This window comes from Andrographis paniculata, unplaced genomic scaffold (genome assembly GCF_009805555.1).
Source record: "Andrographis paniculata isolate CXL003 unplaced genomic scaffold, ASM980555v1 Contig32END, whole genome shotgun sequence".
NCBI classification, from domain to species: Eukaryota; Viridiplantae; Streptophyta; class Magnoliopsida; order Lamiales; family Acanthaceae; genus Andrographis; species Andrographis paniculata.
In genome coordinates this window covers 4,047,454-4,160,803 of record NW_026137565.1, presented here as the reverse complement: position 1 = coordinate 4,160,803, position 113,350 = coordinate 4,047,454, and the positions used below count along the sequence as shown (strand labels likewise).

Sequence of the window (113,350 nt, the reverse complement as noted above, 5' to 3'; positions counted from 1 at the left end):
TTTTATTGTGGATCTTAACTTATTATGTGGATCATCTGTGTGAATATTAAAATAACACTATTTATAGGCGAGAAACCTGATGATGACTTGATTCAATCAACACAAATCAATAATGCAGATAATGCATGCATATATATTCCCTCCGTCGTATATTTATTTATCCATTTATTTTTTATACGGTATTTTAAAAATATTAATATTATATTAAGATGTAGTATAAATAAGGTAAAAAGACGAAAGTAACTTTATTAGTATTGTATGATATAAATGTAATGACATTTGTGTAATATATTGTAAATTGGAGGGATATTTGTAATTTTACGTAGATAGTACAATTACTAAAAAATGAAATGAATACTTTGTTACGAGACATGCCAAAATAAAAAAATGGATAGATATTATAATAATAATAATAATGTATCATATAGAAATATGTATTGCATAATTTATATATTGTATATATATATATGTAGTTATTGTGTTGAAATCAATATATAATATTACTATATAAAATTATTATGTGATATTAGGATATATATATTATACTCTCTCCGTTCCTTAACAATCTATCCATTTTTCTATTTTGGTCCGTCTCATAACAAAGTATCAATTTTTTTTTAGTAATTGTACTGTCTATCTAACAATAGATATACTCTTCTAATTTATAATATATTATACAAATGTCATTACCTTTAGATCATACAATACTAATAGGGTTAATCTAGTGTTTTTATTTTTATTTCTATTTTATCTTAATATAATATTAATATTTCTAAAATTTCGTAAAAAAACAAATGAATATTTAGATATGAAACGGAGATAGTATATTATATACTGTATTATCATGTACAATTATAGTCCGCTTTACTGATTTGTATTGATTGAAATAAATTTGCACTATACTATACTGATTTGACACAATTAACAAGTAACTGTTATAGAGAGAGAGAATATATATATATATGTATATAATAATAAGTTAGAATGTTTGTGGATTAATCAATGTCCAATAAACGAAAACCCTCAAATTAAGTTTCACGTTTTCCACGAATAAAAGCATGTTTGGGACTCTCCTCAATGCACACCTACATGGATTGCCACAAATTTAAATAATCCTAACAACAACAATAATAATAAATAGCTACATAGATAGATAGATCTATCCTTACAATTAATTAATTAAATAAATAGTATTACAATATTTATATATATATATATATATATATATATTGTCGTACAGATCTAAGATATGAAGGATGGCTGTCTCCTAACACAGAGATAATTGAATAAACCCTAAATTAGCCACATGAGTCCTGTTAGGTCGACACAATATATATATATTTATATAATGCTTATTGGGAAATGCATTACCCTTATGGCAATTTGTGTTTCTCACAATTACCAACATTTTATCGTTCCAACGAATACATGTATATATATTGACCTAATTAATTTCCCAAAATAAACCATGATTATTATTATAAAAAAAAAAAAAAAAGTAATATAAAATTTTATTTTTATATTATTCTCTATAATTAATATAAAAAATATTTCAAACTAAAAATACAAAACAAATACAGCCAACAACAACAACGAAAATAATAACTCAATCCATCGACTCATGTGGGCACAAAATTCTTATTATTTCTCAACAAACAAAAATTTATATTTTAAAAAATTAATTTTATGTATCATTTTAATTAACATCAAGATTAATATCCTCCTAGACAATAACACTTCTACATACGCATGAAATTTATTAATTTATTATATTCAAGGTAGAATATTTTAATGTTAAATGTGAACAAGAATGAATTTATATACTTCCTTCGTCCTATAATAAAGTATCTATTTTTTCATTTTAGTCCGTCCATAATAAAGTATCCATTTCTTTTTTTAGTAACTGTACTATCTGCCTAACATTACAAATACCCTTACAACTTACAATATATTACACAAATATCATTACTTTTATATCACACATACTAATAAGGTTATTTTAGTCGTTTCAACTTTATTTTTACTATATCTCAATATAATACTCATATGTTTAAAAATACGTGCAAAAAACAAATGGATACTTAATTTCGGGACGGATGGAGTATATATGAAGGATAAGAACAAAAAGATAGTTACAATAGATGATACATTGGTGTCAGCTTTCTATGAATAATTGTTGTTTGACTTAAAATGAAGAATGAGACATTATCACATGTCACAATAATTATTTGAAGGATTCAATGAGGAGGCTAGGTTATAAGGCTGCTTCACTCTATTTGTGCTACATGAAATAATTATTTTTAATATTATATATACTTATATTTGAATTTTATATTATTAATTATATATCAATATGATATTTTATTTAGATATATATATATATATACTACTATAAATATCAAATTAAAACACTAAATAAACAAATTCAAGATATAAAAATTCTTGAATGGATACTGTATATTGTTGAACAAAAAGCCTATGGATCATGTGCTGCTGATCTACAATTGAGTTCAGCATCTGCTGAATCATATTTTAATTATTTATTTTGTATTAAGAATTTTTATATTAAAAAATTATGATTAAAATGAATAGTTTTGATTTAATTCAGCCATATTGAATTAGTAAATTCAAAATAGAATCCATCCTGAAACGAAAATTATACATTATTAAGGAATTCGTATGAATTATTAATATTGTCTTGTATAATTGTTAAATAGGAAATATATATATATATATTGATTATAGATACAAAGTAGTATCATCTACTAATGATAATTTATTTGAATCAAAGTCATTAGTTGGATAAAATAATATTGATTTGATAAAATAGTTTTTTAAAACAACCAATGTAACATGGATAAAATCTATGCTAATTTTTTTATTCGTCCATAAAAAAAAAATATATATATATTTTTATGTATATAGTAAATAACTCATACACACATATTAATTTATACCTTTCAATATTAAATTTGTATACAAATATGTCACAACTATTTACATAATTTATAAAAAAAAAAAAAAAATCACTTTATTAATTCACTCATATTTTTTAAAATATTCATACTTTATGTAACAATAAATTATATAATATTATATTTATTAAAATATATGTCTAACTCAAATAATTATAAATTTCAGGAACAAAGAAGAAAGTATTAACTATTGAAAATTATAAAAATATTACAAAAATAGTAGAGTCGTTTAGAGTGGAATAGTTTTTTTATTAGTTTTAATATCTTTTTGGCGAAAAAAAATTATATTTTTTATTTAAAAATAAAAAAAAAAAAAGAAAAAAAGAGAGAAAGCACGCATGCATTAGAGAGTAGGCTTTTATGGGAGAAAATGAGTGGCTTGTTTAAAAAGGAGTTTGTTATGCTACTTGTGGTATCACTTTCATATGTGTTGTCCCTTCCCTTGGACTAATCATCAATGTACTACTATTATTATTATTATTATTATTATTATTATTATTATTATTATTATTATTATTATTTATGACGTGAAAATTTACCATCGCTATTGGAAAGTGGATACTGAGTAAACTTTCAGTCGGACCTAATACCCTGTAAATTAAGCCTGACAAGACAAGTCACATTAGATGAACTATATGTTGCAGGTGGATCTGAAGGCGTTGAGATTTGAACCCATGACCTTATGTCACAAGTTCACTCCCTTGTGATTAGTGGGTTTCGGTCAGACAGAGATTTTTCAAAGAGTTTTAGAATTTTGAAAGTTTGAAAAAAAAAATAAAAATTTAGTATATAATTTGATATTTTGTGAGAAAAGAATGTATTTAATGCGATGTTATTTGAAAAATAAATAGTGTCAAATGAGTGAAAATTTGTTAGGTAAAGAAAGACTATTACTTTGGGGTGATGAATAAGATAAGAAAAGCCCTTTGCCCTTGCTTCTATGCCATCTCGTGGGATCATTGATGTTGATATCATATATACCTTAATTATACTTTATCCAACCTTTTATGATCATTATATTGTGTCCATGTGCTTCTAACATCTATTTATTTTTTTATCTTTTATTTTTTGTTTAGTATTCGGGAATATTTTAATTCTATCAATATTATTAAGAAAATTCGATTCGACATTGCGGGTGTGGCCCATCTTACCCAATAATTGTACCCTATATTAACAAGTCGAGTATCATATAAGTATTGTTTATGTAATACGAGATACACTCAATACATATTTTACTATCCCATTAGTTAATTAATATAGGAAGAATAGTTAATTGATAATTGGATCAATCGATTTCAAGAAATACACATTTAATTAAACTTATTAAATTTTCAATAATAGATTAACTAACACCATTGCATTGGTTTACTTATTGTCCATTTTATCATTTTGTTGGTACTCTCTACATTGACTAGTGTCCTATTTTTTACAATTACAACATATTCTTCTAGGGCATAGTTTGATTCTCCGGCTTAATTTGGCTCCGAACATTTTTTTTAGGCGCTCTACCATTTTTTGTTTTTTTTTTTTCGAATTCTTTTAATTTGAAATTAAATCCCTAATAATGGCAAATTTTCGTTTTTCGTATCTTCATGTAAAAATGATGAGATTAAATTTGTTGAGAGTGTTGTTCTTTATTATTATTATTATTATTATTATTATTATTATTGGAGTAAATTATATTTACAATGCATATGTTTTAATACAAGGGCATGAAATAATTTATATATATACATATATGTGTGTGTAAATTTGTATGTTACTTTCATATTAATCAGAACAATATAATGGTGTAGAATAGTGATTATATATATATATATATATATTGTCAATACAAATATATTATTATTATTATTATTAGTAGTAGTAGTAGTTGACTGTTGTGTGTATAATATCGATGCCTTTTTTTTAAGGTTTCTTTTGATGTCACACTATTTATATAAGAAAAAAATCTTAAATATTATTAAATTAAATATTTATTTTTTATTTGATATATTATAAACATAATTTTTATTGACAATATTACATAAATATACTAATTTTAATTTTAATGTATACTATTCTTAAATTCTAAATCCAAATTCAAATATTAAAAGAATACAATCCATCTACCTATGAATTTTATATATATATATATATGATATTGTATATTTAGTTATGCATGCGTGTGGGTGTGTGTGAATATATATATATATATTTATATCATAACATATATATGCATGGACATCAAAATGAGGTCAGTGCTGACCGAAACTCCACTTAAAAATTCACTTAAAAATTTTATGCTTAAATTCTTATAATATTCGAAACAATATTTGATATCGACTCTTTGAAAACTGCCTATGGTTTGCACTTTAAATATCATCACACTTATTAGATTTTTTTTTCTTTAAATATATATATATATATATATTTATATTCCACTTCTTGTTGTTGTTGATAGAGACGAGAATGTATATAAAGTAGTATGTAAAGTAGTAACATATTTCCACAAAATTTGAGGCTTATTTGGTCATTTGTCATTACCAAAAAAATTCAACTTCTTAGGAACCATTAGGGTTGCCAATTGCCAAATATATTGATTGGAATAGGTAGGTGTTGATTATGGTGTATCATTGATTATATTTGAATTAATCCCTTCCCTTCCCAACCAAATAATATAAATATAAAATAAATAAAAATAAATGTATTGGGCTTGGCAATTAATGGGCCAGTTTGAAAGGCATAGAGTACCTCGGCTTTGGTGACTCTTTTATTTACTTATCTTGTGATATTCTTCCATCCTAAACAACTTTACAGTTAAGTGACAATTTTGTTGATTAAGACAACATTTGAAGTCCAATTAAGGGTTAGTAAAGATACATGCACAATCCTGAATTGTTTCTGCAGCTATTGATTTAGGGTTTGTTCTTTCAACAAATTTTTCCGACTTGATTCTCGATATATATTGTAGACACTAAAAATATATGTCTAAAATTAATTAAATATCTATATTTTGGAAGAAAATAAAATTCCAATAAAATAAATATATGATATTTAATTATGCACATATGCTAATTTTTTATAATAAATATCAACCATTAATGCAAGAATCTGCTTAAAATGGAATATATCGTACAATACATGCATACATAGAACCATAATAAATTTGACAGCAAAATAAATTAATCTTGTCAATAAAGGAAGTATATAAATTAATATCTTACGAAAAAGGGCAATGATATAAAGATCTTGGCGGGAAAGGAAGGTGCACAATCAAATCCGTCAATAATGGAAAAGAGCATCTGATGAAAAAGGAAAGATTATTTCTATTGGCCAATCAAAATGCGCCACGTGGCACCATTCAAAAAGGAAATCGAAGCCACCCCTCCCCTATAAATAGGAGCCATGGTCAGTTCATTTGAGACACCGAAGTTGCATTGAAGATTCAAGCAAATAGGTAAGTCTCTAGACTCTCTCTGTATTGTTCATGTTTTTTGTGTCATTCGAAGCGTTCTTCGTCGAAAGTCACTGATTTGGATAAATGATCCAATATTGGTTGACGAATCGATGGAATTAACGTTCTTCGTCGTATGCCCGAGCCAGAGGAAGGATCAAAGCTCTCAAAGCCGTTGAGGAATTCATCAAAGCCAAGGGAAGGTCTCCAAAGTTCCTTTCAAAATTTCAAGATGTTCATCGCGTTCTTTAACAAAGCATTAACTCGGCCCTCTTCGATCCAAAAGTCAAAGGGACATGCCACCAAAAGCGTTATGGAGCACCAAATCCACCTCTTCAAGGATCAAAGCTCTCAAAGCCGTTGAGGAATCCATCAAAGCCAAGGAAGAGCATCCAAAGTTCATCCTAAAGCTTCGAGGAGTTCATCGCGTTCTTCACCAAAGCAACAACTCGGCACTCTTCGATCCAAAAATCAAAGGGACATGCCACCAAAAGTGTTATGGAGCACCAAATCCACCTCCTCAAAGATAAAAGTTGCGGATCGTCCAAAAAAAACATCAAATCCAAAACCAATTATCAAATCGCCCACACGGAGACCAAAGCCCTCCAAACGGCAGCAAAGCCAAACCAAAGATCAAAGTTGTGGATCGTCCAAAGAATACATCAAATCCAAAGCCAACAATCAAATCGTCCACACGGATACCGAAACTCTCCAAAAGGCGGAAAAACAAACCAAAGATCAAAGCCACAGATCGTCCAAAGAAGACACCAAACCCAAAGCAGATGATCAAATCGCCCACACGGAGACTAAAGCTCTCCAAAAGCCGGCAAAGGCAAACCAAAAATCAAAGTTGCGGATCGTCCAAAGAAGACATCAAATCCAAAGCTGACGATCAAATTGACTGCACGGAGACCAAAGACCTCTAAAGTCTGGCAGAATCAAACCGGAAACCAAATCTTTTCGGATCAAATAAGCCATAGAAAACCAAGTTGGAAAATAGATCGACCCGAAAGGAGAATCAAATGACCCATTAGAGAATATGACTCACTTTAAATTCAAATCAAATATAATTTGTACAAATTTTTGTGATTATTAACAATAACATAATTTTTTGTCCACATATATAATATATGTTTTATCATTTCACAAAAAATTCAATATTCAATATAAAATATTAATTTATATATAACCTACATAATCTGGTTATGAAATTAAAACATTGTAAGTAAAAAAAATAAAGTCCCTTGAAATTTGTATTGTTTGCACTAATTATATTTGCTATTGTCAAAGTTTTTGGTTATATTTGTTATTGGCAAAGTCTCTTCAAATAAAAACTCCTAGCCAATGATTCATTTCAGAAGTGAACTTCGGATTTGATCATCGATTGCATATTTTATTTTATTGAATCTTTTGATAAATTGGTTATAGAAGCCGACAGCGTGCCCAACTTTCAATTTTTCCTTACTTAATCGTTAATTAATGTTCGGTCGTTGATTAATTCTCTAATTGAATAAAGAAATCCAGGTACGCCTACAAATTTGAGTTTTTCAATCGCATTAAACTCTAGAAAAACCCAATTATGATTCGCTAATTTCTACGCATGATTATCGTAATCATATCATAAATTCTTAAAATGGTTTGTAAGCATCTTATTGTCACTAAATCAAACGATCGCACAATTACGGATGCAATTATTCAATTGATTATAGATTATTAATTGAATCTAAATATTTGGCTACAATACTCGATTAAGATAATAACCTTAGGCATACTAAGAAATTTTACGAATACAAAAAAAAGTCAATAGAAATTATAAATTGAAGAGTCAATCTAAAAAACCATGAAGTTCAAATTGTCAATCAATCTTTAGACTAGATAAAAAATTTAGCTACTTATTAGAAAAAAATAAAAAAAGAACGTAAAAGGAAAAGAAAAGCATCCGCGGGAGTTTTTTTTTTAGGATGCTGTCGATTCGTCGTTTTCCTCCAACATATATATATATATATTATAGCTCGAGTTGTCTATATAAAATTCTCTCTTATAAGTAGCTTAAGAACACACCAATTTAATCTTTATGATTGGTTTGGAATTGGCTTAAAGGAGAAGGAACTGATGGTTCTATCTCTATTGTATAATCTTGCAATTGTTTTTCTCGTAAAAGTAATGATGGTAAATTGGAAGTATTTGTAAAAAAAAAAAATGAGATATTTTTGAAATAGTTATTTTTTAGTTGGATAATTCAAAATATAAATATATATTTTGTAAATAAATGAAGGAAATATATACTTTGTATTGGAATTGACCGAATATTTAACATAAAAAATTGATACAAAACTCAACACAACTGCAACTAGAGCTATTAACGAGCTAAAGAACAATTTTAAATGTTCATATTCGGTTGTTAACATTCGTGAAGAAGACTCGTGTTCGTTAAGATTTCGATTTTATTCGCAGTGTTCGAGCTCGATTCGTTAAAAAAATTTTATTGTTTAAGTTTGTGTTCGTATTCAGGTTGACTAAGTTTATTGAAATTCGTTTGTCTCATTTTTTTTAATTTCATATATAAATTAAAGTAGATACTTGAAATTATTATATTTATTTATTTATAAATTATAATTTTATATGTATATATATATTATTTATAATAAATATTTCATCTCTTTCAATTCAAATTATATATATAGTTATTATTTATTACTTTGTATGTCACACTCAAAAATATATTTTGTAATTTTACTTATATTACAAACATACTAATATTATATATACATATTTTATATAGTTTTTTTTTTTAAAAAAAAAATCCCACAAATTAATCATAATAGTATATAGGTATAGCTGAGTTGATGTCAGCCAAAAGACAAAGCTAAGTATGAGAGGTATTGCACCTCCTTGCACTTGCACGCCACCAGGCACCAGCAGCCGGAGGATAAGCTCCATTTCAAAAAGGCAGGAGGAGGAAGAATCTACGCCAATGCTGCGCCCCCATCCTCTCCTCCGCTTCGAATCTCTCCCAAACCTTCTTCCCTCCCGATTTCCCCTCTCCCTCTCCCTAAATGGACCCCGAACCTTCAAACCCTGCTCTCCTCCGCGCACTCTATGCACCGCCTCGCAATTTGAACTGGATCTGGACCGGATGCTGGCCGTTCTGACGGAGGACAAGCGGCGGATGCTGGCGGAACATCCGGAGTTCGGGGATTTAATAGAGGTCGTCATAGACTTGGGGCGGAAACCGTTGGCTCGATTCCCCGATGGGGATCTCGTCCTGTCGGAACACCCCATCACCGTGGAGGATATTCAGCACGCCGTTTCGCAAGTGCGTACGCTTATTCTTTGTTTGTGTTCTCCCCGTTTAATTTGTGTTTCATTGACACGATGAATTTTGCAATGCCTGTCGATGCCTTTTCCCCCAATACATCACATTTGCATACACGAAATTACGATTACATAGAAAGAGACATTTGTAAATCATCTACGGCTAAGATGTAATGTTAGGTATTAATGCAAGCAGGTTGGGGACTTTGCAGTTGATAATCGAGCTGGAATCAGCCGCACATTGCATCGTATCAGTGCCATTAGGAACCGGAAGGGAAAAATCATTGGTTTAACTTGCCGTGTTGGTCGGGCTTTGCCAGGAAGTGCTAACTCTTTGCGAGATTTGATTGAGGATGGAGCGTCCTTGTTGCTGATCGGGCCTCCCGGGGTTGGGAAAACCACAATAATCAGGTGAAAATATGCATATCTTTGCACAAAGGTTTACTAGTGCTTTACTTTGTGAGAAGCTGATTATTCAGTGTTTGAAAGTTATCCGAAAAGCAGTGACTATGATCTAGAGACTTATTTCATCCTACTTTCTATGCTCGTGATTAGGATAGATACATTGTTGCCTCTAGAGAAGCTTAATTAGTTAGTTGCGAATGCTAATTTGTTAAGAATTAAGTGGATTGATGATAGAGAGCATATCATTTGCTGGAATCAAAATATCTTCCATATTGGGGTCACAATTTGTATCAATTAGACGAATTGTTGGATGAAAATTGCCATCTCGAACTACAATTAATTTATGTTTAATCTTGAAGGGACATAGCTCGCATGCTTGCAAACGACTATAAGAAGCGTGTAATGATTGTTGACACGTCAAATGAAATTGGTGGCGATGGAGACATTCCTCATGCAGGGATAGGGGATGCACGTCGGATGCAAGTCCCTCATTCTGATGAACAACATAAGGTATGAGAATCACTTGTCTCCTTCTGACCAACCAATGAGACGTTCATAATTCAAAGAAGGCTCATTACTCGAAGCGTAGAAGTATTCACATAATCTGGTTTCCTCTTATCTACATTATGTTGCATGTTTTGTGGGCTGAACATTCTAAGCAACCTATGAAATGTACACCATCAGATCTTCGTCGTTCTTTCCTGTAGGTGCTGATAGAAGCTGTCGAGAATCATATGCCACAAGTGATTGTGATAGATGAAATCGGTACGAAACTTGAGGCTGCTGCTGCTTGTACTATTTCACAGCGTGGAATTCAGCTTGTTGGAACGGCTCATGGTGTAACGTTTGAAAATGTGGTGATGAATCCTGCTTTAGAGATGCTTGTTGGAGGAGTGCAGGTAATTTTATGTTTCTCGAGCAATTTAAACACTGCGATGAATCTGTCTTCGTCGCAGGGTTTGAATTCTGCCAAATATCACTTTATAGTGACTCTTTCTCAGAGTGTAACATTAGGAGATGAAGAGGCAAGTAGAAGACGCGTTCAGAAGACAGTGTTGGAGAGGAAAGGACCATCGCCTTTCAGTTGTGGAGTAGAGATAATTACTAAGGCTGAACTACGAGTTCATCGTCATTTAGAAGCGACAGTAGATGCTATACTTCAAGGTTTTGAGTTTCTTCTTCCACATGACATATGATGTTTCGACTTTCTTGGAAAACTTTTCTATGATTGCCTTATTGCCATGTCTGGTGTGAGCAGGGCGTAGACCAAATTTTGAGGTTCGCCGAACACACCCGCGGCCATCGGATGAACTTGAATCAGGATCACTCATCTATGATTCCACTGAGCCAAGTACGAATAATGGTATTGACGATAAATGTGAAAACAAGGATGTTACCCCTAATGACGACGAAACTGTTGCAGAAGAAAATTCATTGAAAGACAAGACTGCTCTGTGTATCTTCCTTTATGGGGTACGCATTGTGGTCAAATTTTTGTTCATAATCGCGGAAAAGATCAGAACTGAAAGAAATGGCATCATTTTCCAGTGTTCATATGCTGCTTGATGTTCCTTAATCTTCATGAAGGTTTCTTGTTTCCGATGAACTGAAAATGAAAATTTTGTCTAGATATCAGAGACGAGTGCGATACAAGGAATAAGGCAGCTAAACTTAGATGAAACATTTGAATTCACAGACAACATCAGCGAAGCAGATGTGTTACTAGCTTCGCAGTCCAAACTCAGGAAGAATGCTCAGCTTCAAGCTGCTGCAAGATCTCGTGGCATTCCGACTTATGTTACCAAGGTAACGCAAAAATTGTAGTGCATCAACTTTATTTTGCATTTCTATAATCACTGGCACACGTTACTCATAGGGAATTCTATGTCTTATATTATTAGATACGTATATGTTCTAGATATTTCTGTTTTTCTCGATGACTTTCAATGCTTATTATTATTATTACCAATATATATATTTCCTTTTTCTAAGCAGACGAGTTCGTTGTCCCAAATATCCAAGGCTGTGCAAGCTCTAATGTCTGACTATGCTGATGGTTTTGAATCCTATGAATCAAAAGTGAAGGCAAATGATGCTGAAAAGATCGATGCCTTAGAGGTAATTCTTTATTTATAGGCTTATACTTGTATGTTCAGTTTATGGCATAAATGCTTCACACTTCCGTCTTACGATAAATTGTCACAGTTTAATCCCGACTTAACTCAACAAAATTATGTCTCTTGTGTACAAAGGAAGCAAGAATTGCAATAGAGCAAATAGTTATTTCCAAGCGGGAGCCGGTTGATCTTCTACCTCGTGCATCTAATATCTTGTTGCTTCAAAAGGATCTCATTCGCAAATACAATCTTAAGTCAGAAAGATTTGTTTCTGAGGATGGTCTGCAGCATCTTCGAATCCTTCCTTTACCGAATGTGAGTGATGAGTTCGAAGATGCTGATGATGCCACAAGCCTTGGAAACTTCTATGGTTCAGCTGATGAAAGCAATGGGTCGGCATATTCTGTAGAAAGATTACCTCTCCTCCCGGACTAGACAACAAAAACTTGTCATCTGTTTCGACTCCAAATCAAAAGAGTAGAAAGGAACAGGTAACTTTCTGCTTTACTTTGATTATGTGCTAATATTTACACAATTTTCCCATGAAGTTTCAGATGACTGCTCGAATCAATTGCGATCATATCTGCATTTCTATGTTTCTTTAGGGTAACGTGATATTGTCACTTTATGGTTGTCTTTATATTACAACAGAGAGACTAAGGAAACCGTGACAAATTCACTCACTCACTAGAAAACAACCACCACATGAATTGGCAAGTATTTGACTTGACCTGTTAGGACATTTTTATTGATACTGCTCTTCTTTCGGTTTGTTTATATGATCATTTTAATGATACCAACTACCAAAGAACACACTTTGAAAGAACAAGATAAGAATAAATATGCTAGTGCCCCAAAAAGTAGTTTTCTAAATCAGTTGCTACATTTTAAATTCTTGTTTGGTGTTCTTTTCCACTCGAAGCTTTGTGATGTAGTGTTTGGAATCATTGTTCATAATTTCAAAAGTCAAACCTCATATATATATACATAATCAGTTTGTTTAAGCACTATCCTCAATGTGGAAGTGCCGAAAGATTGCCATGTTTGCCGGTGATGCATGAAATCATTTTGATTGCTACATAAAAAACTTTGATTTGTTTTGCTACATCTTCCGGTATTGGATTCGAGTAATATGATGCGATTAGTTTTAGGTACGAATTCGAACATGACACTTCACACTTTGTGACTATCAAATGGCTGAGATGTATCGATAAATCTTGATGAGATTTGCATATACTGAGTGTGATTTCTCGATAATTTCTTAATAGAGTAATGCAATGTGTGTAGAATTTGGTGACATTTGCTACTTATTCTGCAAATTTCAAGTTTAACGAGTTCGAGACATTTTGCGAGTCAAATTAATATTAGGGAGTTATCTCACAACAAGATTGATCTTGTCTTACTATATTCAAGATTGTCGTCGTAAATTTGTCGCTATTCATCAATATTTTGCTAACAATTTGTTTTTTCAACGAATCTACATGACTTTCATGTTCTGTTTTTTTGTGTTTAGGTGGTTGCAGAAATGTCATTGGAGGCCGTACAATCAGATAAAGTTGCTGTAAGATTAATTATTCTCGACGTGTATATATTTATGTGTATACAAAACCGACCTCATAATTAGCATGGGATACCATCATTGTAAAGCATAGATTTAACTCATTATTTTACGGTGCAAATTGGTTATGTTTTTAACAAAATATATTACTATATATAATCGTAAAATACAAGCACACCCACCCTAAGCCATCCAAAAAGAACAGCCTAGCTAAGAGATATGTATATTTTATATTTTATTTTCTTAAAGTTTTGTTTGGCCTGCAATTTTTTAAGTAACTGCATATTGTTTTATTTTTTATGACGTCGAAAGTGAGCATTGGTTGGGTAAACTCCTAGGGAACCATGTGTAACAGGTGACCTGAGGTGTCGGGGTTTGAACTTATAATCTTACGGTCGCAAGTTCTACCTCTACACTACCGTACCATCTCTTACTGCACTTGTTTTATTGTCTTTTGTGTATATGCGTGATGAGTGCACATTTTGAACCAATATTTATATCATCGTTAGTTTTGTTTAATCTTTAAAAATGCATTATCACTAGCTGGGACCCATGTCCTCCACCTGATTTAGAAATCATTCTAATAATAATAATAATAATAATAATAATAATAATAATAATATGTATAAGCATAAGAAATTAATAATGATATAAACAAACTAATTGTAAGAGTTAGAAGAAAACATAATAATTGCACTTTAAAAGTAATTAGATTAACAATTAGAGTAGGGTTTAGGGTAATACCGCTATAATTATTTATTTTTATAATGTAGAAATCCTCAGCCGCTATTTGATAATATGCACGGATAAACTCTTGAAAACTTCGGACGTTTGAACGCAGGACTCTACCCCCATTATTTATTTATTACTGATAGATGTATAGTCAACAGCATATCCAGATTTGATCAAATTAGCATGATTGATTTGACTTCATCTACATATATAATATATAATATATAACATACATTATAATATAATATATATATATTTATAACATTATGTTTTTTATATAATATATATATATATATATATATAGTGATTGGGTCAAATACCGTGACAAATAAACTAAAACGTATATAAATAAATAAACCAGAATTACCGGATAAGAACATACTTATAAAATAAGTCGAAAAGTCGACTTTAAAACCAAAAATTAGTTTATATATTAATTAAGGTTAAAATAGAGTTATAATTAATCCGATATACGAACTTTTGACATAATAATAGGAGAGGATGGGCGGCGGAAAGTTATTTGATTTTTCCGGCATTAATATTCAAAAATATAATATTTCTTATATATAGGTAGAATAGTACCAAGATAAAAATGAAACTGAATACTATTAAGAAACCACTATTCATTATATAGGACCGACTCTCAGTAGGGCCGAAAAGCTCACAAAAAAATAAAATATTCTTTTCGTTCTTTTTTTTTTTTTTTAAAGTATAATATATATATATTGGATTTTAAAAAAATAATACTCCTTTTCTCACAAAATAATAGGGAGATAAACAATAGTATTATATTGATAGTGAATGTAAAAGTGTTTGTAAAAGACCAAAATGCTCATATTTTATGTAATTATTGTGAAAAAATGAGGATAATTTCGTGAAAAGGTTGGGGCTTATTACTAAAAATGAAAATTGAACTATTGTTTTGAAACAGACAAAAATAGTAAAATTAGACTATTATTTTGGGATAGGAGTAGTATTTTTATTTTATTGGATAGTTAGAAACAATGTGAAAACAACTTTATCTTTGCGATATAAAAATAATTTTGTGATAGTAAAGTAGAGGTACTTGTAGAAAATAGTGAGATCCAGAGTTTGTACAAAAGAAAATAAATATTTTGTAGTTGTATAATCCAAAATAGAAGTGTGTCTACTTTGTGAGTGGACGAAGAAGTATTATACTCACCCCTGTTCCATTTTAATTGACACGTTTGGTTAAAGACGTGTTTTGCAGGTTGTTGGGAGTGCAAACACAAATCCCACATTGGAATATTTGAAAAAAAAATAAAAAATCTCTCCTATAAACTTTACTAGTACGAGGCTTTTTTAAGAAAGTTTAAAAACAAATTCGTACATATTCAGTTCAAAACGGACAATATCTTGTGGTATATCTTTTACCGAAACTAATATTAATATGTGTATATGAAAAAAAAAAAAAAAAAAAAAAAATTTATGGAGCACCATGCATTGATCACTAGCCTTCCTTCTATATAAACCCCTACAATTCCTCCACATCTCTACCTCCTTCAATTTAGGACAACCTAATTCTCCATGGCTCGTCTAAGCTTTTGGTTCCACTTCGCCCTCATCATTGTCATCTTCGTCCCCGCCTTTGGCAATCGAGCAATTTGCGAATCGCGGCCACTTAATTCTCCACGAGATCAACAACATCATCAGAAATACTACGGCGCATTGGCGTTTGAAGTAAGATCAAAGAGAAAAATAGGAACTAATTGGTATGATCCGAATCGAGCAAGCCCCGGGGGACCCGATCCCAAGCATCACTAGAAAATAATTTTTCAGAAATTAATTTAAGCAAGGGGACATTTGCATGATTGTACAAGGGCCAAGAATTGTTGTTCTTCTCCTGTAAATTTTTTTTTAGTGCATCTTTGCTACATTATATTATATATACCATCAGAATTGTTACATCTTTAATTTTATTGTTTTTTTTTTTTTTTTCCATTAGGAGATCTTGAGGATTGCATATATATATATATATATATATGTAGAAATTAATCAATATGTATAATGTTTTCATGTTAACCCATGCTGTGTGATGCTGCAGCTCGTACGGCTTAAGCTTATTATATACATGATGATAACTTCAAATAAAATAAAATAAAATAAAATAAAATAAATTATATATGTGGACTATTAATGAAAGAAATTAGGGAAAGAATAATTGGAGATGTTTCCACTTTATATATGTATATGTATGAATACAATATAATATAATATATAAGCATCAATATTGAACAACTAGATCTCTACTAAAGGGTGTCTCGATTGGTCATTGATTTATTTATAATAAATTTCTTTTTGTTTGTATTTTCATCCCAAAAAATATATGAATGAAAAGGAGACTTTGGTACGTCCTTTATTTTGAAAATAAATAAATAAAAAGGAATTAATGTACTATCTATATATAATATGTGATAGTGAAATTTTAAATATTTGTACAAGTGGGTGTAACTAACTAAGCATATATATATATATACCTAGCTATTGTGCCCATGCATATATTAATACCAGTAGTATTGTTATATACATAAATATATATATATATATGTATTATATTATTTGTTCAACAATAATATTGTCAGATTATACTTAATACTTATAATTACTGGAGTTAAAATATAAAATTTATATTATATATATATATTCATTTATAAAAGTACTACGACTTTCTTCTTTTAATCAAAATTTTCTAATATATATTTTGAGAAAATTAATATATTATATATATTTATTGCTTTTATATTATATATATAATTCTCTATATTTTACGTAAAAAAAAAAATAAAATAAAATAAATTTCAAACCAATATACAAAACAAACACACACTTAATATTTATAGGAAAGACACAAAATTTTAAAATAAATTTAGAATAGTATCAAATTTCTTTAATAAAATTAGTACCATAAAATAATACATGACATGACATGAATATATAACCTAATAATAGGTCCGATCAAAAAATATATATAACCCAATAATAGGATATAATTGAATTGAACTTTAGTAAGATAATTAATTTAGTATCCGCTGAACAAGTTTATTATCAATGTATATTTTAAAAGAACACTTAGCACAAAATAAATAATTACATAAAAAAGAGAAAATTAATGGTAAAAAATTATATTTCTTCCGTCCCGCTACATATTATTATTATTATTATTTTTTTGTATCCATTTCATAAAAGATGATTAATTTCTATGTTTAGTAAATTTATCATCTTAAGCAATTATAAATCAATTTAATTACATTTCTAAGTTCTTACCTATAGGGTCCATTCAAAACTTTTTTTTTTCTTTTGTCCTTAATAAATAAATATTTTTATCTATATTTAATTTTTTTTATTTTTTATAAAATTAGTTTTGAACTAATTTCTTGTTTGAACTTGTTCTTCTATTTCCGTTTTCGTAATTTAAAGTTCTGCACATTGATTCCCCAAAATTCTAATAATTTCTCCGTTCTCCTTTGAACTTGACTTCACATTACTGGATTGAGAAACTTTTTGTGTTATTATTATGCGCTTACTTTCGAAACCAAGTCCCGGTAATCTTTCTATCTTTACCTCAATTTTCTCTATATTGATTTCTTAATTGTCTAATATTTGAAAATCATCCTGCCAAAATTAATGAGATTTTATTGAACATCCATATATATAAAAAAATTAAGTTAAATGTATAAAATTATATCGAGCATACAAAATAAAATATTGCAATAAATAAATAAATAAATAACATACATATTATTTTATATAAAAAAATAATTATCTATATAACTTAAGTAAATAAACAAAAAGTCTATAGACAACGACAACAACAATAATAATACTCCCTCTGTTCCCACTTTGGATATCTGGGTCACTGTAGACACGAGAAGTTAGGATAAATATAATTAGTAGATAATTAAGAATGTATTAGTAAAAATAATTATTCTATAATATAAATAATTATAAATTAATATTAAAATAAATAATTAGTTTAATTAAAATTAAAAAATATTTAAATTAGAAAATTTAAAATAAGATTAAAGTGTGTAATTATTTTTCAAAAAAAAGGAAAGTGACATGGAATGTGGGACGAACAGAAACGGCAATGTGGACATAGTAGGTGAGACGGAGAGAATAATAAACATGCAATAAACATATAAACTATAGGATTGATTTCAAGTTGGAAAGTTTGTAATTAACACAATATTTCATATTTTATATCAATGAACAAGAAATTTCACAATCACTTCAAAATCCTTCTAAGGACCACTCTATTGTTGATTTTTTTGTCATCCAATCATGACTTCGGATCTACCTGTCATATATGGTTCGCCTAGTGTGACTTGTCTTTGTCAGACCTAGTTTGCAAGATATTATGTTCGACCAGGAGTTTACCCAGAGTACATTCGGCTAATAGCGACCGCGGGTTCCCACGTTATCAAAATATATATTGTTGGTATATATTGTTGGTTTCCTGTCCTGTAAAGGATGCTCTAGTAGTGTGAGGATAGACTCGTGACCGTGAGGTCATTGGTTCAAACTCCAATACTTCAACTCTGATGTATTGTTGTCCATTCTTTACAGGTGAATTGCCTTTGTGAATGTAAAAATACAATATAAAATACTACTTATAACTTATTTTGTGATCCAAATGTTTCATCTAAATTATTTTATAGTGGTTGAAGTGTTGGATTACTTAGATGATACACTCCATTGTCGGGAAGATAATATTTCTCTATTTTGAAAATAATTAGTCATTCTCATTTCATTGTCATTTACAAGTATTGATACTATACTACATAATATTGAATATAATACTTTCTCCGTCCCAACTCAAATATTTTTTTTTATCATTTTCGTTTGTCCACACCAAAGTATCTGTTTCCTATTTTAGTAAAAGTAATTATGCACCAATACTAAAATATCTTTAACTTTTACCTAAATTACAAATATACCATTATACATACATTACTTTTTACATAAAGACAATTGGCAAAAATGTCAAAACTTCCTACGCAGTTCTACTAATTAATAAAATACTATTATTTTTTAATTTATTATAAATCCCCAAAAAGAATCCCTTGTGACCGGAACAAAGGGAGTATTAGTTTATATGTATAAAAATATATATATGTAGAAAAAAAAATGCAGAGAATAATATCTATATTTTGATGTAATTTAATGTAATTTTAAGATATAAATTTCAAGTAGTTTGTGTATGTCCAATAGAACTATAGGCATTTGGTTATTCTATAAAATTTCAATCATAGTCTATTAATATTAAATAACATTATACTATAAGAAGTAATAATACTATTGGTTGTGTATAGATCTAAGCGATATAGAAGCACTCTAAATTAATGTTTAATGACATGTAAAAACTGATTTTTTGTATGCTTAAAAAAAAAAAAAACATATTGTCAATTCCTCTCAATCAAACTAATACAATACACAATTTCAAATAATACAAATGTATTGTCTTAATTGAAATTATATATTATTTTTCTATGTATGATAGACAGTGAGAAAATCTGCATCATGGTGATTTCCCGATCAAGTCAGTAACGTCTCTCATTCATGTGTATCGACATGTGTTAATGCGATTGTATCAAATTAAATACTTTCTTGATAAGTGTAATTAATCGACCATCAAACTTATGGAATGTTGGAATTATTCCCAACTAATCTTTGAATATTTCATAACAGCACAGATCAGGTGCTGATTGAATTTATTCAGCACCCATGCTGATAAGTTAAAATATAATTATACTAATTTTTATTATTAAATTATATAATTAATATAATTAAACAGAACAGATTCTTATGCATCAGCACAGGTGCTGAATATAATTATCTGGCACAAACTGTGCAATGTTTGTATTAATGCTGTTAAAAAAATTGCTTAGTACCATATATCAACCAAAATATATTATATCATTATTTTATTCATTACTCTAACCCTTCCACGACACTTTAGTTGGACACATAGTTTTAGGTATTATGTAATTATTAAAGTAATTAAGAAGTTTATTAGTAAAAATAATTATGATTAGATAAAAATAATTATGGATTATGATTAAAATGACTAAATAGTTTAATTAAAATAAAAATAATAATAAATTTTAAAATATGATTAAAATGAAAAAAACAAATTATGTAAGACAGACGAAAATAGTAGAGTGGACAAATTAGGTGAGACGAATGAAGTATTTGGTATGAGTTTCAGTCGAAAATATGTGATGGAATAGTTTGATATTAATTTCTTCTAAAACAAAACACCTTTTATGGTAATCTCCAATCCGCGCTAAATTGAAGGATTTCGCGTCAATTTTCTCCGGCTGACGTCAAATTTGATGCCAAAATTGGCGTTGATATATTGTTGCACTCTAGCAACACACCAATTTTGGTGTTGTATTATTATTATTATTATTATTATTATTATTATATATTGATCATTTTATTTTTTTTAAAGTTAATTTGAAGTATAAATACAAAAAAGTGGTTTAAAATAATACTTTCTTTCAGTCCACTCACAAATATACATATTTTTATTTTGCATTGTCCAATTACAAATTTAATCATTTAAAAAATACTTTATTTTTTTTTTACAAATATCTCTATTTTACTATCACATCTTTACTTTTATATCAAAAATCAATGATAAAATTGTCTTTATACGACTTTTGATTATTAACCACAATTAAAATACTACACTCTAGGTCTGTCCCACTTAATTTGTCACATTTTTCTATTTTCGTTCATCCTACATAATTTGTCATTTTTTTCAAATATAATTATACACTTTAATCACATTTTAAAATTCATAATTTATAATTTTTTAAAAAATTTTAATTAGACTATTTAGTATCTTAATCTTAATTTATAATTATTTTCACTAATACACTTTTTATTTACGTAAACTACATAATATTTAAAATTCTGTGCCTACGGTAAGTAAGAAAAATTAGCTGGGACGGAAGAGTATTTTTTTTAAACACCTCAGCAATAGTAAATGATTACTTATAAATTGGATGGAGGTGGTATATGAAATGGAATATTGGAAGAAAATTCTTTCTTAGTAAAATTAGAAAGATGGATTGAAATAAAAATATTATAGTAATTAAATTTTTAGAATTAAAATTGCATAGATACACTTTGTAAATTGGAGATGACCTCAAGATTAGCCATTAACTTCAATGTAATAAAAACTCCTAAAATTGGATCTTCCCATTCTTTGCTGATTGCTAACGACAACGACCACTTTACGCTCGTTGCCAATTGTGATGACACGGGCGTGTCGATTGGACTCTGAACATTATAAAATTATTGTCATCAAATACACGTATATATATATATTATTACACTGTAAAATTGGTTACAACCTTAATTCACACACATATGGTACACTTTTTACCAGTAAGTATTATAAACAAATGTCTTCAGAAATTAAAGGTGCACGTAGATTAGGACAAACCACATAAGATCACAAGGCAGATATGGAAGTCAAGTTGGAAGAGAAAAGGGATCGAACTGACTTCCCACGCCACGTCCAAATCTGTCTTATCTGTCAGCAAGAATGGGATTATCAATAAAACCAAAAAAAACATCGTATATATGCAAATTGCAATAAGCAGACAAATAGTGATAAAAAAAAGAATGTCGTGTTGCATAATAATCCATGCCAGCAAAGCTTCTTGCCCTTGGCCACGTAAATATTCTTTGTTTTAGCTTTTGGAACTAACGATCCGTTTTGATTAACTTTAAAAATAAGCATAAGTCAAAAGTAAAAATAAAATTAGAGACGGTTCGAATTCTGTGTTTGGATGAATCATTACAAAAACATACAATTTTTTATGAAAAACAGTTTGGATGTAAATGCCCTGCTTAAATTGACTTTTGCTGGAATTTTTGGTGTATGCTTCTAAAAAACTACTTTGTACATGTTTGTATTGACTCATGTTCAAAAGCAGAAGCAGATTTTGAGGCGAAAAATGCTTTTTAACCGTTTATTTCAGATGTTATCCTCGATGTGTTTGTGAAAAAAATATTTTTCAGTCTCAAACTTTTGAACAGAAGCCGATACAAATAGGTACAAAGTAAATTTTTTAGAAGTAGAAGCCAAAAAAAAGCTCTTGCCAAAAGCTAATCGAAACGAGGTCTAAATCCACAATTTACTTTTGTATTGTAATTGGATTCGAGGGTTAATAACTTATTTCAGAAAGCTTAAAGTTGGGAGAACCCTATTTGTCAAGTAAAGGCTTCTTTGTCTGTTGTGAATATTAATAATATATAATTATTTAAATAGGGTTTTTTAAACTCATGATCGAGGTGATGGCGATGGAGATGATGAAATAAAGAGCAGTGATGACTAGACAAAAAACTACGTTCGAAGGTTCAGACAACCAAAACTTTTTATCTCCTACATGGATGGGGCTGCTCCATATCTGATGTTTTTTGGTGGTGATTCGAGGTTGCAGATCATATCTTGGATCAACTTTGAGTTAGGACAAATCATATATATGTATATATATATATATTTGGATCTGCAGCAGTATATACAGAATCTCCATAAATCCATTGAGTTATATATATTCAAAATGCCAAAGTGATGTTGTCTTTTTTAGGTGACGTTTTTCATTCAACCTACCATGCTGTGATCTATATTTTTGTATAAATATTATGTAGAATTTGGATCAATTAATTATATACATGGTACATGCACAAGGTTGTTACGGCGAGGATTTAGGCATTGCGCCATCGGACTGCCATATCGCCTAGGCGTCATGGCGCCCGAAATGGCGACAATACGGCGATACGGCGACCTGCTTAGTGCTTATTATTAGTTTCTAATATTTAATTATATAATATAAAATTATAACATCAAATCATTAGATTTCAAATAAAATATCAAAATACCAAAATACTAAGCATAACCATCAAAACACTAAATTATCAATATGTCAAAATATGAAAGTTTCAAAACACCAAGAGAAAAGTCCCTCAATTTCCCAAATTTCCATTAATCTTCAGTATTCATATCATCTTCATCGTTTTCTTTATCCTCATTTGTCAAACGTCTGTCAGAAGGGCCATGGCGACGGTCATACACTATGGGGGGACCTGAGGATTCACCAACACCTCTACTACGAAAATTGGAATTATTGAGGTTACTTGAAGCACCTACGGCTTCATCAACATGATGCCACTCAAGATCTCCATCTTCGTGAACCAAATTTCGAGAATCATCAACCCATTCATTGTTCCATTGAAATTCTTCAAGAATTAAGGGATTAAAATTGTTTCCTTCTTCCCGCCGCTTTTGAAAGCGATGTGCAATCTTCCGATTCTATTGAAATACACCAAATCATTTAGTCTTTGGTGCTCTAGTCTATTTCTTTTCTTGGTATGAATCTAGAAATAAAACTTTATATCAAAATTTGAAAATTATTACTAAAATATTAATATAAGTAAATTTCGAACAAATTTACTTACAAATTCAAATGTGCTCCAATTGCGCTCACAACGGGCAAAAGAGCAACATAAACTAATAGTTCGTATGGAAAGTGATCGAAGTTCTTCGTTGTCACCACTATATGCATCCCACCAATCAACTAAAATATATTTATAAAAAAAAAAAATTATAGTCAATATGTGAAATTAAGTTTCATATAAAATAAAAATATATATATGTTAAAAAAACTTACGAGGACTCTTTTGCATTTGGTGCTTGATTGTCAATTGACGGCCAAAGCTTCCTCGCATTTTATACATATTTCTATTTTGAATTATTTAATTACAACATAAATATTTAAAAAATACACCATTTTTTCTTACAAATATTTTTACTTTACCATTTGACCTCAAAAAGCAATGACAAAATTATTACATTTATTTTAACTATCAACTACAATTAAAATATTATTATTTTTTAAATTCAAAGTAATATCGTATTATAATATAAAATTAACTTCTTTTTTGTTTTAATAGTGAAAAATGGATATGGAAGGAGTATATGAATATGTACTTTTCTTATATATCTTAAAATATATTTTAATGTGACAAGTATACAGTACCTATGAAAATTTTATTGTGTTATTCTTCATTTCTACTTCTAACTCGCTATGTCATGGGCCTTTCCAACCATTGTAAGCCTAATTAATATGTGTTGTAAGAAGAAAATTGATCCATTCTACACGAGAAGTTGTGTTAAACAGAAATTATTATGATGAACACAATTATTATGCAACCATCCTAGAAGTAGAATCAATGCAATTATCTTGCAAAGTTACTTCATGTTACAATTTGTAACTCATAAACCAGTCTCACAGTGTTCTATAACACTTCAAACATTAAGATGGAACACAGAGATCAAAAGGAAAATTGCATTGCCAAGTTATACCCGACGAGCAATCGATGCTGACCTGAATCAGCAATTCCACTCAAGGGACTTCAAGAAGACAACCAACAGAAAAGAAACCTCAGGTGTCTCGCTAAGAAAGAACCCGATTATGTTAAAATTTGCCAAAGTAAACCAAGGCAACCTAATCCAATTATGCCTGAAAATCGGATTATGAAGGCCAAGATTACGAAAGACCAAAAGTGTTCCCCTAACACACTAGTAACCCATTATACAAAAATCATTATATAGAGGTCACCAAAATCTATCGATCACATCAGCACGTTATTTCCTAAACCTAAACCATAAATTTCAGATCTTAGATAGCTCCATGTTCATGCAACATAATTGAGTATAGGAATCAAACTCCCTTATTTTGAAACACCAAAATCCCATGGATGAATATTAGTCTAACAACTTGACTGCTTAGCCAAGCCATTATTAAACAATGTCATATTCTCCATAATTCATCTCTCGGTGAAGCATCACCTCTCCAGCAGTTATAAATGATGAAAGACTAAAACACGGGCAAAAGATGCAAAATTTCGAAGGGACTCAGGAAACGAAAGGTTTTATGAACCACCATTTCAACTGTTGTGAACAAACGCAATTCCCTTTTCAATTGAAGATTTCAACTCCGGCTTGAGAGCTTCTAGTCCTTGTTTCTCATAGTCGGATAGCGGACCCAGACCTAGAACTTCCTCCACACCATTCTTCCCAAGTCTCACCTGTTAAGCACAACAAAGTTAATAGCAGCTCTGCATAGCATACTCAAGAATATAATACCCTTTGATTGCATAATCAATATAAATATTTATGGGTATGCGTAGTTATGTCCCTAAAAACAGGTAAAACACCGGGCGGAAAGCTGCTTAAGTTTACCAATGTGCATAGCCACATCAGCTATTTTAATTCTCAATGCAGCTTACACATTACATAACCTCATGTAGACTGGAGTAAACATAACAATGGAACAGTTTAAGTTTTAAAATTTTAAAACAAGCATGATGATGAAAAAGTTGGATTTAAATGTCAAAATGCTCCATCATCATATATACAAATGGGAAAATGATCGAGTTATTCTCAAAATGCTCCATCATCAACTGACCTTGGATGCAAAGAACGGTAACTCAGTAACTGTGGATTGCACAAAAGAACATTCAACAACATCCGGGACCCCATTAAGACCCTTCAAGCAAGCATCTGCAAATATAGCCCCAGCATACCTGCAGGGATAATGTGAGGTGAGTCACTTAAATCAACTTGCCACCATGAAATCATGATTAGAACATGAATTGTGCAGTACTTCCAATGTTAAAAACTAACAATATATAATTCACTACACAATCACACAAAATGCGTTATCAGATAACTCCAGTCAACTATTCAAGTTTAACGAATCAAGTAGCACAGCACTTACGCCATTGAAAGTGTAGCTGATCCCTTTCCAGCTTTGGCTTCAACAACTTCAGTTCCACCATCTTGTGTCCTTTTAGTAAGGGCTTTAATCTCTTCATCCGACAGATTTGCGCTAGGTGCGGCCTATCAGTTGAAACACAGTTGTTACATATAACAGATGCAGTAACAAACATCACCTTCATAAAAAAAAACATCACAATGTAAAGAAAGTGCTAGGGTAAAAAAAATCAGTACTTGTGAAAATAAGGGAAGAATGGTAATTCCGGCGTGACCACCAACAACTGGCACATTGACATCTGCAGAACTCATATAGAGATAAAACTCAAATCTCTCGTGAATATAAGATACAAAAAGTGAAACCTTATAAGCGTACCTGCAACATTAACTCCAGCCTTGCCTGCGTAGAAGGTTTTGGCCCTTACCACATCAAGGGTGGTCACACCAAACAGTTTCTTCTCATCATACACCTTTTTGTTCTTGAACACCTCGGCGGCAATAGGAACAGTTGAATTAACAGGGTTGCTGATCATATTGACAAGAGCCTGAAATTTTAGGTGAACCCAGTCAACATCCTCAGTGGAAAACTTATCCTAGCAGTAAGTGCACTCGCAGCCTAAAATTGATGAGAAGAAATAGGGAAAAATATGTATCATTACATTGGGGCAATACTTAGCAATGCCCTCACAAAGTGATTTAACAATGCCAGCGTTAATCTTAAAGAGGTCATCTCTAGTCATGCCCGGCTTTCTAGGTACACCTGCAGGAATAATAACTATATCTGCACCTTCAAGAGCATGTCCTAGCTGCTCGTCTCCTGCATAGCCTTTCACCTATACATAACCACAAATAGAAGTTCAAAGATTGTTAGGGGAGGTGATGAAATGTCCAGGGAGAAGAAAATGCATACAAGGATCCAATTGGAACTCTACCAGAATCGATTAAGCAAAACAGAGAAATCCAGAAATGAAGACATAGTTACAGATCCCTATTTGAACCTCAAATCACGAATTTCGCTTTCAATGTTCTGGAGCAAGACAAGAAATAACTTGGCTACTTTGTATTCTATTTCAATAGAGCCACGAAACAACAAACCAAACAGTTCACTTAAGACTAGTTGAGCAGAGAACTAAAACCATGAAATTGAACCAGAAAAGCAGATCCGAAACCCTAGAACAGAGCAGAACAGAAACAAACGATATCAAATTACAAATCTCCAACAGAAAAAGAGAAACGCACAACAAACAAACGCGCGAACACACACACCAGAGCGATACCTCAGATCTAGTGTTGATGTGGCTGACATCGGCAGCGACTCCAGGGGTTCCGGCGATATCGTAGAGGGAAAGAGTGGAGACAAGGGGGTTCAGCTTTAAAAGCAGAGAGAGCGGCTGGCCGATCCCGCCAGCTGCCCCTAAAACGGCGACCTTCCGCTCCGGGGCGTGGTCGGACAAGAAACTCCGCCGGGACAGAAACGTAGAAGCGCGAGCCCTCCTGTTCAGCACAGATCTCAACATGGCAGCCTTCATCGGAGAGCGTATGAAGCGTCGGAAGCAGAGAGAGCAGATGGATGGATTGATATGGAGCCGATGAGCAGTTGAAGACGCAGTGAATGGTGCGCACTGGCTGCCCTGCCTCGCACTGATATGCTATGGTAATACGGGTACGGGTACGGTTTCGGGTCGGGTAATCGGATCCTCGGAGCCTCCGCCCACCGCGCCGCTGTCACTCTCGTTCTCTTAAATGCATTTATTTGTGCTCCCTTTTCTTCCTTTTTAACTTTTTTTTGTTTTTTTTCCCTTTCGTTCGTAAGGACCACCCAAATTCCATTCTTTTCAGAATTATCATTGTGTATATAAATTAATAAATAAATATTTATTTATTTATTTTATAATTACAATATATTAGAAACTGCCAATGAGCTTAGCTACCAAGCTTACCATCGGCATCGGGCATGTCAATCTTGCAGCTTTATTTTATTTATACATATTTTTTAATATTTTTATCTTTTTCCAAATTAATATCTATATAATTCTTATTCTCGTTTCAAAGTGTTACCCATGAAATATTCGTAGGACTTACATAAACTATGAAAAAGAATCACAACATCATCAACAAAAGACTTGAATAATACGATGAAATAAAGTCCGTCTTAGAAATTAAGTATAATTATTTATTTTTTTTAAAAAAAAATTGCAAAATATTTGAAATAAATTAAAATATATTTAAAACGGATAAAGTATAATATATATGCATATACTAATACAATATATATAATTATATACACTTTATTAACTCAAAGAGAGTAAATAATTAAATAAAAAAAATATCAATTTTATATTACTGATATCATTTATTGAACTTAAAATATATATGTATATATATTTACGAAATACTATTATCTTTTTGTCTTTGTGACGGAACAAAGTAGAATAATTTTGGTGGATCTTAAGAGTTCTATATATCCTACTTATGATCACTATCATGACTGTGTTTAATTATCTAGGGATTTTGTTTTCCTTCTAAATTTTTGTTTGAATATATATAATTATTTGAAGTAAAAAAAAATAAAAATAAAATTAAACAATCATTAAAATTATGTCATAAATAATCGAAATTAATAACCAAACAAAGCCACTAAAAGCATCTCCAATGGGGCTGCATAAAAAAAATAAAAATTGTCATTGTGAGTGTATTAATGTAAAAAACAGTAGCAATTGTATAATAAAAAAAAATAGAAGTAATTTTACGGTGATATAGTTATTTATATAAATAAAACTATTGTATTGAAACTAATAAAATATATATAATAAAATATGTCAAAAATATTCTTTTTTGAGTAAAACATAGAATTGTAAATTAAAATAAAACTAAAAATAATATAACAATTATATTTTTAGAGTTAAAACTCTATAAATAAAGTATTTAGAATAAAAGCCCTAAGGAATAAAAGCAACACATAGTGCAAATTAAAGCCCAACCTTAACAACTTCACCAACCAGCAGTTGCACGCCAACCCTTTAATCCCAAGCTATCATTATTAAGTACCAAAAAAAAAAAAAAATTATCATTATTAACCAACAATACTATCTATAGAAAACACCTATTCAATTTCAACCCCATCCATAAATCCCAAATAGCCCCTACTGCCACCGTGGCCGGCTGCCGGAAATGACGACGACCCGGCAGCACCAAAGAATGCGTCTCCTCTTCCGGCTATCATTGGTGTCTGTCCTCACGGTCGGCGCATCTAGAGTCGCACTCGACTACTTGAGGAACAACGACGTTGGCATTAAGTTGATGCCGTCCGAGTACACAATCCGCGTGCCGGTTGAAGTATCTGAGGAGGAGACAATCGAAGACGGATGCGATGTTTTTAAAGGCCGATGGGTTTGGGAAAACGAGAGCTATCCTCTTTACGAGGAAGAGAATTGCCCGTTTCTCGTTAAGCAAACAACATGTTTGAGGAATGGCCGACGTGATTCTTTCTACCGGCATTGGCGATGGCAGCCCGACGGGTGCGACTTGCCGAGGTAATTGTTTGTGTTGGGACCAGTGGCGGAGTCAGAATGTTGAGATTGATAATTTTGTTTAAGTTTGTTAGGCCATCTGCATAAAAGAAACCCTTCAAAAGTTTCTCTCAATTTCCATTCCATACTTACTTTTTTATTTCACAATCACTTTCTTCTACCTCACTAAAAAAAAAAATATATTTTTTAATTTATACCAAAATAATTAATAATATTATTAAATTTAAATAAAATTATATCAATATATATCATTTTGTAAAAAATGAAATTTTATACAATACAAAAATATAAATAAATAATTAAATAAATGATATTTAAAAAAAAAAGAAAAAAAAAGTTTTATTAGATTAGTTTACCCATCACCTCTTCTGCGCCAATTACTTTCCACTTCATAATTTTTATTCTTTTTTAATTGTAAATGATGACGTGGGGGTTTCTCTGCAGCAGAGAAATGGCCGATACTAATACTCTTAAGAGATATTGTCAATGTTTATATTTGGTTGTTTTGGAAAATTAGAATTTTCAAACATTGGAATAGGAGATTAAGGATAGATACTATTGAAGATTTAATTGATAGTAAAATATAGTACTTCATCCATCCGAGAAAATTATATAATTTTGATTAGACATAGAGAATTAAAATAATAATACGTTAATATTAAAATAGAATAGGAAAAAAAAAAAGTAGAAAATTATGAAAAAAAAAAAATATTTAAAATTTGATAAAAAAGATAGGAAAGTAAATAAAAAATAGGTATATACATTACGAGTATTTGCATTTAATCTCAAATTATTTTAGTTATGGTTGAAAATCTTTACTAGTGTTGGAATATAATTAAAATTTATAAATATGATTAAAAAAATTGATTAATATGTATTGTATGAAATTTTAGGTTTAATGGGATAAAGTTGATGGAGATGCTGAGGGACAAAAGATTAATGTTTGTCGGGGATTCAGTGCAACGAGGGATGTTCGAGTCGATGGTGTGTTTGGTACATTCTTCCATTCCTTCTAGTGTGAAGACATCTCTTCGAAGAATACCTCCTCGAAAAGTTTTCAAAATAGAGGTACGTGCATCTTGGTGTTTCTAAAACTACCTTAAAATTAAAATGTATGTTTAAAGAAACGATCATCTTACTTTAAATTAAAATATAGATGATATATGTGCATATCTAATTTATTATGACTTAGGTTAATTTTTTTTCAACTAATCTAGGAATTCAATGCATCGATCGAGTACTATTGGGCTCCCTTCATAATCGAATCTATATCCGACCACGCGACAAATCATACTGTACATAAGCGTTTGGTGAGACTCAATTCGGTGGCGAAGCATAGCCAAGAGTGGGGAGGAGTTGATATCTTGATATTTGAGAGCTATATTTGGTGGATGTACAAGCCAACCATAAATGTAACGTATGATTATTAATTCATATATATATATATATTATTTCAAGTAGAAGTTTTGAATGAACCTAATTATAAGTTTTTGGAGAGTTGGTTTAATTGTTGTATATGATTTTCAAATGTTTTTTTTTAGATATGGATCCCTCGACAAAATCGAAGAAATCAACGTAACGGCTGCATATAGAGTGGCACTTCAGACATGGGCTAACTGGCTCGATTCTACAATGAATCCATCTACTCAAAAAATCTTCTTCGTAACGATGTCTCCAACACATTTGTGGTTAGTATAAAATTCAGTTAGATTCAATCAAAAGTTGTTTAGAATAATGTTCCGTAACGGATGATTTAGAAATGTGTAATGAATTTATGATCGTAAAATTATTAGTTCAAACTCCCGACAACGTCATAAAAAAAATATTTAGAATAAATTTTACAAATAAGTTTTAATCAACATAAATAAGAATTTTTTTTTCTATTAATTTAAACTTGAGCATATTATGTTTACTTGGTTTTTTTTTTTTTTTAAGTTTAAATAATGGGTTGGATTGATATATATTAAAAAATAATAGTAAATTTTTATAAGGAATATTGTAGTAAAAAAATTGTAAATTTTAAAGTGAATGTGTTTGTTCAATTTTTAGAGTCAATGTAATTTTAGGTTTCAATATTAAAAATATACGTTTTTGTTATAAATTGTTATTTTGTACTATATATTTAAAATATAAATAAAATCTGTTTTGAAGATTTTAAAACTTACTTTAATAAGAATATATTAAATATAGATATGATTTTGAAAATACGAAATTTTATATAAAATAAATAAATAAAATATATGTATTCATATGTCATTAATATAAGCTAGTTTATTTAATATATAAATTTTTTAAATACATATATTGATAAAAAAAAATTATTTAATTTGATGACTTTTTTAACAGAGTTCACAGAATATTTGTATATACAGTAGAAAAAAAATAATCTAAAAGAATCTCAACGAAGTAAAAAAATAAAAAATTACAGCGGTGATGGTTAATCGTGATCGCAATTTTTTTCAAGTATAGGAGTTGGGAATGGAGGCCGGGAACAAACGGCAACTGCTTCAACGAGACACGCCCGATCAAAGAATCATCGTATTGGGGCACCGGTTCCAATCTCGATATCATGGGAATCCTAGAAGACATTCTCGGACAACTAACAATCAATGTAACCGTGCTAAACATTACACAACTGTCTGAATTGAGAAAGGATGGCCATCCTTCGATCTATGGAGAACGAAAGGGCAAACTTTTGACTAAAGAACAAAAATTGGATCCAAAGAACTATGCCGACTGCATCCATTGGTGTTTACCGGGAGTTCCCGATACATGGAATGAAATTTTGTATGCACTTCTTCTACAAGACTATCGAGTTCATGTTCAATGACATGAGCTCGAGTCGCAAATCACCTTTATTCTTTCCCGATCAGGTATTTTTTGACGCCAATGAATGATGTAGAGTACTAATTCAAATTTTTAAGAAGAAATAAGAATGAAGAATTATTTTTGCCCAATTCTATTTTACTTTGTTCAAATTTAAAAACATTTACGATGTTTTAGTTATATTTTACTTTAAATATACATTTGATATTTTTTTTTCCTCGTAATATATATTTTCTCTATCTGCTTCTAAGGGTCACATTTACCTTATTGTAATTAACATTAAAAATGTGCTTATATTTGTATTTGTTTTTTTTTACAAATATTCTTCTATTGGTATTATAAGACATTAATAGAAGTATTTTTACAATCCTTTCTTAATTTATAGTACGTTTTAATATAATAATTAATATTCAAAAAGACCTTAGAGCTGGACATATGTAGTATCTTATACTCCCTCCGTCCCATGTAATATGTGTGTATTACCGTAGACACGAGAATTTAGGTAAAGTATAATTAGTAAGTAATTAAGAAGTGTATTAGTAAAAATAATTATTATTTAGTAAAAATAATTATAAATTAAGATTAAGATAAGTAAATAGTTTAATTAAAATTAAGAAAATTATAAAATTTAAAATGCGATTAAAGTGCATAATTATATTTCCAAAAATAGAAAGGACAAGTTATGTGGGACGGACGAAAATAGAAAATAGGAACAAATTATGTGGGACGGAGGGAGTATTATGTAATAAAAATAATTTCCACATATCGCATCTCTATTAGAGAAATAGAGGAGATTACGGCTAAGTCCTCAGGGATGGCTTAGTGATCGTGAGATTATGGATTCAAATTCGAAGATCTTATATGTTACACATGATTCACATAATATAATTTATTTTTTCGAATTTAATTTTTAAATTATTGAATTCGGTCAAAATTTATCCGCAGTGCACCTGAAAAATTGCAAGCTATTATACTCTGTTTAAGTTTAGAATCCAAATCCAATATTGCATTTGCATGGTGGTCTAACTTTAAACTTACTTCATTCATGCATGAATGTATGAATTAATTAATTACCCTTTCTTCGTACCCAAGCAAATTAAAGGGTGAAAATATTTTCCTAGGAGGTTATTCTCAATGCCCACTCAAATCTTTTGAGTTGTCTTCTCAATCCCCACTCAAAATTAAATTAGTTGGATCATCGATCATTCAGATTATCCTTAATTATCCAAAAACATAAATAAATAAAAATTTCTACATATTTCTTGAGAGAAAGGTCAATTTTTACCCATTTGTAGTTTCCAACATAATCATCATATTAATTGGTAAAAAGTCGCTGTAATTGGTAGTTGTAACAATTACTGCTCAAGCCCCTTATTACAAATACTTAACCACAAACCCCATTTGTACTTGGAAACAAATTTTCTATTCGATTCGATATTTGATTCGATTTTTAAAATTAATTCACTATGGCCTTTTACCACTCTTCCCTTACCTTAATTTGTCTGTTCTTCTCGACATTCACGATTATATACGCCAAAAGCAGACACGAGCACAAACATGAACACGAGCACAACCATAAACTTCGACAAGCCTACGTCGCGCTCCAAGCGTGGAAACACGTCATCTACTCGGACCCGTCGAACTTCACGTCGAATTGGCGCGGCCCGAACGTGTGCAACTACACGGGCGTGTACTGCGCGCCGTCAATCAACGACGCCGCCGTTTTAGTCGTCGCCGGGATCGACCTCAACCACGCCGACGTCGCGGGTCTCCTCCCCGACGAATTAGGCCTCCTCTCCGACCTCGCCTTGATACATCTAAACAGCAACCGATTCTGCGGGATCCTCCCGCGAACCATTTCGAAATTGTCGCTTCTCTTCGAGCTCGACCTCAGCAACAACCGATTCGTCGGGCCTTTCCCCGACGTCGTCCTCTCCCTCCCTTCCCTTCGCTACCTTGACATTCGATTCAACGAATTCGAGGGGCGGGTCCCGCCGCAGCTCTTCGGCGGCAAACTCGACGCCATATTCATCAACAACAATCGGTTCCAATCGACAATACCGCGGAGCATCGGCACCAGCTCGGCCTCGGTCGTCGTCTTCGCCAACAACCAGCTCGGTGGATGCCTCCCGCCGTCGATTTCGAAATTTGCTGACACTCTCGAAGAATTAGTTCTAATAAACACGAGTATCTCGGGATGCTTGCCCGTGGAGGTCGGATTTCTTTACAAGTTAAGAGTTCTCGACGTGAGCTTCAATCAAATTGTCGGCCCCATACCGTACTCGGTCGCCGGCTTGGCTCATCTCGAAAGATTGAACCTTGGGCACAACAAGATGAGCGGAATCGTGCCGGAGGGAGTCTGTGTTCTACCGAATCTTGTGAACTTTACGTTCGATTACAACTTCTTCTGCGAAGAAGAGGGGATTTGTGCGAATTTAAGTTCGAAAGGGATCGTGTTCGATGATCGGAGGAACTGTCTGCCGCGGAAGCCATTGCAGAGGAGGAAGAAGGAATGTGAAGCTCAGAAGCCTGTGGATTGCTTGGAGGATCGTTCTTGTTCATCTTCTTCCGCTGATTCTGATGTTCATCAACAAATTATTCCATTGTCTTCTTCGACTCCTCCTCCTCCATAAGGTCTGTAGTGTGTCTGTGTAAATGTTATGTAATATAGCCTGTCGAATGGGAGATGCAATAATGAAGTTAACTTCTGTATGTTTGTACATAGTGATGTTATACACGTAAATGGATATATTGGCATCGCAGCTGTTTGGGATTCGAAATTTGATATTGGAAAAATAGGATCCATGTAAATTAACTGAATAGATAATGAAAGGAATATACTTAAAAAATTTTACTAATGAAATTAATGGGCAAAAATTAAAGTTAATGTATGATTATTTTTTCTAAAATATGAAATAAGTACTTTTTTTGAGTGGGATTTCCGAAAATAGTACTTTGAGTTAAGATACTAATAATGCATATTTAGCGTATCTTTTTACTATTTTCGTATATAGTGCAAAAATATCAAAATTACTTTACATACAAGAAAAACCATTTAACATAGTTCCGACCCCAACACCTCCGGCCCATCTCAAAACGAAAAAGACGATGACGCTGGCGACGCACTCGTCGCCGGAAGCACGAACGCGGCCGGCTCAAGCTCGACACCATCATCCAAGAACCCCTTAAGAAACTTCGGCACAACACAAACTTCTGCCTCCGATAGACCCTCGAAAACGTGAACCACCCGCCCCATGCTCGGTCGATCCTTCTCGGCGTCCTGAATGCACCAACACGCCACTCTGCACACTCTCCCGACCTCTTCCACGTCGCCTCGACCCCCCAACCTCTCGTCAAGCAACCCCATCACATCGTCGCCCCGCGACACTCTGCTCGCCGCAACTGCCGGGAAGAATTCCCCTGACCCATCGCTCGACGCACCGCCCGTGTTTCGCCTCCCCGACACCATTTCTAGCAATAGCATGCCGTAGCTGAAGACATCCGCTTTCGTCGTAATTGGCTCATTCGACAGCCATTCGGGCGCGAGGTACCCTCGCGTTCCTCGCACAGTCGTCAAGACCCGGCTGAATTCTCGACCGAACAGCTTCGCTAGGCCGAAGTCACTGATTTTGGGATTCAGCTTGTCGTCGAGCAATATGTTCTCCGGTTTAATGTCGCAGTGGATTATACAGTCGCGGCACTTCTCATGGAGGTAAGATAATCCTCGAGCGATTCCGAGCGCGATCTTGTACCGTGTTGTCCAGTCGATTACATCCGTATCCTTCGAGAAGAGGACGCGTTCTAATGAACCGTTCGCCATGTAATCGAGTATGAGAAATCGATCGGAGCCACGGGTGCAGAATCCTCGGAGACGTACGAGGTTCACGTGTTGGATCGTGCCGAGAGTCGTGACTTCTGCCCGGAATTGCTTCTCATGATTCTTGCCTTGGTTTACACTCTTGAGTCGCTTCACCGCGACGACGATTGAATTCGAGAATGTCCCCTTGTAGACAAACCCGAAGCCCCCCTCGCCGAGCTTTTCGGAGAAATTCCTCGTCGCATTACGCAGATCGCGGTAATTGAACACCGTCAATGAATCCTCCCCCGACGGCCCGGCTGGGTTTCTCCGACGTCTTTTTAAAACGACGAAAATCACAATAACGACGATGACACAAAAACATCCTCCGATCGATCCAACAATAGTCCAAACACTCGAACTCTTTGATCGGACATCGCCATTGCTCGATCCCTGTTCGGACAACCCCGAAACCTTAACATAAACATCTTTCCCCGTCGAATCATCCGACGGGAGAAGCCGCAAGTTGCGAAATCCCCCGATCCAATGCAAGCACTGCCCATCATCAAACACCTGCGCAGTGCAGCTGCAATTTCTCAAACACAACAGCCTGCAATCTTCGGAATTTTCGACGGCTAAAACCACCGCATCCGACGGGAGGTGTACCCGCGACACGACGAAAAACGTGTCGCTACCCCCATCTCCGTCGCACTGCAACGGCCGGCTTCGAGCGCAGCCGTCGGTATGATCTTCCGACACCCAATTTTCGACGTCGACGGGCTCGAATCCTGGCAGGCATTCGCAATGCGGAGGCTTTTCGTCATTACAGCTGCTGAACTCCCCGCAAAGGGCATAAACCAGACACTGAGGATTCGGTCGGGACCAAAATTGAGTCCAATTGGTGGCACCTTGACCCCAAACGAATTGCTGCAGCTGCCCGGACGAGTCGATTAAGAAGCGGGTCAGGGCGCCGGGCACGCCGGGATCGTACGTGAAGAATCGTTCGTTTTGGTTCTCGACGTATCTCAGATTCTTGATGTAGAAATTGAGAACGATCTCCGGAATCAATTCGAAGAATTTTCCGTTCCACTCGCCGGTGCTCCAGTACAGCTTCGTGTCGTTCCACGTCAGCACGTGGCTGGTTCCGTTCGCCGCGACCCCGACGGAGAAGACGCTCGCCGCCGGATTCCTCGCGCTCCGCCATGGCCGGAGCTTCTGTTCAATTCCTTTCAGCTTGTTGTACCTGTCAGAATTTTTACAAGCAATAAAAATCGAAATTCTTGCAATTGCAAATATATATATATATGTATGTATGTATATTGTGAGTACCCAATTTTTCCGGCGGGAAGCCAGTGATCGGTGGGGTAGTCGAAGCTCTGCCACAGTGGCGGCGACGGATCGGCGGGGTTTCGATTTCGAACGACCAGGTTTCCGGTGTCGAGAAGCGTTGCCGCAACGGTCGAATTGGGCGGCGGTCGATTGGAATTTGTGGACCAAATTAGGTCGCCGGAGTCGCTGAGGAGAACTAGGTTTCCGTCGCGGCGGAGGTGGAGTCGGGAGGCGGCGGGATTCTTGAGGGGGTGGTGTCTGTTGGCGACCCAGACGACGACCTTGGTGGGAAGCGAGATAGTGTACCATATTCCGATGTAATAATTTCCTGATTTCTCCGGAGTGAAGAAGCCGAGCTCGAAAGTTCGGTTCGGGGAGGAGAGTGTGCGGTTGCCGGAGAGGAATTCGCCATGGCCGATGGAAAGGAAGGCATGGCAGATTGAGGAGGAAGTGAGGATGAGCAGAAAGAGTTCAGGTTTTTTTAGAGTCATTTGAATTTGATGTGTTTTAGTGAAGTGAGGACGACGGCCATTGAAGTTGCAGGAATTTATTTATATGAAGAAAATTATATGCGGAGTAATAAGTTTGTGGGTGTGATGTTTGAAGAGGGGTAGGTGAAGTCGACGACGAAGCAGCAGGCTAGTGGGAAGATAGGAGCATAAGACACATTTCCAACCCTATGCATTTATACAGTGGTGTACCAAAAATGCGGGAGGGTTCAACCCACCCCCAAATTCTCCCATTTTTGCAGTAATCAACAGTGTTATTCTATTTTTGGAGTAATATTTAGAGTGAAGTTTTTGTGGTACTTTTTTATATTTTTGGTATTTTTTGTATATTGTGTAATTTTAATTTTTTAATACATGATATATAATTTTATATTTTAAAAAATTGTGTGCAATTTTATTTTATTTTGAAAAATAATGAATAATTTTATTTTTTAAAAGTGATATAATTTTAGTTTTTGGAAAGTAATATATAATTTTATTTTTTAAATTGATATATAATTTTACTGTTTGAAAAGTGATATAATTTTTATTTTTTTAAAAGTGATATGTAATATAATTTTTATTTTTTTAAAAGTGATATGCAATTTTATTTTTTAAATTAACGTGTAATTTTACTTTGTAAAAAATTATGTTTAATTATTATGATCATATTTGTCTTGATAGCATTTAATTATTTATTTAAAACTATTTTATTTGTAATATTTATTAATTATAAATGTTAATTTTTATATATGTAATTTTTAAATAATTTATAAATTATATGTGTATGGATCTAATGTAAAAATAAATTAAAGTTGTGGTGTAATTTATATATATGAAAAGTTATATAAAATAATATAAAAGAGGAATACACAGAGAATATACTTTTTAGAGTAAAAATTGAAGTTTATGGTTATTGTAGATCACCTGCATTTGCATTTTTACTGTAGCAACTCCAAAAATGGAATGGAGGGTTGGAGATGGCCTGAGGATTGAAATTTTGGAGGATTTAGATTTAGATTGGGTGGACGAATTTAGGGTGTGTTTGTTTGGGGGATTGGATTAGATTTACACTATTCATCCAATTTTTTCTCCCCAAAAACATCAAATCAAAAATCTATTTTTTATTTTTTATATTATACTAAAAATCAATTTTACATTTAAAACATCACATCAACACCTATTTATATCATATCATACAACTATTCAAATTCAAAATTTTTACTATTCAAATCCCAACTCAAAATCCAAACTCCCAAACAAACACACCCTTAGGATAAATTAGTTTAATTTTGATATTAAAATTATATTTGATAAAAACATATTTAAAAACTATATACTCCCTCCGTCTGCTTACAAAGTTTACATGTTTCTATTTTGGGACGTTCAATTATAAAGTTTACATTTCATTAAATACCCTACTTTTTTTCCACAAATACACTTACTTTACATCACATCATTACTTTTACACAAAAAAATAAAGGCAAAAATGTCATTACACTACTTTTAACTATTCACTATAATTAAAATACTATTATTTCTTAAACACTGCGCCAAAAGTAAATGTAACCCTTGTAAATGGACGGAGGGGGTATTATATTAACGGTAGTTATCATCTAAGAGATTGTAAAATTCGTGTCAACGATATTCTTACTACTGAAATAGAGAATTTCTTTGAGATGATTTAGATTTAGATTGGGCCTACGAAAGAAATACACAAGTTTCTTAAATTTTTTAAAAATAATTATAATTCTTTTATAAGAAAAAATATATCAAAGTAACAATAATATGTATTAATAATATAATTCAAAACCTTAATTGTTCTATGACTTTAGTTTGTTCCGCTATCCGAAAATGTACATTTGGTAAACTTCGGCTGAACCTAATACCGTAAACTAATTCCGATAAAACATGTCACATTAGGCGAATTATATGTAGCATGAAGGCGTCGAAGGTTTAAACTTATGACCTCACGGTCACGGGATTTGTATTTATATATTTTGATGATACATTAATGTCCTTTTTTTATTTTTAATTTAACAATTTCTTAATTCTAATTCTAATTTGAGAATAAAACTAAATAAATTTGTAATTTCTAAAAATCAATTTTCACGTTGTATATATATTCATAATTAAATACAGTAATTTTAAAAATATTTAAATTATAATTTAAATTTATGTTTTTAATTAAATAAATATGAATACATAATTTAAAATCGAACATCCTATTAAATGTATCAACTTGTAACCAATTACGTTTGCTGTAGCCACAACTAAAGTATGGAGGTGCACTACATGTCCAACTTGTTTATATATATATTTACTCTCTTTCGACTGTCCCAAAATATTTATTTATTTTTAATAATCGTAATATTTACTTAATATTAAAAATATAATTTTGACGAAATTCATGGCAATTGAACATTTCTCGTTGTCAATAAACACTGCTCTGTGAGCTCTAGACGAAGACTCAGAGTCGTGGTCAACCTTAATTTTATTTTTTTCTTAACCAACCGTCAACGATTATGGGTGTGGGTGACTTTATTTGTATTTGAAATAGTTTTTTTTTTTTTTTTTTTTTATTATTATTCTTTTCTTTTAAATAATAAATATGATAATTGAAAAGATATTTAATATAATATTTTAAATAAAAATTCCTTTTAGAGCCCTTAATTTAAAAAATACTAACATTTCTTTTTTTTAGCATTAGTCAAGAATTGGGGGAGGCTCCAACCGACCCTCAAAATTTCTCCCATTTTTGCAGTCCGATACAGTGTTACTCTATTTTGAGGGTAACACTCTACACTCCATTCCATTTTTTAAGTGGAGTTTGTGTGGTATTTTGTGGTGTTTGTGTATTTTTGTTATTTTTTTTTTGGTATATTAAGTAATTTTATTTTTTTTAAAAATGATATGCAATTTTATTTTTTTGAAAAATTATGTATAATTTTACTTTTTTAAAAAATATATAATTTTCTTTTTTAAAAATAATGTATATTTTTTTTTTTAAAAAAAAAGTAATATATAATTTTATCTTTCAAAAAATATATATAATTATATAATTTTTTAAAAATAATGTGTAATTATATATGTGGGTTATATTGTAATAATAAATTAAAGTTTGAGTGTAATTTATAAATATAAAAGGTTATATAAAATAATATAAAAGAGGAATACATAGAGAATATACTTTTTAAAAGTGAAAAATTAAAGTTTATGGTTTGAGTAAAATTATCGTAGATCAACTGCATTGTTATCGTAGCTACTGCAAAAATGAAGAAATAGGTTGGAAATGGTCTTAGAAAAGAATTGTTTGTATTGGAAAGTGATCCTCATTCCTCATATCGTTCGATCAGAAAGTATACAGTTGTTTTTTATTGATATTTAAACATTAATTATTATATTAAAATATAGTACAAATTATAAAAAAAATGATAAAAATATATCTATTAGTCTCTTAATGCAAATTAAACTACTCTCTTTGTCACATAAAAATGATATTATTTTTCATTTTTTTCCGTCCCAAAATAAAGATATTATTTCTTAATTTAGTAATTGTACTACATATCTAACATAATAAATACTCTTACAGCTTCTAATATATTACATAAATGTTATTACTTTTGTATCACACAATCTAATAGAGACATTTTTGTCTTTTTCACTATAAACCAATATATACTAATATTAAAAAATTTACGTGTAAAAAATAAATGTTCCTCTTGTTTTGACTGAGGAAGTATATGCTTTTGTTTTTTATGATAATAATTTAGAAAATTTTGAAGTATATTTGTTTGGTATTAATAATTTTAGATATTCTTTTCAAAGATAAGTGAAATCATGAAAATACTGTAGAAAATATATTTTTTAGTATTAATAATTTTAGAGTGTAAACTTATTTAATATAATATTTTGGAAGAAGAATATATTTCTATTAAATAGCAAAATACATAAACAAAACTCTAAAATAAGATAGCCTAAACCAACCAACAATAAATGGCTTCTTTGACTAAAAATAGTCCTTTATGGAAAAATAAGGTTAAATAACGATGTAATAAAAAGTCAAATATTCTCTTGTTTAAATAAAATTTTATGTGAGGCTTATTTGTATCTTTTGCCAAGTTTTTTAAATTTTATTAATTTGATTTGTATTTTTTTAAAAATATATATATATTATTTTTCTCTTACAAAATATTTTATTAAACATTATTTTAATATCAAATACAATCTAATTTTTTTTCAAAATCAACCAAAAAGAAACATACCCTCAAGTTTAACTTTCAATATGTTTTGTGGGTTCGATTTATGTACTAATTGAATCATTTAAATTTGGTGTTAATTTTATTTAGTGAACACATACACAATAAGATAGCTAGTAGCACATATTTGAAAATATATAATAATACAATATTCAATACATATTCTAATAATAGAGTTTCATATAACATAATATATTACTCCCTTCGTCTCATATCTATATATCTATTTGCTTGCACGAAGTTTTAGAAATATTAGTATTATATTAGGATAAAGTAGAAATAAAGGTAAAAAAAAAAAACTAAATTAACCCTATTAGTATTATGTGATATAAAAATAATGATATTTGTGTAATATATTATAAATTGGAAGGATATTTGTAATGTTAGGCAGATGATACAATTACTACAAAAAGAAATTAATATTTTGTTATGGCACGGACCAAAATAAAAAAATAAATAAATTGTTAAGGAACGAAGGAGTATTATTTTCAACCGCTGGCAGCCGCTAGCTGCAGTTTTGCGGCTTTTTCCTTTTTTTAAATTTTTTTTTATTTAAATTAAAAAAAATACGGTATAATATGCATGGCCGTGAACAAATTCATGTAAAGTAATTATTTGATAATTATAATAATTATAGTTAAATAAAATATATACAATATATATGTCATTTGGTAGAGAATAAAATTTTTTATAATACCAAAAAATAAAATTTTAAAATATATATGTTTATATAATATAAATTCATAATCAAATCATACTATTATTAATTTTAAAACTTTAAATTTATTACACATTTATATTATTATGCTTATTACCCATCAAATCAACAAATATCAAATCTCTTTAAATCCAAACCAAACTTACATTGAAAAAAAAAAACACATAAATTCAAACATATTTTAAAATTAAAAAAATAAAAATAAAAACCAAACACTGATCCCAAATTTTCCAAAACCTCCGTGAGAAAACACACCAAAGTTTCTCTACTTGGCCTACACTATAAGGAAAATCACAAAGATAAAATCATTTGAAGCAATAAATTAAATTAAATTTATTACTCCCTCGTCCAACTAAATAATTTAAAAATGTATTATTAAAAATCATTATGATATAATTGTTGAATATATTTCACTAAAAAAAAAAAGAATGTGGTATCTCTCCTTAACTTATAAGGGTAAAGAGACTTCAGTTATTATCAATTGGTTTTAGGTTGGAGCTGGATCTCTTCTTAATAATAATAAAAATAATTAAATTAAAATTAAAATAACTAAATAATTAATTAAATATAAAAATTATAAATTATGAATTTTAAAATGTGATTAAAATGTATAATTATATTTCAATAGGTAGAAAAATAAACAAAATTAGTCAGAGTCAAGAAACATAAGAAGAAATCTTTTGTTGTTACTTAAAATAAAAGTTGACAATATTTGGCTGAGAGAATTCGATAAAGCCAAGCAGGAGCATATATCAAAATAAAGGTATCTTTGATTGAGTTTTAGCCATTTTTTTTTTAAAAAAAAAAAAGGAAAAAGTTTAGATTATATATAAAGTTATTTAATAGTATAATATAATATAATATAAATATTCAATTTAATATTTTGAATAATTATATATATATATAATCTATTAAATAACTTGAAAAAAATGTATTTTTATATGAATATTGAAAATATATTAAAAATTGAAAAAAAATGAAATGAAATGAAAGACAGCCAAACAAATTAATAATAATAATAATAATAATAATAATAGTAATAATAATAAGCAAGTGGTGCATAATATATGGGAAGAAATTTAAGAGGTTGACAATAGTGGGGCACTTTAGTGAAGGTGGATGTGTGTAATAACTTTGGTTGTTGGATTTATTTGTAGGAAATGAAATAAAATGAAATGATACATCTGTCTTGTGAGCCTAATCAATACCAAAAAAAAAAAAAAAAAAAAATAGAGCTAGAAAAAAAAAAAAATATATATATATATATATAAAATGATTTTCAAATTTGTCTAAATAAATAAAAGAAAATTTTGAATTAGAATCGAAAACAGAATCCGTTTTCATTCTCAATGAATTAAAATGACTTGCTCTCTTATAATAGAGTTAGAGTTAGAAAATAAAATTTGCTCGCTTAACGGAGTTATAATCAAATACAAGATTTTCAATATAGTTAGAGTTGTAAAGAGAATTATGTCAGTAGAGATCAAACAATGGTTAGACATCTCTTGTTTGAAGACTAGGTGTTGAGTTTATTCCTCTGGGTCAGTATTTCATTAATTATTATATAAAAACTTTCATTTCATTTAGGGTGTGTTTGTTTTTGGGGTTTAGATTTTAAGTTGAGATTTGAATAGTAAAAGTTTTGAATTTGAATAATTGTATGATATGATATAAATAGGGGTTGACGTGATGTTTTTAATATAATATAAAAAATAAAAAATAAATGTTCAATTTAATACTTTTGAGGGAAATAAATGGGATCAACAGTAGATTTCAAATCCAATCCCCGAAACAAACACAACCACTAGATATTTTAGCTGGAAAATAAGCATTTGAACTTAAAATAAGCTCAAATAAATTTTTGGGCTGGGCTAGTACTGTTGAAAATTTGGGCCGTGTTTGGGCCTGTGCAAATTGGATCATGCTTGGTCCAGCACAATTTAACAAATATTATAAATATATAAAAAGTAAAAATGTTATATATATTTAATGTTAAATTTTTTAATTATAATAAAAATAATTTAGTTTATTTTTAATAAAAAGTTTTGTAATACATTTTTTTTTTAAAAAAAAAATATAGAAATTAGGTTGATTTGACTGGCTCAACACGATTTTAACCGGTCATTCTTGAGTTTAAGCTTTCAAGCCCAATTGTAAAATGGGCCGGGCCAATCCAATATGAAATAAAAATTATTTGGCCCAACTCAAAATTGCTACCTCTTATCTTGACGTCACTTTAACTATTCTCCAACTCTCCCAGTCAGTTAGGGGTGGCTAAAAAAATCGAATAGAACTGGAATCAAATTTTCGACTAATCGAGCAAATCGGGTTCGAATATAAATGCTACATATTTAATATTTATTCGGTTCGATTCGGTTTGGATTTTTGATATTTTTTTCGGTTCGGTTAACTGAACCGAATATATTTATATATTTATATTACTTCATCCGTTCCATAATTAGGTATCCGTTTGCTTTTTGCACGAAATTTAAAAATATTAGTATTATATTGGAATTTCGTAGGAATAAAGTAGAAAATACTAAAATAACATTATTAGTATTGTGTGATATAAAGGTAATGATATTTGTGTAATATATTGTAAATTGTATTATATTTGTAATGTTAGGTAGATAGTACAGTTAAAAAGGAAATGAATACTTTCTTAGCAGACTAAAATGAAAAAATAGATAGTTTGTTATGAGACAGAAGAAGTATTATATCTTAAAATTTATATTAAAAATTATATTCGGTTTGGTTTCGATTCGGTTTCGGTTTGGATATTTGAAATATTTGCAAATGTTTTTATTTAATTAGAATTTTAATGATTTTTTAATATATATTTTTTAAATTTCGATTCGATTTGAATTATTTGCAAATATTGCAAATATTTTCGGTTAACCAAAATTTTCATTAGGATACGGTTCACAGTTTTGAGTATTTATTCGGTTCGATTCAGATATTAAATACTTGTATATTTGTAAATATCCGAACCGTGCCCACCTCTAGCAGCAGTCCTGTATATTTCAAGTTAATTAATTCGTCTTCTTATGCTGTGTTTGTTTGGGAGATTCATCTCATTTTTTTTTTCCTCAAAACTTCAAATCAAACCCTATTTTTTATTTTTTATATTATATTAAAAATTAATTTTACATTTAAAAAATCACATCAATACCTCTTTATATCACATCATACAACTATTCAAATTCTAATTTTTTACTATTCAAAAGTCAAAATCCAAACCCCCAAACATTCTTCCACAAAATTCTACCAACCATTGTCGTCACTCATTAGCGCTTGAAAAATAAATAAATAAAAATTTTAAAACAAAATAAATATTATTTAAATAAAAAATTTAAACCTTCAAATTCTATTAAGACCGAAGTGGAACAGTCATTAATTCATCATACCTTGTACTTGATATATATGTGTAACACAAACGAATTGCAATTTGCTTGTGTACATACATCAATAATAATAATAATAATAATAATAATAATAATAATAATAATAATAATGGGTTAATTAATATATATATATATATATATAAATATGCTATGATTGAAGAAGTGCAGCTTTAGAAATGGCATCGAAGGCGTACTCTATGCAGGACTTGAACTTATTTGGATCCATAAAACCCTTTTCCATATTCAGTGCAATTCTAAGCTTTCCCACGTAACTTATCATAGTTACTGACAGGCTCTGCATATACCAAATTAATTAATCAATTTCTATCAAATAAGATTCAAATTAAAACTAAATTAGAATTAGGTAAAATTGCCGATAACTTCGGTGTTATTTCAAAATTCAACATAATTTTTTTTTTACTTTAAAAATTGCTAACAAAATTCCTCTTGTGGTTTCAAAAAATATAGATGAAATGTTATTTTCTCATCATACAAATTTTTTTTTTTTTCTTTTCTTTTAATATAAAGAGTCTTATGCAATTTTTAAAGTATAAAATTTCGAAATTATAGAAGAATTATTACCAATTTTACGTTAATATTAAAATAAATTAATACATATATACCTGGGGTGGCCCAGCCACGATGAAATACAATCCCTTAACAGGTTGGTTGGCTAATGCCATTTGTTCGACAGGCCCTATCAGATTCGATATTGCCATGCTCGTGTTCTTTAAGGTCCCGTGGATATATTTTGCTGTTGCCTGCACTTAGCACAATATATATATATATATTGAATTTAATTTTATCGGAACTATATATGAATTTTTTTTTTCGATGACATAAAAATCTACAACCGCTACCCGAAAAACCGAGGAAACCCATTCAGTCAATCAGAATGAGATTGTTGTGTAAGAAAAAAAGATGGATTATAAATCAGACCAAGACACTTATTAATATGATAATTATTGATGCTTACGTGTCCCCAACCTTGACTCTTACTCAACTTCTTTGTTAATTACATTATGGCCCACATTGCCCACAATTTATTTTCTTCCAAATTGACCACTCCAAATTCCCAAAATTGAACAATTCATTTCATAATATTACAATCAAACAAAAAGAAAGAAAGATAGAGGAATTAGAAGTGTGATTGGTTGTTATTTTCCCTTCCCTAATCCCTAAATAATAATTCAACTCTATCCATCCAACTAATTTCATACATATATATTAAGACTCAAATTATATGAGGTTGTCTGCATGAAAACTAAAAAATAATATTCTTTCCATCCTATTTTTAATGTATTATTTTGAAATTTTATAGTAGATTAAAAAAATAATAGTATTTTATTAATTAATTGAAAGAATTTTTTGATATTTTTGTTTTTTTTTACTTTATGTATAAAATAATTGTCTGTATAATTATATATTTATAATTTAAGTAAACATATAGTTTGATATTAATATATGATTACTTTTATTAAAAAATAAATTAATATTTTTGAGTACAACATGTGAAATTGGTAAAAATTATAATTTGAGTTGTAATTAATGAAAGAAATAATATTCTATACAAAGTAGAATAAGTAAGTAGAGATATTATGAAAAAAAATTACAAAATAATTATTATATACGAAAGTAGGATTAATAAGATTATAAATGAAAAAAATATTTTATTATAAATAAAATGCACATAAATTTAACGAACAGTAAAAAAAAATGCATATTTTTGACAAACAGATCAAATAGCATAATAATAATTTTTTAAAAATTAATTAGTTAAGAACATACCTCGGGTCCTTTGAATTTGCTAATAATATTAAGAAGTTGGCCGGTCAAGAACACGGAGCCAGAGTTTCTCTGGCGCTTAATTATCCGGTGAGACTTTTTAACAAATACGAGAGGATTCTGTATTTCCTCTGGAGTAAGTTTAGGAAGAGGAACAGGTAAGAATGTAAATCGATTCCCCCATGGCATGTCAGAATCGGGTCGAACCATTTCATCCACGGATCTATAGCCCCCGATGGCCCTCGTATTCAATAGCACTAAGGCTGTTGATTTCGAATTGCCCGATCCTTCGCTTGTTTTTTGCATGTATAGGCGAGTCCCAAATATAATTATGCCCGTAATCACGTCATTAATAGTCTACATATATGTACAAATTTAAATAGGGACATTAGAATATGTACACATATATATATATCTATTATAACAACATGGATGAATTCGAATTAGGGCATGAAATAGTTTGACAAAGAAGACATCGTCATTCTTATCCACGTTTACTATATGTTTTTTTTCTATTTATTTTTAATATATATATATATATTTCTAAATTTATGATAATTTTGAAAACTCAATGGCTTATTATGAGGTTGGTAGTTGAGCATGCATACCGACAAGGGCTACCATAAAATTATTCCCATGATAATTATATGTATATATATATATATATATTAATTGAAGCTGTTCTTTTCCATTGCTGAATTATTGAATAAAAAGTACATATATAATATACGTAGACTGATGGCCTAGACAACGTATGTTAGTCGAACTCTCTTCATTATTTATTATTATTATTATTATTATTATTATTTATATAACGTGGAAATCTGTACAATAGTATGAGTTAAATTAGAATGATCGAAATATTTTTCTTAATATTTTGAAATTTAAGTATTTTCTAAAATTAATAATCTGATCAAATTATATGTAAAACCATCTACTACTGGGGTAGAAAACAATTAAAAGAAGGAATTTTTCAATAAATGTTTATCATTTTAATGTTAATAAATTCTACTTGAAAGTAATGATATATATTTTAATGACTTATCTGTATTCTAAATATTCTAATTTGGTATATATATAATATCTTAAGAATTTGATTATTGCCAAAAATAAACAAAACGACATACCACGTTGAGCTTGTTCTTGATTTGCTTGATCTGATCAATCGAAAAAGTGGTGGTGGCGGTGGCGATCGGCCGGAGCTCCACAGCGTCTTCGCCGGACCTAATCGGCGACTTATCATCCTCATTAAGACTACTCTTCAGAAGGCTCCACCCGAAGTCATACACGGTGTGCCAAATCCCTGAGAACAGCCGCGGAACTCGCCGGAGGACCGATTTCCGGCGATCGGCGTCCGCCGCCGACTGCCGCGACGGGAAAGTGAGCGGCAACAAGGGGTTGTCGAGCCTCTGGAGGCAGGACAGGAGGGCGCCCATGAGGGAGTAGCCGTCGCCGAGGGAATGGTGGAGCTTGAAAATTAGGTTTCCGGCGGCGTGCCGCGTCGGATACTTAACGATGTGAATCTCCCAGAGCGGCCGCGACGGCGGGAGCTGCTCCGTCGACAGGTTCGAGAGGTAGTCGGCGAAGCAATCGTCGTAGTACTCCGCCGCCATCCCGTCGGGGAAGATCGGCACCTTCACGTGCTCCTCCACGTGCACCTCTACCTTCTTCCATTTCTTCACCCCCTTCTTCCCCGCCACCTGTCCAATGTCCGTACACAAATCCACCATTAGGGTTCATCCTCCTTGCAATTTTTTTTTTTTTTTTAATTCTTATTTTATTTGCAGTTTCTCAATTTCCATACTCTTCCCAAATCAAATCAAATGGCTCTTTTAGAGTTTTGTAATAGATTAAAACAATAAAAGTATTTTGTCCTCCCTCCCAAATCAAAGAAGTCTTTTAAAATTTTATAATAGATTAGCAAATAATAGTATTTTGTGATTGTGTAAGAGGTTTTTATATTTTTGCCTTTATATAGAAAGTAATTGCATGTGTAACGATATATTTATAATTTATGTATAAATTAAAAGGTATTTTAATATTAGTGTATAATTATTTCTTTTAAAATAAAAAAGATATTTGAAGTGAAACAGAAGAAAATGGTAAAAATAGTACTTTAGGACAGAAAAAATATAAAATATCACATTAAATTATTATTTTATTTAAAAAACCAATAGCATTATGTCATTTTCTTATCATGTAATCATGCCATTCACCATAAAATTATACTACTATAAATTTCTCTGTACAAAATATCATATCCAACAATTCTTTTACTTAAAAAAAACAATAAAATTTTAGATTGTCTTTCTTTAGCAAAAGTTGATCGATTTTTACTATTTGAACTTTACATTTTCAAATAAATACAATCGAATCTTCTCGATCCAATCAAATCCAAAGAAACACACTTAACTAAAACACAAAGAACATATATATTTATATATATGTATATGTATACGAACCATGATGGAGGAGAAACGAGGATTGATTGGCAAGAAAACATCTTTGACGAGGGAGATGGCCAAGGAATCATCAATGGGACCTTGGCATTCCAAAACTCCAAGAATGGTTAGGGACAACACAGAACTTTTCAAGTACTGAGCACTAGGGCTCATGGGCTCCAGCCCTAATTCTTCTTCTTCTTCTTCCTGCTGCTGCTGCTGCTGCACCTCAACTTTCATATTATTAATTCTATATATCTCTGAATTTAATATGTACCTATGTTTTGTTGTGCCTCCACTCCACTGTTTATTAATTTGGATAGATCTAGCTACAGATACACATACATATAGATTATATAGGTGGAAGGGGTACTGTGAGATTGATGACTTGGCATGCAAAAGCCCACTAATTATATATATATATAAAATAATTAATTGAAAATTAGTCGTGATAGTTGGTAGAATTATGTCACATTCGAACAATTAACTTAGGCTGCTAAAAAAGATTGTAAGGTGGCCAAAACCAGGAAAAAGATGATTATTCCACGCAATTGATTGTTGTTAAATGTGAAAGAAAGTTGAGAGACAAAAGACAAGAAGTAAGATTGCATAAAGATTTATAAATATTGGGACCCACAACCTTTTAAATTTTTTTTTTTTTTAAAAAAAAAATTATATATCAATATAAATATACACACCATAGATTGTGTCTTGTTTATTTAAAATTTAAATTAATTTTTTTTATAAAATATTATACCCAATATTATTTAAATACAAAATTTTAATTTTAATCTTTCAGAGTATTTTTAAAAAATAAAAATAAAAATGATTGAAGATGGGCATGATTTAATAATTTTATGTATTTATTTATTTTTCCTTATCATTCACATCACAAGTCGTCCGTTTGGACTGAGCACCAACAGCAATATAATGTAGTTATGGTTGGGACATTGTTTCATATTAATTACTTTGATGATAAATGGATGGATGGATGGAACTTCTCCAATATGACAAATTATTCTTCTTAAATTTCATGACATTTTCTACAACTTGTTATATATATATATGGTCCTTCCAAAAATAAAAAGTAAATTAAAAAATTGATACAAAAAAATAAAAATATTTTAAAAAATATATTAGTGAGTTAATAAAGTAATTAAAAATTTAAAAAGTATAGATTAAGAGTGTGTAAGAATTTTTATGTTATAAATGAAAAGTAAATATTTTTTCTATCTCAACTCACTGTATTTTATTTGTCTCTCGAAAGTATATATTTTTTAGTCCAATAAAAGTAATTTATATATAAATATTAAAATATTTCTAACTATTACAAAAATATTTGTTTTTCTATTTATAAAGATAAAATTGTCAAAATATCTTATCGTGTGATTATTTAGGCTGGTTTGGAGAAATTTGGGTTTGAGTTTGGTTTTTATTTGAATTTTAGGATAAGTTTGAGTTTATTTGTTTATTTTGTGTTTGGGTTTGGTTTGAGTTTTGAGATATATTGATTTGGAGAGGGCAAAATGTTTATAATTTATTTAATTTATTTAATATTTAGCTAATAAATTTATAATTTTATAATGTAATACTACTAGATTTTATCCTTTTTTTTTTATTTTTATGTTGAAAAAATTATTCAATTAGCGCAAGACATACCAAAAATTTGTAATGCTATAATTTATTTAGTTTGTCTGTTTATTTTATAATTTAGAATCGGGTAAATTGTTGTTTTTAGTCGTGATTCATTTTATCATTTTAGAATTTTAAATGAATTTTGTTTAAAAATAATTTTACAAATAAATTTTTTTCGCTAAAATAGTTTTATGGTGTCGGATTCGTTGCGCTGGCCCACCGTAAGTGCACACTGGGTAAACTTCCGACCGGATGGATCTCTTTGATTAGGTGTGTTTTTGTGAAAAGAGCTAACATATTTTTCTTAAAAAATTACAATATTACACACATTTATTATTTTATATTATCTACATAATTTCTTATAATTTCACATAAAAAAAAAAATTCTCTCCAAATCAAAACACAAAACAATCAAACCCCAAGTTTCCTTGCCATTATATTCTTAACTATTCTTATTATTTTTTCGTTTAAATTTTCTTAAAATAGAATTCATTTTATCAGCTCCGGCACCCAACGTTTTTAGATGAAATTATTTTTAGCGTGGTACGGAAATTATCTTAAAAATATAAAAAAAATATATTATTTTAAATTGAATATTTGTGGTAATAAATTTTTAACTTTTTATAATGAGTATTTAATTTTTTTTTTTTTTTATTATGTTTGAAGAATCGTAATTGAAAAATGATGTTGAAAGAATAGAAAGGTTTATTTCTATCACTCTACTTATTAAAGTAATATCTTTATGTTCGTTCCAAATGCAAGTTTGCTTGATTTTAATTTAAATTTAAATTTAAATTTTAATAGTATCTTGATAAAATATTTTATAAAAAAAATATATTTTTATTGAAATTTGTACTGACTAATAATACTATTAATTTTACTTTTGAGAGAAAAAACCAAACAAACTAAAATATACTAATATTTATTTATTTATATATTATATATATTTTTTTACAAAATAAATATTTATATTAAATATTAATTATTATATCAAAATATAATACATATCAGAGGAAAAATGACAAAAATATTATAATACTAATAGAAATACATTTGTATAAAAAGTTATATAAATATATAGATATTTTTTAATATTAACTACAACGATGTAAAAGGTAAATATAACACTTAGAGACGGATGGAGAGAGTATCCGATTTTGAATGTAATTTTAATTTTTTTTTATAATATTACATAAAAAGAAATAACTATTTAATTTAATAACTCTGAAGTTTATTTTATTTCATTTATTTATTTTTATTTTTTTTATGAATGGTGCAAAAAATGCCAAACTTTAAATAAGTCGAGCCATAATTATTATTTTATTTATTTTTTATTTATTTATTTTTTTCTAATATGCAAATTGTCACTGCCTCAAGATTTGGGTTGGGGGCATTGTTATATTACAAGTTTTCTTGCCGAAATGAACAAACACAATATTGTAATATTGGAGGGTAAGGATTTATCAATAATTCAAACCTTCACATGACTTGTCCATATGTATAAATTAAATTCAACTTAAAAAATTCTAGGGATATAATATTTTATTTTATTTTATGTTGTCTGTAAATTTTCGTCCATTTAATATTTATGCTCAGAGATGGATTAATGCTTAACTCAACCACCACACATATACAGATGTATACATATATATTATATATATATATATATATACACAGAGACGAAACTACGTGACCCCCAAGCCAAATTTTTTATAATTTTTTTAGTATTAAAAATATTAATTTTTATGTATTTATATACAATTTGCCTCCTTTAAAAAAAAACTATCTAAATTTATATATAAATTTGTCATTATTATTTATTTAAATTTATTAACTAAATATTAAATAAATTATAACATTTTGCCCCGTCCGAAATTTAGATGCTAATTTCGTTACTATATATATATATATATTTAATAAAAGAGGTAAATAGGTAAGAACGCTTTAGCCTTGACTAGATGCAGCTGTTGAGCTGAATAATATTGATATATAATTTAGATTAGACAATTGTTATTTGGATATATATTTATTTTATAATTCATCTATAAATATGTCTATGATTTTCACTACTTTGATAGAAGTCTTTTTTAATTTATCTCTAATTCCAATGTAGTATCAGAGTAACCATCGAAAAAAATAGAGCCAGTAATTGGTCGATTTGTGTCGGGTTGAATACTTTAAACGGGTTAAATTACTAAATTCTAATTCAATCAGTTTATTATCGTGTCGGGTTCGTGTTGATCCGTTTATTATCGTGTCGGGTTCGAGTTGACTCGTGTTAACCCGTACACATAATTAAGTCGAATTTATTGATTCAAATTAAATAATTTTTTGTTGTGTTATGTTAGTTTTTATTGGTTTGAGCGTAAATTAAATTGAATTATTTAAAATTGAACTTAGTTTAAATTAATTTATGAGAAAATTAATAAATTATGATTATTTTATATATATAATAAATATATTAATCAATATTAATATATTATAATCGAGTTGTCGTGTCTAGTTCGAGTTGAGAGTCTCAACTCTAACCCGACCCGTTTATTATCGTGTCGGATTCGTGTCAACCCGTATACATAATCAGGTTAAAATATTTGACCCAAATTCAATTATTTTGTATCGGATCGTATCGAGTTGTCGCGTCGGATAAATTTTTACCAGCTTTAAGAAAAAGTAATAAGGATGTCAAGAGTCTTATCTCACGTGGGAGACCAAACAAATCATAATTTCCTTAAATATATTGTGGTTTCATTTATTGTAAATGGATTAATTGAGATTGGATTGGTTTGGGCCTTGAGTTTGGGCTTGGCGTAACATTGGGTTTGATTATTTTAAATAAGTAAAAATGAGCCTTGGGCCGTGAGGCATCGTGGGTTAAGCTCAATTGAATTAAAATTAAATTTTTATGATTAATTAATCAATTGCAACGCGTGGAGGAAAGTTATGGATTTTGTGGCTTAATACATCGGCAACTTTTACTACAAAACCGTCAAATATACGAATAATCTTCCTCTCTAACAAGAAGGTAAAAACTAAACCTATTACTACATAGGATTAGAGTTTTTTCTCTTTTGATAAAAAATTGGGCTTAACCCACGAATTAAACTCCAAAAAAGAGTTTTTCTCTTTTGATTTGTAACTCCCTTGACTTTCCAAATCGATGCAAACATACGCTCTGTTTTCGCAATACATTTTCACTCATTTGACATTATTTATTTTTTAAAAATATTAAATCAAATATATTTTTTTTCTCATAAAATATCAAATCAAATACTAATTTTTTACTTTTTCCAAAACTTTCAAATTTCCAAAATCCTCCAAAAATTCCTATATAAACAAAATGGAGTTCTTTTCGCCTTTGTATTGCTATGGTCTATTTGTGCCGTTAAAGACCTCTTCCAACTCAGCACAATAAAACAAGTAATGAGGATAGTCAAGCGGCCAGATAAACAATTCGATCCGTTCATCCTATATTTTTAAATGAATTAATTTTTTATGTGTAGTATGAGAAATTGTATTAAAAATATAAAATATATTACTTTAAGTTGATTATTTGTAATAAAGATATTGAATGATTTTATTATTTTTTTATTACTTTAAATAGTTACGAACGATAATAAGAAAAATTTATGGTTGTTTTCGTTACTTATGGTATGATATTTGATTTTAAAAATTCACAGAAATATACAATGACAATATCTGTAATAATTTAAAATGTTGTAAGTATTATGGTTATTTTTTCCGCAGCTAAAAATAGTCGCGAAAATTTTTTGTGACTATTTTTTGAAGAAATAGTAAAAAACACGGAATAAAAATATTTACGACATTTTCGTTACATAAGTCGTTCCTTTAAATAATCACGAAAAGTTGTTTGTAACTTTTTATGCAAATATTAGGAACAGTCAAAGCAAAAAGTTGTGATATAAACTTGTCACGAAATTACTTTCGGTGACTTTTAATTATCTGCAAATTAAAATTTGCGATAAATTTTCGCAATTATCAACATTTTTTCTAGTAGTGTAAGTTGGCTCGTTTGGACTGGCTATCTATTAATCATCTCACAATACAATAGCAATGTATTATATGGTGCTTTGGATAGTTTTTTAATATGTTAGAAATATTAAAATTAAAATTAATTATTTATCTAATATATATTTAATTTAATATTATATATGTTAAATGATAGTATATTGCACAATATTAAAAATAAACTCATTATAGAATATGATTATATAAACACGGCTAAACAATTAAAATTTAACATTAAGTATGTAAACAATCAGCAAAAACTGATATGATATGATAACTCAATACAAAATAATTGAATTTGAGTTAAGAATTTTGATCCGATTAAATATATATATATATAGGCGCGAACCCAACACAATATAAATAAATAGAGTTAAGATAGAGACCCTTAACTAAAATCGACATGACAAATCGATTATAATATATTAATTAATTTATTATATATAAAAATAATTTTAATTTAATAGTTTGTGTTTTTTCAAAAACTTATTAATTTAAATTGAGTTCAACTCAAATATAAAAAAACCTATTTCTTTTAGTATTGCAAGTGACCTCTTATCATTTTAAATTCATAATTTGACTTTGCATATTAATAATTCTACAAATAAAATAATATGTTCGTACAAATGGTCATCATGCGTTGGAGTTACTAATATGGCACCGTCGTAACACGATGAAAATTGAGTGGATGTCTTGTGAAAAATATTTGAGAATCATTCTAAGATCATAACTAAATTTTATACTCCCTTCGTCCAAACCTGGTGCAACATTTGTTTTGGCATAAGAATTTTGTAGATAGTATTAAATAAAATAATTTGGGAATTAAATGATATGATTAACGAAAAATGTATATTTATTTGAGTGATATAATGAGATAAAGTGTGATATAAAAATTAAATATATTTCATTACTTCATATTTTAGAAATATTGCAGAATATTTATGATAGACTAAAAAAATATATTAAGGTGTTTGGAGAAGAGAGTATTAAATTAGTCCTAAAATGTTGTAGGGTGTTTGGAGAAGAGAATATTAAAATATGAGATAGAAATTATATTTCATTACTCCAAATTTTAAAAATATTTCAGAATGTTTATGACAGACTAAAAAATAAATGTTGCAGGTGTTTGTGTTTGGAGAAGAGAGTATTAAATTAGTCCTACAACTAAATTTTTTTGGCATGAATGATCCTTCGACGTTTTCCACGTATATGTCAGGTGGTGCTTACTCAACGGACACGTGTGCTCCGCCGTACCTCATGAGCAAATCTCCAGCATCAGATGATCAATTGGGCAAAAAAAAAATTCATTTACATGACGATTTATATATATGTTCTAGGAACTAAAATGACAGTTTTCTCATGATTTATATATAGATTGTACTCACTTCGTCTCTTGAATAAGTATCTGATTGTTTTTTGCACATAATTTTTTTAATATTAATATAATACAGATATGTAGTACAAATTAAAATAAAATGACAAAAATAACATTATTTACTTTGTACGATATAAATGCAATAATATTTGTAATATAGCGAAAATTGTAAATATATTTTTAATATTAAGTAGATTATACAGTTATATAAAAAAATTGTTAGGAGACGAATGAAAAGTAAAAAACAAATACATAATTTATTAAGGAAGAAAGAAAGTATTATTTTTAGATTTAGCAAAGAAAGTATTATTTTTAGATTTAGCCGGGTTTTATATGATCCTGATTTTGCCTTTTTGATTTTGAGACTTTTACACTTTAAAAAAATAAAAATAATTGAAAATGATATTTAATTTTATAATTATTGTATGTACAAGAATTTACGTAAAATATAATTAATAAATAATTACAAAGTATATTAGTAAAATTAATAATTTTATAATAAAAATAATTATAAGTTCATATAACTAAATAATTTAATTTTAATTGAGATTAAAAAATTAAAAAATATAAATTCATATTTTAAAAAAAATTTATTTGAACGCTTCAAATATTTTATGTGGAAAAAAAAATTAATATTATATATATATATATATTTATAAAGTTAGCAGTAGCAAAATTACTAAAAATGTTCTAATAGATAAACAAAGCCCCGTAATTTTATTCCTGTCCTGCTATTCGCTGGGCACATGCACATGCAGGCATTAATGCTGATTTTTGATTTCATGGTATATGCCCATAATATTCTTACATTAATTTTTGCATCTCCAATTTTCCATAATATTCCAATACACTTGCGGGCCTTATGCTATTCTCCATAAATATCCTTTTACACTTTAAATCGGATTTTGTATGCGTTGGACAAGGGTTTAAAAGTACCTGAACATGAAAGAGGCTCAAAGATAAAAGTGGAATCAGAACTCATTGGCCACGGAGCCGCTCAACAGCAATGGAGCTTCAAGTCTCGGAGCCAAAGACTGCTGCTTCCACAGAGCCGAAGACAATAATTTTCATTGGATTGTGGTGCTTCTACAGGGCCGAAAGCAGCAGCCTCCATGAACCTTAGGGCATCAACTTCTTGGACTATGGCGCCTCCATCCCGGAACAATATTTCCATAAGATCAGAAAGTGTTGTCTGAATTGGGTTGAAAACAACTACTTTAGGTCTGGGTTAATAACTTCGTACTTAACATTAGTGGAGGGCGTATGTACTTCCATACTTTATTCAAAAAGTTCTATGGAACAAGCCAACAAGAGGAAAACCGAAGATTCCATTTAGTTCGAGGCTGTTGAGGATACATCCTCGTGGACCGGCTAAGAGTACAATGGAAACAAGTCGGAGTAAGCAACAAATTTGGTACAGAGGCAATGAAAGAAGTTCAGAGCAAGTGGAACCCGGTCCAGGGCAATGGAAGTGGTTGGGAGCTGATGGGGAACTGATGGAAGGAGTGGAAGGAGGTTACTAGACGGTTGGAGACAGTAGTGGGAGGTTATTAGACGGTTGAGAGTGGTGGAAGAATAATTGGAACTGTCACTTTTAGTTGGAAGAGACGGTTATTCTATTTTAGAAGTAAAACTAAGAAAAAACACATCAACACCGGCACAAGAAGATGAACTCGTATTTTTCTCTATTTTCTTTTCATGTTTTAGTTTCGTTTTATGTATTTTAATTCTAATTACATGCTTTTTTTTTATTCGCTTTCCAAAGATGTTAATTTAAATCCATCGAAATCGATCGTTTAGGCTCAAAGCCTTGCTTAGGCTCGAAGCCGTGCAGGCTCCACCGAAGGAGCCGTCCAAAATTCGATAACGGACAAGCTATTTGGAATACTTCCGGAACCCATACAGACAAATCGACAAACGGTTTTGAAACCTCCTAATTTTAAGATCCAATAGTATGTGACATATAGTTCGTCTAATATAATTTGTCTTGTCGGACTTAATTTGAAGGCTATTACGTTTAGTTATACATTTCCAATTTTTTTAAAAACATAATTATACACTAATGCTAAAACATTCTTAACTTTTCCTTAAATTACAAACATATCATTACACATACAATAAAATATTAGTATTTATTAGTCACATTTTAAATTTTATAATTTTAATTAAAATATTTAGTTAAAATATCATATAACACCTATTTATATCATTTTACAACTATACAACTATACAAATTCACAATATTACTATTCAAATATCAAATCAAAATCTAAACATCCAAACAAACACACCATAATATTATGTATATAAATTCCAAAATAAATATAAAAAAAAAAAACCAAATCCATGTCCCTATATAGCACGCTTCAAGAATATTTATTCAATTGTATTTTCTTTCAATTTTACATTTTAAATTTTAAATATTACGTAAATTATCAGTTTAAAAAAAAACAAAAAAAAAATTTGAAATATATATATATACAAGCCAATGTAGTCTAAGTAGCAAAGGTCAAGGACAACATTCCTGAGACATCAATACCAATAAAACAATACTAAGTCTATCAAGTATAACTAATATCAACACTAAGTGTCACAAAAAACAAGTAAGGGGTGAAACCTGCTACCTGAAATGGAAAGTCGGGAGACCATCTGCGTCTGCTCGAAGGAGACTTTTGATCGACGAAGTGATATATGTTGGGAGAAGGGTACGCTCAATCGAATGGTTGCACCCAAAGTGGGCTGCCTACGTACCCAAACGGGATCATACCATACGTAGTTATCCTAATACAGGCTATACAGTCTAAGTCAAACAAAACATACCAGACAAGCCAAGGTAGTCTAAGTAGCAAAGGCCCAAGGCAATATGTCTGAGGCATCAACACAACAAAACAATACTAAGTCTATCAAGTGTAAGTAATATCAACACTAAGTGTAACAAAAAACAAGTAAGGGGATGAAACCTGCTACCTGAAATGGAAAGTTGGGAGACCATCTGCATCCGCTCGAAGGAGACTTTTGATCGACGAAGTGATATATGTTGGGAGAAGGGTACGCTCAATCGAATGGCTGCACCCAAAGTGGGCTGCCTACGTACCCAAACGGGATCAAGCCATACGTAGTTCTCCTAATACAGGCTATACAGTTAAAGTCAAACAAAACAGACCAGACAAGCCAATGTCGTCCAAGTAGCAAAGGCCTAAGGCAAAATGCCTGAGGCATCAACACCAACCAAACAATACTAAATCTATCAAGTGTAAGTAATATCAACACTATGTGTCACAAAAAACAAGTAAGTGGGTGAAACCTGCTACCTGAAATGGAAAGTCGGGAGACCATCTGCATCCGCTCGAAGGAGACTTTTGATCGACGAAGTGATATATGTTGCGAGAAGGGTACGCTCAATCGAATGGCTGCACCCAAAGTGGGCTGCCTACGTACCCAAATGGGATCAAGCCATACGTAGTTCTCCTAATACATGCTATACAATCCAAGTAAAACAAAACAGACCAGACAAGCCAATGTAGTCTAAGTAGCAAAGGCCCAAGGCATTGTTCCTGAGGCATCAACACCAACCAAACAATACTAAGTCTATCAAATGTAAGTAATATCAACACTAAGTGTTACAAAAAATAAGTAAAAGGGTGAAACCTGCTACCTAAAATGGAAAGTCGGGAGACCATCTGCATCCGCTCGAAGGAGACTTTTGATCGACGAAGTGATATATGTTGGGAGAAGGTTACGCTCAATCGAATGGCTGCACCCAAAGTGGGCTGCCTACGTACCCAAACGGGATCAAGCCATACGTAGTTCTTCTAATACAGGCTATACAGTGCAAGTCAAACAAAACAGACCAGACAAGCCAAGGTAGTCTAAGTAGCAAAGGCCCAATGCAACATTCCTGAGGCATCAACACCAACCAAACAATACTAAGTCTATCAAGTAAGTAATAACAACACTAATTATTAGTAAATAATTAAAAATATATTAGTAAAAATAATTATGGTATAATATAAATAATTATAAATTAAAATTTAATAACTAATTAATCTAATTAAAATAAAAAAATATTAAAATATATAATTTTTTTTTTAAAAAAAATTACAAAATAAGTGAAACGAATGGAAATAGAATGGTAGACATGATAAATACGACGGAGAGAGTATAAATTAATTTCAGAATGTACAGAGCTTATATCTATTATTAGTACAATAGCATTCCGAAATATATTAGTAGTATTTTTTATACAAATAGTAAAGTATTTTATTCGTTTACTATGTTAATTGATTATTAGTTTAATAATACAGTCATGAAAGAGTAAAATAAATAAATAAGAATGAACGTTCATATATATTAATTACTTTTATTTTGTATTATTTTAATAATAGTTAATAAAAAATTTAATGATCGAAAAGAACTTATCGAATAAAATAAAGATTAATTTTTCACATAATAAAAAAAGTTTTTTTAAAATAAAAATAATCAGAAAAAGTCTCTATCATTAATTTTTATTGTACTATAATAATAAAATAAATTCTACTTGAAATAAATTTAATATTGTTATATAATAGAATTAATAAATTTAATAATATTGAATAAAATATTTATAACAAAATAAATAATTATATTAATATAATTTTTAGGGAAAGAGTGAAGAAAAAAATAAATTATTAGATAAAGGTTATGTAGCCATAAAATATTAAGATATATGTATGTTCTAGGATTTATATATATATATATATATATTCTTAACAGAATCACACGTATTTAAATTGTCCCTTTTAAGAGTGGACTTTGCGTGTGTCCTCGTTGCCGCCGGCCCTGTATTGGTCAGATTCATTCATGGAGATTTCGCAGTCGAAGAAGCCTCAAATATCCGCCGTCATATTTGATTTGGATGGCACGCTATTGAACACCGGTATTGTGTTTCTCTCACGAGATTTTGATTTTGATTTGATTGCATTTTTTCTTTTTTCTAAAAAAAAATTAATGGGGTGCTTGAGTTTGCAGAGCAAGTCACAAAGGACGTTCTGAAGGATTTCCTGGCGAAATATGGGAGGGCTCAGGACGCCGAGAAGGAGAAGAGGAGATTGGGTATGACGTTTATTGATTCCTCTGTCACAGTTGTGAATGACTATGACCTTCCATTGACGCCCGAGCAATTTCGCGAGGAAATTGTGCCGATGTACTATGGGAGGTGAGCATCTCAACAATTCTCTAAAATATGAATGTTTTTCGAATTCTTGTCTTTTTTAATTCTTGCATGTTGTTCTATGCATGAGAGGTTTGGATTGACATTGTTTGTCGGCTTTGTCCCGTTCTTAGATTTCTTTGTCAGCTCAGATGTTGGCTATGGATGCCTTGAAAATTTGAACAGAAGTACTGTTGGAAATTGAGGATGTGTGAGAATCAATACAATGATCAATGGATGAGTTAAAACATTTTGCAAAGTTAGGACAATTCAACTATAAATTCAATTTTAGGATAATTCAAACAAAACACTTGAGCTTTTGACATAAAAGAAAGTTGAAAACTAGAGAATTTAATTCTTCTATGCTTGCAGCACACCAAGATCGATATGTAAAGGGTTTAAGAATTGTGGCTATTGGGGGTTGCACTCATTGGAGAAATTCGGCTTATACAAGCATGCGCTTTGCACTTCCTAAATCATATTATAGTTCGATATGGAAATCTCGGTTAATGAGTAAATCTCAATTACACTAAACAAAAAGTACCTAAGTGTGAGTAAGGTAACTTGTGATGGATTTAAGTAGTTTATGTATCAGTTGAGAAGGAACTGCAAGACTACAAGAATTAACATTACATCTCCGAACTAGGATTGTCTAACAAACAGTTTGATTCGCAAACACGTAATGATCATTTAACACAAATGTGTTGAATTTGAATAATCTTCTTTCCATATTCTCTAAACAGTATTTGCTATAGTTTTAAATTATGGATTGAAACTTGAACGTTGTGTAACTTTGCTTATAAGGATAGTTTCTCAACTGCACTGTGACCTTTCCTATTTTGTATGGTATGGCTCAAGTTGCTGTTATTTGGGTCCGCATGTTTACAACTATAATCTAAATTTCATTTGAGTCTCGGTTATTTTATAAATAGATTTCTTTTATTCACCCACTTTCCACAGCATTAATTATAAGATGCATAATGACAAAGTCATAAAAAGGTAATTGTAGCATCGCAAGTTTCTCTTGATGCTTAAATTGGATTTCTAATATAAAATGGTTATACTGGCATGGCAAATATGTTTAGATGTATTTAAGTTTGTGAATAGAAAATCATGTCTCAATGTGTAGAATAATTTCAATTTCCTTTTCACTTGTTTTGATGTAGGTGGAAACTGGCCAAACCACTTCCTGGTGCCAATCGTCTTATGAAGCATCTCCACAACCATGGAGTGCCTTTTGCACTTGCTTCAAATGCTTTGAGGAAAAATATTGATGGAAAGATATCACATCACGATGGTAGTATTTTCCACATTTTCATTTACTATCTTATCCTTGATTTAGTTCTATATTATGCTATATCTCCACTCATATCTTAATATTAAGTTGCTGAAACTTTTGTATCACACAATCAATTCAAAAGGGCAATGACTCTATACCATTAACAAAAAAAGTAACTTTTTTAAGTGTATTAGGAATAATTGTTCCCACAAACCATTACATCGACTGTATAATATATTCTCTTATCCCACATCCTACATGGCACAGTGCCTGCAATATTGAAAGAATTGAAGTAATTACTCTGCATATGCATTATTCTTGCAGTTTACTTATCTCTTTTTATATGGCTGTGCATCCTTGTCATAGTTACTTTATTATGACATGTTTTAAGTAAGATGTTATGCTAGAAAATCTTTTTGGTGAATAAAGTATCGTATGCCTTATATCTCTTCTGGTTTCGTTAAATAAATGCTTGAACCGTTGCATTGTTGGTGTTAGTTGTTGCATTGGAATTTGGAAGGAACATGCCAAAAGATTGGGACTGTATTTAACTAAAACCAAACTTATTAAAGTGTGTGGCTATCTGTTTCTCTCTTCTCCTTCCGACTTAATAAATACTTTCTATGAAATTTTAAAAAGGTATTCATAAGTATAAAATCATATAGTATTACATTATATCTTATGTCCACAATTTTTATGCATTCGTACCCAAGCTTTCTATGAAGACCTTGGCTGCAATTTTTTTTAGTTTTATGATAACTGTTTTTCTATAGGTTGGAAAGAGAGGTTCAAAGTAATTCTTGGGAGTGATCAGGTCAAATCAGGGAAGCCCTCTCCAGACATGTAAGGAAAAAATTTCTCACTTAGCAACAGTTCTTAATAGCTGCCATTTCTATTTTGTGATTAGTATTTCTTGATATCTCTGCTCTATGGAATTATTTTTGTTGTCAAATTTGTTTCTATATCAAGGGATGCTAAACAGTTAAGCTGTTAACACGATCTTTTTATCTATATAATATGACTTAATAGGACTTCAACATAAATATTGCCAAGTTAAGATTCTGATGGGATCCATTTTGTCTTCTTGAGTTCATTTCATACAGTCTTTTGCTTGTGTATTTAAGCATTTATTATTGTTTAGATTTCTCGAAGCGGCAGAAAGGATGGGAGTGGATCCATTGAATTGCCTTGTGATTGAAGATTCTATGTAAGTCTATTTCCCTGTTATTCTATTTACTTGAAACAGAAGACTATCCTTTATTACATACACTATACTGCATGTGAAATCAAACATATCTTATTTCATGACAATCTGGTCAAAATTGCAACAATCTTAAGCTACCTTGTTTAATGCTTATTATTTTTGATTGAAAGTCTACAATTTATTTTCTCTAAAGATCAGAAGTCATGCCATTCGAGTCAAGTGGGAATCTCTTTCAGTTTTTAAATTTCTTTCAATGTAAAATGCTGAGCATCTCAAAGATCACTTAGCTTTCTGATCTTTTCCTTGCTTTTTATTCATTATGATTGTAGTCTGAGTTACTATTAAATGTCATCAGATAATTGTAATCCAACACGTATCATTGTTTTAAATGCTTATAATGAACAATTGCATGGTATTTCCACATAGAACTTAATTGCTGGGGCTAACTTTAGATTTTAATGCAAGAGAAACTTGTATATGGTTTCCAACAGTGTCGGTGTCAAAGCAGGAAAGGCTGCTGGAATGAAGGTTGTAGCAGTTCCATCACTTCAAACGGAAGCCGATTCATATTCTATTGCTGACTTGATACTTCACTCACTTCTGGAGTTCCAACCAGAGCAATGGGGCCTTCCCCAATTTGGAGACTGTATGCATCTGTATTTAGTACATTTCTCTTATAATTTCTCCCATCTATGGATACAATGGATATATCAGCTTATTTTTCGTCAATTACAGGGGTGAACGATGCTTTGCCTATAGAACCAATTCGTCTAACAGGGTTCTTTACCAATGGGCTTCTCCAGATATATTCAGGTATTGAGAATCCATTCTACTCTACATTTATCATTTTTTTTTTTAATTTTTAATTTTTATTTTTTTTGTGACGATTGTTTTCCGTTACCTACATTTTGATGTGCTACTTTATCATCTTTCTTTATTCTCCAATGGATTGCAATTCACTAATACAATCCTTTGAATCTCATTTTGTCTGTTCTTTTACTTCTTATTGATGTTCTATTTACTAAATCTCATGAACTATTATGCGGATCCAGATGATGAACTTCCTGATCAAATCTGGGGACTCTTCCTTGGATTCGCGAAGTTTGATGATTCGAAGACTTCAAAGGCTGTAATCAGCATAGGTTGGAGCCTTGGTTGCGACACGAGAAGAACAATTGTGAGTATACTTCTGTAGCAAAAGCTTTACCAATATTTAACCTGTCATAAAATAAGGTCCCGTTTATATCCCCCATTTCAGACTAAGGCAATATATACACATTCAAGTTTGTAGCAGAATCATAAGTAAATCAGCTAAAGCAATTCTAATATAAGTTTGTTGATGCCTGAGTTTGCAAGATTAGGCGTCAAATGCATTGCGATAATTAAACTCATGTGTGTTCTAATATGTTAAACTAAGCATTAAACCATTTTACTAGACTATATCTGTGGATAACCTTATAATAAGCCGTGACTGTCTCTTGTAATAATACTACCATTTTGCTTGATCATAAACGCTCAAACTTGTATTGACCTATTTTACTTCCTTCAGAAACCATGTATGCTTGAAGAAACAGATGTCGAAAAATATGATGGTAAGATGCAATTGCTTCTGTTGGGCTTACTTCGAAGATCTTGCGATGAGGTACACAACTATGAATGTGCATTTCTGTTGCAACTTTTTTTCGGGTTATATTGTTCAGCACACTTCTATGAATTCTGTTACAATTTGACGCTGTCATCTTATTTTGGTTCTTACAAATTCCATATCTAATTCATATCTGCCATGGACATCAATCGACATATTTTCTGAAATCACCTCATCTCATCTCTGCTTCGTACAAGGGATCATTCAATCAAGTTCTATATAATTAGGAGAAGAATTTCTTTGGGGTTTGGATTTTTTTGTTGGTATTTGAATAAGAAAAAAATTGAGTTGGAATAATCGTAGGATGAGCGTTGATGTGATATTTTGAAGGAGTAGTTCGAATTTGTTTATTTTCTTTGAGCTGTGACATCTACCCCGCTGTCGCGGGGGAGCTTATTTTCATCATCCATGACTGTTGTAGGGCAACAAATTGGACAACATAGACATAACTGATGAAGACAGAATGGCTGCTGATGCAGCCTTGGATTTGCCTGAATTCTGCAACAAATCATTCACATCTGATGCTGAAAATGGTTTGTGCATTGATTGACAACAACATAGATTTACTTGGCTGTGTTTTCATGGCATAACATGAACAGCCTACATTTGATAAGTGATTGAATTGATGTGAACTAGTTTGTAGCTTCCAATGTGTTTTATTGTATTGTCTACTAACTCTTACATACTTTTTACTGTATTTTTATAGATAAATGAATGCATTCCATTGGTCTTTAACTATGTCAAAACACATCAATAAAATAATTTTGATTCTGTAAATAAATATTCTGCGACACATGAGATTAATTATTTATGTATACACACTTATCCATGGATAATCTCACAAGAAACTAAGTTACAAGTGTGATAATGGTTAAGATATCATAATTTGTAAATAAACAGATTGTTTGTTATCTATGATCAGGTAGATTAATATTTAGTCAATCCAATCATAATTTGTAAATAAGCAGGTAGTCAACTCATAGCATTTTTAATAATATTATAGATATATATATATATCTAAAAAATAATTATATAATCTAGTTCAAATAAAAAATATTTCAAAATATATTTAACCTAAAACCGATTCAAAATTTGATGTTATTGATCGTTATATATATATTTTTTAAAATTAATAGTTATTTAAACAATAAATAAAAATTATTCTTATAGATCTACAATAAGACAATGACATAATATTAGTTGATTGTTAAATTAATTATTTGATTTCATTTAATCTAAACTTCTTAAAAAATTACTATAAAAGATAATATTCTATCAATCACATATATTGGTTTACTTTTTGCATATAAATTTTTATATATTAATATTTTATATGTATACAGCACAAAAGAGTTACGAATAGTCAATTTTTTGTATATAAATTTTCTAATATTATTGTTTTATTATAATATTTTTGAATAAATTAAAATACATAAATTTAATAAATTTAATATGTCAGGTCCGGGTTTGGATCTAATATTAAATTAAATTTTAGGAATTGTAAAAGTATTTCGAATTTATCCATTCTTATCGGGATAGTTTGGGTCGGATTTGAGTATACATGGTCGAATTCGGGTATAGCTGGATTCGATTCGGGTCTTGGGTTCAACGATATGTATTAAGGTCGGATTTCGAGACCATCCAATTGTGTTCCCTATTTGTTCCCTTGTATTTTTGTTTATCATTTTTTTTTTTTTTAATAATAACTTAGTATTTTTTTCATCAAAAATATTATAGTATTAAATAATTTGCCCTCTCCCCCTCCCCCAAGTTTTTCGTTTTAATTTTATTTTTTTGTCTAAAAAACAATAAAATTTATATTTATTAATTTTCTCTTTAACATTCAACTTTTTAAAATAAAGAATTATAAAAATTAATATAGTTATTTTAATTTATTCTCAATCCAGTCCAATATATATATATTTTAAAAAAAAAGATCGAATTGATAGAAATAAACTCAAAACTCAGAGGTTAGTTTGTCACTGGCGACAAGGATAGACTTAGATACATCGTACATCCATGCATGTATAATTTGGAAGACACGTGGCCATGGCCTTTATATTAATATGATTTATATAATTAAATTAATATATGCATGCATGCATGGAGAAGTTGTGTTTATATATATATATATATATCACTATTCAATAATTCATTTTATTTTTTATTTTACTTTTTTTAATTAAGTAAACAAATCCAAGTTGACCTGTGTGTTTGATTATAGATATAAAATAGTATTTGGTTAGGTATACTCATAATCTCAAAAATCATTGCTTTGCTGTGCAGACTCGTGTAATAATTTAATTTGCAGATTTTGCAATTACCAAAACAATAATATATATATAAGGCAATAATGAATTAAATTAATTAAGCATCTTCCCCAACTAAACCCCAACAAATATCTTGGAATCCTATGCTATCTGAGATCACTCATCTCTGCCACATTAACTTCTTCGATCTGCACCAAAAGGTGTTTCTATATATATATATATATATATATAATACTAAAACACAGTCTAATAGGGTTAATTGAAGTAAAATTGTAACCGCGAAATCATAAGTTTTATTTAGATATGATTATTGAAAGTTTTGAAAAAACAATAAAATTTACATATTTGGTGAATATATGTATTTGTTTGGGGGTTTGGATTTTGAGTTAGGATTTGAATAGTAAAAATTTTGAATTTGAATAGATGTACGATATGATATAAATAGGTGTTGATGTGATATTTTGAATGTAAAATTAATTTTTAGTATAATATAAAAAATGAAAAATAGGTGTTTGATTTGATGTTTTTGGAGAAAAAAAATTAGATGAATAGTAAGATTTTGCACAAATCTTACAAACGAACACACCCAGTGGATGTGTTTATGTGATTCCAAAACAGATTCTTTATGTGGTCTAATGTGCTTATAATATGATTTTTTAACATATTTCTTACATTGTCCATTTTTATAATTATATCAATAAACTCGTATTAAATTATAGAAACAAATGGACTAAATGTTTAAAATTGTGTTCAAGAATCTCCACACATGATGCAAATTATTTCAATAATATATATATATATATATAGATATATATTATTCACATGTTAACCATTTAAAGATTTATTACAGTTCTGTAAGGATGGTCGAATTTGTGTGATTTGGTGGCCGTTAATTTTACTGTCACTACAAAAAAATAATATATTTGTAACGGGATTTCGTTTCTAAAGTTCACGTAACTAACGTAATTCCATTCCTATTTCCGATTCTAATGTCATTAGTAACGGAAAAAGTAGATTTAGAGACAAAAAAATTTTGTTACAAAAATGATTTTTTCTTATAACGAATTCAAATTCCGACGATAGTTCTTTTTAGCGAATAAGATCTATATCCAGTTCAAAAAAATATATATATATATATATAATTGAAAAAACAAATTCGACTCGATATATTTTAGAAGAGTTGACTATCCTGTCATTAATTAAATGAGTTTAGTTGATGCTAATGCCATTCTTTGTAAGTCATTTCATTGTCTTTTGCATTTCTATTTTTTTTTTTTTTTTTTTATAATGTTTACCTGTACGGCAATGGGAAGGTGTTTCAATGCATTTCTTAAATTAAATAAACAATTTTATATACTCTATTGTTCCTTAATAATTTATTCATTTTTTTATTTTGATTCGTTTTATAACAAAAATATTCATTTTATTTTTTTAGTAATTGTACCATCTACTTAACATTACAAATACCCTTCTATTTTACAATATATTACACAAATGTCATTACTTTTATATCATAATTTAGTTTTTTTACTTTTATTTCTACTTTATTCTAATATTTCTAAAACTCCGTTAAAAAATAAATTGATATATAGATATGGGACGAATGAAGTATATAGTAACAGATGGTGTCACTTGCTACTGCTTTGCCCTATCACATCACACTAAATAAGTCAAATTTTTTAAATTTATCCATTTTTAATATATATATACACACACATTATAATCAAGAGAAATTTAGACTTTCTTCTTGGATTTCTTTTGAGTTATTACATGTTCCTCAATTATTTATTTATTTTTGTTTCTCATAAAAATTACTTCAAACTATTATTCATTATCGTGAATGAGAGTTGAATCATAGTAAAAAAAAAATAAAAATAATAAGGTATAAAAAAATAAAGCTTAAAACTCTTTTTTTTTTTCTTTTTTTTTTTCATACTCTATATATATATATATATATAAATTTTATGACTTGAGTACCCCATACTTTATATAAAAAAAATAATCCAATTACCTATCGATGGTAAAATATGTATCATTAATTAATTTGAAAATGAAATTATGATTCACTTCCCTATAGTAAATAAGCATAAAGAAAATGGGTAGCTAGTTCTAATCTCGTTTCTATTTTATCTTCATTTATTTATTTATAATTATGCTAACATATAATATGAATTGAATTATAGATGATACAACAATTTCTATTAGCAAAGCTGTTGAACAGTTCTAATCTGTAAATTTTCAATGATTTTCACTCCACATCTTCATGGAAACTGGTGGATGCTTTCATCAAATATATATTATATTATATTATATGGTCAAGACAAATTGCAAACTAATATACACACACATATATGTATATATATATATAATCAATAATCATCGTCGTCTTCCAAAGGACAATTGTGAATATCATTGTTAACCTGTCAAAAAACCCCAAAAGCCGTTGAGAGATTCCCCAGGAAATTTCTGTCCTCGAAAATCTTCATCTCTATTTCCTCTCTGTTAAACCAATGGAAAAATAAAAAGGAAACCCCAAAAATTCCATTTCCAGCCAAATAACTGTTCTTGTCATTTCTGTGCTCTTTCTTTGGATCAATTCACTTTTCTAACCAGTAAATTTGCACACACAACAACCATTCCGAAGAAAATAAAATTAAGAAAGAGAAGAAAAGAGAGATGGAATTCTTTAACAGTGATATCGATGGATTTCCACCAGGGAGCTACTTAGGGTTTCAAGAGATGATGAAAAGCAGTATTAATGGCGAGACAGCACAAGTGATGAGGGCTGTTTTGAAGCCTCCAGGACTACTGCAGCACCAGAGGCCATCGAGTGAAGAAAAGGCCATGATTGCTCTCAGGAATCACAGTCAAGCTGAAAGAAGAAGAAGGGAAAGAATTAATGGCCATCTGGCCACACTCAGGACACTCATTCCTGGAACTAACAAGGTAAATCTAACTCAATCGTATTAATCATTTTTATTTCTATTTCTAGGGTTGGTTAATTGCATTCGAAGATTGTTTCAACCTTGTAATTTCCAAATATATTTTGTTCTCGATCTTTTGTCTGTTCTTGTATTCGTGTTGCTTCACGCCCTTAATTTAGACTCTTGAATCGGGATAGGTTAGGATGCTGAATAAGATTAATCAGCACATCAAATATAGTTTTAACAATATATAATAATAATCTATACAACATATATTGTATAAATTGTTTATGCTGTATTAATATAGTTTGTGTTGGGATTGTATTATTCTGTTAGTTCATGTAATTTATTTGTATTATATTAACAAATATCTTGTTTTGTCAGTACCGTGCTCGCTCCACCCCCTAGAAAAAAAAAAAAAAAAATTGATTTAATCTACACATCTCAACATCAAACCAATTTTGTGACTTGTATTCATTAGAATCTAATGCTATGTTTCATCTGACAAAATTATGCTGTTAATTTCAGAATTAGATTCACTTTCAAAAGTGGGTATATGCTAAACTGGACAAACATCCCATTAGCTAGAAAATCTCAATTCCTATAGTATAAAATTCTACTAGATAATATAAATAAATAATATTACTTTAGACAGTTTTTACTTTATTTCCAACTTTAATTTAACTCCTAACATAATCTCCAATTCATGGAAAGAATTTCCTCATTGTGTTTTATGCTGAAAAGGCAACACAGTATACATGATTTCAGATTCTGAGCATATACACTGATCTTCATTTCAATAAGGTTCAATAAGAAAAGAAAAATAAAATCATCAAGTCAATTAGTTTCTATTTCAATTTGTTACAATCAGATGGACAAAGCAGCATTGTTGGCTGAAGTTATAAGTCAAGTGAAAGAACTAAAGCGCAACGTGGCGAGCGCTACTGACGGCGCGCTCGTCCCAACAGAAGTCGATGAGGTGAAAGTCGAGCAAGAAGAAAGTGTCGATGAAGGAATGTCTTCGTTTTGCATCCGAGCATCACTTTGTTGTGATTTCAAACACCAACTTCTATCAGACTTAAAAGAAGCCATCGAGTCTCTCCCTTTGAAGATGGTAAGATCCGAGATTGCAACACTAGGAAGTCGAATGGTGAATGTTTTTGTGATTGCTAGATCAAATGAGGATTCGAATATTGAAGATCTAGGTGAAGGGGGGCAAGTTCTTGTTGATTGTGTGCATCAATCTTTACGATCCGTTCTTGATAAGTTTTATGCATCCGAAGAGTTCACTTCGACGAATGCACTGTCCGGAAAAAGGAGAAGAGGTTCATTCTTCGGCCCTTCCGGTTCATCGTCTTCCACGGGAGATGTTTGGTGAATTTTTAGGTTTTTTTTGTTTGTAGAACAATGTGGGAGAACAATGGTATATGCCTTGGCATTCATATATTATATCTTGTGCAAATGTGCTTAGTCATATGCTATATATCCCTATGATGTGTTGCACTATTTTTTATGCCAATATTAGAACAATTAATGAACTAATTGTTACTATCTAGTGGTGTTTGTTGTGATATAATGTCGTTGTGGCATCCTTGAAGATGCTTCGAGGTTTGATGATTGTGATGAAATATTTTTGTTTTGATTTGTTAGTATAATTTTGTGCATAGTATATTTTTGGATAAAACGCAATAGTCCGCAGGTTATACTAGTTGAATAAACTATACTAGACAAATAATGTGTAACATACTCAAATGGAAAATATGTTGAAAATATAAAGGATTAGGAAGCATAATAGTTTAGGTAGATTCCATGTTGAACTTGGACATGATTTCTTTAATTTGGATCATATTAAATATTTATATTGGATCAAATACTACTTGATATAAAGAAAAAATAAATTAATTATTCAACATTTGAATAAACCTCTTAATTGATTATCTATAAAAATTGCCCCCTTTTTTTTTTGCAATTTTAACATTTGAGGAAATCCCTTTAAGCCAAATAGCATGGAAAACACAAGTTGATGCAACAACATATATACTCCATTTGACAAGTTGATAAAGCAACAATAAATTATTTTTTACTTAGGTCCAAGTGAATGCGTCATTGCTCAAGAAAAACACAAACCAAGTTGTGCTTTTATGATCATCGTAGTTTTTAGCCAGACCAATAGCGCTAAAGCCGACAAGCTCTGGATTTCCAACACTCGAATACAATGAACTACAATCAATAATACCTTGATGTATTTGAGAAATCTCTTGGCCTCAAATGAGAAGTCATAAGATGCTCCATGTATCTACTTACTAAATCAATTCTAAAAAGAATGTCGAGTCTAGTGCATATCAAGTATCTAAAGCAATTAACAAGGCTCTTGTAGTAAGCTAGATTCACTGGTTTTCCGTCTCCATCATTTGACAACTTGATGTCATTCTCCACGAGAACGTCAATAAATTCGCAGTTTTCAGTTGAAAATTTCTTCAATACCTCTTCTACATATTGTTACTGTAAAATCAAAATTTTATCGATTTTTTGGTGTACTTGGATATCCATAAAATACTTCATAAATCATAAATCTTGTAAGTCTGTTATCTTAGAACTCATTTTTCATGGACCACTTGAATTTCTTAATTATATTTTCATCATTTCCCATGAAAAATAAGTCATTCGTATATAGACACACAAATAAGATACCTCCACTTCTATGCATTTCCATGTATAAGGCATGCTCGTAGAAGCTTCCGATATGAAAAAAAAAAATCATCAATCCTTGAATTTCATGCGTACGAGACTTGCTTTATACCCTATAGGTCATCTTTTAAATTTAAGTACTTTGTCTTCATGGTCTTTGATAATGAAATTTGATGGTTGCTCGACGTATACTTCTTTTACAAGCTTTCCATTCGCTAATTTCACATTCATTTGCTTCTTCAAACTCTACGAGATTATGGATGTATTCTTTTAACAAAATATACACATATATTTTTTTAATATTTATTCATTATATTTATATTCTCTACACAATTTTTCATACCTCACATGAAAAATATCTATTCAAATTATCTTACAAAACAAACACACCCCTTGTGTTCCCAAACAAAACACATAACCTTATGTTCTTTTTGGATCATCCAAGCTACCAATCAATCAACTAATTATTTTCATACATAATTCTCATGTTCATGTGAAGCAACACAACAAATTCTTATATTACATATTTCTACCAAACTATCATACATATCTAGTTGTAAATTACTATTAATATGGTTTTAATTTGTCCTTCTGCAACCAGTACGTGTCACTCTCATGCAATTTTTGGAAAAATAAATTATATTATCATTATTATGCAAGTGTATATTCAAATATAGAAATACATATGAGCATGGAAATTACATTTTTAGCTAATTAATCAAGTAGACGACCACAGAATTCTCCAAGATCTATGATACCTAATGAACACAAACCCTAAAAACCTGTAACCAACAATGAAGCTCAACATTATCACCAAGTTAGTCCATTTCTGTGGTTCCTTCAACCCTTGTTGTTTCAAGAACTCATTCCCGAATATTATGCAGACATCTTCGGCGCCTTGAACGCATCTCAGCCTCCCGTGAACTCCTCCGAATTCGTTCATCAACAAGCATTCAAATGGATATTTGAACAAGCTCAAGTACTGCATAAAATACCAAAACTTAGGTATGGTGTCCTTGGATATGAAATATCCCGAAAACAAGAAAAATGACCCCATGATCGCGTAGATCAGCGACATCCCGGTGATCAAATCCGGCACCAAGGCGCTAAAACACACCACAAATGAGTTCGCCATCGACACGACCATCCAGACCACTAGAGTGAAGTAAAGGAATGCGCTTAAGTCGCGCCTAAGTCCGACTAGCCAGTAAACCGAAGTCGAGTACAACAAAGCTATTATAAGAAGGAAAGGAAGAAACACGAGAGAATTCGAGATAAGGTATGAGGAGACTCTATAAACTCCTCTTGATGTCTCCCTCGTTACAATCTTTCTTTCTTGTAAGAAAATTGGCATTGCTTCGACTGTCGATGAGATCAAGAAGCTTAGAGTGAAGGCGAAAAACCCTACCTGGTTTTGCAGCCTCATTATCTTCGAATTTCCGAAGGAGGCGACGTACACTGTGCCTAAGATTATTCCGGCGAGTAAGGTCCAAACTGTCTTCGCTACAAAGAGCTGTTTGTTTCTTAAAATGTTGTTAGAAAATCTCTGGCTTAAGATCACTACCTCTTTCAATGGCGTATTAGGGTAACACAACATTAGCTTTCGATCTTCCGATGAGAGATTCGTTGAAACGGCAAAATCCCTTTCCATGGATCCGAATTGGAATTCTACATTTAGGGATTCTTTGAAATCGATGGCGAATTCGAGCACGTTGACACGGTTAGGGATTGAGTGACCCGATTGGTTAATTCTGTCCTCGAGGAGGTTCAAGGAACCCTCGTGGAGAACCACGCCGTTGGACAAGAGTACAACGTTGTCAATTAGGTCGAGGATTCGAAACCCCGGCTGGTGGATGGTCAGCACCACCGTCTTGCGGCGGCGCTCCGCCATCGATTTGAGCAGCAACATCACATCGAATGCCGACCCAGAATCCAGCCCGGAAGTCGGCTCGTCCACCAGAAGCACCGCCGGATTGTGCACCAAATCCACCCCTATCGACACGCGCCGCCGCTCCCCGCCAGATACTCCCCGGCGGGATTCGCCGCCGATTCTGACTCCGGCCACGTGTTCCAACCCTAATTCCTTCAGCAGCTGCTGCACACGTGCCTTAGCATTTTCTCCGGCGCCGCCGCCGGCCGGCAGCCGGAGGCGTGCGCTGTACAGCAGTGTTTCTTCGACGGTGAGGTGAGGGAATAGAGCGTCGTCCTGCGTCACATACCCCGAAATCCTTTGAAAACCGGCCGCCGCATTCATAACCACTCCGTTGACGAGAACATCGCCTGAAATTTCGCCGGGAACGGGCGTCCCCGACAGGATTTCCAGCAATGTGGTTTTTCCGGCGCCACTAGGGCCGGCGATTGCAGTGAGTTGTCCAGGCCTGGCTTCGCAATTAATGTTCTGCAAAATGCAGCGATTAATGTTAGGGGTGAGGCAACTGCGGTTGTCTCTTGGGGACAATCTGTAGGACAGATTTCTTGCGGTGATTGTGTAGTCTGGATTAGCAGAAAAAGGAATTATCTTTACGGGCAATTCCATGGTTAAAAAGGAATGTAGGTGGGAAAAAGTAGGGAGGAAGATGAACGAACTCTGTGCAAAATTAGTAAAACTGATCGATCGATGGCTATTGTTTAAATAACAAGATTATGAGTCAGTTACCTAACTGGTGTGAACAGTAATAATGTCTTGTGGGCTTTGCCAAACCTCTTTGTAAGAAAGTCAAGAAGCTAATTAAGGGTTAAATTAAATTTCACTTTTTGATCGTCATTTTTATCTAGGGTGTGCTTTTTTTGGGTATTGGATTTTGAATAGTTGTATAATGTGATATAAATATGTATTAGATGTAAAATTAATTTTTATTATAATATAAAATATGAGAAATAGATGTTTGATTTAATATTTTTAGAGAAAAATATTTTAATAAATAGTAAAAAAATTGTGAAAGTTTAATAAACGAACACACCCTATTTTGTAATTTTCTGATAATAACTATATTATACGTTTTGTTATTTTTTTAGTCTAAAAAAATATATATTTTTTATATGTATAGACTTCACTCCATATTATATATTTTACATATTTTTAGGGTAAAATAATTTTTACATATAAAAAAATTATCAACTATTGGTAAAATACAATTTTTATTAAACATTGTGCAAATGTCTACTCTTCAAGTTGAGGGAGAGGGTATTTTTTTATTTTTTAAATAGAGTACAAAAACCAGTTGTACAATGGTAAAATGACCCTACTTGTATTGAAAGTTTGTATGAAATTTTTGTTGTATGCTTCTAATTTATTTGAAAAAAAAAAAAAGATACTTTCCTCCGTCCGCTTACAAAGTTTACATGTTTCTATTTTGGGACGTCTAATTACAAAGTTTATATTTCATTAAATACCCTACCTTTTTCTACAAATACTCTTACTTTACATCACATCGTTACTTTTACACAAAAAAATAAGAGCAAAAATGTCATTACACTACTTTTAACTACTCACTATAATTAAAATACTATTATTTTTTAAACACCGCGCTAAAAGTAAATGTAACCCTTGTAAATGGACGGAGGAAGTATTTTAGTGGTATCAACTTTTACTATAATTCAAATTTTATATTGGTAGTTGGAGCGGGACTAGAATGACAAAAATGTATAAATTGAAGTGAGACCAAACTTGTACAAATATATATAATATGACATATATTAAATACTTCTTCATATTATATTACCGCGTTTCAAATGTATCGAGACATACTATTTCAACATGATATTTATTTTATTATATAATCATTGTGATTCCTTATATTTTTTCTGTTCACAAAAAAAATATATTCATTAATTTATAAAAAAAAAACACACACACATTTTTTAGTTGACATATAAAAATTAATACTTTATTTTACAAAAAATCTAGGGTTAATTAAAATTGCAAATACAATAGGGGTGTTGATTTAAATTTTAAATTGAAATTAATACTATTCAATGAGTCTATAATGTGTAATGAAAATATGCTAATTTTTTATAAAATATTTAAATTAAAATTTAAAACAAATATTGAATTTTAAATCAAATCTAATCGAAATAAATAAACATGCATAAATAAGGAAAGTAGAGCGAACGAGTAGGCTATAATTAGAATTTAGACATAGAGAAGGACGCTGCTCCCGCCGCCGTACTGCTGGTCGTACCAATTAATTAATTAATTAATCTTTTATTATTATACTCTCTTTCCTCAATTACTGTAATCTACTCCCTTATGGTGTGCTATCATATTTTAGGAGGAGTATAATTAGTATATAATTAAAAATATATTAGTAAAAATAATTATTTTATAATATAAATAATTATAAATTAAGATTAAGATAACTAATTAGTTTAATTAAAATTTAAAAATAAAATAAAATAAAATTAAAGTGTGTAATCATTTTCCAAAAAAGAAAAGTGATGGAACGGACAGAAACGGCAACGTGGACATGATATCTGAGACGGAGGGAATACTATTTATTTTATATTTTCATCTTTTCTACTTAAATAAAAATAACAATATCTTAATGTCAAAAATGTTTCTAATTTTTATTAAAAATATATATATTTTATTTATAAGGATCAAAATTTCAAAATTATTTTACACACTTAAACTACCAATAAAATATTACTTCCTCCTCCACAATTTTAAGTACTTGTTTTATTTTTTTATATATTTTATTCAAAAGTATTTTTTTTTATTTTAGTAAAAATAATCGTATATTAACATCAAAATATTTTTAATTTTTAATTAAATTACAAATATAACATTACATATAAAATTAATTTATACTTGAATTAAATTTTTTTACAGACATCCACTTATATTAGTTCTCAATGTACTGCAAAATACCAAAAAAGTATTTTAAAATAAGCTAAGGAAATATTATTTTTAATTTACTTTTTAAAATATTTTTTTACTATAAAAAGCAAAATATACATCTCACATTAAATTAAAATTCGTACCTAAATCAAATAAGTGGGTGCGTGAATTACAGTCGTTGTTAAGTAGTAACATAAAGAATCTTTTATGCAATTTAAAAACCACAAGTAAGTTATATGAAATATTAACCAGTAACATAAAGAATTTTTTATGCTATTTTAAAACCACAAGTAAATTAATTATATGAAATTTTATGATCAAAAAAATTTCAACAAATTTCGAAAATCACAAAAAAAATTTATATTATTTTTCCTATTTATGCGACGGAGCGAGTATAATCTTTCTTTATTTTGTTTGTATTAATTATTAGAAGAAGATTATAACAAAGCACTCCAAACTTTTTGGCTGGCAAACCCAACTAATAGTTATGACCTTCTCTTATCAAAAGAGAATAGAAATATATCTCTCATAACCGTTAACACGTTTTTTATTTTAATTTATAGCAATAGATATATTTTTATTTCTAGTAAATTTATTAATTTAAAATATATATAATAAATATAAAGTAATTTAATTTAATTACTAATATTTTAAACATAGAACCACTCAAAAAACATTAATTGTTATATTTTTTTAATAAAAAAATATTTTTATCTATATCTAAATTTTTTATATATTTATAAAATTAGTTTATATTAAATATAAATAAATATAAATAATATTTATTTAATTGTATTATTAAAATTCATATGGTATATATTTTATTTGAGATATAATATTTAAAATATTTAAATATATAGTCTAAATTATTTTAATCATAAATATTATAATTTATATTTTAAAATATCAACCTAACAACTCACATAAGAAAAATAATACAATAATTTATTATCATTAGCGTATTAAATTATATTGCCCGAATTAAATGCATTGAATATTTTGGGATGAATAAAGTATATTGTTTAAATAGTGATTTGATGTGAAGTTTTATTTAATAATAATGTAATTTTATTAAATAATTTTAAAAATAATAAAAATTAGAAAATTAGAAAGAAAAAATATAAAAAAGAATTTTTTCGGATGTGTTTGTTATGTAAAATAATTTGAAAAAAATATTTTTTTTATATAAAATATAAAAATGATGTAGATAATATAAAAATAATAAATATATACTATTTTTTTTAATAAAAATTATATATATTTATTTTATAAATAAAAAAAGCACGCCCATATTTCAAACATATATATATACTATGAAACAAAGAGTGTGTTAAGTTTTGATTTTAAACTAAAATTATTAATATTTATTTTATATAATTTTCAAAAAAGTATATATTATTTTTTTTATATATAAATATCATATTAAAATATTATTTAAATAAAATACTCTAACTTAAATTAAAACAACAAACCAAAAATTTATTGGAAGTACATCCTCCGTTGAAACGAGCACTTGCTATGATAAATAATTGATTGACTAAAATTCAAACCTTCTCAAGTGGATCAGCCTTCATTGATGTTGAAAATAATACTCCATTTATTTATTTATTTATTGTTGTTATTATTTTCAATTTAGAATATCATAATTTTTTGTAATTTTTTTTAAATATATGCATAGTTTTTTTTTTTTTTTTTTTCTAATATATATATGCTTACATATAGTTTACAAATTTATTTCAAACAAAAATTAAGAGTAAATATTTTTTTCTAAAAAAAAAAATCGAAACTATACAACTGTAAAAATAAATAAATAAATAAAACCGAGTAAGTATGATTGTAATTACTTTATTTATTTAGCCGCAATATGATTGTTAAATTAATTAGCTCATGCATGCACGCCGCCATTGGTAAGTTAAATTTAAAAAACACAATTATATTGTGATACTTTGTATAGAAGAACAATTTTCAACTACATGAACTGTCAAATAAATAAATAAATAACACCAACTTGAAAAAAATGTTGTAGCACTGAATATTTATATAATTTAAATTACTAAACAAATCATTTTTTGATGCATTTACTTGCTTTACTAATCACAACAGCTTTACTAAGACAATAGTTGTCTCATTAGTGTTTAATAAATAATTACAGAGTCAATTATTTGCATATTAAATAACATATCTTTTTTAGTTAAGTAAATTTTTTAAATAAATAATATATGTATAAACATATTCAAGATAGTCAATATGTATACATTATAGAATTTAATACACACATGTTGATGTTTAAAAAATTTTTTAAAAAAAAAAAATTATTATCTCTACGATATTATGTAAAGTTAATTTGGCCTTAATTATGAGATGTTGAGTTCAACATTTCCTCAAAATGTATTGTTTAATAATACTCACTCAAGGCAAGCATGTTCATTGGCTAGAAAATTTAATTGTTAAAATTGGATTTCTATTAATTCGGAAATGAACCCGGACCAACCCTTCGCCATTTGATCTACAAAGATTTGACAAGTTCTTACTTGAGAATACTAAAGTTCAAAAATATATTACAAATTGAAATTTTGTAATAATGAATAGTAAAATAACTTTTTGTAGTATTATTACCATGTTATATATATATATATATATGATGTATTACAATCAACTCCTTTGTAGTATTATTTTACATTTAAACATTTTAGTTCATATTTTTTCTTAGAATTAGATTATTGTTTATTTTACATTTAAACATTTTAGTTCATATTCTTTCTTAGAATTAGATTATTGTTTATCTATGATAGATAGAAACTTTCATATACATATCTAATAATCTGATTAAATTATTTTGGGCTTGCATGCATTTGTTGGGAACAATTCATGTAAGAAAAATTCAACAATTAATTGAATAAACATAGTTTTATTACAGGTAATTGATAATTGTCTACTCATTGTCCATTCAATTTGCGTTAGCATGAATTAATTATTTTGTAGATTTGTTAAACTCAAAACTTGTCTTTAGATATGAACTTTTATATGTCTGTTGCAAGTATGGATACATTTAAATTGTATGATTTGTAAATATAATTTTTTATTCACTATATTTTGTTCAATACCTTAGTGTTTCATCATTGCGAAATGTGATTCTTTTTTTTCAATTTCTTAAATGTATGTAAATATATAAATAAATATATATATATTAAATATCATGAATATTTAGGATAAATTGGATCTTCAATAATTTTTTTTTAAAATATATATATATATATATACATATATAGTACTAACAGGAAACAAGAAAAAATCATGCACACAGAAGCTTCTTCTTGCTCCTAAAGAAATTTTTTTTTTTAAAAAAAAAGTCTTATTTTGTAGTACTATATAAAATAATAATAATAATAATAATGCATAATGGTATTCTATAATAAATTGAAATATGCAATTATTGCGAGACTAAAATTTCAATAGTACATAAACAAATGGATTGAAAAATTACCTAGTGAAAATATGTAAAATAAATTCACTATATGAAGTGCGTGGAAATAAGAAATGTCAAAATGAATGAATATGAGACGAGAAAATATATGAATTACAGCTTACCGAGCTTGTGATCATCGATGAAGTAACTTCTTGGATTGTGGAACAGAAAAATTTTATAGTCATTTGCATGAATTACAACTAAAATTCTGAATTTATGATTTGAAGATAATTGCAAGTATAGTTTATAATTTGTTTTTAACAAAAAAACGTAAAATAAAAAGTGTGATTATACGATTATCATAGCTCACATTTTTTAGATAGCGATGGAAAGTTATAGAAAGGGCAATGAACTTCACTAAAATCACCGGTTATATAGAAAAATAAATTGGTAAAATAAATGAAGTTCGTTTAAAAGAATGAAATATAATATATATATATTTAATTATAATTGACAATGCGTTTTCTAATTTTGTCATTGATTACTTAAAAAGAAAAATCATTATAAAAAAATAATTTATTGTTTATTGAAAAATATTTATATTTGAGATGGACATGTCATATGTTAAATTAATTTTTAAAGATAACTAAAAGGACTTAATGTTTGTTTATTGGTACCACATACTGTTTTTTACAATATTGATTATTGTCTTCTAAAAAAATTTTCAAGCTGGTGATATATGCACATACCTATCACTTTACTATCTCATTTATTATTTTCTCTTATTTTTTCAAAAAATCAATCTTCTCCTATCATTTCTCTCTCTGTTATATATATATATATATACACATATATATAATACTTATTCTTTCATTTAAATATATGTTTTTTTTTTCAATTATTATAAGAAAAATTATTGTTTGGTTGTTTAATAATATATATACCTTTATATTTTTTTACTATCAAAGATAAAAAATAATTATTATTATTCATTTTTATTAAAAGTCATGTCTAAACATTTGAGCTTAAAATTAAATAACCAAAGAAATATTAATATATATATAATAGTGGTTCGCGTCATAAAAAATAATATCAATAATATTAAAGTATTAGTTATAAGAAAACATTATCACCTTTAGAAAATATAGCTATCAATACTCACATTTAACTTCTTTAAATAAAAACAATATATAAAAATGTTGGGTTTGTGGCAGTTTCATTATGGTAAACAAACATTTCAGCCACATGCTTTCTCCCACAAAGAAATTACAGGTTTTTGAGTTTTGGAAGCAAATATTTTGTGACACCTTCAATGCTCTTGAAAAAATTGATCATTTTGTTCCCTCTCAAGTTTTAACAATATCTTGATGTATATCTTCATATACCCAAGAAAAGTATTTTTATAAATACTGGGTTGTTCTTGAAATATATATTTGCCGATGATGTCAATAATTTTAACATCCTAGTCATCAACATCCCTCATTATCTTTGCAACTTTCAGCTAAAAGGTTGACACCAATGTCCATTTCAACTGCACCTTAAACTACCCACTTTCCGTAGACTTTCCAAAAAGTACTATTTTCAATTTCTGTTTTTTATCAAAAGGAATTTGAGAGAAGCTTTTCACCTGAAAGTACATCCAGGTAAACCATCATAATTGTTGAATCTCTTTCTCATAAATCGTTTCCACGCTGAAGGAAAGTGCTCGAGAAGAAAGAAAAGACACGACAGTGAATTGAAACGGTACATCAAGGCATATCAATCATAATATTTCATTTTAACTATATATCAATCAATATATCATTATTACAAAAATCAACTTAAAACCAAACAAAACTTAAACATCTCAATTAAAAAAAAAAAAATTAAAATCAACTTAAATTCCAACGTACAACTAAATGCACCATAGTTGATCTATCAAATCTATTAGGAATGCAATTGTATTTTTTTTCGTTTTCTTCTTCTAGATTGAACAAATTTTAAAAATTTTTCATACTAGCCAAATTTTCTACTATGTTAACAGTATATATGGATGTCAAAGTATTACATAAAATTCAACATTTCAAATGTTTCAAGTTGTATTAATGTTTAAAAGGATGTTTTTTTAAAAAAAATGGTAGAAGAATGAATACTATTTATAAAGTATTTCTACAAAAAAAATATGACAAGAGTAGTGAAAATACAGGTCGTGTCGTCCAACTTCTGACATTGAGATGACGTAAATACATTTTTAAATTTTATTAAAAAAATTTATAATGCAACTTTAGAGTTAAATGTTTAAGAACTATTGCATCTTATTGTTATGAAAAAAACCGAACCGCTTTCTATCGCTTCCTTGTACAAACCTGTGAAAAAAACAAATAAGTAGCATGACCACATCCAAAGCAACAAAAAAATGAACGCTAAGATTTTTACTTGGAAACCTCAATATAAGAAGTACAACTACAGACCGTATAGTACACTAAAAAATCCACTAATCAAAAAAAAAAAAAATGGATTACAACATCTACATAGCAAGGCGAAATTAAAATGTCAAACAGCAAGCCTAAACCTCTAAATTTCCAAGATAGCACAATATTCACTAAAACATAAACAGTAGATACATGACCATATAGTTTTTTATTCCGAAACCAAATTCAAATCACACCGTACAATTAAGAATTTCCATTGGTAATATTTTGATTCCGAGAAACAAATTACAAATAATTGAAGTCAGCATAAAAAAATTTAAAAGTACTTCTGAAAATAATCAAGAGTGAAGTGGTGAAGTTAAAAAAAAAAAAATTGACAAATTAATTTATAGATAAAATACAAGGAAGTTAATAATAAATTGAGTAATAAAAAAATAATCGATTATGATGACGGAGCCACTGATAGCAAATTTGGTAATTGATTTTTTATGAATTGTTCGATAATATTGATGCACAAAATGGAAAATGAAAAGAACAAGTTTAGCATATATCTAATAAGACGGATAAGTATATTTTTTATGAGATCTAGAAGCTATCGAACTCCAATTTTGATCTTTTGATGTGATGGAAATGAAGTGAGACACGATATTCATTCTTTTTATACATTGTTAGAGATATCTTTGCAATTTCAAACTTAACGATTGTCATTGAGCATGTCTTCAGCTTATAAAAAGAAGTTATGGAATATTTTAAAACTATTTTGAGTTAAAAAAATTATTTAAGTATTGGAGTATACTAACAATTGGCTCAAAGTAGCGGATCACAATTTATATGAAGATCAAATTGAAGATTATTTTAACTTGTACTAAGAAATTTAAGAAATTGAAATGAATAAATTTTATGTTTATTTTTATTAATATTTTCTTACTTATAATTATTAAAATGAAATATATTAATATATTTCTGATTATTTTGTAAATGTAAATATCAATCAAGAAGATTCTTCTAAAACTTTTTTGGCAACTAATATATCTAATGGACTATGACTTGAATTGTAAGATTATATTATAATTTTATCTTTTGAATATTGTTTATATATTATTTTTTTAATACCATTGTTTAATACATTTATTCTTCAATTATGTAAAAATTGATGGAGTGGAGGGCGACGCGATTCGAACACGAGATATTCCGACTCTGATACTACCTGAAAGCTTAAGTCTCAAAATCTATGAATAATCAATTATTATATAGTTAATTAATAATTATAATTAAAGTAAATATATTACTAGTTTTATATTTATTTTGCATATATAAATATCAATTAAGATTCTTCTATAATTTTCTTCCAACAACTATTTGATTGACTATGAGACTTAACTTGTAAAATTATATTCCCTCCTTCAACTTTGAAAGTTTACAATTGTTTTTTTGTGTTGATTTTTTAATATGAATTATTATATCAAAATTTTATACAAATCAAAGAAAAATGGCAAAAATACTTCTATTTGTGTCTTATAATACTAATAGAATGACTTTTATACAAAACATTTACAAATATAATAATATTTTTAAAGTTAAGTACAATGACGCAAATGGTAAAAGTAAATTTAGTAAGTTGGACGGATAAGGTATTATACTTTCACATTTTTTCAATTTTTTCAATAAAATTATTTAATATATTTTTTTCTCCATTATAAAGAAATTGATGATGATTGCGACAATAATGATGAGATGAATATCATGATTTTTGGTTACGTCAACGGGTAGAAAAATCGATTTTCTATTTGTTTTTAATTTTTAGATTGAATTTACTTTTTTAATGATCAAAGAAGATAAAGTTTTATTATATTTTTCTTGTGAATTTTTTGATAATTGTCTTAGTTGAAACTTTTGAAATTGTCAAAGAATAAATTGTTTTGAAATTATATTATATTTATGTATTTATTTTATGTCCAATCACATTAAATTTTTCTGATCATATTCAAATCATTGATCAAAAATATATTTATTTTATGTCCGCTCTCATTATTCTTCGTTAATTGAGATATTTATCATTAAGACATACATGAAATAATTCGATAAACAATACTTAATCGTTTATTGAATACATAAAATATTTTCAATATTTTTCATTTTACTTTTATTAATATATTTATATTGATACTTTTAATTTTATCTGTTTTAATTTTCAAGATATATTGCGATATAATGTTAAGTTTGATATGTTAAATTTATTGTAGTACACTAACAAATTGATACAGTATCGATATGAAAAATGTTATAATGTAACAATATATCAAATAAGTCACTATTGAATCACTGTAACATTTTATCATATACCAATATTTACTGTCAGAATAGAGCTAACAATGACTCGTAGAATGTGACGCCCTAGGAACAAAACGATCATCCTTCAATCTCCTTAATTGAATAGATTTATTTTGGCACACAAAAGGTCCGTTGCCACCCTTTGATCGGTGATTGTCCTTTTAAGAAAACAACAAATACGGTGAAGAAAAAAAAAATACTTGAAAATTGACAAAAAATGAATGAAAAAAAAGAAGATAGTTAAAAAGATGAAAACAAGACGAGAAGAAAAATAAACCAAAAATATATTAGAAAAAAAGATTGAAAAGAGAAAATTAATAAAAAAAAAAATTAAAAAGTACATGCAGCAATTATAGATCAAAGTAGTGTTAATATTTTTAATAATAAATTTATAATTAAAATAATTTAATAATATTATTCTTTTATATAAAAAGAGAATAATAATGATAATAAAATAAATATTTATTAGTGTTAATAAGATAAAGTGAATAATAATAATAATATAATACTTATTAGTGTTGTATATTCATAGTTTTTAAATTTATAAAATATTTTTTTATTATACAATATATTTTTTATACAAGTATATTGATTTATTTCTATTAATTCATAATAACTAAAAATAGAAAAAGGAGATTGTTTAAAATACATAATTACTTTTTTAAAAAACTTTAATAAAGATTTTTATATAAATTATCTTTTCCTACCCCTAGCTCGCTCCTTCGCTTCCGATTCATACATTCTAACTTGGCTACTATTTACTGTACAATATAGTAGTTTCTTTACCGAATAAAAGAAGCACTATTTTCATTTTGGTAAGAAAATTTAGATTGGTAAGATGAAGTGTAAATATTATGCGATGTAATGAGAAAATAATGTATATATATTTTTTATTTGAGTGGCGTGATGATATAAAATATTTTTTATTTTTTATTTTAAAAATATTACAAAGTATGTAAAATATATCAAAATAAAAAATATTACATAGTATGTAAAATGAAAGAGTATAAAATTTTCAATATATCATGAAATTATTCCTCTAAAAATAATTTATGTCTTCGCTTGTCAGGATGACAAGTTCCTCCACATTGAGGATATTTGTTGGGTTTGGGCTCCCAACTATGTAAATTAAAGGTCCAAATTTAATGGGTAACTAGGCATAATTGATAATTATGACCTAATTATCTTTGGAAAAAAAAAAATCAGCAGCAACAACCACGTTCAAAACAGTAAAACAGAGCAGTTCTGTGTTTTTTTTTTTCCCCTGCACAATTTTGGAGATTAGATCGATCGACATAGCAAACGTTGTCTGATCGGCTTGAAAGTTTTACTTAAGATGGAGGAAGTCTATATCGTCAATCTGAATGGTGAAGATCGATTTTCAACGGCCCGATTTTCAAATAAAAATTGGGTTGTTCTTGAAACATAAATTTGCCGATGATGTCAATAATCTTAACATCCTACTCATCAACACACCTCATTATCTTTGCAACTTTTAACTAAAGGGTTGACACCAATGTCTATTTCAACTACACCTTAAACTACCCATTTTCCGTAGACTTCCCAGAAAATACTATTCGCAATTTTCTTTTTTTTTTTTTTATCAAAATGAATTTGAGATAGGCTTTTCAGCTGAAAGTACATCCTGGTAAACCATCATAGTTGTTGAATCTCTTTCTCTTAGATCGTTTTCACGCCGAAGGAAAGTATACGAAAAGGAAGAAAAGACACGACAGTGAATTGGAGCGGTACATCAAGGCGATCATAATATTTCACTTTAACTATATATATTAATCAATATATCATTATTGCAAAAATCAACTTAAAACCAAACAAAACTTAAACATCTCAATTCAAAAAAAATTAAAATCAACTTAAATTTCAACTTACAACTAAATGTACCATAGTTGATCTATCAAATCTATTAGGAATGCAAATGCATTTTTATATTTTCTTAAAAAAATTTATGATGCAACTTTAGAGTTAAGTGTATTAAGAACTATTGCTATTGCATTTTATTGTTGTGAAAGAAATCGAACCGTTTTCTATCACTTTATTGTGCAAACATGTGAAAAATCAGTGAAGTGATGGATTAAAAAAATTTAATAAGTAGCAATTAAGTGAGAAATCTTCCAATCACAAAATTTAATATTTTTCAACATTGTTGTTTTTTCTTTCTCTTTATTTTATGTTGTTTAAAAATATTTACATTATTCAAGTGATGGATTAAAATTTTTTTATCATATTTAAATAATTGATAAAAATATATATATATTTATTTTATTTCCACTCACATTATTCTTTGTTAATGGAGATATTTATTATTCAAGACATACAAAAAATAATTCTTTAGACAATACTTAATTGTTTATTGAATATATGAAATATTTTCATTCTACTTTTATTAATATATTTATATTGATATTTTTAATTTTATCTTTTTTTTTTTTTTTACGATATGTCTTGCGGAATAATGTTAATTTGGTATGTTAAAGTTTTTTGTCGTACACTGATAAATTGATTTAGTATCCATATGAGAAATATTATACTGTAACAATATATCAAATAAATCATATTAGATCAATATAATATTTTATCATACCGATACTTACAATCAGAGTAAAGTTATACAAGGATTTGGAGAATGTGACACCCTTAGAAGATAGACATCCTTCAATTTTTTTAATTGAATAAATCTATATTGGCACATGAAAGGTCTGTTGCCCCTTTAGTTGGTGATTTTTCTTTTAAGGAAACAACAATGTGATAGAAAAAGGAAAAACTTGAAATTGACAAGAAAATAATAAAGAAAAAAGATGGAGCGAGGTAGCAATAAAGAAGAAAAATTAATCAAAGATTAATGAGGAAAAAAAATTGAGAAGGGAAAGAAAATAAAAAAATGCAATGTTGCAACAGCTATAGGTTAAAACAGTGTTAATATTTTTAATAATAAATTTATAATTAAAATAATTTAATATTATTATTAGTTTATAAATAGAGAATATTATGATAATAAAATAAATATTTATTAGTGTTTAATAATTTAGAGTGAATAATAATATTATGTATTATTGTTATATATTTATAATTTTTAAAATTTATAAAATATTTTTTATTATACAAAATATTTTTTATATAGTATATTTCAAATTTTTTTATTAATTTATAATAACTAAAAATAGAAAAAAAAAATTGTTTAAACCGTTACGTTTATGCCGGGATTGATTTTTTTTATCTGTGTATCGAAAATTTGGTTAAAAAATATAAAATATGTAGTATTATTTTAAGTTGAATATTTGAAGATTTTTTATTTGTTAATTTTTGTAAAAAAATTATGTTATGTATTACTCTCTCCGTCCATTTTTGGTCAGTCCCGTAACAAAGTATTGGTTTTTTTTTCTAATAATTGTATTATCTACCTAACATTAAAATATCTTTATATCACACAATACTAATAGGGTTATTTTAATCATTTTTACTATATTCCTACTACGTATCAATATAATACTAATATACCTTAAACTCTGTGTAAAAAACAAATAAATATTTACTTAAATGATGGAGGGAGTATTATTTTTTAAAATCACAATAAATAGTATCGATAGAACACGGTGAATTACATTTTTTAAAAAAAATTAATAAACTTTTTAGATAAACTTTTTTTTTTCTACCTCTAGTTTGCTACTTCGCCTCCAATTCAAACATTCTGAGTTGACCACTGTTTACCTACAACATAGTACTCCATTTGTCTTATATAAGAAGTAATATTTTGATTTGGATACGAGAATTTAAATTGATAGAATAAAATGTAAATTATTTGATATGATAAAAAAAAAATAAAAATAAAAAAATAAAAAAAATTGTATTTTTTTTTATTTTATTGATGTGATGATATAAAATATAGTAATTATTTTTTATTTTAAAAATATTATAAAATATATAAGATATATTAAAATAAAAAATATTAGCGAGTATGCAAGATGAAAGAACTAAAAAAAAATTTCAATATATCCTAGTATTATGAAATTATTCCTCTCAAACTAATTTATACCCTTAACTCATGTACATAATTGGGCCCTCTCTTAGAGCCTTTTACTCTAACCACTACGTTTCTCTAATTGGGCTCAAATTCAATCAAATCAATCCTCTCCAGACCAGATCCATTAATTTTTGTAGCCGTTAGATTCACGCCACGTAAAACAATCCTGGCCGTTGATGTACATACCGTGGGCCCACCCGACTCCCCGACACAACCCTGATATACGTAAGTAAGGTGCAGAACATTTATTACACATATATTGGAGCTTGTCTGTGTTTCAAACTCCAAACTCAATTTCATTTTCCCTTTTCTTTTTCAAAAAAAAAAAAAAAAATACATATATGAGGCGGCATCTTCTAGAAGCCCTCTTCGCCGCCGCCGCCTTCTTGCTCCCGGCGGCAGCGGCGGCGGTCCAGGCAAGTCATCACCTCCTGAACACCACCGGCGCCACCACCTCCGGCGGCGGCGGCGGCGGCCGGTGCAACATGTTCAGAGGAAAATGGGTTTTCGATGGGTCGTATCCATTGTACGATTACTCGAAATGTCCTTTCATGTATGACGAATTTAATTGCCTCAAGTTCCGGCGACCTGACCGTATGTACCTCAAGTATCGATGGCAGCCATTTTCCTGCAACTTGCCAAGGTTCTTGATATATTGATTCAATTCACATTATAATTATATTCTTTGATTGATTAAAGATTAATTTTTTATTTGCAGGTTTAATGGGTTGTATTTTTTGGAGAAGTTTAGGGGGAAGAAGATAATGTTCGTGGGTGACTCGATGAGTTTGAACATGTGGGTGTCTTTGAGCTGTATGATCCATTCTTGGGTACCTAATGCAAGAACTGCATTCGTAAGAACACAAGGCCTTTCTGAAATTGCATTCTTGGTAAGAACACAAGTACCATATCATTTATTTATTTGATTTTTATTAATAATTGACAAGATATCAGATCATTGAAGTATTAAGTAGGAGTCGCCTCGGGTTCCATGCATTTGTTGTGGGGTGGGGTGGGGTGGGGTGCATGTTGGATCCATGGCCATTAAATAATTAATTAATTAATCAGCTTTTGAGAAGGTAAAGTTATAAATGTGAATTCATTGGTATCTCTGCAATCTTTCTCATTCAGCTACTTTTTTTTTGAACTCTTTCATTGCGCTGTCCGAACGGGCCGACCGGTTCGGGTCCGCTTCAGTCTGGCACGTACCGGGCCGAACTCCTATTTCTTTGTTAATTTATACTTCCTATCTTATTTTCTTATTTAGTAATCGTGGTCTCCACTTTATAATAAAATTATTTTTATTTTATGAAACTATCCTTAATTATTACTCTAATCTACTTTTTAAAATTATTCAAAAAGTAAAAATATTTTAATTTTTTACATTCTATTTTATACCAACTTTCAATTAAATACTATTATTCTTTAACTTCCGTGCCTACTCCTACTCTTATAAGATATTTTTTGGGAACAGAGGGAGTATATTTACAATGTTTATATTTTATACAAATTTCTAAAAATATGTATAAGGAAATTTGTGTGTTTGACTACTAGTCCTCTGTCATCTAATTAAATTTATATATTTTTTTTGGGGTTTACTATAAAAAAAATAGGAAGTAAAAAATTATTCCCTCCTTCTCAGGTATTATGTCCATATTGCCATTTCTGTCCGTACCACATACCATGTCACTTTTCTTTTTTGGAAAATAATTATACACTTTAATCTCATTTTAAATTTTTTAATTTTTTTTAATTTTAATTAAACTAATTAGTTATCTTAATCTTAATTTATAATTATTTATATTATAGAATAATTATTTTCACTAATACATTCTTAATTATCTACTAATTATACCCCTCCTAAAATACCGTGTCTATGGTGTAGCAGATACGGTATATGGGGCAAAGGGAGTACTATTTTTTTTTTTTTTTTACCTTAAAAAAATTACTCCTTTTGTGTCAAACACTTTGTGATATTTCTTTTTTTTTATATGTCTTGAACACTCTGCAATATTTTTAAAATAAGAAATAATTAATTATATTTAATTTATATCCTATATTTTATCTCATCATATCACCTTAATAAAAGAATAAAATATATACTCTTCGTCACATCATCTTATTTCTAAATTGTTCCAACTTAAATGTAGCACCTGATTTCTTATTTAGAATGGGACGAAAAGAGTATTATTTTCAAATATTTTTATTAAAATTTGTATGGAACCAAATATGCCTAATTTTTAATGACAGAGGAGTATATATTTGAAATAAAAAAGTGCATATATAATTTATTTTTTTTAACACTTGTGTCAACATTCTATTAGTTTATACTAGTATTGTGTATATATATTTAACATTTTATATTGTATTTTATATATGTAGAAATTATATTACTGCTTTGCTGCAACATTAAGTAGTCGTGCTGTCCCTCACTCGCTTTAAAGTTCAATATTCCAATAGGACCATTTTTTAGTATTATTTCTGTCCTCGATGCATAATAATAATAATAATAATAATAAGAAGAAGAATAATTTTTTGTTTCAGTGTAGCTTCGAGATTAAAAATAATAAAATTTTAAATTAGAATGAATATTTAATTTGATATAAATTATATTTCATGTTATGAAGAGTGAGGATGTCCAAAATCCTATATCCAAACTCTACATTTTTTTTGGCTAACCTACACTTTGGTATCAATTATTTATTATTTATATATATATATATATTGCATATAATTTTAAATGCCATTTCGATTTAGAGTTGCTTTTATTTTCTGAAATAAAAAATCATATTATAATTTTTTTTTTTTGTTACATAATTCGTTACTATTCGAGTTCATCGTTAAACCACCAAATTATTATTATTATGAAACAACAATGCTCCTATCTTCATTTTAGTTTTAATTGTTTTCACATTATTTTTTATATAAAAATAAATATTTGATTTGATATTTAAATATATTCACATAATTTATATACAACAACACTGGAATATAATAAAAGGAACAATTAATTATTTAGGGCGTGTTTGGCAATTAACTGGTTTGACTAGATGTTTATATTAAAATGTTTGGTAAAATAATTGTTTGATATTAGCTGTTTATACGTAAAATGACAATTGAGGATATTTTTATTTTATTTTTGTTTCTAATATATTCAATTATGTTCTTTTGAGTTTAGAATGTTTAAAATTTTTTGTTATTAGTTATTGAAAATTGTAAATGAGTTATAAAAGTATTTATTTTTATTACAGTTAGATTTAAAAAAAATAATATATTTTTATTAAAATATATAAATAGTTTTTTCTATTAAAAATGATGTAAAATATAAAATAATAAATTTTTCGTGTATATATTTATTATGTTAGTTATCGATTAGTTCATTATATTTATAGTTTTTAATAAATTTAATTTATTAATTTATTTTTAGTATAAAATTTATATAATCTAATTTTAATATAAAAATAAATTATTAATATTTATATTTTCTATTTTATGTTGATTTTAATAAATTTATATATTTTACAATTAAAGTAATTTTTATATAAAAATTAATTATTTTAAATTTATAAAAGTAAAACTATAATATAATATAATATTCTAATATAATTAATAAATAATTAAAATATATTTATTTGTGCAAAATGCATAATAAATTTTTAAGGGTATATATAAAAAAAATTTATAGAAAAAATTATTTCAAAACATTAGGTAAATTAGTTTTTCAGAAATTAATTTTTTTGGGTCCAAAAAACTATTTCAAAAAGCTAATTTACCAAACATCTAAATTAGCTTTTTGACTGATCGTAAAAGCTGTTCAATAAGCTAAAAGCTCTTAAAAAAAAAAAAAACTATTTGTCAAACACCCCTTAATTAAAATGGAGTAGGTTTTATGTAATCTAAAATTTACAAAAACTGATGCACACAAATTTGAAAAACGATGTTGTTATGCAACGAGCTTATTATTAATTAATTAATTAATTAATTTTGGTAAAGTAAAGTACAGTAGAATATCTGATCGAAATTTTTTCCCTTTATTTCCATTTTACATCATTACAAAGGCGGATAGGATAAGGCAATAATAATCACTAGTGTTTTTATTTTTATTATTTTTGAAAATATTTGTCCTAAAAAAGTGGTCAGGTCAGGTCAGGTAGAGAAAATCAAGAAAGTTATGGATGCACATGACGCTCCATGATTGATGGATGGATATCAATTACATATAATTAAAAACTGGTTTATTTGATTTTATTGGAATAATAATAATAATACTATCTCCATCATCTCTCAAGTTAGATGTCCTGATTACGGTAGATACAAAAATTTAAAATAAATATAATCAGTAAATAATTAAAAATATATTAATAAAAATAATTAATCTTTAGTATAAATTATTATACATTAAAATAAAAATAATTAATTAGTTTAGTTAAAATTTAAAATAAAATTAAGATGAATAATTATTTTTTAAAAAATAGAAAGTGACAGATAGGACGAATTAGCACTAACGAAGGTGTGAAATCTATCGATTATATGTAAAAGGGATCCGTTTATGATTGTGTCATCTTTGAAAATGAGACAGGGCATTCATTGCATTGCACGTGACCCCACTCACTGTGTCTCTCTTCTTCAATTTCAAGCCCATCCAATATATTAATATTAATTCTTACACATTGAAATCTTCTCGTGTGTGAACAAATTCTTGAAGGTAGGCACAAGCCTTCTCTTGTGTAGATTGTCACACGAGAATTATGTTATATAATAAAATCATGTCTACTCATTTATAGGCATAGTATATATACATAAATAATGGCCACATAATCTTAATAATATTAACAAATATATATATATACACACACGCGCAGGAGGATAGTTACGGTTAAATCAGCACCATGCTGATTTTTCACATCAAAATACTCATATATGCAAATAACACACATTAGTATTACATACAAATATATGTTATGTATAATAAAGGTATGTGTTATTTTTTTAATAATTAACAAGTGTGTTGTATACAAGTATGTCATGTGGTAAAATCAACTGTTGTGTGTGTTGTATGAGACTATAGCATGTGCTGTATTTGTATTATACTAACATATACAACGTGTTGTATTGTGTATTGTTAAGACTATAGCATGTGTGTTTTGTTCATGTATTGTATTTGTATTATATTAACATATACAGGGTGTTATTTGTAGTAATATTATGTGTTGTCTAATAGCACACGATGTGTTGTTCAGCACAGTACTGAATTTTAAATTCAGTACCATAGTCGTCGCCATATATATATAATATACCTAAATTTAAACTTAAAGTCATCTTGTAAAGGCAGGTCTGGTAGTGTTCGATGGACTTATGACCGTTAGGTTATGAATTTAAACTTTTGACGTCTTTGGATCTTGTATGTCACACATAATTCGTCTAGTGTAATTTGTCTTGTTTAATGTCTTATTTCCACTTCTATAAGTCTTTCTATCCTTAGGCAATTCAACAAGTTTCCGAGTGTTATTTTTGTATATGATTTTCATTTCCATATCCATGTCGAATTTCCAATTTTGTGAGCCTCTTAGACTTATTCGAACATTGAATCTTTAATATTTATTGTGTACTACAGGATTATGGAGTTAAGCTGTTGCTATATCGAACTCCATTTCTCGTGGACATGGAGAGCCAAAAGGCGGGTCGAGTATTGAAACTTGATTCGATCCGAAGTGGCAACTCGTGGATGGGAATGGACATCCTCATCTTTAACTCTTGGCATTGGTGGACTCACACAGGAAGAACTCAACCGTACGTAGTTAAATTTAATCGATCGATCGATCAATCTATATTTTTTGTGTTTCATTACATTAATTGATTACTTAGTACTCATTCTCTAGCTCTTGATTCATTCCTTAGGGCGCAGATCTCACGTTGAACTGCTGATTTGATTAGATCTAACATATTTTATAAGATAAATTATGAATATTCAGCTATATATATCATAAATATTATTTACCTTATAATATATGTTGATCCGATCAAATCAGCATGGATGAGATCCGTGCCCCAATTTTAACAATAAGGATTGACACATATACTTGCAACATATTAGATGGGATTTATTGCAAGAAAGAGGGAAGCTCTACAAAGACATGAACCGAATGATCGCATACTACAAAGGTTTAACGACATGGGCAAGATGGATCAACCGAAATGTCGATCCATCCAAAACTCGAGTCTTTTTCCAAGGAATCTCGCCTACGCATTACGAGTAAGCTAACCATTACAACCCTCTATATCAACCCATACTAATTTCTTTATCCTTTTCGAATTTTTTTTTTAAAAAATGTCATAATATAAAGCGACGAATGTATTGTAGGGGTAGCGATTGGAACGAGCCACTAAATTCGTGCAAAGGGGAAGTGCAACCATTCTGGGGTTTGAAGTATCCGGCGGGAATTCCTCTGGCGAACGTGGTGGTCGACAAAGTTTTAAGCCGGATCAAGAAACCTGTTTATTTGTTGGACATCACGGCGCTGTCGCAATACCGGAAAGACGCGCACCCGACCTACTATGGTCGCCATGGCTTGGATTGCAGCCATTGGTGTCTCCCTGGCTTGCCTGATACTTGGAATCTCTTGCTTTATGCTGCTCTATTCAATAAGTAGAAAGATCCAATTTTTACATTGAATTATTTGGACACAACTAGCTCATTTGATCATGTTGTATTACTATGTACGTATGTATGTTCTTTGTTTGTTTCAATTTATGATCGAAGAAGAGATAGATCTCTTGTTTGATAAATGAACGAACTCGAGTTTTGTTCGCGAACTTTCGTTAAAATAATATATTTATTATAAATATTATATATACATATAAAATTATAATTTATATATAAATAATATATCAATTTAAAATAAATAAATAAAATAATTTTAATTTTTTTTTAATTTATATAGAAATTTAAAAAAAAGTGAGACAAATGAGTTCGAACGAACTCAAAGGAGCTTAATCAAGTCTAAACGAATCGAACACGAACACGAGCTCAAACAATAAAATTTCTTAACGAGCTGAGCTCAGACACTACAAATAAACTCGAAAGCTTAACGAACAAACACAAGTCTTGTTCGCGAACATTAACGAACGAACATGAACAATTAAAATTCGAGTCGGATCGGCTTATTAACAGCTCTATATGCAGGTTAATTACTAGGGTAAATTATATAATACCCTTGTGATTCAGTAAAAATGCACAAAACACCTTGTGTTTTATTTATTGCGTTAAATCCCCTTGTGTTAATGTAAAATTTGCACGAAACACTTTCTTCGTACAAAACTGATGTTGAATTCTAAATAAAACATAAATTACAAGTTTTATATAAATAAAAAATTTAAAATATCTTAAATATTTTTTAATAAAATAAATAAATAAATAATCCTTCATTATATAGTTTTTTAAGATAAATTGTTATTTGATTTTTACAAAAATTGTAAAAATAAATTATTGATCAATTATTTATTTATTTATTTTATTAAAAATTATTTAAAATATTTTAAATTTTTTATTTGTATAAAACTTCTTTAATTTAGGTCTCTTTATTTAAAATCGAACATCAATTTTGGACATGAGAGTTTCGTAGAAATTTTATATTAATACAGGGACTTTCACGCAATAAATAAAACTCACAGTGTTTTGTGCATTTTTACTTCAAAAGTGGCGTTCTATAATTTACCCTAATTACTATTAGAAAAATTCATTGTCAAACTTTTAGATCGACACAAAAAATCAATTTAATAGATACTTCGAATCTAAAGTTAGTAAATTTAATAATCACCAGCAAAATCTATCGAGCATAAATTATAGCCTAAAATGATGCAAAGCCTGTCCATCTTCTTCTTCTTCCGCCATTAAAATAGCCCTCAAGACTATCTCTTCTGCATTTCGAATCAACAATCATCAATGGCGTCCGAGCAACTGAGAAGGGAGGATGATGATCATCACGTCACAAATGTACAAACCAATCCCGTCGAAAAAGATCGAGTGTCGCATATGACGACACATTTCGAGTCTCTTGCGCACCCGGAGGAGGCCGCCAGAGAAGCCAAACATGGCGGCGACCCTCAATTCGACGTCAAATCTGAATCGAAAAACAAAGGCGGCGTAGCAGAGACCGACGAAGAGGAACTCACTTACACCGAAGTAGGCGGCGAAGAAGCAAAACAGAATCCGGCGACAACGGCGGAGGCTAATCCCGACTCGGGACAATCGGCGCAGCAGAGCTCAACGGAAGTGATCAAAGAAATGCAAGCATCGGCGATGGAGAAGGCCCGTGTAGCAAAGGATTACACGGTCGAGAAGGCGATAGAGACAAAGGACATAGTCGCCGAATACGTCGCCGAGAAGGCAAAGGTCGCGAAGGAGACTACTCTCGACACCACAAAGGCGGCGGCAGAATATATTGGCCAGAGAGCGGCAGCGGCCAAGGAAGCGGCGGTGGTGGCAGGGTGGGGGACGGCGCATGTCACTCTCGAGAAGGTGGCCGAGGCCACTAGGGCAGCCGCCGGGTATGTGGGCGAGAGGGCCGTGGCGGCTAAGGATAATAAGGATAAGGCGGCTATCGACGCCGGTAAGAATGTCTCCGGGGAGGCAACAATGACGACAGCGACAGCGACAGCGGCGGAAGAAAAGGCAACAGAGAATTCAGACAAGGATGGGAAAGATTTGAAGACAGCATAGATAAGATGATCAACGAAGTTAATCGTATGCCGTTAGTTTATGTGTTTTTTTTTTTTTTTTTTTGGTAGAACAAGATTCGATCCGATTACCTTAAACTATACCTCACCAACTCGGTCATTCTTTCTGGACAATAAATTCAAGTTTTCTTAGGCAAACTAACACGATCCCTATGCGGATTAATAAAGTAGGCCCTCGACGATATAACAATTTATTTGACATATATTACAGAGATGATTCTAAGACTTCCTCCTGAAACTTGTGGGCTCGACTACGAGCAATTAGACCTGTTTCAATTCAGGGTTGGATCAATCCGACAACAAGAACTGGCAAGATGATAGTATCTCCGCAGGAACTAAATAACATAAAGTGGCGATAGCTGAATAGCAACTAGACAATCTAGGGAAATAATGAGAGTTCAACGTCGAAACAAGACAACCTAGGAATGCATAGGAATAAGAATAATAAATGCCGTTGAACTTAAATGTCTGTCTATCTAAAAAAATATTACCATAACTTAACATTGAATTAGAAAATACCTGCAGGCATAGGAACACTTTGAACTGCGACTACCGAAAGCTTCAATGGCTGCTTCTCTTTCAAGCACAATCTGAATAATGTACACTTTACACAGAAACTTTACAGAAATTGCAGGTTAAGCACTACAGTTGTATGTCCAGAACATGCAATGAAAATAAAAAAAAGAAGCAATTTCTTGTCATCAATTGTACACACAACCGAACTATGAGATACACACGATTAGCTAGCATGTGCAATCATCACATATTTTACAGTTTTGTTTCCAAATTCGATCCTCTGTTTTCTCCCACTAAAGAAATTTACAAATTCACCTGAGAATTGCAATTTGTTAAGCGATCAATCAATCCATCGAACAGTGTATGACTGTATATGAAGATTGTTCCTCCGTTGGAAGCATCCATTCGCCAAGATCTGTTAAATAATCGTGTTACAAAGGTTTAGTACATGTACTCAATGAATCTGAAATATTAAATCTATTCCATTTAAACTGTGCAAGAATAAAAGAATGACAAATCAACCAATGTTCATATCATCTCTCCTATTATAATTGGCATTGCTTAAGCCGTTGGTGTTGCTTCTACACATTAAAACTTTGCTAATCTTTCAAAATTGTATGTAATTGCTAAGGTTCCACTCCATTTCAACGGATCATCATATTAATAAGAGACTTTATAAAACAACCAATGGTGGGGTTAGTAGAAATTAACAGGGTAAGAAACTAAGCATTTGGTGCATTCATTTGGCATTTGAAACAAACATTTGACTAGCTAGGTCTACCATCGCCCCTAGTATACAGAACTATTTTTATGACGAATGATAGCATGATAGAAGCATTGCTTTTTCTTAGAGATATAGTTGTGCGGTAGAAATATTCAAGCTAAAGATCATCAGTGATTTCTCTAAGGCTCCAGGAAACTGTTGTACGAGAATTGGAGAAAACCCAGAGACGCTAGTTAGAAAATGTGTTCATACCTAAGAAACATCATTGATATATGCAAATTTCACCCAGAATGGCCAAACCTGGGAAATGCAACAAATTATTTCCAGAAGGAAATGCATTTTTTCATGTACTAATTCCTTCAAGAAAATCATAAGTTTAGCTAACCCACCCCAGACAGATTCCAAATTTAGTATCCGAAGTAAGTTCAAGTGAATATAGAGCTAATTAAAGATATTCAACTGAAACATGTGTCCACCAGCTTCAAGCCAATATTAATTAAGGAAGATGGCATACTATGGTTCACCAGTCCTTTGAAACAATGCAACAAATTATTTCCAGAAGCTCACACAAAATTGCACAGAATTATAAAATAAATTCCAGAGTATAACTTAACTTTAAGATCCATAGCGCACTAATCTAACATAAGTTATGCATATGACTAAAATGCTTAAGTTTTAAACAATTTAATATTAAGGAGTTCTAACAAATTATAAAAAATAGTTTCGACATGTGATTGAAAAACTGAAGAAAATATAAAAACAGAGGATATATATATTTATGTATGCATATAGTCAAAATTAAGAGAATTACAATGCAACTACGTGAAAAGAGGCAAAACAAGTAAGATTATCTGGAGTAAAGTGATGATCATCCTCAGAGAAAGGGAAGAAGCAATCATATTTTGCCTTGAATTAGAAGTGTTTCTTTTGAAATTCTTTTTTTCATAAAGAAAGACAAAGAAGAAAGGTGTGTTGCCCTTAGGTACTTGCTCACACATGGATTCTTATCATTCATCACCCTGTTGTTTGCAATTGGGGAGTTTAAAAACAAGAAAATAGCCGAATATCTATTTTCTTGTTTTAAACATCAAGGGATTTTCTGATATTAATTATACTGTCAGTTGAAAAAAGGCAAGTCATTAACTAACTGAGGTTTTACGAAGAAAAGGACAAATCTTCCAACAAATTAGATAATGCTCCGTAAATTATTTGCTGATCAAAAAATTCCATCGAGTCCGTGAACACAAGTGATGATCCGAAGCGTCACACTTCTAGCCTAAACACTATGACCAAATCAATAACTCCAATAGATCAAACAGGTGCCAAGTCAAAATAATAAATCGTCAAAATCAAAAACTACCTAACTACTAAAAGCCCCGGAAAGAATAGGTAATTAATGTATCAAGTACCGAACTTTACAACATTGGATTCACATCCACATTAAATACAACAGAAAGACAGGATTTCCTTCTAGAAACATCATACTTTAAATGAATGTTACACTACCTTAACTTCACTTCCTCGGCGAGGGTCCACCATTAGATCCATCAACAGAGGAACTTTCATGGTCAGAATCTACAATAAAGAATAATAATTACAAGTCTGAGCTTGCTATTCATATAACAATAATAATCATACGCCACGTGCATCTTGAATGGTCAAGGAACTGCATTTAAACAAGAAAACAAAGAATATTTTATTACTACCACTGGATGAAGATCCAGAATCAGAGCTAGAGATGCTCTGGCTGGCTCCTTGATTTTTCTTGTCACGCGCCTGCTTTTCTACGTCAACCGGGGTTGAGATAACTCCCTCTACATCTGTCAAGAAAATAAACATCTTTTTAAATTTCAATTGAATTTTCATTGGTAGTGGATGACTTAAACAAATATTAGTTATTTCCCTTCTAACGATAATTACCTTTTCTACTTTCTTTAGGGGTTTCTGTTGCAACCTGCAGAGAAAGCCACATCATAAGGTATGGAAACAAAATAGTAATTACAATGAACTTAAGGAAACAAAGAATCGACCGTAAATTACCTTTTCCTTGGTCTCTGGACCAGCAGTTAATCCACTAACTATTTCAGCCTTTCTTTTGTTCTTACTCAAACTCTTCTTATAATTAGTTATGAACCTATCGAGCTCCCAAAGGGTTTCCGTATCAACACTATCAATGTCAACCTCTATTTCATCATCTTGCTGCGAAACGAAAGGATTCCTCTTCTTAATAATCTGAACGACACTTTCAAGCTTCTCTGATGGTAAGCTTTGCAGATTTATACTAAGTTTCTGCTTTTCTTCATAAGTCATGTCCCTTTTATTAGGTTCTTTTGCCTTTGGCTTCTTCGGGATAGGCGCCCTACCTTGAGCAACACTTGCAACCTTTCTCTTCGGCGCAATTGATGAAGCCATTGATTCAGATCTATCAATAGTCTTTGGCTTAGCCCGTGACTGTGGCAAAGACTTCCGAAGAGGCGCTGGAGAACCCACATCAATGTCCATATCGAGCTTCAAATCGCGCATGTACTCGGCTTCTATGAGAGTCCATTTGTCCTCAAACATTTTCGACAATTGTTCAGCCATCACATACACATCTTGGCCTTTGGGATTATACGTCATGGCATTTCGGAATGTAAGTCTAACATCCTCAGCAAATTCCATGGGCGTCTTGTACCAATTCCGCGTTAATCTATCCTTTACAGTACTGAGATCCATAGGCTTTTTTATGATCTCAAAATAGTCGTGCAAACCAAGCGCGGCCGCATCCACAGGCATGTTAAAAACCCAACCATGTTTGTGCTTCATCAATCTCTCCAAAAGTGCACTACAACTTTTCAATACTTGATTTGGAAATTTATCAGTCCGCGGCACACTACCGACTCCCTTCTTCCCATTCGATTTCAGCTTCTTGTTACTTTCGGACGCAGGAATCTTATCCTTCCCAAGCAAGAACTCCGAATTTCGGTACAACTTGTTCGCCTTTGGCGTCCTCTTCTCCTTCTCTGCACTATCATTCCCCATGTTGCTGTGTTCATTCACCAACACATTCAACTGCTTCACCGATCGAGGCTGCAGCATCTCATCCCCATCCTGATTTTCAAATCCCTTCTTTTGTCTCTCATTTGCCTCAATCTTCCTCATCACGCTCCTCACAGTCTCACGTTCCCCTTCCAACTTCCTCTTCAATTCTAATGCCTCGTGTTTTGACTTCATTGACAAGCTTATCCAGACCTTGTCTTCCTGCCGCAGAAACCCTCCCTTCACAACCAGTCCAGAGAAATTATCCGAAGCCAGATCAAAACCAGAAACCCTAGCTTGAGGATTTGGGAGCGGCGGCTGCTCCTTCGACAAATTACTGTTCTCAATTCCTTTGAACGATCTTCTACTGTACACCTTACGCCCCAACAGCTTCTCCTCCTCTTTTGAGCCTTCGTCTCCACCGCCCAACATTGTCCCAGAATGCAATTAACCTAACGAAATTATTAAAAAATAATTATAATAATAAAAAAAACGTTGCAGATCACAGGCTAACTACAACACCTTACTAGCTAAACGCTTCTGAATTCCTACTACAACCGGAGACAGCCGCAGCCATTGGAAGGAAGCGGCGAGGTTAAATTAGGGTTTTGAGGCCATACCTTGGGCGTTTCTCTCCCCCATCCCAGCGAGCTGCTTTACTCTTTGTTTCTTCTTATCTTGTCTTGTCGAAACACTGAAGTGGTGGTGGAGAGGTTTGGGTGGGGGGTTTGGGGGGCGGAGAGAGTGTACGCGGGATGACGAAGCGTGATTACACCGCGCATTTTGAACGGCTAGGATTGCATCGCGGTGACTGTGGGCCGACAGCTGATGGTTGAAAGCAATAGGGGCCGGGGGCGTTACAGGATTCTGACCTTGAAGATTGTGCTTCTCAGACGCTCGTGTGGCGGCGCGTGCGAACAAGACTCGCCGGCGCAGGGTGGTAATTGGGCTGTTGTCCGATTACTGGGCTTCTCCTCGGCCTTTTCACAGAAATAGTTAATAAACGTTATCCAAGAAAACTATGACCATGAAGACGAGCAGCTGACTACCCTCATTTGTTAATTACATTTAGGTATTTGGGGTGGTTTGTTCTTCCGAGTTGATTTATACCTCCGTCCCATAACAAAGTATCTATTTTTTCATATTAGTTTGTCCTATAATAAAGTATTCATTTCTTTTTAGTAACTGTATTGTCTATTTAACATTACAAATACCTTTACAACTTACAATATATTACACAAATATTATTATCTTTATATCACACATACTAATAAGGTTATTTTAGTCATTTCTACTTTATTCCTACTATATCCCAATATAATACTAAAATTTCTAAAACTACCTGCAAAAAAGCAAATGGATATTTAATTTCGGAACGGAGGGAGTATTTCAGATTTATGCGTTTTTCGAAATTTAAAGAATATTGATATTATATTAGTAGTGAGTAAAAATGCAGGTAAAAGACTTGTGAGTGTATTAGTGTAAAAAGTAGTGGCAATTGTGTAATAATAATGAAAATTAATGGTAGTTTTATAGTAATACGGTTATTTATGAAAATGAGACTATTGTTTTAGAACAGACAAAAATGGTAAACAAGACTATTGTATTGGAATGGAAAGAGTATTTTATTAGTAAATGAAACTGTGTTAAAATTTTGATATTTTAAACTTTGACTTATTTTTTTATAAAGTAATTGTATTTAAAAACTAAAATTCAATTTTTTAATTGATTTTTGGCCTTCTAATTGGGGCAATATTATTTATATGTATATAATTACAATAATTTAGGGAGAAAGATCGGATATGTTTTTTCTTTTAATTTTTTAATTTTAATTTTTTGTTTTTGCACATGTTTTTTTAAAAATAAAAAATAAAAATTTAATACATAATTCTCTATATTTCATATAAAAAAAATATCTTCAAATTATTTTACAAAATAAAAACACCTTTCTCTAACATAGGCAAAAGTTCTCTCCCATTCTTTTCTCAGTGCATACGGACATGATGTTATCTATTTGTTATGACATAAAAACCTTCTACCATTATTTCTCGATTGTGTTTTAAATAAATTTATAAGGTAGAACTAAAGTTGAGAAGAAGTTGGTAAGTATTTTTTTTTTTTTGGAGTCTCTTAAATTTTATTATTTGATTTGATTTAAATATATATATATATATATTTTCTTTCTTATAAAACATTATTCCATCCGTCCGATGAAAATTAGTTACATTTCTTTTAAAATTAAAAAAAAAATCTAACTAATTTTTACAAAGGAATATCGTAAATCTAACTCTCTTATAGGACTACATGACATTTATGATTTTTTAAGAATCGGAATTCTAACACGAGACCTCCTTCCATCACTTAAAAAGATTTATACTATGCTTTTAGTGTAGAAAATTAGCAACAAATTCAGATTGGCGTTCTTTTGTAAGTTTTTTATAAAATTTTATTATTCAAATTTATTTTTTTCTCAAAAAATATTAAATCAAATAATTATTTTTTATTTTTTTTTAATATATTAAAAATCAATTTTACATTCAAAATATCACATGTAACACTTATTTATATCGCATCAAATAACTATTCAAATTCTAACTTTTTACTTTTTAAAAATCTCAAACCCAAAAATCAAACCCCTAGAAGAAGAAAATTGACAAGAGATAGATTAGTATATGAAAATTATAAGAGAATTGGTCACAACAATGAGACTTATTTTAAAATCTACGAAATACTTTAATTGTATAAAAATATTTAAGATAAAAAGAGTAACGGGTATATAGAAAATTATCCCAATATGAATGCTGATGTCGCACACTAAATTGAAATACTTTAGATATTTAATTTATTGTTTATATCATATTTAATTGGTTTAGATTATGATTTAATCATACCTATTAGATTAAATTAATTTTTATTTAAGTCTGTCGATTTTGTATTATGTTTATTTATAAACTTCTATTTTTATTACCAATTATATGCAATTCTGAAATTTCTATAAAATATAATATCAAATCATTTTTTATTTTTTTATTTTTTCTGAAATAAAGATAGCTTATCAATGCAATAAATTTGGTGTTCAAGAATTGGACGTTGGAAGTGGAATTGTAGAAGGATTGGACGACGGCCAACTAAGGTATTAAATATTTGGTTTATTGGTTATATTAAATTTAGTTGATTTAGATTGTGATACAATCACGAAAGTTTGTTGGTTATTTTAAAATATATTATTATTATAATTTTTATTGTTTTTATTTTTATTTTTAAATATTTTAATAAGTTTAAGAGTAATAAAATTTTTATAAAATATTAATAATTAAATATTTTACAATAAAAAAATATTAGAAAAATTTATCATTTAAAATAAAGTAAAAAAATAATTTTACAAACTTCAAATGAATATTTAATAATATAAATTATAATTTACCTTATATATTTGGACAAAATATGTAATATAACTAAAATAATTTAATGTTAAAATAAAGTTTATTACGAACAAAATCAATTATAAAAATATATATACTCCCTCCGTCCAATTTCTATTGTCCTAAGGTATATTTGCACGGTTGTTTGGGTGATTATCTTTTTGTTATGATTGACAAATTTGTCTTCGTACGGTAGAGATTAAAAGTAATAAATGAATAAAGGTAAAAATGTAAAATTTGTATTTAAAAAAGAAAATATGACAATAGTTGTTGTACGTCCCAAATAGGAAAGTAGGATATTAGTTTGTGGACGGAGGGAGTATAAGTTATACATATATTTGGATGTGTTTAGAACTTGATTGATTATTAAAATAAAATTATTATTTATATACATATCAATTTTTGTTTTTACAATTTAACGAATAAAATCAATTCTCCAAATAATTTAATTATAATACTTTGATAACAAAATTGTAACTCTTATGATGAAAAATAAAAAAATAACATATAACATATAACTTAATATAAATTATGATGAATTACTAATAAGAATGTACATAAAATAATTTTTATATATTACAAATAAAAAAAACCACCAAACTCTATAGCTAAACACCTGCATTTATTTTTTCTTTTCTTTTCTTCTTTGTTCCCATTTCTTTTTTTTATTCTGGTTTCTTTTTTCTTCTTTTAACATCCCTCTCTCTCTACCTTAAATGCTACAATCAGTTGTGAAAACAAATTACTATAGGAAGAAATTAAATACATAATGAAAAAGAGTAATAAATTCAAATTTTCAATTTCAACGTCCAAAAAAAATTCTCTGACTGCAGTAAATATAACATCGTGAAAAGAAATCATTAGGCAATATAAATAAATCAATAAACCTAAATAAAATTTAGAAATAAAAGCGAGCGAATTCTCCGGCAAACAACTTCTTATGTTTAGAAGGCAGTCTTTTCAGATCCAACTTTATAACTTTTGCTCTGTGCAAAAAAACAAAAAAAAAAAAGCACACCAAAATAAACAATTTAGAAAATAACAAAAAAAAAACTGTAATCAATACAAAGGTATCAAAACAATTGTAAAAATTTGAAAGAATATGAAAAGAAAATAAAAAAAAAATTGTGAAAAATAGAATGAAATTTTAGAAAAATGTAATTACTCACCCCATTTATAAACACTATGAAAAACTATATAAAATATATATATATCAAAATTCTGACGTTACAAAATTGCAAAAATTTACAAAAAGTGAAATACACGCTTGAGCTCTTTTATATATATATATATATGATATGATATGATATGATCCACTGTACCCTACGAACTTATAGAATCTTGTTTTCATTGTCAATTTATGCAACATTTTGCAAAATATTTTGACAACCTTTGCCTCTTATTCACTTCCAAGGTTTGATTATTTTTACTTGCTCTAAATATTGATCTTCTAAAACTAGGGTTAGGAAAGAGAGTACAAAATGACATATTTATATCGTATCAAATATTTTTTAATTAAAAGTTTTATTATTCGAAATCAAATTAAATTTTCCGGCCAATGTGTATACATGTAAGATAGATACAAACCAAATACACTCCCTGACTTCGTGCAAATCAATGTATTTTTAAGCCCATCTCTGTTTCTTTTTAATTTATTCAAATCTTGGGTATTTTACTATTTGAATTCTGTATTTATCTGTAAAAAAAATATATATATTTTTTGTTTTTTTAACAAAAATATATTATCGAACATTATTTTAATTTAAACTTAAATCAAAAAATTCCTAAACTACTCAAAAGAAATACTTTCTTGACAAGACAGAAATCTAATCTATTGCTTCTGGCCTTCAAAAAACTGTGTACATATAGATATAGATGTATGAAACCACGTTTAAGTCCACTATGAACTGTCCCCCTTATTTCTCAAACCTATCCATAAAACAAAAAGGGACCAACAAACACACATCCTTATCCATGCAACCATTAACACTGTTTAACTTACCGCTCATATTATTAAGACAAAATTGTTCATAACTCAATTGTATTTTGAAAAGTTTCTCTATTCTTCTTCATAATTTGGTAACTATGTGAAATTTTCTTTTATTTTAAAAAATATTGTACAAAATCTATTTTTAGGAATTTTTATTTAATATTTTCTAAAACACGAAAAATGATTAAATTATATATGATTTTGCCTATTATATATATATATATATCAGTGTTCATCTGATTCTAATCTTTAAAATCTACCATGTAGTTTTAAAAACTATTCTACACCAGTTAGCAAGAAAAATGGCTTGTGCAAGATTTATTATATCTTTGTTCATTGTCCTTAAACTTTCTTGCTACATAGTTGCTTCGGCTTCGGCTCTTCGGATTCCATCTAAAAATGCCGACACCAGTGCTTACTTTCAAAGTATAAGAGGCTTGAGCCGCGATGGAGTAGAGCTGTACGCATCATCGAGGAGGTTGAGAGGACAGAGTTTTGACGACAGGGTGGCACCAGGTGGACCTGATCCCCAGCATCATTCGATCCCGAGGAAGATTTTCGGCTAATGAATGAGCTTCTTAATTCATCATCATTCATGTATGTTGCTGCTCATGAATTTAGAGACAGATTGATTAATGGTAACATTGCTAGCTACCATATGATACCATTATATATATATATATATATTGTTCAAATTAATGTTATGAATTCATGGATTTTTGTTTTTGTTTTGGAATTTATATATGGATATCACCTAGGATCTGTTTATTTTTAGTGATTTTTTTTTCCCAAAGTTTTATGCATTTTTTTACTATTCTCTAAAAATATATTGCTTCATCTATCATACATCAATTCATTATTTAAACAAAAATTTGTAAAAAAAAAAAAAAAAAAAACATCAAGCAAACCAACCCTAATGCCGATGAAAAGTTTCGTGAAATAATTTAGGCATACAACATTTGTAAGAAAGTTTGGAATATGTTTTTAAGGTTTTTTACCTTCATTTTTTTTTTCTTTTTTTGGTTGCAACACGAGGATCACACTTAATTTTAGAGTTCTGATTTAATCCGTGGAAATATTATCCAGTTTATACTAGCTAAGCATAAAATGAGAAAAAAAAAAAAATGATTTCTCATTAATTTAGCAAGGGAATTTGCAAGAAAAATCTAATTTCTCACAATATTTCCCTATTTTGCGAGTACATTTTTTAATGTTCTATATCTTGAAAAAAGAATTGTGAGGGGTGTTACGAGGGATTTAATTAATCCCGTAGAGAACTCAATATTTAAAACCCAAAATTGGACTTAGAACAGATTGCATTACCGAACACACACACCCTAAATTTTCTTATCGGATATGTTGTAATTTCCTTTCAAAACAACTTCATCATTAACTAGTTAGTATTAAGAGAACCAATCTTTGTTATAACACATGTAATAAGAACATGCCAAATCAAGTGCCTAAATGTCCCCAATTAGGTAAGTGAGCCAACCGATAGCACGAGAATGTCGTTGCCTTTAAATTATATCGTTATTCTCATCGGTGCCTTTAACAATCTTGTTAAACTAATAAAACACACATCTTAATCCAACATAATTTAAAATCGTTCTAGCCACCAAATTTTTCAATATTGTATTTCCATGTATTTTACTTTGCCATAAAAGATAGAAATAAACTAAGCCAAACAAGCTGTTAAGGCATTTTGCCAATCATTTGAATGAATTTGGAGTGTAAAAATCACTTATTAGTCTATTCTTTTATCTTTTACATTTTTATTTTCATAAAAATATATTATTATATTTTATTAAATATTTTAAAAAAAAAGTTTTAATTAAACAACGAAAATGCCCAAAAAAAAATACTTTCAAAATTATCAATAAATAACCACAAATAAAGTAACAAATTTTAAAACAATGAAACAAGACTCCCAATTCTTTTTTTTTTTTTTTTTGTTTACTTAGAATTATTCTAAGTAGCTTCGGCTCTTTTGCCTCATCGTTTGAGTGACGCATCGAACAGATATCGATCATGTTATGTAGAATAAATTCAACTGTAAATTAATCACTCCAACACAATCACCTCTTTTGCATCTGCCCATGTATCAATTCTGTTCTTTGCAATTTCCACCTGCATTTTATATACACAAACTTATAAGACTTATCTCTCGAAAAACACCGGCCAATAAGCCCCGCGATGCTTATTATAATCAAATATAGCCATCGTATTCCTGAGGAATTAAATCTAGCAACAACATTTCGGATAGAATAACGACGACGACCAAAAATTGCAAGACTAATAGTTGTATTTTGGTTATTAAGGCCGGGTAATTGTTGGGAGCTTTAAATTAATATTTATATAAAAATATATATTACATTAAATATTTATATTTTATTTAAAATATTACGTCTAATATCTATTTTCTATGCAAAAAAATCATATTGAATATTTATTTTTATATCGTATTAAATATTTATCCAAATAGCATAAATACACTCCTAAAAAGGATGATGAGATGATTTAAATTTATACCTCTTTATTCCAATCGGTTCGAACAGTGACCCAAATCAAGATTAGGGTCTGCATGAGCATGCCTCCCAACATTCCCAACCATATTCCCTACAACAAATTATATATCATCATTAAAATTTATAATAAAAAAAAAATAATTTATTTTGTTTACAAAACGTCGTATTAAAATATAATATAAAAAAGTCAAAGTGAACAAATAAAATATATTTTTATTGAGAAATACAA

General features: G+C 29.6%; 13 protein-coding genes across 18 annotated transcripts in view; 7 read left to right on the top strand and 6 right to left on the bottom strand.

Moving 5' to 3' along the window:
• Positions 1 to 9,280: 9,280 nt before the first annotated feature.
• On the top strand, positions 9,281 to 14,039 carry LOC127247984 (protein SEEDLING PLASTID DEVELOPMENT 1-like). 3 transcript variants are annotated; one of them, XM_051270104.1, is made up of 11 exons: positions 9,281 to 9,727; positions 9,923 to 10,137; positions 10,491 to 10,641; positions 10,839 to 11,030; positions 11,133 to 11,295; positions 11,390 to 11,482; positions 11,555 to 11,604; positions 11,761 to 11,937; positions 12,127 to 12,249; positions 12,384 to 12,739; positions 13,762 to 14,039. In XM_051270104.1, the coding sequence occupies exons 1-10, from the start codon at positions 9,284 to 9,286 to the stop codon at positions 12,681 to 12,683; spliced, it is 1,908 nt and encodes a 635-aa protein (XP_051126061.1). In that variant the 5' UTR covers positions 9,281 to 9,283; the 3' UTR covers positions 12,684 to 12,739; positions 13,762 to 14,039. The 3 variants fall into 3 exon arrangements, with proteins under 3 accessions (XP_051126061.1, XP_051126060.1, XP_051126062.1); XM_051270103.1 differs by having other exon boundaries at positions 11,390 to 11,604; positions 13,762 to 14,038; XM_051270105.1 differs by having other exon boundaries at positions 9,595 to 9,727; positions 9,939 to 10,137; positions 11,390 to 11,604; positions 13,762 to 14,036.
• An 11,246-nt stretch (positions 14,040 to 25,285) lies between these two features.
• On the bottom strand, positions 25,286 to 28,020 carry LOC127247594 (malate dehydrogenase, mitochondrial-like). The gene is made up of 7 exons (XM_051269516.1): positions 27,631 to 28,020; positions 27,013 to 27,186; positions 26,730 to 26,898; positions 26,591 to 26,652; positions 26,358 to 26,479; positions 26,046 to 26,163; positions 25,286 to 25,665 (listed from the first exon to the last, which is right to left on the bottom strand). Exons 1-7 carry the CDS (start codon positions 27,880 to 27,882, stop codon positions 25,525 to 25,527), a joined length of 1,038 nt encoding a protein of 345 aa, XP_051125473.1. The 5' UTR covers positions 27,883 to 28,020; the 3' UTR covers positions 25,286 to 25,524.
• Positions 28,021 to 29,451: 1,431 nt separating this feature from the next.
• LOC127247593 (protein trichome birefringence-like 31) lies at positions 29,452 to 32,871 on the top strand. 2 transcript variants are annotated; one of them, XM_051269514.1, is made up of 5 exons: positions 29,452 to 29,886; positions 30,777 to 30,951; positions 31,101 to 31,300; positions 31,425 to 31,571; positions 32,353 to 32,871. In XM_051269514.1, the coding sequence occupies exons 1-5, from the start codon at positions 29,525 to 29,527 to the stop codon at positions 32,711 to 32,713; spliced, it is 1,245 nt and encodes a 414-aa protein (XP_051125471.1). In that variant the 5' UTR covers positions 29,452 to 29,524; the 3' UTR covers positions 32,714 to 32,871. The 2 variants fall into 2 exon arrangements, with proteins under 2 accessions (XP_051125471.1, XP_051125472.1); XM_051269515.1 differs by having other exon boundaries at positions 32,348 to 32,597.
• A 1,278-nt stretch (positions 32,872 to 34,149) lies between these two features.
• On the top strand, positions 34,150 to 35,476 carry LOC127247927 (leucine-rich repeat extensin-like protein 4). Its single transcript, XM_051270020.1, has one exon. It carries the CDS (start codon positions 34,176 to 34,178, stop codon positions 35,340 to 35,342), a length of 1,167 nt encoding a protein of 388 aa, XP_051125977.1. The 5' UTR covers positions 34,150 to 34,175; the 3' UTR covers positions 35,343 to 35,476.
• Positions 35,477 to 35,684: 208 nt separating this feature from the next.
• On the bottom strand, positions 35,685 to 38,489 carry LOC127247620 (G-type lectin S-receptor-like serine/threonine-protein kinase At2g19130). Its single transcript, XM_051269555.1, has 2 exons — positions 37,835 to 38,489; positions 35,685 to 37,748 (listed from the first exon to the last, which is right to left on the bottom strand). The coding sequence occupies exons 1-2, from the start codon at positions 38,323 to 38,325 to the stop codon at positions 35,801 to 35,803; spliced, it is 2,439 nt and encodes an 812-aa protein (XP_051125512.1). The 5' UTR covers positions 38,326 to 38,489; the 3' UTR covers positions 35,685 to 35,800.
• Positions 38,490 to 46,615: 8,126 nt separating this feature from the next.
• LOC127247621 (wax ester synthase/diacylglycerol acyltransferase 4-like) lies at positions 46,616 to 51,277 on the bottom strand. Its single transcript, XM_051269556.1, has 5 exons — positions 50,951 to 51,277; positions 49,616 to 50,188; positions 48,492 to 48,845; positions 47,327 to 47,464; positions 46,616 to 46,998 (listed from the first exon to the last, which is right to left on the bottom strand). Exons 1-5 carry the CDS (start codon positions 51,167 to 51,169, stop codon positions 46,852 to 46,854), a joined length of 1,431 nt encoding a protein of 476 aa, XP_051125513.1. The 5' UTR covers positions 51,170 to 51,277; the 3' UTR covers positions 46,616 to 46,851.
• Positions 51,278 to 62,744: 11,467 nt separating this feature from the next.
• Positions 62,745 to 68,044, top strand: LOC127247172 (bifunctional riboflavin kinase/FMN phosphatase-like). The gene is made up of 10 exons (XM_051268908.1): positions 62,745 to 62,880; positions 62,973 to 63,159; positions 64,320 to 64,450; positions 65,206 to 65,275; positions 65,574 to 65,639; positions 66,128 to 66,282; positions 66,372 to 66,449; positions 66,689 to 66,813; positions 67,186 to 67,278; positions 67,703 to 68,044. Exons 1-10 carry the CDS (start codon positions 62,805 to 62,807, stop codon positions 67,829 to 67,831), a joined length of 1,110 nt encoding a protein of 369 aa, XP_051124865.1. The 5' UTR covers positions 62,745 to 62,804; the 3' UTR covers positions 67,832 to 68,044.
• A 3,907-nt stretch (positions 68,045 to 71,951) lies between these two features.
• On the top strand, positions 71,952 to 74,085 carry LOC127247906 (transcription factor bHLH30-like). The gene is made up of 2 exons (XM_051269991.1): positions 71,952 to 72,497; positions 73,347 to 74,085. Exons 1-2 carry the CDS (start codon positions 72,228 to 72,230, stop codon positions 73,851 to 73,853), a joined length of 777 nt encoding a protein of 258 aa, XP_051125948.1. The 5' UTR covers positions 71,952 to 72,227; the 3' UTR covers positions 73,854 to 74,085.
• Positions 74,086 to 75,824: 1,739 nt separating this feature from the next.
• On the bottom strand, positions 75,825 to 77,733 carry LOC127247929 (ABC transporter G family member 10-like). The gene has a single exon (XM_051270022.1). The coding sequence runs from the start codon at positions 77,697 to 77,699 to the stop codon at positions 75,882 to 75,884; it is 1,818 nt and encodes a 605-aa protein (XP_051125979.1). The 5' UTR covers positions 77,700 to 77,733; the 3' UTR covers positions 75,825 to 75,881.
• Positions 77,734 to 92,480: 14,747 nt separating this feature from the next.
• LOC127247712 (protein trichome birefringence-like 39) lies at positions 92,481 to 98,997 on the top strand. The gene is made up of 5 exons (XM_051269684.1): positions 92,481 to 92,833; positions 92,909 to 93,080; positions 97,805 to 97,980; positions 98,285 to 98,443; positions 98,552 to 98,997. Exons 1-5 carry the CDS (start codon positions 92,532 to 92,534, stop codon positions 98,838 to 98,840), a joined length of 1,098 nt encoding a protein of 365 aa, XP_051125641.1. The 5' UTR covers positions 92,481 to 92,531; the 3' UTR covers positions 98,841 to 98,997.
• Positions 98,998 to 100,132: 1,135 nt separating this feature from the next.
• LOC127247372 (seed biotin-containing protein SBP65-like) lies at positions 100,133 to 100,909 on the top strand. The gene has a single exon (XM_051269202.1). It carries the CDS (start codon positions 100,133 to 100,135, stop codon positions 100,907 to 100,909), a length of 777 nt encoding a protein of 258 aa, XP_051125159.1.
• A 567-nt stretch (positions 100,910 to 101,476) lies between these two features.
• LOC127247702 (transcription factor GTE4-like) lies at positions 101,477 to 106,216 on the bottom strand. 3 transcript variants are annotated; one of them, XM_051269674.1, is made up of 6 exons: positions 105,805 to 106,216; positions 104,207 to 105,636; positions 104,087 to 104,120; positions 103,876 to 103,986; positions 103,673 to 103,741; positions 101,477 to 101,857 (listed from the first exon to the last, which is right to left on the bottom strand). In XM_051269674.1, the coding sequence occupies exons 2-5, from the start codon at positions 105,614 to 105,616 to the stop codon at positions 103,680 to 103,682; spliced, it is 1,617 nt and encodes a 538-aa protein (XP_051125631.1). In that variant the 5' UTR covers positions 105,617 to 105,636; positions 105,805 to 106,216; the 3' UTR covers positions 101,477 to 101,857; positions 103,673 to 103,679. The 3 variants fall into 3 exon arrangements, with proteins under 3 accessions (XP_051125631.1, XP_051125628.1, XP_051125629.1); XM_051269671.1 differs by having other exon boundaries at positions 103,873 to 103,986; positions 105,805 to 106,214; XM_051269672.1 differs by lacking the exon at positions 101,477 to 101,857 and adding an exon at positions 102,423 to 102,466 and having other exon boundaries at positions 103,873 to 103,986; positions 105,805 to 106,215.
• A 6,311-nt stretch (positions 106,217 to 112,527) lies between these two features.
• LOC127247591 (protein DETOXIFICATION 40-like) overlaps positions 112,528 to 113,350 on the bottom strand; it is a 6,828-nt gene continuing 6,005 nt past the window's right edge. Inside the window, exons 6-7 of the mRNA XM_051269513.1 lie at positions 113,126 to 113,212; positions 112,528 to 112,723 (exon numbers count right to left, since the gene is read on the bottom strand). Of these exons, the coding sequence (XP_051125470.1) occupies positions 112,658 to 112,723; positions 113,126 to 113,212 (153 nt within the window). The 3' untranslated portion in view covers positions 112,528 to 112,657. The remainder of the gene's footprint in view (positions 112,724 to 113,125; positions 113,213 to 113,350) is intronic.

Excerpts from the sequence above, each read along its gene's own strand:
- LOC127247593 (XM_051269514.1), top strand. The coding sequence starts at position 29,525 with ATGACGACGACCCGGCAGCACCAAAGAATGCGTCTCCTCTTCCGGCTA. Across the intron at positions 29,887-30,776 it reads GACGGGTGCGACTTGCCGAG|GTTTAATGGGATAAAGTTGA; the intron begins GTAATTGTTTGT and ends ATGAAATTTTAG. Across the intron at positions 31,572-32,352 it reads ATGTCTCCAACACATTTGTG|GAGTTGGGAATGGAGGCCGG; the intron begins GTTAGTATAAAA and ends TTTCAAGTATAG.
- LOC127247712 (XM_051269684.1), top strand. The coding sequence starts at position 92,532 with ATGAGGCGGCATCTTCTAGAAGCCCTCTTCGCCGCCGCCGCCTTCTTG. Across the intron at positions 92,834-92,908 it reads TTTTCCTGCAACTTGCCAAG|GTTTAATGGGTTGTATTTTT; the intron begins GTTCTTGATATA and ends TTTTATTTGCAG. Across the intron at positions 97,981-98,284 it reads CACACAGGAAGAACTCAACC|ATGGGATTTATTGCAAGAAA; the intron begins GTACGTAGTTAA and ends GCAACATATTAG.
- LOC127247594 (XM_051269516.1), bottom strand. The coding sequence starts at position 27,882 with ATGAAGGCTGCCATGTTGAGATCTGTGCTGAACAGGAGGGCTCGCGCT. Across the intron at positions 26,653-26,729 it reads GGCTGGAGTTAATGTTGCAG|ATGTCAATGTGCCAGTTGTT; the intron begins GTACGCTTATAA and ends TGAGTTCTGCAG. Across the intron at positions 25,666-26,045 it reads TACCGTTCTTTGCATCCAAG|GTGAGACTTGGGAAGAATGG; the intron begins GTCAGTTGATGA and ends TGTGCTTAACAG.
- LOC127247372 (XM_051269202.1), top strand. The coding sequence starts at position 100,133 with ATGGCGTCCGAGCAACTGAGAAGGGAGGATGATGATCATCACGTCACA.
- LOC127247620 (XM_051269555.1), bottom strand. The coding sequence starts at position 38,325 with ATGACTCTAAAAAAACCTGAACTCTTTCTGCTCATCCTCACTTCCTCC. Across the intron at positions 37,749-37,834 it reads CTTCCCGCCGGAAAAATTGG|GTACAACAAGCTGAAAGGAA; the intron begins GTACTCACAATA and ends AAATTCTGACAG.
- LOC127247621 (XM_051269556.1), bottom strand. The coding sequence starts at position 51,169 with ATGAAAGTTGAGGTGCAGCAGCAGCAGCAGCAGGAAGAAGAAGAAGAA. Across the intron at positions 50,189-50,950 it reads CTCGTTTCTCCTCCATCATG|GTGGCGGGGAAGAAGGGGGT; the intron begins GTTCGTATACAT and ends GACATTGGACAG. Across the intron at positions 46,999-47,326 it reads TCGTGGCTGGGCCACCCCAG|AGCCTGTCAGTAACTATGAT; the intron begins GTATATATGTAT and ends TGGTATATGCAG.
- LOC127247927 (XM_051270020.1), top strand. The coding sequence starts at position 34,176 with ATGGCCTTTTACCACTCTTCCCTTACCTTAATTTGTCTGTTCTTCTCG.
- LOC127247702 (XM_051269672.1), bottom strand. The coding sequence starts at position 105,616 with ATGTTGGGCGGTGGAGACGAAGGCTCAAAAGAGGAGGAGAAGCTGTTG. Across the intron at positions 104,121-104,206 it reads GTCCAGAGACCAAGGAAAAG|GTTGCAACAGAAACCCCTAA; the intron begins GTAATTTACGGT and ends CTTTCTCTGCAG. Across the intron at positions 103,987-104,086 it reads CCCTAAAGAAAGTAGAAAAG|ATGTAGAGGGAGTTATCTCA; the intron begins GTAATTATCGTT and ends TTTTCTTGACAG.
- LOC127247984 (XM_051270103.1), top strand. The coding sequence starts at position 9,284 with ATGAGAGGTATTGCACCTCCTTGCACTTGCACGCCACCAGGCACCAGC. Across the intron at positions 9,728-9,922 it reads TTCAGCACGCCGTTTCGCAA|GTTGGGGACTTTGCAGTTGA; the intron begins GTGCGTACGCTT and ends TAATGCAAGCAG. Across the intron at positions 11,296-11,389 it reads AGTAGATGCTATACTTCAAG|GGCGTAGACCAAATTTTGAG; the intron begins GTTTTGAGTTTC and ends TGGTGTGAGCAG.
- LOC127247929 (XM_051270022.1), bottom strand. The coding sequence starts at position 77,699 with ATGGAATTGCCCGTAAAGATAATTCCTTTTTCTGCTAATCCAGACTAC.
- LOC127247906 (XM_051269991.1), top strand. The coding sequence starts at position 72,228 with ATGGAATTCTTTAACAGTGATATCGATGGATTTCCACCAGGGAGCTAC. Across the intron at positions 72,498-73,346 it reads TCATTCCTGGAACTAACAAG|ATGGACAAAGCAGCATTGTT; the intron begins GTAAATCTAACT and ends TGTTACAATCAG.
- LOC127247172 (XM_051268908.1), top strand. The coding sequence starts at position 62,805 with ATGGAGATTTCGCAGTCGAAGAAGCCTCAAATATCCGCCGTCATATTT. Across the intron at positions 63,160-64,319 it reads GTGCCGATGTACTATGGGAG|GTGGAAACTGGCCAAACCAC; the intron begins GTGAGCATCTCA and ends GTTTTGATGTAG. Across the intron at positions 64,451-65,205 it reads AAAGATATCACATCACGATG|GTTGGAAAGAGAGGTTCAAA; the intron begins GTAGTATTTTCC and ends GTTTTTCTATAG.